Raw genomic sequence first — 144,179 nt, 5'->3', positions numbered from 1 at the left:
CCGCCACTGTGGATGCCCTCGGGCGCCATTAAGGGGGCCCACCGGGCAGCCTCAGAGGTGCCCGGTGCGCCCACCCTGTCTTGTTCTTCTGCCAGGGCAGGGTGGCAGGCGGAGTGCTTCGATTCTGGCAACGTTATCCCGAGGCACCCGGATGAAACGGGACGGGACCCGTGCATTTAATGGACCCACGCCCCCCTGCCAGTGCATGGCAGGGTCTGACACTGGGGCGTGGGCAGCTGAGAATGTCAGGATGTCAGGATGTTAGGCCGCGCGTGCCTATTAAATGCGGCATTGGGCCCTTGACTGGCTGACACCCCGACGATGGGACCCTTCGAGTCGTCGGACGATCTTGCGCGATCCTTCGAGGAACCGAGTCCTCGGGGGCTGCCACGTGCAGCCCCGAGCACTCTCTCCCGAGCACTTCGGTGGGACCTTCGGGAAACCGAGTCCTCAGGGGCTGCCACGTGCAGCCCCGAGTACTCTCTCCCGAGCACTTGGGTGAGACCTTCGGGGAACCGAGTCCTCGGGGGCTGCCACGTGCAGCCCCGAGCACTCTCTCCCGAGCACTTCGGTGTTTGGATCATCGGGGGACTACAGTACTCGGGGATAAGTGAGAAACCTCCCGAGCACTTCCTTCCCGGTACTTGGACTCTGCGGATCATCGGGGAACTGGGGTGCTCGGGAACCTAGAGGCTACGGCCCCGAGCACCTTCCCCCGGGACTTAGTTTTTTCTTATCCTGCAGGGTGGACCTTGCGGGATGGTGACATGTGGCGGATGGCCGGCCCGGTCTCGGGATTCAGGGACCCCTGGTTCCTAATACACCGACAGCGCTATCAACGGATACTTGGCTGTGAGGAACCATCCAAATTATATTTGAATTAATCATTTAGGTGATCATTTAATAAGATGAGAGTTAACACACGTCCGTATCGACACGCCACATGCTAACCCACATGTTACCACAACAATCGTAGCCACCAATGATTAACATGAATCTAATTCCGGTAGTCCCAGCATGTGTTTTATACTTAAGATCATAATACACGCCTTTATAACAAACTTTATCACATCAAAGCATAATAAAGAGCAAGTAATGTTAATATATTACAAGCCTTTAGGTTATTACAAGTTCAGCAATTTAAAGATCAACGAACGCTAGGAGAACAAAATACAACATATTCATCTCCTAGCATGTTAGAGTTACTACACAGCGAAATTAACATATTTATACAACAAAAGAAGTGGTGTTATTTGCCCTAAGGCACCACTAAGTCACCACAAGTAGCCCACAACTATTCTTACCCATCACTGATATCGGTGGGTATGAAGTAACCGTATACTATTTCATCCTCACATGCAATAACTCAACAAAAGCAAGGTGAGTACAAAGGTACTCGCAAGACTTACTCTATAGTGGGTACATATAATAATCCGACTTTAAGGATCATGCATTTTGGGATGCGTAGCAAGGAATCGGCCACAAGGTTAAATGAATTCATATGTAAAGTCATTTATCGACTCAAGAGTATGAGCATCTACAAAACTTAACAATTGTACCCTCCTATCTTGAGATCATAAACATAACCATAATTGTCATTTGAACAAACACATTCCATCATCAACTACCACTAGCCACTTCCCAGCATACCATAAACAACCCAACATCGAAACTCTACAATTGAAGCGGATGGATATAAGCATGCTCATAACCGAGAATGTGGTAATTCGAATTGATCTTACACCCTGCAGGGGTACATCTTTACCCATACGACTTGAGTCCATCCTCTTGGCCCCCAAGACAACCTTTCTAATACCCGAAATTACCCTCTTGCGCTTGCCCCTATGACACAGGTGTTACCACGAGTGTGTCCCGGACACCTTCGGCTCCCTGCCACCTTGCTTCTCCTCATCATTTTTTCTTACATGTCATAGGGCCACAAGTCAAGCATTAGCACGGCTTATAATAATCAGCTCATTTGTACATTTATTGAATATGTGGAAGTATGGAAAATGCTTAAGCCAACGGTAAATAATGGTGAGCTTTTAATTGATGCAAGCGGTCTATGGCATCCGAGTTCCTCTCTCGACCTACCCCTAGCATCGCCCACATATCGTCTCATCCTCACCAACTCTTTGTAACACCCTAATTTTCAGAATTTATAACTTTTAAAATTTTCCAAGATTATTGAATATCTTCAACAGTAGTTGGGTTTCAAACCTATTTTCTTAATCAATCAATCAATATAGGTTAGTATTTTGTGTGCATTGCATACTGAGTTTTGTTAGGAGCCAGGTAAATGCATTAGAGTTCTTTTTCCTTTTTTTCCTCTTTGGTGTTTTGAGTGAAAAAGATTTTGAAAAGGTTTTTACAAAACTCAGTAGTGAATAAGTTAAGGATCTTAATGGTTGGAATTTCAAATATTTGAATTCATCATTTATTCAATCCTTGATCATATCTGATTTTTCTTCAATTCAATTCAAATCTTATCCAAATCCTTGTTTAAAGCCAATCTCTCCTCTTTCTCAAATCCAAATTCAAATTCCTTATCTACTCCTATTCTTGTTCAACCTCATTTTTCATTTCTCTTAAATTCACTTCAAACTCAATTCAAATTTCTTTGTAAAAGTTTTTTTTTCTAAACCCTAGATATACCTAAAGTGTCTTTGGGCTCAATCTTGCTTAAGTCCAAACTCTTAGACAAGTCTTCTAGATGGCCCAACAAAGGATCCACGAAATATGTAAATTTTCGCGGAGTCCTGAACAGCCTCATCTTCTCATGAAGTTTCGGAGTTCAAAATAGTCTCAAATGCAAATCTTGACAATACCAAAGTTGTAGGTCTCGTTGAGTGTTTCTATTTGATCAAGGAGTTATGGCCCCCGAAATAGAGATAGGAGTTATGGCCCCCGAAATCAGTGCTGCGCAGATAAGTTCGAGTTCAAACAGTTTATCTTGTGGCGCTTTTTTGGAAATCAAGATGATGTTTTCAGAAGTTCCAATGACTACAAAAGTTGTAGATCTTTCCAAGTAGTACAATTTAGAATCAAGAAATGTCCAATTTGGAGTCTGGACGATAGAGATATCATCCTCGGAATACAGATCTGCGAAAAAGGAAACCGTAACCGACTCGAACTCGAATCCGATTCGTGTTCGGTTTGGACTCCACCTCAACCAGCAGCCCCTATCCCTATAAATATGAGTTGCATGCCCTCTCCTACCCCTATTTCATGCCAACAAGCCCTAGAAGTCGCTGCTGCCCTGTCTGTGCATTGCCGGAGCGCCGCCGCCCGTGATGCGCTACGTTGTCTTCTCCGCGAATCCTCCTTCCTCAACCATCAAAGCAAGGTGAGGACTCCTTATTCTCCTCCCTTAATACTCTTTTATCATCATACTAAGTCCCTAGCCAAGCCCTAGCCCCGGCCAAAGCCCGATCTACGTCGCTACGGTCGTCGCCATCGCGGACAGCCGCGCTGTAGCCGATTGGCATCGACGTTCCTGACCGACCAAAGGTCAAATCACCAAGCCCTTTCACTGGTGCATGTCCCATGATGTTCCCCATGCCCTCACCAACCAGGTCAGCCAGTAGAGCAGCCAAACCACCGCAATCAAGGTTGACATACCCGCTGTCCGGTTTCTGGACGTGTTCTGCGCACGCACCGGATTTGCATTCTTGTTCCCCGTCAATCCGAAAGCCGTATGGATGCACCAATTGTGTCACGACGTGTCCCATGGAGTCTTCTACGTGACTCCAAGAGCCCATCCCCGTTTGTGCAGCGACATGACCAGGATGCCATTGCCAACCACAACATGTTGTATCCATCACCCATCTCATCTCCGTTGATCGTTCTTCCTCTCTGGTTGATCTACCCAAAACTATGCCATAGAATTGTGTTTCCGAGATATATGAACATCTCTATTCAAACGGTTCCTCAAATTTCATAGCCAATCTCCTAGAACGCGAGCATCTTCGTTCCTGCATCTGTTTGTGGTCACCACCAAACCTAAAAGCAGTCATCGTTGTTTTGCCGCTACCTTGGATAACCTCTTCCAAAACCAAGCATAGTGCTGAGTTAGTCTTTCTGCATTCTACGCTATGCTTCTCTCGTTTCACTGAAACACCACTAAAGCCCGACATTGATGTCTGTGGCCACGTGCCCGATCGCTGTCTTCGATGAAACCCGAACCACCACCGCTACATAGAGTCACCAGTAGTATCATTAACCTAGAAGCACAACCTTCGATCTTTTTGATCCATCATAGGTGATCGAGACTAGATCTCCGCGTATCCCTTCTTTAATTCAAGATGGTACTTGCATAGCATGCCAAGTCAGTGCCATATCATTCTCCTTAGCCGAGTCAGCGAAGTCTGGTCTGCCCTAACTTCTTGAATCTTGCGCAATGATATTGTCAAGCCTGACATAGTGATTGTGCAATAAAGCTTTTCCCATAGGAAGATAGTTCCGGTAAATCAGTATTTCTTTTTTCAGCCTAATCCATCTCCCGAAAGCTATTTTCTTTTCATCTTAACTCCGATTTAGGCGATTCTTGCGTATAAATGTTTCTAAAATCATCCATATCCAACTATAGTTTTTTTAATGTGTTTTGATGATGTTTGGTATGTTGTTCTTAGTGTTTTCCTTTGTGTTGTTTGTCGGTAGTTCTCGTGATTAGTCGATAACGTTCCGGAGCAGTTCGAGGGACTTCAAGATCAAGATTTTGACAACACTGAGCAGCATTGGGTAAAAGGCAAGTGTCCTTAATCATCTTGAACCTATGATTTAAATTGTTTTATTTTACAAAATTGCATGTAGTGTGTGTCAATATGATAGGTAGTCACATATGTTAAGGTTTTCTCTAGATTTTTCCTTATCATCCCTTGGAACCTAGATAGTTTATGGTTACGTATCTTTGGTGGGTAGATTGCTTAGCCATGCTTTTGGGATATTGGGAAGTGTCATAATCTTGACTAACGAACATATGCAATATTGGTGGTTAATTTGTTAATGGTCTAGCAACATGGAACCTTAGGCCTTGAGCAAATTAGTGTTGTTGATGTTGATGGTTATGTTGTTGGTTTAGTGTTTGCTCAAGCAACCTAAGTAAGGACCTGTTCGTGGAGCGACAACCCAAGAAATATCGTACCAACCACGAGACCTGGTGTGGGACAGGCCTAGCCTATTAATTAGTGGATTCCAGTTTTGTGCGTGCCAAACGAAAGAGTGGATGTGTGGGGACGGCAAAGGCCAGAACCATTTGGTTAGTGGTATGAGATGTGTAGTGGAAGGGGAGAGTGAAATCTTTCTGGAGCTAACAGGTGCAAAAGGGGGCTTCTGGGTGATGTGATGCCACTTTGACAGCGGTGAAGCCTAGCGGGCATGCACATACTAGATGAAACTTTGTAACGGCTTTGAAGTGACTTTCCGGGCGACACACCACTGGCGTGTGTTAAGTGTCTAGCTAACACGGCAACATGGAAATCACGACTCGTGGGGAAAGCTAGACAACCTCTGCAGAGTGTAAAAACTGTTATAACAGTCGTACTCACGGTTATGAGAGACTTGGATCCTCACATGATTAGTGGGTTGTGGTTATGGGTTGTGATTATGGGTTGTGATTATGGGTTGTGGTTATGAGTTTGGTTGTGTTTTTTTGTTATAGTATAGGGAGTACTAGACGGTTATGGTATGCAAGGTGGGGAGCATTGTATGCTGGGAGTTGGACTACTTGGGTTATATTCACTTAATAATTGTTTAATGCTTTTGAGTCCAAATTTGTTTTCATTACTCGCATTTACGCAAATATACCATATGTTAGCCTATTCTTGATATAAGCCTGCATATCATTATCTTTTCCACACTTGCTGAGTGTATCATATGCTCACATTTGCTATTTTCCTTATGCCATGCGACATGTGTGTTGCTGCTCAGTGAGTGAAGATGTTGAAGACTATCAATACGAGGTTCTGATGTTCTAGGCGTGTGTCTCCCGGTCGGTTGCCTGCGGTGTTGTTGAGCACCAATGCTTCTGTTCCGCTGCAGATATCTTCATAGAAGACAATATATGTCAATTGATGTAAGAGTTTAACATTTATTTAATAAAAGTATTGCTTTTGTTACTTCACCTGTGACGTCCTTATGTGTGTTGAACATCCTGGGCACACATAAGCCGCATCTAGTTTTGTCCGTTAAAACCAGGTGTGACACTCTTCATGCAAACATCATTTGCATTGTGAAATACATTTAAACCTTATAGGTCACAAACGATGGGCATACCATCGCTCGACTTCTAAGCATCTCGGGTAACTTTTAAGTTAGACATTAATATTGTCATACCCAGGTTAAAGGATAAAGAATCATCAATAATCAAGGTATGAACAAATGCATCAACATAGATTCTACTCATAAATCCTGACATTGACTCGCTAAACATGCACAACATACATAAATTGATAACTTATTGAATTATACACCACAAGATCCAAAGGTAAAATATGCTTAGATGCTTACCTTGTTGCTCCAGCACTTCACTCACGTACACCTCTGGTTCGGTATTGGCCTTCACCGATTGAACCACCAACACGTCACTCTCTAAACAATTGAAGAACAAATCGAATGAACAAAGTAACGAAGATGTATGCTTATGATGCATGATTGTGAATGAGATGCCATGCGCCATGTTATGAAAATATTTGCAAAAGAACACCCAACAGATTGGGTTAGAAGAGGTTTAAACATCACATGAGACAACATAAGCTTAGTGGGTACTAAGTGGCTGGCAGTCAAACCAACTTAGGTGGTGGTCAGACCATAAGGGTCAAATAGAGAAGAAAATGGTACTGAGTAGACCTGGTAGTCAGATCGGACCCATGACAGTTAGATCGCTAGATCTGGAGCTCATACTGACCCTAGTGGTGGTATGACTTGAAGTTTGACTGGCCAAGTCATGTCCCGGTGGTCAGACCAGCCCTGGTGGTGGTCAAACACTAGGGAATGTATGAAAGGTAAGCTTCTGCTATCCCGACTGGCTGCTCATTCATTTTGTCTTCTTAATATGTCACCTTTCAGAACTCTCCACAACCCGAGAAGCTGTTGCTCAGGAAGGGGCCCAGATATCAACCTCCTGCCAACAACTCATTGCAGTGCTCAACGTCTTTCAGGAAGCATTTGCTAGGGTTGGGATCCAAGCAAAGGCTACCGGTGGAGAGTATGCTCCAGGACTCGCTATCTGGGCCACTGTCGGAGGATGAACTCCGCAAGCGGGGATCCTAAGGGACTCCCTTTGAGATTCAGCCGGGGGGCTGATTCTGGATCTACCTCGTACGTGGATTTAATGCGAATATGTGAGATGTCAGCGGGACGGATGATCGTCTACTAGTGAGAGTAACTGCTTAAGGGATTTTAGACAGGTTCGGGCCGCACGAAGTGTAATACCATACTCCTGTGTGTATGCTATTAATGCTCTTGAAATGCCTCTCTCTGGATCTCTTGTGTTACAAGTTTTTTTGTCTAAGTCTAGAGCTTCGGTCTTGCTTTGAGCTTCGTGAACCTCTGCTCAGCTTCTCAGACTTCTGAGCCCTGTTGCCATATGCTCTAGCTCGTTCTGGCCTATGAGACTCGTGCTTGAGCTTGTTCTGGCTTGTCCAAACTTGTTCTTCTCTGGAGTGTACCCCCCTATCCTGTTGGGGGAGGCTTGGCGTGCCCAGAAAGGAGGGCACGAGTTCCCATGAGCCATAAATGGAAAGCAACCATCATGGGGCTACAGCTTGATGTTACAGGAGGTTGAAAATGCGCCTCCGGTCGGTCCTGTCGCTCATTACGCCAACTCTAGCAGGTGCAGGGGGGCCCACCAGGCAGCCACCGAACAACCTCGCATGCCCGCTCGGTCAGAGCAGGTCTGACATAGCAGGGGGGCAGGCGATATTCCTCGAGCCCAGCGATGATATCTCCAAGCCATTTCCCTTATGGGCCCCGCAGGGTGACGTGCGATGGGACCCGTCGCATTAAATGTCCCCACATCTTCCTGCCAGGCGGTGGCAGGGACTGACGTACTCAGTACGACAGGCGTGGGGGGGGTGATTGGAAGTGACAGGCCACGTTCCCTCTTAAATACAGTATTGGGTCTCTCACCGATTGACACCTCACCGTTGAGCCCTTGTGGGGTCCACCGGCAAGGGGCTTCTCCGGTCCTCGGGGAACTCTGGGTGCTTGGGGACTACTGTTTATAGCCCTGAGCACCCTCTCCCGGATATGTCTCTTCTCGGGTCCTCGGGGAACTACGAGTACTCGGGGACCACTGTTCATGGCCCCGAGCACCCCTCCCGGAACTGGGTCTTCTTGGGTCTCGGAGAGATGGTCCCCGAGGGAAGGCGCCACGTGGCATTCTGTTGTCCTGGCCTCGGGACTCGGGGACCCCTGGTTCCCAACACCGACAACCACCAAGCTTGCCGAGGAATTCGGTGGGTTTCAAGGGATGATCACTTTTGGGCGAAAGCCATCAACACCGCGTGTCACGCAACAAACCGGTTGTATCTTCACCGGATCTTGAAGGAAACATCCTATGAGCTACTTACCGATAATAAACCAAATGTTTCATATTTTCATGTTTTCAAAAGTAAGTGCTTTATTCTCAACAAGAAGCAAAAATCCTCCAAATTTGCTTCTAAAGTAGATGAAGGTTTCTTGCTTAGATATGGGTCAAATGCCTGTACATACCGTGTTTTCAACAAAACCATCGGCTATGTTGAAATCGTGCGTGATGTGATATTTGATGAAACTAATAGTTCTCAAGTAGAGCAAGTTGATCATAATATTTTAGGTGATAAAGAAATTCCAATGAAGCAATCAAGAGGATGATGATTGGTGAGATAAGACCACAAGAGTCTAAAGAAGATTCAAATCAATCATCTTCATCAATTCAAGTGGAGCCTCCAACCTCAAATCAAGATCAAGAAGAATCCAACACATGCCTTGATCAAGATAAAGAAGATGAAGTTGAACCTCAATCATAAGTGCCACACCCTAGAATTTATCAAAGTGTGTAAAGAGATCACCCCGTCAAAAATATTCTTAGTGACATAAATAGGGGAGTTTCTACTAGATCTCGAGTTGCTAATTTTTGTGAATATTACTCTTTCGTATCCTCTTTGGAACCTTTAAAGGTAGAAGATGCACTCAAAGATTTGGATTGGATGATGGCAATGCAAGAAGAGTTGAATAACTTCACCCGAAACAAAGTATGGTCATTGGCGGAAAGGCCCAACTAAAACGCGATCGGCACCAAATGGGTGTTCCGCAATAAGCAAGATGAAAAAGGGATTGTGATAAGGAACAAGGCAAGGCTAGTTGTACAAGGCTTCACACAAATTGAAGGTTTGGATTTTTGTGAGATATATGCCCCCGTTGCTAGATTAGAGTCAATTCGTATATTACTTGTTTTTGCTACTCACCATGATTTCAAGATTTATCAAATGGATGTGAAGAATGCATTTCTTAATGGACCCATCATGGAATTGGTATATGTTGAACAACCTCCTGAGTTTGAGGATCCCAAATTCCCTTCTCATGTCTATAATCTTCATAAGGCACTCTATGGGCTTAAACAAGCTCCTAGAGCATGGTATGAGTGCCTTAGATTTTCTAGTCAAGAATGGCTTTGAAATTGGGAAAATCGTTACTACTCTCTTTACTAAAAAGCTTGATAATGATCTATTTGTGTGCCAAATATATGTCAATGGCATTATTCGGTTCTACTAATAAGTCTTTTAGTGATGAGTTTAGTAAAATGATGACCAAGAGGTTCGAGATGCCGATGATGGGAGGGTTGAATTTTTTCTAGGATTTCAAATCAAGCAACTCAAGGAAGGCACATTCATATGTCAAACCAAGTACATCAAGGATATGCTCAAGAGATTTGACAAAGAGAACGCCAAGCCTATTCGTACTACCATGCAAGCTAATGGCCATCTCGACCTCAACAATGATGGTAAACTCGTTGATCAAAAGGTATATCGTTCCATGATAGGCTAATTGCTTTATCTTTGTGCATCTAGGCCCAATATTATGCTTAGTGTATGCATGTGTGCAAAATTTCAAGCCACTTCAAAGGAGCGTCACTTAGTGGCCATTAAGAGAATTCTTCGATATCTAGTTCATACACCTAACCTAGGGCTTTGGTATCCTAAATGTTCAAGTTTTAATCTCATTGGATATTCTGATGTGGATTATGTGGGTTGTAAAGTGGATAGGAAGAGCACCTCAGGTACATATCAATTCTTGGGGTAGGTTTCTAGTGTCATGGTCTTTCAAGAAATAAAACTCTGAAGCTCTATCCACCACCGAAGCATAATACGTTTTCGTGGATAGTTGTTGTGCACAATTACTTTGGATGAGGCAAACATTGAAAGATTATGGAATTTATATGAACAAAGCACCTCTCTTGTGTGACAATGAAAGTGCAATCAAGATAGCCAACAACCCCATCCAACATTCCCGACCAAGCACATAGAATCTGACACCACTTACTTCGTGATCACTCCACAAAGGGAGACATAGACATACACCATGTAAGGATGGAAAAACAATTAGCGGATATCTTCACCAAGCTCCTAGATGAGCATAGGTTATGTGAGTTAAGAAATGAGCTAAATATCCTAGATTTTCGAAACGTGGCTTGATTCCTTGCATATAATGTTTGCATATTTTCCTATGAGTTTGAACTAATATGGTGAACATTTATTGGCAACGTGTTGTTCTCTCAATGAGCATACACAAATCACATGACGTGAATAAATTGATATTTTTGCAAAAAAAGAAAAAGAAAAAAGGTGACCCCTGGGTGACTTATGCGCAAAATTTGAATCTAGTGCAAAGGGATCTCATTCTAAATGAGTTTTGGTCCTACTACAATATTTGGATTCATACAATGCCAATCTCTAAGTCAATTCACCATTATTGGTTCCATTTCTCTTTTGACCGCTTGTCGGATTTATTGGTTCATCTTCATACCAATTTATCCATTCTAATCTTTGGATCGTGTTGATCCTCTTGTGATTATAGCTTTGATTGATTGTGTGTTCGCTGATCATCAGTGGAAAAACATCCAAAGTGTTCGACTGATCAACCTCTCTAAAAGTCCTTCCGAATCTCACTTTCAAATTCCTTCAAAAACCTCTGTTTTGCTAGAAATTTGCACATGTTGGAATATCTGGTGTCTCAGACTGGAACATCTGATCAATTAAAACTTCTAGATTCTTCCCTCGAAAAATCAGCATATCGAAACTTCCGATTTGTACATCAGAACTTCCGATTTTTAGTCTTTCTGGAAATTTACACGTATCGAAACTTCCGATCCTATGACCGGAACTTCCAATGCGTGGAAGTTAACAGCACCTTTTACCCTCGGTGAAGCTTTTTCCTCCTCATTCTATCACTTTCACCATTGCCTCTCACCTTGTTCTCGCGCTTCACCGGTGATTGGAACCTTCGGTTCTTCCTCCGATTTGGGTTCCCCCTCACCCGGAGACTCCGATTCCTCTCTGGATCGATGTTCTTCTCTGGTGTTTGCTCTCCCTCAAGGTATCTTCGTCCCCTTCTAGGGTTTCTTGAAATCTTAAGTCTCTTGTGAATCCCTTCGGTAGAAGTACAACATGTGGTCCTTAGATATTGGATCTATACTCATCTCTCATAGTTGTTGGTAAAAATTATAGAAATCTTGATTTTGATGCTGGACTGTGAAAATCGGAACTTCCGATCCATGTTGGAACTTACGATTAATCCAGTCGAAACTTCCGATCTTCACTAATTTCAACACTAATGTCTAGATTTTCTTCTGATCTTCTTTCATTTGATCCCAGGTCTTTATGCATACCTATCTATCTCAGGATCAGTGATGGAAGGTGGACATGTTTATAAGAGGAGGATCAAAGCTAGAACCATTTCATGTCAACCAAAAAAGCTCAAGACAAAGAAAGAACAAAAAGCAAGCAACTGGTAGGGGCAGAAATCCAAATCCAGCTATGCCCACAATTGAGCAAAGCCCTCAAACTGCTAATGTTGGTAGAGGTGGTACCTCTAGTGCTCAGGCAAAAACTGAGGAAGATGTTGAGATGGAGCCACAAGAGGAGATTGGACCCTTGAGGATGCACGTGCCTGACAAATCTAATTTTCACCCAAGGCATTGCATCAGCTACAAAGGTAGATCCATTGTTGTCAAGAAGCAAAGAGAATCAGATCCTTTTGAGTTTGACAGGTTCTCCATTGTTTTTGAACCTTCTTTCAGCAGGATTACTATGAGTCAGTGATTCTTCCCATGAAGTATCCCACATCTCGTATGCAGTGGATTGATTGGAGATAAATGAAGAGCCAAGATAATGACATCTTTAATGAAGTAATTATAGCTTGTGAGTTTCATAATCTGAAGGGTATCATGGCATTTGAATATCCTTGGTATGAAGAAGTGATTGCCTAGTTTTATGCTACATATTATGTTGATCATGATGCTGCAAGGACTATCCATTGGATGACAAATGGTACATGGTACAAAATCAAATATTCAGCGTTTGCTAGACTTTTGGGTTTCGCTGCACATGATCATCGCAACACCGAAAAAATCCATAATGAAAATGTCATGAAGACATAAGAGATGCAGTTCATGTATAATATGGATGAGGAATACAAGCTTGGCAAAATAAAAGGTCTTCTTCCTTTTTATGCTTATCCTAACAGGATGGTGAGGAAGACAATTGCACTTAAAGATGGAGATACCAACAGTATGTTTTTCTTATACCAGGAACTTGCTTGCAAAAATGAAGAGTAACACAAAGTTGGATGTGTTTAACTTCATTTGGGAGGAGATTCTCTTTACCTCTTTTGGTCCTAAGAGAGGATATGCCTATGCACCTTATATCATGTTTATGATTGAAAAGTCACCAACCTCTCTTTTCACAAGAAAGTGAAGCACTCAAGGCTGCAAATAAGGGTGATTAAGCGTGTTCGTTCCTCTCCGAGTGCAAAGTCACCACCACCAGAGTCGACTTTTTCTTCCTCCTCCACCCTTCAAATCTTAAAGTCCTTTTTTTGCTTATGCAAGAGTACTTCTGTGAGAGTTCAAAAAGGGAGGGCTGCTAGGAAGAAGCTCACTAGGAGAGTCAAGGAGATCCACAGGCACCTGAATATTCAACCACCTTGCTCTTCCGTTGGTTTTGAGGTTGAGGACAGTGATGAGGATGTGATAAAAGATCCTTTCAGTACAGCTCCTGCTCTTGCTTCTGCTTCTGAGTCCAATGGAGATGATGACGAGGAGGAGGAGGACATTGACGTGTAGACCACTATCTTAGCTTCTTTCTTCTTTTTGGTGTCTTGATGCCAAAGCGGGAGAGAAAAGCTTAATCATATTTTAGGACATCTTCATTTCCTTTCCATCATTGTTAGTCGGACTTGCTTTATGTATTGAACCTTGTTTAATGTGTTGTAAGAACTTTATTGTGCTAGTGTGATGTAATGTGCTACTCTTATGTATTGTGGATGCTATGTCATATGCCGTATGTTTAATTATGTTTCATATTGTGTGAGCTATCATGTCATATGCAATTTCTTTTGATATATGTGAGATGACATGCTCTATATATTCATACTCTCTTATGCCAATATCGCACATGTTCACACTTGCACACCCATGAATACAAAGATATAGGGAGAGCTTTCACAAAATTTTCTTTCAAGATGTGCATTTTTTTTAAAAAAAAAATTCATATAATGCACACATTTAGGGGGAGCTCACCATATACCCTTGCATTCAAAAATAATTTCATTTAAAATCTCTTGTAAGCTTTAATTGTGTTGTTATCAATCACCAAAAAGAGATAGATTGAAAGTGCATCTAGGCCCCCTATGTGGGTTTTGATGATTGACAATAAATGATTAAGGGACTAATATGTTCAATGAGTATTTGAATAGGTAAAAGTCCCCATGATGAAAGCTAAATTACATTGGCGATCCCTAAAAGGATGAAAGAAGATGGTGTATGGTTATTCCTATAGTTATAGCATTTTACTTTAATTTGAGTATAGAAATGTCATACTATTAAGAGGGATGCAACGTTGAAAACTTTGTCATGATCTTAGTGCTCAAAGTCAGTCCTTAGAATGAGAGACACAATCCATAACATAGACACTTGTTTTTAAAACATTTTGTTGATATTAGAAGTTCCAATAGGTCATATCGGAAGTTTTGATATATGTCAGAGTGTCCAGCGTGTTAAAATTTTGAGTGCTCAGGAAGTTCTCTGTTGAATCAGAAGTTCTGATGTTTGGATCGGAAGTCCCGATGTTGATGGAAGTGTCCGGCGTGTTAAAATTTTGAGCGCTTTGGAAGTTCTCTATTGAATCACAAGTTTCGATGTATTTAATCGGAAGTTCGGATGTGTGTATATTTCCAATTTTGGTTTGGGTAGAGTAAGGCATAGATGTTACTCTGAATAGATCGAAAGTTCCGATCTTAAGGTTGGAAGTTCCGATGTGGGCTGAAAAAGTACATAACGGCTAATTTTTGCAGGATACCTTATAATTACCCCTTTGCCTTACCCTCTCCGAGTTGTTGCTGTCTTGACAAGAAAGCACCTCTCTAGAGCCCTAAAGTTCACCTCTCCTCTCCCTTGCTTGGTGCTACATCTTGAGAAAGGGATTTGAGTGAGAGATCTAGTAAAAGTGATTTCAAGTTCATCTTTTAGCACTAGATTTCATCTTCAAGCTTTGCTTCGTGTGCATTTGTTACTCTTGGAGACTGAGGTCTCCTAAATGGTTAGGAGTCACTCACGAGCCACCGGTTCATTTGTTGTGCGTCATGAGGAGTTTGTGAAGGCCGAATTTCACCTCCGAAATAGAAGGAATACCAAGTGGAGACGAGGAGTGCTTTGTGCATCCTGGCAAGGAAGGGTTGAAAGAGACACAGCTCAAGTATGACCGAGCCTCTCGACAGAGACATAGGATCCCCTCAAGGATCCAAACTTCAGGAACAAATTCGTTGTGTCTCCCTCTTTGGTTATTTCTTATCTCTTATGCAATTTTGAGCAATTCATTTACTATCTTAAGTTAGACTTTGTGCTTTCTAGTTTTACTTCGAAATGAATAGCATCATACCCTGTTACGTCAAGCATTTCATAGTTTGACTTATTGTTGCTCGTAGATCTAGCTAAGTTCATTTTTCAAGCATATCGGAAGTTCCGATTGTATACATCAGAACTTCCAGTTTAAGTCAGAACATCCGATATTTATATCGTAATATCCGATATCTATTTCATCTATTTTGTTCTATTATAATATTTGAAATAGCGCCTATTCACCCCCCCCCCCTCTAGGCCGTATCTCGATCCTTCAATAAGTATGTATATCACTAGCTATTTGAGAAACTTTAATATTGGAATTATGCAACTTCAATTCAAGAATTGAGTATTTAGAACAAGAAGTTGAATCAAGAAAATAAGAAATTGAACAATTAGTATTTTAACTTGTTTGCAATTTATCACAACAAGTTTTTCATTCTTCTCAATTTTATCTCTAAGTTTTTCAAGAGTCAAAGCATGAACATCTCTAAGAGAACTTAAATTAAGTCATATGTTTTGCAAGCATCATCATCGGGAATCAAAATTTTAAGTCTTGCAATTTTAAAATTAAGCGATTCAATCATTGCATCATGTTTCTTAATTTTTTTGTTTCTTTTCTCTAAGAGTGTACCAAGAATAATAACAACATTAGATAAATCATCATAAGTATGTAATACCTCATTTCAGTTGATGTCAAGTTCATCCTCGGTGACACTCTCCTTGTTCCTTGATGAAGAAGGCTCAATCCAGTCAAATCACACTTCATCTTGCCCTTGGCATCCTTGCTGCTCTCTAAATCCACATTTCTCAAGTTGACTTTCTCAAATACCAATAGTATTTGATACATAACCTTACAGTTGAGAAAGCTCTTCTTCTTCTTCTTCTTCTTCTTCTCATTGAAAGGGTGTTTTTTTTCTCCTTCTCATCCTTAGATACTTTATCAGCAAGCTTTGAACAATTTTGACAAATATGATTGAGACATCACCGCACTCATAGCATCTTTGAGGACCTCCCCTACATCTTTTCCTCATTCTCACATTCTAAAAAGCTTTATAAAAATGAGCAGAGAGTAGTGCCAAATCTTCTAATGGAATCTGCTCATCCTGCTTATCAATTAGTGAAGACAAAGAAGAAAATGTAGAGCTTGATGAACAAGATTCAGTATGAGATATGTTAGGTTAAGATAATAAAGAAATTTATGTATTAGTATTCTTCATAGCAAATACATCTAGTTCATGAATTTTTTTAGTTTAGAATAAAGCACACCCAAAGTAAGTGTACTCATAAAATGACAGTAGATTCTCTAATCGATGCCACTTTCATCTCCCAAATTGACATGTCTAAAGTTCATAGTAACTGGCTGCATTTTCAGCATCTGTGTATGAAACATTAACATCATGTAAGTTGCTAAGAATCTTATTGAAGTGAGCAAAGACATAATCAAGAGATTCTTAGGCTTCATCTCAAATCGCATGTATTCTTTCTTGTATAAATCTTGATGTACCTCTTTTATAGTAGATGAACCCTCATGATAGTCATAGAGTGCTTTCCATACCTCATATGTCAATTTGAGATGTACAACTTGGTCGAAATCACTTCTTCCCGAGCATTGAATGATCAAGTGTTTACCTTACTATTCACCTCCACAGTTGTCATGGTCTATACCGTTACTTGATTGTTCTCTAAAACCTCATAAGGCTTGTAGACCTTCTCTCAAATTGCGAAGCCCTGAACTTGAATTCAACCTTTCAAAACTGAAAATTAACACCATCAGAAATAAAAGGTTTGGTGGAATACCTATCTGACACTATATTTCTAATTACCTATTAAGATCAATTAGAAAGATTTTAAGATTAACAATTAATGCTAATAGAAAATCCAATTTAATCTCGTATTCCACTCTAGATAGACTGCAGGCATCTTAGTAAAACTGATGTAAATCTAAATTCATAGCTGCGACCAACCTCAATTTTTTATAGTAGAAACCAGACAAGTTTACTCAACTAACTTGGCAAGAATCAAGTTAATCGGATATCTAGATCTAGAGTAATCAACCCTAAAAATAGGCTGTGATAGATGATGATAAAGGACTTGAACCTTAATTTCATGATTAAACTAGAATTACACATGTTTCACCAATGGAACTTTTTAGAACTTTATCTTGAAGCATTAGAGAGGTTTTGGTTGGATCAAACCAAGACAAATCATGTTAAACCAAAAAATCCACAAGGAACCAAATCACAAGGTAAAATGAAAAATGAAGAGAACAAATCAAATCACCAACTCATCAATTTATGAAACTTGATCTTCATTGCATGGATGAGTTCATAAGATGCATCCCATTCTTCAATGACAATTGCTATATTATTCGGTGTTATTTTTTTCTTGGTGGGAGCATGCACACACGATTATAGGTTTACTAGTTTTCCCCTCGATTGTGTCATAACTTGGTATAGGATAAGTGAATAGCATTGCTTGGTGTAACTATTGACTACTTCTATTATATGGTACTAGCACATGAATCCTTGTTAATTTTCAATGCGTCGGTACATCATAGAATTCTATGGTTAAGTGATTTTTAGTCTTATTTAGATGCATACATCTTGTTGTGTGCTTAGTTCACAAATTATTGGGTTCTCTGTAATGCCCTACTCATATGACCACAACATAAACCAGCCAAATTCAGAGGTACCTCCTTTGTATTTTGTACTATAACTGACATTTCACCACATGCATGATAATATAAGATTCTAAATATGATATGAATAGTAACTAAGATTCTTCGCGACACCATTGCGCCATACAACTCCTTACAACATAAATGAGATTAATTCTCCTTTACACAAAAGCTTATCTCAAGCACAAGCATCACACTTCACGGTGAATAATGGATAATTACCATATCCGGGCATCCTAGGGTTTCCCATAATTCTCAAGGCATATTTCTATATCCAGGAAGGGGATCCCTGGATGAAAGTAAACTACCTGTAAGTACCCTAGGGTATCCCGTAAGTAGGAAGTTTTATCTCCAAAAAATAAGAAGGAAGACTCCAGAGGATTACAACACCCCCATATATATACGGAGCATGTGGCCCCTAGGGGGGACAAGAGACAAGAGCCATAAGAAGTTAAAGAAGTTGCTTAAGCCTTTCTACAAGTCAGAAGACACCCTAAGTCAAGCAAGCAAGTCATCGGCTAGGTTTAGATCCATCTAGGCTAGACACATACCCCCTTGTAAAAAACTCAGATCAATACAAGACAAACAGAATCTAGGGTTATTATCCTTAAGGAGGCTCGAACCTGTATAAAACCCTTGCGTGTTCTCCTATGATTCGTCTACTCGAAGCATCCCTAAGCTCTTCAACAGGTTCGTTAGATCAGCGGTTCACAAATTGTCAACAGCTAGCATCATCCGTGAGGATCATGACAATAGGCGTTGAAGAGTCTACACAGAATATACCGTTGGTATCACCCAAGCCATCGCCAAGAGCCAATTTTGTAGATGAAAGGTTCTACGATAACTTTACCCCTCTTCCTAGCGAGCCGGTGATCAATCGGGTTAATTTCGATGATGAACTTTCTGGCAATGATTCAAGCGACGAGGTAAGTTGATTTATGGATCAATGAACCAAAGATTACAACAACGAGTTTGAACCACTCGGCTACCAAGACAACTATGAATGTCTGATTCACAGCAAGTCGGGATCAATCCCCATAGCTTCTAACAACATGGATTGTCAAGACACCAACCCGAAGAAATCCAATAAAAACTCCATGATGGATCTGTACACTTCATCTAGCAAAGGCTACCCCCAAGAAGTTTTCTTTATCGGAGACAGAGGTGATGGTCTGGGTAATCATGATGGTCTCCCTGGCTCTGGGTGCGAGTGATGGTTAGCACCAGATGAGCACACCTCCCTAAATCCTTAACAGAGCACCAGTCTTACCATCTCCCGACCATCAGTTGGGGGAAGAATGCTTTAGATCTGCAACTCCTAAGAGGATCATTCTTCTATAAGAGACCCTCATGTGCCTTTCAACCACATATATGGCGACCCCAGTCAGTAAGGATTGGATGAACTCGACAATTGACTTAACGAAAGAGGTCATCATCCAGGCTGAGAACTATCATTTGGCCCTATTTGGAAATAGTGCTAATAAGGGCAGACCATGCAATCCCTCGTCGTGAGACGTATCAGACTCGGAGAGGCGTAAACCATAGAACAAGGCTTCCTAAGATGACAACCGAGTGAATAACCGCCATCGAGCCTCGCCTGAGGGCCTCTGAATGGGCCTCATCTACCCCGAAGCAATCTAATTAGTGGATGTCCCAACATCGATCAAATCGGGACCGATCTCTAATCCCTGTGGGAAAAACTCGTAAGGCTATTGGAACCAAGTAGGGTACTATCAACAGATGCATGGCTTTCTCTCCAGATCTATGGAACGTAAGCTAGCCGATAAGGTTCTGTCCTAGGATGATTGTGAAATACAACGAAAGCACAAATCCCATTGAGTTTCTCTATATCTATATCATAGCTATCCAAGCGGCTGGTGGGAACAAGAAGGTAGTGGAGAATTACCTCCCTACCACCCTTGAAGGGCAGCCAAGACCTACCTGCAACCTATCATTGGGAACAATCTACTCATGGGAGCAGCTTTGCGATGTATTCCGAGCCAACTTCCAAGGTGCATACATTTGCCTCGGCACAAAAAAATGATCTCTACCATTACGAGCAAATGGGGAATGAAACCTTGCATGAGTTCATACATCGCTTCAACAATATCCAGAACAACATCTCCAAGGTCAGTGACTATGACATCATACAAGCATTCACTCGAGGGGTCAAGAGCCAGAGATGCGTTGAATACATCGCCATCTAGGAGCCTAAGATAGTCAAGGAGATCATAAAAATCATTGATGAGACCAACAAGGTTGAAGACGCACTTCTCTTCATCAAGGGGAAGACTAGGGGTGTCAAACACCCTCAAATCGGCCTTGAGGCCGACAGGGTCAAGGCCAAGCGCAAGAAGAATGTCAAGGGAGGTAAGGGCAAGAAACATAATTTTGAGGAAGTTTTTGCATTTCTTCCTGACACCCATCTGGACAAGCATCCCAGTTCTTCTCGGGGCAAGAGCTCTACACCCGGCTCTAATGAACGCGACGATAAGCCTTGGTGTGACCTTCATTGTAACACCCAGTTTTAAAAGAACAAAATAGGCACAACACATGTATGACAGAAATAAGTTTTATACATGTGCTTACTTCATTAGTGTACCATCATAGTGCCAAGATTACAACGATAAATAACTATTACAAAAGGACCCGAGGGTCTAAAAGAAAACATAGTGGAACTAAAAAGAGGTCTTCAGCGCCAACAGGGCCTCCATCTTCCACAGGCGTCGACCGTGGGCACTCCAGCCTAGAATAGCAGCTCTGGGGTCGAAGTCGTCCTCGTCGAATGTAGCGGCTTCATTGATGGCTTCTGAACAGCGGAAGAATGCAAGGAAGGGGACAACGGGTGTGAGTACAAAAATGTACTCCGCAAGTGGAGGGAAACATGATATGGGGTTTAAGTCAAGAAAAGGTTTAGACACGTGTTAATCGCACTAAGCAACCTTAACCTATGATTCCAACAACAGACATCCTATTTACTAAGTGAAGACACAACTATGACAAAAGGATTGACTCATCGGATTTCATCCAACTACCAAGACTCACCAAGTAATTCCATTACCCAGCTACCTAACCAACCAGACCAAACCCTGATTCCAACTAATCCTGAAGAAGTCCAAGTTCGCTCTTGACCGTGAGCACGACTGATCAATTAGTTTATACTTTGCAGAGTTTGCACAGCTTTCCCCACAAGTCGTGATTCCCGTGTTGCTTCACACTTCCGGGGTGTGGAGTCGGGGTCTCACTACAAGGCCTTTACAAAGCTCCTACTAACCTGCAGGCACCCACTAAGGTTTCACCGCTAACAGAAGATTCCATCGCTGCAGAGGCCCCCTCTTGTGCCACATAACCGTCCAACGGTGCCCACAGAACCAGAGGGGTGGCTAATTAATTGGCCAAGCCGTACCATTTAGGCCTCATGGTTGTGCGAAATTAACTTGGTTATATGTTCAAGAACCGGTCCTTAGGACCCCACACAGGAACAACCACAACCAACTGTGCACTACCAGCGCACGTGCATTCCCACACCAACATCGACAACCATTTTGTTGGGATCCCTATACCATGTTGCTACAAAATTACCCTTTCCAGATTCTTGTTCCATAATTCATTAGTCAAGATTAACATTTTTCCCAACCATGACTGCACTAGCATACACTACCCATTTTATCTCATGGTGAAGCAACGGCGATAAGGAATATTGACTCAAAACTAATAAACCCTAACATGGGATTTCATATTTAGGCAAGCATGCATATTGAAGGATAAAAACTACACCTGCAAATCCTAAAACAGGGATAAAATGTTCAAGAACACTTTCCTTCAACGGAGTGTTGCTCAAAATCTTCGAGAGCTTGGTCTTGGAGATTGCCGAACTGCTCAGCTCCTAATCGACAAACTGGAAAAAGCACATACAAAGGAAATCCTAAGAACAGTACACCAAACAATGCTAAATCTAGATTAAAAACCCTATAAAAAGATTCTACACGCCGCTACGAACATATGGGTGTGAAAATCAAGTAAATCGGAGCTACGAGCAAAACGTTATAAGCTTTTGAAGTTATGGGGTGTATTTTGCAAATTTTACTTGATTTACAGAGAAATACTGAATTGTTTTTGTACTGAAAGAGGGGAATTATGACGCAATAAAGAATTTACTGATTTATTTTGCTATTGAAACTTCCATGGAATATGTCTACTGGCCCCGTGGACCATGGCCTTATGGCCGGTCCACGATCCATCGTAGACCGGGGTTCAAAGGGTTAGTGGCCAGTCAAATCCGGGCCGTTGGATGATGATCGGGTGGCCGAGATTAAAACAAGGCGGCGGCAGACAACGCGAGACGGGGAGACGGTGGCCGACGACGGCGGGCGGCGGCGGAGCTCGCCGGTGCGACGCAAAAACGTGCCTCTGGCCACCAAATACGACGAGATTTAGCGCAAAACAAAGAGGTGAGCGTGGGGGGGGGGAGGGGGTTCTCACGATGGCTTGTCAGTGGCGGAGGGAGACCTAAGGGCAGTCGGCGATGGAGAAGAAGGTCTGCAGCCTTGGAGCTCAGCGGGGACAGTGTCCGGCGGTGGGAAAGACTCCAAGAAGCGTTGGGATGCGTCGCACAAGGACCCGCGACACCGTAGGGGCCAAAACCAAACTCAATTAGGGTGTGGCATGGCCGAATTAGGGGCAGTGGCGAGCTCTTATCAGCAACAATGGCGGCGGCGGCGTGGAGCTCGAATCCGTGCGCAAACAAAGGGGAAAAATGGGTGCTTCAGGTGGGGAACGGAGCAAGGAAGGTGAGGGAAGGCATATAAACGCGTGAGAGGAAGGGGAACGACCGGAATCGAAGGAATTGACTGACAGCTTCAAAGAGGATAAATGCAACGGTTTGAGGAAATTAGAGGGCCAATCAAGGGGTAAACGGTCGGGCGGCCTATCGGAAAGGAGGGGATCACAGAGGTGCACATTGATTTGCATGTTATGGCGCAGGAGGGCTCGGATTGAAACGGCCATGAGGATTTGCGGGGGGGGGGGGCGTTTGGGTCGAACCGGCGAGAGGAGGGAGAAGTGGAGCTGGCTCGGGCGGGGGCGGCTCGGCTCAGGCTAGACCCACGCGGTGGTGAGAGAAACGGGAGGGGGCGGCTCTGTGGGCTTGGAAGGCAGGCTCAGCCTTGGGCCGGCGCGGGGAAGGCAAGGCACGGCCCAAACGAAAGAAGGGAGGGGAGAGAAGATGGGCCGAGGGAGAGGGAAATCGGCCCGAGAGTGATTTTCAAGTTAGAAATTCCTTTTCCAATTTGATTTTCAACACATTTTCAAAAGGGGTTTAAACGAGCGATTTCTAGCGAGTTTTTGCAAACCTTTTCCACGCATAAAAACCTTATTGCATCTACAATGGCATAAATGCAACAGACATTTAACCTAGGCCAAATTAAAATTAGAAATTAATTTCCCTATTGAACAAAATTGCAACCACCTATTTAAGTTCTAGCAAAATTTTAAATTATTGCAAAAGTTAAAATTTAGGGTGTTACATTCACCAGACCGACAACCACAATCTCCTCCACAAGTGCTGCCTATGGAAGAAGATGGTCAAAGCGAACATTGAGAAAGTGGCCAAAGGAAAGAAGACCCAGGTCATAGCCCAGAGTAGGGATTCCAGCTCCAATGGCAGTGAGGACGACTTAGATCTGATGTCTTTTTAGCCAAGCAAGAGGACGACCAACCACATGTTAGGTACTTCTGCATCCTACGAGTCCAAAAGGCATTACAAAATGATGGCCTGACAAGTCTTAGCTTTGATCCTCAAGGGTCATCAGGCCGTTAAGTGGTCAAACATTGAGATCTCCTTTAACCAAGAAGATTGCCCTGATAACTTCGTACGGCGAGGCTATTTCCCAATAGTGGTCAATCCTACAATAAATAATTGCAGGGTTACCTGAGTTCTTATCAATGGAGGGAGTTCCCTGGACATCCTCTTCGCTAACGCACTTGAAGGGATGCAGATCTCCCAAAATGCTATCAAGCCGGTTACTCAAACCTTCCACAATATAGTACTTGAATCTTCAGCCACTCCCATCGGCTAGATATCACTCCTCGTTACCTTTGGAAGCATGACAACTTTCAGACAGAAAAGATTATGTTTGACATAGTTGACTTCAAAACAGCATATAATGCCATCTTGGGAAGACCTACTCTCTCCAACTTCATGGCAGTCACGCATTACGCTTACCAGTGCATGAAGATCCTGGGACCCAAGGGAGTCATCACCGTCTAGAGCTGCCTGAGAGCAGGATTACGCTATGGCAAATAGAGTCTGGACATGGCCACATAGCATTAGCCCAACAAGGAGACGAAAAACTCAATGCCAAAGGTAGTCGTGAAATCTCATGGTGAAGTCAAAGCAGTTCCTCTGGACCCAACAGAGCCATCTAAGACCGTTTGGATCAGCTCTAAATTGGACCCCAAATAGGAACTCATGCTCATTCCCTTTCTCCGGATAAACATCAACGTGTTCGCATGGCAACCGTCAGACAAGCCCGGGATCCCTAGGGAGGTTATTGAGCATAAACTAGCTATTCGGCCTGACGTAAAGCCAATCAAGCAAAAACTCTGGTGATTCACACCCGATCGGAAAGAAGCCATCAAAGAGGAGATCGAAATGCACACCAAGGCAGGTTTTATTCGGGAAGTGGATCACCTCGAGTGACTTGCAAATCCTGTCATGGTCAAGAAATCAAACGTTAAATGGCAAATGTGTGTTGACTTCATCGATCTCAACAAAAGCTTGCCCTAAGGATGCTTTTCCTCTACCATGAATAGATTATATAGTTGACTCCACCTTAGACATTGACTATCTAAGCATTCCCAATGCCTACTCCGATTATCACCAGATTAGCAAGCATCCAAAGGATGAGGAGAAAACCTCATTTATCACTCCGTTTGGAGTATATTGCTACGTTAAGATACTCTTTGGATTGAAGAATGCCAGTGCTACATATCAAAGAGGAATGCATATACCACTCCATGATCAGATCAGCTAGAATGTCGAGGCCCACGACGATGGCCTTGTTGTTAAAACCAAAAAGAAGGAAGATCTCATCTCCAGCCTACAAGAGATGTTCAACAACATGTGCAAGAATTGAGTCATGTTGAACCCAGAGAAGTGCATGTTTAGAATCAATGCAGGGAAACTACTCGATTACATGGTATCATACCAAGGAATCAAAGTCAATCTTGAGAAGATCAAAACTATTTAAGAGATGCAATCTATCGATGATTTGTGAACCACTGATCTAACGAACTTGTTGAAGAATTGGGGGATACTTTGAGTAGACAAATTGTAGGAGAACACACGAGGGTTTTATACAGGTTCGTGCCTTCTTGAGGATAATAACCCTATGTCATGTTTTTCTGTATTGATCTGAGCCTATTATAAGGGAGTATTGGCTAGCCTAGATGGATCTAAACCTAGTAAGTGACTTCCTTGCTTGACTTCAGGTGTCTTCTGGTTTGTCGAAAGGTTTGAGTGACTTCTTTGACTTATGTTGGATTGTATGGTCTTCTAATGGCTTGTCCCTCCATAGGGTCCCTTGGCTCCACATAAATATGGGGATGTCGTATGTCCTCTGGAGTCCTCTTTCTTATTTTTGAAGATAAACCTTCCCGGTTACGGGATGCCTTAGATGCCAACGGGTAGTTTCCTTTCATCTAGGGATTCCTTTACTAGAGATAGAGATATGCCCTGAGAATTGCAGGAAACCCTAGGGTACCCAGATATTGTAACTATCCTTATTCATTATGAAGCCACCAATCAATACTTGACATGATGCTTCGACGGATCAAGTATATGGCCAACAAAGATAAGCTTTTTGTCTTACCACATCATCCAGTAGGACTTGGGTCCCCGATTAGGATGAAGCATCTAACCAGGTTCTCTAGCACTCCCAGAACCTACTCCAAATTCAAAACACTTCCAAGTTCTCAAGTCCTCAAGAAGGTGTTCCATCCAGATAGATTTTCTAGTCCATCCATAAAAATCATCCCATCTTTGTAAAGGTACGAGGGAGATAAGACTCATCGCTGTCTAGGCTCGGAAGTTGAACAATTGCAATAGAAATTTTGTGTAGTGGTGAAAAGATTCCATGTCACGAGCACGGAAAGAGTTGTTGTACCATCTTTTCGACTGTACCCCGTGCATTGAAAAATCCAGCGGATAAATGGGTGCACCGACAACTGCGTATTTTTATGTGCGATCCAATTGAAATGATGTAACACTGGTGATCGCGTGTAGCTTGGGAATCCATGGCTCAAAATGCGGTCGCGCTTAGAATTAATGTTTGGCAGATGAAGCAGTGCGTCTCTTGACCCGTTGGCCTATATAAACCCCTAGGTGCTAGAGTTTGGCTATATTAAACTTGAACTCAATCATGGAACCTCCTCCTTCGCCTGAATACACACCTTCATCTCCTGATTATTCCCCATCCTCTCCTGAGTACTCAACCCTTACCCTATTGTCATCTCCAATCGAATTTGGTTCGGTGGTGGAGGTTATCGACGTCTCCTTTCATGAGGAGGTTGAAGAGAGGGTGCCGACTCGCAGTGTCCCTATTAAATATGGTAAGTCCCCGACATCTCTAGTCCAAGGGAGGCATCCGACAGTGTCTCTGTTAAAGATGGCAAGACTTTAGCCGCTTCATCATCTCCATCCTCATGTTATTCCGGTGAGGATGGCCAGATGGAGTAGCTAGAGTAGCGACACCGACGATGAGGGTGGAGAACCAATGCCTCTAGCAAACCCTATGTCATCGGAGATGTCGATGATTGGGCAGCGACACCAGCGAATTCAGCATGAGGCTAGAGTATCAACGACCCTATCCTCTCCATTGGCACCGGTGGTTCGAGACAAACAAGGAAGACTCTCCTTCCTCTTGATCGAGTAGATCTTTTAGGACTTCTTGTAATCCTCTTTCCCTTAGCTTATGTGTAAAAGAGCTTAAAATCTTGTTAAATGAAATGTTCCTATTTCTACTGCAATGCCTATGTCTGACTATGAATCTTCTCATGAATACAAGAAAATTACAAAAAAGTGTTCGGCCTTTGTTTCTTCTGAGTAGGTTAGGGAGATTTCGGGGTTTCTTATTGGAATGTTCATCGCAATCACCTTAGGTGAGACTCTGAGTGGAAAATGTCTTAGCTCGCAGGCACCTCAGGTACACGAAAAGGTTTTTCGTAGTTTCTAAAGATATGTTTCCTTCTCATCAGAAATATAGTGTGCACGACAAGTTGTGTAGTCCCAATGTATGTGAAGCTCCCGACTGGTTATCGAGGAAGGATTCTCATATTTGCGGTCTTAGGATTCCATGTGCACGTATGGGCATAAGTGCTCGAGTAGCGGCATATCTCAGTTTTTTTAGGGCATTGTCTTGAAATAGGTAAAAGTATATATTGATAATATGGAACTAATATCTACAAAATATATCCTAAATACTTACACATAAAACTCGCGAAGCTAGTCGATATTTAAAGAAATTTTAAGGACTTGTCCATCCTCCATTGCTAAACTATACAACCCTAGTCGGTTAGATTCGACCACCCTATAGGGATCTTCCCACTTCAGAGATAGCTTGTTGCTATTTTTCTAGCTCTATACGAGTCATAGAATCATATCTCCTGATTCAAAAGATCTTTTGCAGATGTTATGATCGTGGTAGCGTAGGAGAGATTGTTGGTACCGCATTGATCGTATCAACACATGTGTCCTTTTTTTCTTCGAGAGCATTGAGGTCATCCTATCTTCTCGGGATTTCATCCTTGTCGGCGTATAGTTTGACTCGGAGAGATTTGATTTTTAGTTCACAAGGCAAGATTGGTTTGTCCCCATAGACTAGGAAGAAAGGCATTTCATCTGTCGCCCTGCTTGACATCATTTGAAGTGCCCAGAGTACGTTTGGCAACTTGGAAGCCCAAACTTTAGCGTAGGTTGATACGTTTGGCAACTTGGAAGCCCAAACTTTAGCGTAGGTTGATAAGTGGTTGAAGACACAAAGAATTCCACAGAGAAGTGGAACTACCTCGGGCTTGAAATTCGGCAAAAGGTTTTCATGGTTCTAACTTCTAAGATCTGAAACATCAATACTTCCAAATGCCCACGTATCTGTATCGGATACCATATCTAATACCGATACACGTTGGATACTTGGGTGATACGTATCTACCGAATATCTAAATAAAAATAAATATTGAAAATTTGGATACTCCTTGGATACTTGTGGAATACATTTAGGATACAGCCCAACCCAGTCCGGCCCAGTCGCACCTCCGAGCTGTATAACCTAATGACATTGCATCTCCCAGCTGCATCTCCCACTCCCAGCCGCATCTCCCACGCCTCCCTCTCATCCGTTGCCACCACGCTCGCAGCGCCAGCGGTGACACCCTCCACCACTTGCCGACGATGAGTTCCGCTTCTCTCTGGCTCCCCCTTTTCCTCCTCCTTTCTTCCCCTCCCCATTCTTTTGATTTTTGACCCTCGATGACCAAGTGACCATATTATGGCTGTGGCGGTAGGCAGCACTGTGGCTACGAGACGGTGTTTGGGGCTATGACTATCATCAAAGTAGCCTCCCTCGTCAATTTGCCCAACCCCAATTGCATAAGGACAATGTTGAAGCCCATGCCGCCGCTACGCGCAGATCTATTAGGTATTAGTTAGTGGCCATGCCTAGCTAGATACAAGTTGGAGACTTGGAGTAGAACATGGGAGTAACTTAAAACTATTTTTTAAATAGTAAAATGTATCTATGTATTAGGTTTTCTGGGAAAATGGCGTATCCCCGTATCCGTGCTGCCTAGCTTCTAAGCTTTGAGCAGGTTTGATTTTGGAATGGATGATGCATTGTTGAATTTTGTAGTGTGGTGATGTTATACGTTTGTGTTTGTGTTTGTGTTTGTGTAGTTGGTGGAGCAGACACAATTTTGGGTGAATGAAATGGGGCTTAGGAATGTGTAAGTTTCCTTACATCTGTTATCTGTAACACAAGTAGTGTTATGTCTTTCTTTTTAGTGCAAGTGTGGAACACCACTTAAAATTATTCTCTTGGCACAGCTATTTTATGTCTGCAAACGCAACGGTGTCTTTGAAGCTAATCGTGTCATCATACCCTGGTCCCCTATCACTTGTTTCAATATTGGTGAGTGTAGCTGGGTGTAGTATCGGTCTTTTTAGTTATTTTGGAGGATGAATATGCTGGTTGTAGTATCGGTCTTTTTAGTTAGTATTGTGAATGGCATGTAGTTCAGTTGGTGAAGGCTTCAAGGAGGAGCCGGCCAGCTGGGGCTCGAACCTCAGTTCCCACAAAGCCTGCAATGAAGACTAGGTCAAAAAGACCCTTTTAAAAAAAAATGCTGGTTCACTTCTTTGTTTTCTTAATGTCATGGAACTAAGATTTGAGATGTCTGCCTCTATCTGCTGGTTTTGTAGTGTCCTGATCCTCACTTTAAGAGACATCACAAGAGAAGAGTTCTACAACCATCATTGGTGGATTCACAAAGAACCTCTCTTTAGGCGGGCATGTATGGTGTTATGTGTGTGAACAGTAACCACATGGATAGGTACTGTAGCATTTGTTAGCCTTATGTTCCGGTTTTTATTTGGAAAGATTAGATAGCATTTAGAGATAAGTTAAGTTTAAATCAGATAAGAGTTAGTGATAAGTTAGTAGTTTAAATTAGATATGAGTTAGAGATAAGTTAGTAATTTAAATCACATAATAGTTAGAGATAAGTAGAGTTGGATTTGAATAAGGTCTTTATAGGCCTATATAAGGCACACGGCTGCCACCTTTTGTAATAAAGCAAAAAAAAATTAATATAGTCTCTCCTAATATTTTGTCTCCCTAAGTTATGGTTTAATCTCTTCCCTAACAGCTGACGTCGCCCGGCTATTCTTCTGATGGATGATTATCCTAACATATGACAACTCTGGTACACTTTTTTCCATGAAAAGTTTACTGTTCAAGTAACAATTTAAATTACTATCAGGACGCTTCTCTATGCAACTGTCTTTTCTGATGATGAACCCCCTTTAATCTAGATAATAATGATTGTGTTAGTTCTAGCTGTACAAGAGTGGATTTGGTTAGGTGTGAAACTACATTTGATGTGTTGTTGACTGCACCATGAAAAAAAATCAAGATAAGCTAATGCAAAACTATTTGTTCAGACCCTCTATTTTTTCAACGAAGGCCAGTGTTTGGTGTCCTTCATTTTAATTTTTACGTTTGCCATTTCCCATCTATCTATCATGGTTGCAAACATGTTCTTTTGCATGTTGACATCTCATTTTGTTTGACTTACTAGGTTCTCATGCAATCAGATGTACTTGAAGTAGTTGCAAACATGAGAGAAAGGTTCGATGGGTATTCTGATGTTTTGAGCATGTTGATTGCGTTGATAAAGATCTCCAGTGTGATAATAAAGGATGGCTTCTGGACAACCCAGTGGGAATCTAGACAGAATGAGAAATCCATGTTGAGCTAGAAGGAGCAACCATATACAAAAGGATGTACCAAAAGACTAGAGATGCTTTTCACTAAGGAGCAGGCATGAGAGAAAGGTTTGATGGGTATTATGATGTCTTTGAGCATGTTGATTGTGTTGATAAAGATCTTCAGTGTAACAATAATGGATGACTTCTGGACAATCCAATGGGAATCCAGACAGAACAAGAACTCCATGCTGAGCTAGAAGTAGCAACCATATATAGGAGGATGTACTAAAAGAATAGAGATGCTTTTCACTAAAGGTTCATCGGTTTTGTGGATACAGATGTTGTCTAGGCAGTAATGACTTGTGTCTTCCTACTTGAATCATGCATCACAACTACCGTTTTCGGCATCGGCAAACTATTTCTAAAGCAAGTTGCTATCAACACATCTGATAGTGCAATAGTGCAAAGTCTCATCTTTGCTCTCCTTGTTAAGGACATCCTTATGTTTGACGGAACATGAATATTCACAAGGTAGTTCATTTGTTGTGCTGAACATATATAGGAAGTATGGCACTTGCTAGTATCTGTATTCTTTCCAAAATTCAGGGCTGGAATGGCTTTCCAGAGACCGAAAGGCATACAATTTCTAGAGGCAATGCAGATGAAGCTATTTGATTGTGAGGAATCGTCTAAATAGTATTCTAATTAATCATCAGGAGGATCATTATTCATAATCACAACCCCAGTGATTAATCAGAATACCATTTCGGTAGTCCCGACACGTGTTTTATGCCCAAGATCGGAACACATTCCTTTCCAACATGCATATCACAACATAGCTTAAGAAAGAGCGAGTAATTAAAGTTATATTACAAGTTCTTAAGCATGCAACCATTTGCAACAGTTTACACAAAGAGGAACTACGCAGCGGAAAATAAATCTTAACAATAGCAAAAGGAGAGTGGAACCATATGCACTTAGGCTCCACCCCAAAAGCTACGCCTCACCAGAGTATGATGCACTACTCTTGCCCACCACCGGCATCAATGGGCACAAAGTAACCAAACACTGCATCACCCTCACCAGCAGAACCTGAAAGAGCAGGCATGAGTACGAAGGTACTCACAAGACTTAATCCATATAGAGCACATATACGTAGCTCGACTCCAAAGATTATGCATTGAGCTGTTAGCAAGAGTAGGCTACAAGGATAAGTAAAACATATGCGGTAAGCAACCTAGACACATATGTGTGAGCATCTATACTTAACTCCAAAAACAACTACCTTTCAAGCCTGTAAACCACAACTTGAACATGTATGTATAGTAACCATAGTACCTTGTCAACAAACCACCAACCAAAACCATCATACCATAACTTTATCCCACAATCGTAGACTCTACGACCGATACAAATGAAACAATAGCATGCTCATGACCGAGAGTGCGGCAATTCGAATTGTTCTTACACCCTGCATGGGGGTACAACTTTACCCACACGACTTGAGGACCATTTGGCTTGTGCTACTCACGAAATACACACAACGGGGTACTCGAGTCAACCTTTCTCATACCCGGAACCACCCACTTGCAATGCCCCTATGGCACCGGGGTTACCGCGAGCGTGTTCTGGACACCTCCGGCTCCCCACCACCTTGTTTCTCCTTTTCTTTTTCTCTTACGCGTCATAGAGCCGCAAGGCAAGTGTTGACACGGCATAAGATAATCGGCTTACCTTATCATTAAATCATCATGTGGTGAGTACGATAAGTGCTAGAGCCAACTGTACCGACGGACGGCCTTAAACGATGCAAGCGGTTTACGGCACCCGGGCTCCTCTCCCGAACTACCCAGAGGATTCCTCCTGGGCAGAAGATACCCCTAACACCGCCCACATCTCACCTCAATCTCACATCTCAACCATTCACCTCAACCTCATCTTTGTATCTATAAACAGTGATTGAGCCCTAAGCTCGCGAACAACGGCAGCACCGTCGTTCGACTTCTACCGAGGACCTAAGCATTGCTAAGCATTTCGAATAAACCTTGAGGCTAGAACCAACTATATCATCAAGGCTACAAGGATAAGGATTTATCAATAAGTCAAGGTAGAGATAATGCATCAACATAGGTTCTACCCATATCAGCCCGACACTGGACTCAACACATGCAAACATACATAAAGCATAATTTATCAATTTTAGACTCCATTTAATTTGAACAAATGGTGCAATATGCTTAGATGCTTGCCTTGCTGCTCCGAGGTTTACCCGATACTTCCCGAACAGAACTCACAGAAGTGGTGTGCCTCGGTGTCACCCTCGATCACACTCGCGTCACGCTCCGATTCTTCGTTCACTACTGAAGAACGCATGCAATGATGAGCACGAATGATATGCAATGACAGATGCTCCATAGCATGACAAGGTGGAGATGCAGTGCATCATGACATGAGTTTTAAGGCCTCAAAATTTTCTTAATTTGGATTAATGTTAAGCATCTACTCATTTTCCTGGATTAATTAAGCTTAACCCAAAGCTTAACCCTAAATAGGAATGTAATCATGTATAACATGAGGGTTATTATTTTTAATGATCAGGGAAACAATTAACAAGATTTACAAAATTGATTTCATCAATTTTGGAGTTATCAATATTTAATTATGGATTAATAAAGCTTAAACATATTTTTATTAACCCATGCAATTTAAATACACATTTCATATCTCCCAGTATTTTTAACATGTAGATACTGATTGTATAAACCTAACAAAATTGGTTTCATGATTTTTGGATCTATACACAATTTTCTATGTATTTTACAAGTTTCAGCCAAATTGTGTGTTGAACCAAAATTCAATTTCACATTTTCTCGAATATCCCAATTAAAAACAGGCCAAAAACCGTTTTGTACACCTGGCCGACTAGCCACAGTCAATGACAGTGGGCCCGGCAGGTTTTGACTCGGGTCAAAATTGAACGAGCGCGCGGGCGGCACAGTATCGACGGCACAGCGAACTTGCCGGCGGCGAACGGCAGCACGGCGCGGTCAGCGGAGGGCACCAGTGTGACACGGGGGACTCGATTGAGGGACGTGTTGTCGCCGGCGATGACCGGAGGGCGGCCATCGACGGCAAACAGCGGCAATCAATGGCGGGGGCTCGGTCAAGCATGCCGACGGCCAAACGGCGACGTAATTGACCCGGGCGAACACTCCTACAGCATCTACGTAGGCACGTGGACTCAATGGCGCGGCCAGTTTTCGAAGGGCCCGATGGTGGCCCGGTCGGCAGCATGCGCCGAGGTGGCGGCGACGAGAGGCTCACGCGGAGAAGCGCGCCAGCGACAGGCGAAAGGGAAGACTGCGCGTGCAAAGGGTTCAAGAGATCGCAGGGAAGCTCACCACGATGGTTGGGCCAAAGAGGCGGTGGCTCGATGGCTCAGCAATGAGGTGTGGAACTCGGTTGTCGGAGACGAAGAAGAAGGCGCGTGCGCGCGAAATCCAGCCGGGAAGGGTGGGGTCTCGGAGGGGAAACAGCTAGGGGTGTTTCGGAGGCGTTCCTCCTCGCTTCACACGGCTCGGGCTCGAGGGAGCTCGTCGGTGGTGCGGCAGATTTGGCGGCGACGTAGTGCTGCACTCTGCTCTGCTCTGTGCGCGCGGCTGAGTGAGAGATGGAGCAGAGAGAGGCCAAGGGGAAGGAGATAATGGCGACACCAGCACCTCAGGAAGGAGCACGACGTCGTGCTCAACTTGCTGGCTCGTGGCTGGCCTCCAAAGTCAGCAAAATCTGTGGCCACCCAGAGCAGTGCTCAGCAAGAGGGGAGGTGAGAGGCAGAGAGAGGGATGAGTGGTGGGGCCGATGAACAGTGACCGACTAAAGAAAAATGTCATCTCCACTCCTTCTATTCAAAAGAATATCTTCCCGTGGTCCAAAAATTATGGGACAAATTTTGTGTGAAACTAAAATTCATATGCAACCCATTTTAACTAGTTTGACCAATAATGCCTGAGCCAATTTCAAACTAAAATCCTCCAAGAATGCTAGCTTTTCTAACTTATGGTAATTTTTATGCCTTCAAAATAATTCCCAAAAATTTGGGAAAAATCATTTATATTCTTCATATTGCATGGACTAATTTCTAAAATTATTTCCAACACTATGTTGTATAGCAATATTGTGAGTTGCTTAACAATGTGTCAATTAACATTGGTTTTCACAATTATGTTTAATATGAAAATGCATGTTCATAATTCATCAAAACAATTAAGCATAATGCCATTAATGCTTACGATGCTTAATGACATGCTTAGGCCATTTGGGTTGTTACATTGATGCAAGGTAGGATTTCCCAAACTTGATTCTCAATCTCATTGGTAAATATGCCTTCACTTCAGTGTGGAAAATCAATGTGGAAAAGGAAAGGTCAGACCGTTCCACTTTAAATCGGATGTTTTAAGTTCTAGATCCGTAAGTTTCTTACTGTTGCAACACCATGGATACAGGATAATAAACATTTTGTGAACAAAGTTGTCACCTCCAAGCTAAATAGTTTTCTGAGATATCACTGTATGTTGCATTGGTCCTATACTGCACAGCTACAGTTCATTCCACATTAGGGGTGTGATCAGTTCATATCGTTTAGGACATGCCTTGGGTCATTTGATTTTTGTGGACAATTACTACCCAAGATTTCCCAGTTTGGTAATCTTACTATGTGCAACATTCAGGGCCTGTTTGGTAATCTTACTATGTGCAACATTCAAGGCCTGTTTGATATAGTTCTCTCTAATTCAAATTCTTTGCGGAGAGTGATTCTCATGTGGCTGAAAGTGATTCTCTCTGAAATAAACTATATAGAGGAAGTGATTCTGTGCAGAAAGTGAATCAGAAGAAGCTGTTTTTTTCAGCTTCTCAGCTTCTAGTTCATTTCAGAGAATCACTCACACAGATTACACTTAGGGAGCTAAAAATCGAAAGCTACTATTTGACAGAGTTCCCCTGATTTCAGTAGAAAAGCTGCTTTAGGACCTCTGACAAAAAGGCCCTCAATTACCAATTAAATGTGTGCTTAGCGTATTGTATGTTCTACGCTCTAATTTTCTTTCTTTTTTGAAAGTACGGCCAAATGTTTTACTCTAACTACAGAAATCAAATTATAAGTGTTCGCATGGCGTGTCACAAGTTCCAATCCAATATCCTACGCTAGCAAGCCCTTTTTTTGGCTTAATTATGTGCTCCCTTTGAAGGGATTTAAAGTTTTAAACCCGCTTGTTTGCACTGTGAGTACAGATAACACTCAAACCAAGTCAACATATAAACGTTGTAAGGACAGATATGAAACCGGCAAAAAAATTGTTAGAAGATGCAAAGCATGAGGTTTTGGAGTTACGGAGGTGGTTTCCTGTGATACGTTCTTGATTAACTAAAAAAAATGCAGGTACTAGTGTTCCTTGCAACAAAAATATCCTTACAAAAGAGTATAGCCACAGCAGTTAAACCTGTATCAGAGATAGAATGGAGAACCAGCGTAACAACAGCGTAAGGACTCTCCCTGGGTACCCAAGACTGACGATTTTATCCAGCGTTTGCTCCAAATGCATTTCAGCCGTAGCTCTGCTGATTGCAAGGACGCGGGAAAAACAGGAGCATCCAGCAACAGCCACATAACGATCCCTAAGGGTAAAAAAAAGGCGCAACACGTTTTACCCACGTGAATAAACAGGGCTCAACAATTCATACAACTACACACATGACACATCAGACAGTTAATGACAGTGCAATGCCACATTTCGTCATCCTGGACTGAACACATTTATCCTAATGCACGTTAGTAACATAGCAGTACAAATGAAAAGAAATCAGAACCTCTTGAGGCAGTTTACAGATCAAGCGGTGTATTCAAGAAACACACTTCTTCCCAAACAAACCAGGAGGCAGGTGAGCTACAGATAATCTAAAACAGCGCTGAAAACTTTGTACAGAGAAACCTCTACTGGACGGGCCCTCTTAGTACATGGGGACTCCAATATGCAATCATGGCATACTACTCGAAGATCAACTCTTAGGGCTACAATATGCAATCATGGCATACTACTCGAAGATCAACTCTTAGGACTAGAATATTGCAGATCAATTGTGATATACTTTAACAGGCACATTCACTCATCAAGTCCACGATACCACAAAACATTAGATTATGCATGGTACCTGCAACAATTGGAGCACAGCAAGATACACTTAGAGATAAATGATACAGGTATCTGGACGTCAGGCGCAGAATTATGGTACTAAAATTTAAAATTGAACAGGAAAACGGCATACAGATGGCAGATGTCGATGAACAATTAGCACTTTGATAATCGTGATATCCTTGATTTGCCCTTTTCAATTGGAAATTTCCAGACGATATCATCTAATTTGCTGCTGTAGTTATTTATGAACTGTGATACGAGAAAACTTGCAGAGTTAGCTGAGCATGTCCCACGGAAATTCAAAGAAATTAAACAGAAAAATTTTATTACGAATAGCAACTTGTATTCAATAGTAACCTCTGGGGATAATATGTAGAGTATGTGAGGGAGTACAGGATAAGGACTTTATATTCCTAACACCTCCGTCAAATGCAAGGCATATGCAATAGCATTGTATTTGAAAGAGGTGACACTAAGTAGTAAACTTAGACTAATACATCCAAAAATTCTCTTCAAAGCCGTCTTAGAGTGGAGTCTTGTAATCATGTTGAATCAAAATGAAGAAATGTTATACGAAGCACAAGAGTAGAGTCGTGATAATGACAACAAAAGAATATCCTTGGTCAAGAATCATAATAAAGCGACGGCAAATAGCAAGACAACAGACATAAGTTGTCATTAAAGCTACGGAAAAACCAAGACGATAAAAGAATGCTCTAGATGAAAAGTAGCAATAGACGACAAACGAAGTCGCCACCAAAAAAAAAACTACAGAAAAACCTAGATGACATGTTGCCCTAGATGAAATTAACTAATGGACGAAAGAATATGAGACTCGCACAGCACAGACGAACACAAAGTGAGACCGAGACTTAGACGGACATAGCGAAATTGCAAAGACGCTAATACGAGACTAAGAAGCTAGCAAGCAACAACAAGGCAAAATCCTAGCATAGCAACATGCCACCACACCTAAGACGCAAATGAAATCGTTAATATAGTAGTAGGAGCAACGCACAACCTAACAGCACCACCACACAATGGGTAGCACACCAACGAGACTAGAAACCCATGAACCATCGCTAAGATAAGCCCAACATGTACAACAAAGCAGAACAACAGCCCACAAGTCGATGACCATCTGCGAAAAGAGGTTGACGCGGCAGTCGAAAATTGGTAGGGTGACGTTGTGCACGGAGACCGAATCGATTAAGGATCGAGCCCAATGCAACAACACGTCCTCCCAGTTCAACCGTGATTAAAGAGCGGGCTGACGAAAAATCTGAAGAATTGACGGTGATGGATCGAGATTGGATCGGACCAGAGCTGTGTCACTGACACCAGCAAGGAGTCCAGGACGCTGGCGCAGCAGAGCGGGCAGGTGGCAAGCCCACACATGTTCCATTCGTAGCACATCTAGCAAAGCGGGCAGGTGGTGAGCCCACATGCGTTCCACCCGAAGTGCATCAACATCGCCCTGCCATGATCCATCCACGATCCAGTGCCGCCTGATCCGGCGACGAGCCCCCTCCCCTGCGGCAAGTCATGTGGCGGGACCACTTCAACGTCAACGCGGATGTGTTTGCCAGGGGACCATCCTCGTCAGGGAGCCGGAAGAGGCAGAGGTGGGAGAGGTGGCCGTGGAGGCAGACCCACAGTTAGTAAAGCCTGCCAGATTGGAACGAGCCAGCTCAGGGGAGTCGACGCGCTAGAGGGAAACCGGTGGCGGGAGGGGAGCCAATGGTAGAGAGGATCCATTTTCGGATCGAGACGAGTCAACACAGGGGAGTCGACGGTGGGAGGGAAACCGGCGGCGGGAGTTAAGCACAGGAGGACACTTCGGTCAGGTGGGGGCCGGCGACGAGAAGGTGTCGAGAAGCAGCACATCGGGCGAAGACTAGACCAAGCAAAAACAACACCGAGAAGAGCAGAGCCGACGGTAAGTCAACAGGGCGGGTGGAATAGATCTAAACGGGATGAGTTGCTGCGTCACTAAAAAAACCCTAGCTCTGATACCATGTTAGGAATTACAACTTATATTCAATAGTAGCCTTTGGAGGCGATATATAGAGTACATGAGGAAGTACAGGATAAAAACTCTATATTCCTAACCGACTGTTTTAAAATAAATGTGTCCCCATTTAGATGTATCAGTTGCATAGAGCTGAATGTTATGTATCAGCTGCAAGCATATGAAGGGGAAAAAGACAGAAGTGCGAAAGAAAAGATCTGACCGTGTTATACTCTGAAGTATCTCCAGCTGCTCTTTGTAGTTCCACCATGAAGATTGATGGAGCAACTTCGAAAACCTAAAACCATGGTTGTCTGTTGGTGTGGGTGGGGTGGGTAGAGTGGGGGATAGGTATCATACCACAACAGAAAGCAATAGAACAAGATATATACTTGACCACAAAGAGAGCATACTCACTTCAACCATAATTGTGAGATGACTAGTCTTGTTCGCATTTAGATTTTCCACCCTCATCTGAATATCATAGCAATGCAATTAGTTAAAAACAACCAAAATATGCTTATAGTAATGCCAACTGATTAGCAACCAAAAATAACTTGTAAAATGTAAATCTGGAAAGAAAAAAAAAACATCCTTTAAAATTGTTACTCGAAAATAAATGGAGTGGAAACCACTATAATATCAAGTCTACAATTTTTCACCATATTTATAAACATCCTGCATCATGAAAAACAACAGCAGCAGCAGCAACAGACCACATAACCAAGCGAAAAGCTATTAAATGGCAATACAATTTAACACTGTTAAACAAGTGGTATGAAAATTGAAAATTATGTACTTTTGCTACATTCAATATAGCTTGTGCCATACACATGATTCGGGCAATATACCTCGATATAGTAATTTAGTTAACTTGTAGCCAGAAAACATAGTCAAGCTTTTCAACAAGGAATTGTAAATTATTTTCATATAATTTACACCACAATGAAACTAAAGAGAAATCAAGTCTGTTGAGTAACACCAAAATATAGTCAAATGTTGACTATTATAGAAATCGAATAGATAAAACGCCAAAAGATTTGCATGAGGGAAAACAAACATTACCTTATAATTGCGAATGTGCGTCTTAAACCCCATAGACTGCGCAACAACCTCCATACTTGACAAGATAACCTTTGCCGGTTTGCGGGATAAGAATCTGTTTTGAAGCTTGTCATAGTCCTGTAGATCAAGCAATTGTTAAGTCTGAGAATAAAAAACAACAAATCAATATATAGAATGCTCATTGCATTAACCACGGCAAGTATAGAACAATTAGCTTAATGCTCAGGGAAAACTCATCTTGATCATGGTTACCATATTCTTGGAAATTATCAGAGAATTACCCATATAGATAACAACAATTCTATCCCTTGAGGATAATATGATGAAGTGTCTCCCAGCTTCAATGTTGAACACAACTCCATTTTTTAGAGCAATTGCTCCATCTGACAACAATACCTGTCCTTTTGGACATACATGCAGTCAAATGTTCAAATCTTTGACTATCAGTATCTTTTCAAACATTTGGGTTGGAAACAAGATGAGGTGAAAAAATAACGCCAACTGGATTGTATACTCATATTTGGCATCATAGGTCATATTTCTTGCTCTTGGTCAGATGAACTAACATTGTTCACTTTTTCCTCCTATAATTAAACATCAATTTGAACCAAACTAATTATAATTTGTGTTATCTCTACAATACAGGAATACCAACAACACGATAATGCAGAAAAATATACAAACTACAGCGTTAAGTCAGGTCTCCACTCTTCCATCAATTCACTTTTACAAACAATAAGCGGACAGAATTATATCTGCAAATCACATAAATGCATGATGGTAATAAAACAACGTAGATATGGGACATGATACTAAAACTGTTTTAGTATTATAACTAATTGTTTGTTACAACATTAGGCAGAACGAAATGGCTAGCATCATACCTGTTTGCGATCAAATAGGGCTGCAAGGTTCAATCCTTGAGACAAAATGATTAGGTCGAATGCATTAAGTGTCAGAGGACCTGCTTCATCGTCAAAAGTATGCTCAGTATCTTCCTGAAATCACATAAAACAAATTGAATAAGGAAAATTAATATACTTACTAGTACAAAGTACACCAGAGTTCACATTGAAACACCACTTTCTTGTTTAACTTTACAGATTAGTATCACAAGGGAACACAATTCCATAAGGAATGGCATCCCACCTTTCTATTTCAATTCTATATGTTGTGGATAGCAGAGCAAAAGGGAAAAAAATGATCGGGTAAGTTCTGATGGGAATTCTGCCTACTGTAGAAAGTCAGGAAGATAGTGGCACTAAAGCAGACAGGGAAGACAACAACCGGAAATGTGTAAAGGTGACGGCAGAAGATGAAAACACACAGATACCACCTGTCTATTAAATTCTCTATAACTAAGTAAATAAGTAGACAGGGGTCGACCAAACCTAACATAAAAGAAACCTATAAAGAGAGACTTGAAGGAATAAAATATCCCCAAAGAACTATCTACAGATAGAAGCGTATGAAAACTAGCAATCCACGTATCAGAATCATAACTTATGATCTTAAGGCCTGACAATTGCTCAGATGCACATAGCAAGAGCTTCATGCTCCCCCTCCCCCTCCCCTTCCCCTTGCACTTTCCCGCCGGCGCCCCTCCACCCACCACCAGCCCCACGCCGGTGCCTGCTCAGGGCTCGGCGGCCACCAACCAGGTCGTGTTCTCCACCCTGGAGCCGGTCATTTCACCCTCCTCCCGAGCGTCAGCGTCAAACCTTTCACCGTCTACTCCGACGGGTCGCGGCAAGGAGTTGCGGTGGCAGGACGCCAGCCCCTCCTCACCCGTTACCGACGTACCTTCCTTCCGAGACATGCTTCTGCAGGCTCCCACAGCCCCACCTTCCTTTGCGTTGCGTGTGTCATCGCGGCCTGCTCCTGCCAAGCGCGCTGCTTCGCCGCAGCCAAGCCGCACCAACGTTCGCTCCACAGTCGCGGATGACTGGCGCAAGCTAGTGAGTAGGAGCTCTACGGAAGGAACATCAACTGATCCAGCGTCATGGCAAGCCTATCCTAGTGGACCTCGACGGAAAGTGTTTTAACTGCTTGGGCTTTGGTCATCGGGCGGCCTCCTACCGGCGTCCAGTGTTACCTGGACACCCGTGTCCAAATTTATTTGCCGAATCGGACACCCCGAATCCGAGTCGGATTCCGACACCCGTGTTGGATTCCGAGTTGTATTTCGCGTGTCCAAATTTACTTTGCCGAATCAGACACTTGTGTCCGTGTCCAGGTAACACTGCCGGCGTCGCACCAGATGCTTTCGTTGCCTAGCACCGGGCCACATTTCCCATGCCTATGTCTTGTTACGGGCTGCTGCCGCTGAGGCTCCACATCCGTCGCCGGCTAAGCGGCTTTCTGTCTGGCGTCGTCTCTCCATGCCAGCGAAAGTGTCTCCTCAGGCTCCTGCTACGACGGTTGAGCCTGGTGTGGGTGACCATGTCTCGCGTTGCCATGGTGGTCAGGAGGGCCGCTCATGCCGGCGTCGCCGTCGACGCCGTCCTTCGTCTACGGCTTCTTGTGCGCCACCCGCACCTCTGCTTTCCAACCTTCCTGATGCTCCAGGGCAAGATGATACTACTCCGGCACCGCCCCTGCGTTCGACGGTTGAGGTCTCGAGCTCTGCCCATGACCTCCTTCCGCGGGATTTGTGCATTCGTGCTCGCTCAGTTAGCATCGCGCAGGCGGAGCTTGACCTGCGCCGGGTTGTCTTCATTACTATTGGTGGTACTCGGCCGACGGTCTCTCCACAGGAGGTAGCGGCGGCCATTGCGGATAATTTTGGCCTCAACGTTCAAGAGCTTGTTTTACATCGTTCAACGCCGGAGGACTTCCTTCTCCTTTTACCGAGCGCTTCGACGGCTTCCCGTGTGCTTGCTGGCGGCCGCCCCATTCACACACCTCGGTTCATGCTTCTTCTCAAGGCTTGGACTCGACAGGCCCATGCTGTGGGTAGGTCCCTCCTCTACAAGGTGGAGTTGTCCCTCCGTGGCATTCCTGCTCACGCATGGGATTTGTCGTTAGCGGCGCATTTGTTGAATCCCTTCTATTGGATCGAAGGCCTCCATCCGAGCACTGTTGACCGCTCTGATCTTTCGGTTTTTCGGCTCATGGCTTGGTCGGTTTGTCCGGAACAGATTCCGGCAAGCAAGGACCTGCTGATTTTGGAGCCACTTGAATTCTTCACTGGTGAGGAGACTCCGACGAAGCTAGCTCTAGCCTACTCGATCGACATTCAGATTGACGTCCTCCATGACCCCATCGGCCACCGGTCGGTTTCGCTACCCTCCTCTGTTGAGGATGATGGAAGCAGTCGTGGACGTCACCAGAGGCAACGTCTTCTGCAGTCAGCGTCCTTCTCGCACGGATCGCCGCTGACGCCTCCCTTGAACGGCGCGTCTTCCCTTGGCGGCAGTGGCGGTGTTTCTTCCCCACGTCTGGCGGCGCGAAGTTTGGATGCGCACGACTTTCTGGCACACACCGCTCATTCCTCGGATGGGCAGTCAACTGAGCTAGCCGTTCGCCCCCCACCCCCCACCATACGCCCAGGCTGGTGCCTCATACATGGAGCTCGTTTTAGCTGGTGAAGCCTCTTCGGGTGCAGGTGCTGTTGATGGCTGTCCCCCAGTCCTGTCTTGCGTCGCGACTGACTCCTCGGTTGATGCGCGGCTGTTTATCATGGATGTCCCCTCTGGTGTTTCTTCAGTCGTTCATGAAATGCCTGTTTTCGAAATTGTGATGTGTGGTGGCGGGATCGAAGCGGATTTACTCTGCAAATCTCCCATAGCCTTGGATAAATATTGAATCCTTGCCCCAGAAACCGTGCAATCTATCCTCCACCCGTGTGTTGCACGTGTGTCCGGAGTTGACTCGGCGGTTTTCCCCAGGGAGGACTCTCGGATTGTTTTGGCCCAATTTCTGGCGGCCTGCTTCTCTTCCAAGGATTGTTCTCGCATTTATACGCGGCAGGGGCTGTCAATGTTCGCAGGCTTCTAATCCTAAGCATGGCGCTATTGCTGGCCTGCATCCGGAGCCTACAACACCTATGGCCTTTGTGGCTAAATTGACCATGCCCACTGACGCTTTGTTGTCGGCTCCGGTCGTCCCGAAAAGGAGACCCAAGACGTTGCCGCCGGACTATGTGCCTCGGCGCAGTCGACGAATCGCTGGTCGCCCGGCTCAGACCACCTCCAACAAGCAAGTTGTGACTCATGTTATGTGCTCTCTGGGTTTCATTGGCGCACAGGAAGAGGCTAGCGTGGATGCTCTTGAAGATTATGCACCGTTGTTCGCTAATCCTCTCAGTCGTGCTCACTTGGCTGCGTTAACTGCGCTCTTTGGCTGGTCAGTTGCGGATGGGGGCTGTGTTCTGTCTGCGGAGCTGGTCTCTGTCGTGTGGAAGGCCTTGTAGCCCGGTGTCTTGGTCACTGCTTTACTTTTTTCTATGGAGGCTTCAAATATTTTGGTATGGAACGTGTGTGGCCTTAACAAAAGGGCTCGACGTGATTCGATTAGAGAAATGGTGGACTCTGCTAGGTCGGATATTGTTTGTCTTCAGGAGACGAAACTTGCGGCAATCTCACCCTTTCTTCTTGCTTCCTTGCTTGGATCGAATTTTAGCCAGCATATCTACCTCCCGGCAATTGGTACTCGAGGTGGTGTCCTGATGGCTTGGAGAGGTGGTGTTTGTCAGGCGATAACAACGCGGGTGGATATGTACTTCGTCTCGATATTGTTTGCTGGTATTGGTTATCCTGACTGGTGGCTCACGGTGGTGTATGGGCCCACCCAGGATATCGAGAAGCCCCTATTTCTTCAAGAACTTCGTGATGTCCGTGCTGGTTGCCCCGGGCCTTGGGCGATCGCGGGAGATTTCAATCTCATATATCAATCCGAAGACAAAAATAATGCTAATCTGGACAGAGCTATGATGGGGCGTTTCCGTCGATTGTTGAACAACGTTGAGCTCAAGGAACTCAATTTACTCGGTCGGCGCTACACGTGGTCTAATGAGCGTGCGTCTCCCACGTTGGTGCGTCTTGATCGAGTGTTTTGTACTGTGGATTCGGAGCTAATCTTCCCGGATAGCCTGCTATATAGCCTCTCTTCAGCTACCTTAGACCACTGCCCTTTGTTGATTGGCCTGAGGGACAATGTGCTTGGGAAACGTCGATTCCACTTCGAAAATTTCTGGACAAGGTTGGATGGTTTCCTGGATGTTGTGGCGAATTCTTGGTTTCAGGATGTCACGTCTAAATGCCCGCTGTAGCCTTTTTCTATCAAACTGACGCGCCTTGCCAAGGCCTTGAAATCTTGGGAGCAAAAAAGGATTGGTAACATTAAGCTACAGCTGCTGCTCGCCAAGGAATTGCTTCATCGTCTGGACATTGCCCAGAATGTTCGCCCCCTCTCGGATGATGAGTTTTGGCTGAGGAAAAAACTGAAGTTGCATTGTCTTGCTCTGGCGTCTCTTGAACGCACCATTGCTCATTCACGTTCACGCATTGGTTGGTTAAAGGAGGGGGATGCCAATACTGCTCTCTTCCATCTTCATGCACGTTGCAGGAAGCGAAAGAATTTCATTGCCAAGCTGCAAGTTGGTGATCGGATTGTTACTTCTCAGGAAGAGAAACATCAGGCGATCTTCAAATTCTTTGACGGTTCACTTGGCACTGCTGAATCGTGCTCACATACGTTGAACCTTGAGGAATTCTACCAGCCTGCTCTGGACCTATCTGCCTTGGATGCCCCATTTTCAGAGGAGGTCTGGGCCACGATAAGGGAGCTCCCACCTGACAAGGCGTTGGGTCCGGACGGGTACACAGGCATGTTCTATCGGGTATGTTGGACAATCATCAATTTTGATCTTCTCTGTGCGCTGCGCACTTTGCATCGTGGTGATGGCCGTCGGTTGGGTCTCTTAAATTCAGCACTGATCACCTTATTGCCCAAATCTGCATATGCTATCCTGGAGAAGCCGATCTTCACACATGGCTGCAAGATCCCTCAGGTCTTTTCAGCACACGGCCGGCCTATCTATCCCTTTTCATTGGTAGTACGCGCTTTGAACCATGGAAAAGGATATGGAAATCTTAGGCGCCACGCCGCTGCAAGTTCTTCATTTGGTTCGCGGTCCTCAATCGTTGTTGGACAACGGATCGCTTGGCTCGCCGTGGTATGCCTCATCCGAAGAATTGTCCCCTCTGTGACCAAGAGGACGAGACGGTTCAACACATTTCGTGTTCTTGTGTTTTCGCTAGAGAATTGTGGTACAAACTTCTCAGCCAGATTGGATTGCAGTAGCTTGCACCATCTATTGCCGACGAAAATTTTGCTGATTGGTGGCGCCAAGCACAACGGAGGGCAAGCAAGGACAGGCGGAAAGGTCTCAACACCTTGATCATCCTAGTAGCTTGGTGGTTATGGAAACATCGCAATGATTGCGTTTTCAACAACACTGCCCCAAGAGTGGAGGTCGTTCTACAAGAAATTTGCGTGAAGGCTCGCCTTTGGATCTCAGCGGGGGCGAGGGGGCTGGCGGCTCTTTGGCTTGTTTAGGCTCTGGAGTTTTGCTCTTGACCGGGTGGCATTTGTGTCTATTCTATTTTTCGGTTTTTTCAGTTTTAGTTTTGTTCTGGTTTTGTTCTTTCTTTCCTGTGTTCGTTTTAGCTGTTTTTTAGGGCCGCATTTTTCCTTCTATCTTTAATTCAAAGGCGCGCAGCTCTCCTGCATGTTCGAGAAAAAAAAAAGAATCATAACTTATGCATTAGTCTCCTTATACCATTATTACTTTTATTTTGTTACTATTATTAGTACCTTTATTATCATTATTATTTTCACATCATCTTTTTAGTTGGATCTTGTGGGTTTCATCTCTAGCCTACCCCAACTTGCTTGGGACAAAAGCTGTTGTCGTTGTTGTTGTAAGTAAATAAGTAGATAGAACTCATAGAAAGCACTGGTGAGCAATGTTAAATATGCTTTTAACATCCACAACAACACGGCTTTTGCTTATGAATAGAGTTGGCAATGGAACAGTTTGCCAGGGTTTTACAAGAACCAAGTGATGAAGATTGCAGTACACTACAAACTACATATATCGGTATAAAATGCAACATTTCCATTCCAAAAGAGTTCCAGAAAATGGTAAGCATAAGGTCTATACCTCAGGATCATCGAACGCTGCGTTAACATCATCGAGATTTACTTCTTCATTTTCTACTTCTTTGACAGGTTCATAATTCTTCTTAAACCATTCATCATTTCTGATCTCTTCTATCCTGATTCGCTGTTCCAAGTCAGAAGACATCTAGTAAATAAAACATCGATGATGATAGCAAATAACCAAACATTAAATGTCCTTGCATGTTACATGGACTATTCATGTGTATCTAACTAATTTTATCTTCGGTATCTAACTATTAAAATATTTAAAAATGTATCTTTAACAGAAAGAAATCAAAGGGAACTTTAGCGGAAAGAAATCAAAAGGAACTATGAATTAACAAAGTCAGGATGACCTGAGGAGCCAGATCATTTACTTTAGCCAGATCATTTACTTTCAAACAGAGCTCGTAAACCAGTCTACTGATCATGACTGACGGCAGAAACAAGCCGAACCAATGTAACTCACCGAGTAAAATCCTAAACATTACACAGCTAACCATGGCAGTATGTAGTAGTATGACTAAAGTACCCATATAAATTCTACTTCTTCCATAATAGGGTATATATATTCCATATAGGGGTTACAAACTCGATCAACATTACATAGACTTTTCATCCAACTCCATTTACAAAGGAAAGAGATAAATAAATGATGCTAACAAATATGCAATTGTACTAATTGAATGATACATCATACATGTCAATCAGATCTTAAAACTTGGTTAGCATTCCTGTTTTTCATCTAATCTATATGTAAGTCTCTGAAACCTTATATGTTGACTTTTATCAAGCATATAAATCCACATATTTAATGATGAAAACTCCAATATATATGTCTGATGTGAACTAAATTGGCATTTGGCAACATATCCAGCGGTAGTTCCATTTGTACCTTTTGAGCCAACCTTATGACACAGTGGTAACATGTCACAATTTATAACCATAACAAAAAAAGGGGAACACTTTACATTGCTGCAATATTTTAGTTGTCTCATTGTTAGTATCTGATAGGATATATTAGACACTACTGAATTGCTGACAAAGTTAAAAGCAACATATTATCCCCAAAGGCCTGATGAGGTATAAGCTGTTAGAAAGTTTCTTTCAGCTAAACAACTGTAGAACTTTACTTACTGTATCTGGATTTGGGTCAAGAATTCTACGAATCAGTGACTTTGCACCACCTGAAAACCAAGGTGGGAATGAATATTCGGCACTCTCAATCTGTATTAAGGGGGGGAAAGAGTAAAGATACAGAAAATACACTCTCATAAGAACAATTAAGCATCTAAGATCAAGTTTCCTGTTCAGGCCACCCAAAATATTGGAATTGACTGTATAAAGCGAAGTAACAATTAGCAATATACAACTCAGTTGCAAAACACAATAGGAAAACCTCTTAATACAAACATCTCTACTAAATCACCAATGTTCTATTTCCTTTTAGTAAAAACAAAATAAACATAACGAACCAAAATAAGAATAGGTGTGAGTTCATGTATGACAAGTTGTAGTTGTGCTACTCTACTTCGCACTACTCTATTTAATGTAGTACATGTCAAACCAATGCTGGACTAGTCCGGTCTTAGAACTGTTAAAGCGCATTGCCTTTCACTTAGCCTATGTATTTTAATATTTAGAATGTTTGGTGGTGGAAAAGTTGGTACTAGGACAATATACTTACCATATCAGAGCCACTGGAGGTTAGACTGCTTAGTTCTCTATGCAACAAATTTTCATATATTAGTATCACCAAGTCCACTTAAAATCATTGATTAAACAAATAGTATGAAAGTAAGAGAAACTAGCATTCATAGTGATATACTGTGCAGACCAGTGCATACTAAGAGAAAATTAAAAGAAAACATCATGAGATCTGACAAAGATTTTGTATAGCATTATGATATCTAAGGTTAGAAGAAGAATGTAATATACTTCTTTAGTAGTCCCTAATCCATAGGTAATTCATCTCGAAAGAGTAGTTGACTTGTAATTACGTCATAATATCATAAGAACCAAACCTTCTCATAAAGGGTAGTCAAATCCACTTCATCAAATGGAAGATAACCTGCCAAAAGGACATATAAAATAACTCCACATGACCAGGTATCAGCAAGTGCTCCATTATATCCTTTATGACTGAGAACCTGGTCCAACAGATGAATCGAACATATTGGCTCAGTAAACACAATATTTATCATGTAAAGAAATTGAATTTACCAAGAAAAGAATACATAGTTATTGGTCATGCATATATGAAATGGACTAGTTAGTCGTGTGCAGGTGTGTGATCAAATTAAGTAAAATTGGGCAAAGGTACAAATTCTCCACAAAAATAATCAATGGACAATAGAAAATATTTTTCTCTCCTTTATTTGGCTATTTCACTATATAAATACAGGTGTGGCTATAGGAATAGTCTCACATTGGTTGTGGAAGGGCAATACGCCCAACTTAAAAGTGGGAATCCCAACACCTCATCGGCTAGCTTTTGGGCTGTAGAAAGGTCCTTTCGATCCTACAATTAGTATCAAAGCCCAATCCACAAGGTGTGGACCACAATCTTTGGCCCAATGGACCCAAGTATGTGTGAAGGTCTGATGGACCGTTTGTACCAGTGGGGTCATAACCTGAGGGACCGTCATTGTACGGTGAATGGGCGGTGAAGGGCTGTGGGACACCAATGTGTGAAGGGGAAGATTATTGGAATAGTCTCACATTGGTTGTGGAAGGAAAATGCGCTCAACTTAAAAGTGGGGAGCCCCTCACCTCATCGGTTAGCTTTTGGGGTGTAGAAAGGCCATTTTGATCCTACAGTGGCTTTCGCTAGTTCAATGAATCATCATTTAACCTTCCTATCTGCAGGTGATATGATCCAAATATAATGATCATGACATGTTACAAAGTACAATGACATTTTGTCGACCGGCATGCTCGTTAAACGTTAAAGTATTCAGATGCTATAGTTAATTGTTTAGTTTCCCGATTGACACAAAAAAGACATCAAAAGGCTCTTCACCCTAGTAGCATTTGATATCCATATATGAGCAAACAAGAATTATTAACATCCTAAGATGGAGTGAAGTAATATCCACTTTGTTGCAGTGGACAGGTTTAGCAACTTCTTAGAACTCAAATCATATGATTCAGATTTAGTACCTCTGGGGCGACATAGTTCGGGGTACCACAGGTTGTACGTAAAAGGGAAGATCCCTGCAAGTAACCAAACTAAGCAACTCAAGAAAGGAACCAAAAATATGAAGGAGATTTTCAGAAAGATATACACCTGGGCAGGCCATGCGCTGAGTCCAAAGTCTGAAATTTTAAGATTACCTTGGGAATCAAGGAGGAGATTTTCGGGCTGCATACAAGCAAAATGAGATCAACAAGCCCAAAAATTCTAAAATGCAGACATGTTCATTTTTCCTATTCAATGTTCACCTTTAAATCTCGATGGTAGACTCCTTTGCCGTGACAAAAATCAACACCGTCAATAAGCTGCTGAAAGTATCTGCGTGCATCTGCTTCATTGAGTCTCCCATGACGAATCTGAAAATGGTATTTTTCACAGTATTATTAGGTTCAAGTTTCATGTTAACATATTTCTGGGGCTGAATCTAAGAAGATGAAGTACAAAAGAGCAAGTGTGCCTTCAAATTTAACTCCTTGGGTTTACTACATATATAAGTGTAACACAATAAGATGGAATCAGAATTAACAGCCATAAACACCATCCAGAATTGGTGGCCCTAAGCAAAACATTCTGAGGAAAATGTGTGTCTTCGTGCTGTCTTTTCCGTGCGCAAGACATTTCTACCCTCTTACAGAAAAAGCACAAGCAACAATTCCACATCCAAGAAGGAATGCACATAATCTAAACAACAAACACATGTAACTAACATTTATTTTCATAGGTCATATCTAAAAGTCAAAAGTGAAAAGGACACTTATCATAAACAACAGCTGGGTCTTACAATTTTATCAAATAGCTCACCACCAGTGATAAACTCCAAAATTATAAATATCTTCTTCCGGCTTGCCAAAACCTGCACATAACAGAATGGACGATATTCATCCAATAGCACCTTAAAAGATACAGGTGGGAACAAAGACGAAAAACAATGCTTATAAGGAAGAGAGATAGCGTGCCTCGTGTAGCCTGACCACATTGGGATGCCTCACAAGCTTCATTATGGATATCTCTCTCTTAATCTGCAAAACAAAACAATTATGTAACCGTAAGCGCGAGTTAATCATCCTAGGACATCTATCACTCACCTAGCTTGTGTAGCTGTATATCACAAAGCTTGTACAGCTCATACTGTTTAGAGAAATTTTGATCCACATCATAAACCATGGCATGCCATTTTCTATTTTAACTTTTATTTGGAAAGAAGAAACCCTGCCCTGCCACAATAGTTCAAGAAGAAGCACCAATAAAACATTTACAAATCGAGTAAAACTTGGTACACGAAAAGGCTTGGCTAAGGCAAAATTACGCATCACTCGATCCACTTAGCTATAATAACAAAGTCATGCCACAAACACTAACCAAATCTTGCAATATGTACTCATGGAGCAGGGTCCCAGTAGCCACTCGTATAGCACGTGGGAGAACAGGAGCAAAAGGAAAAAGAGCACCCAATCCTTGATCGAACCCGAAGCTAAAGAAGAATATGGCGAGGGATGGGGGAGAATAATCCGAGTACCCAGAGTATCCAAGCACGCAACGGAACAGAATTGACGATGTAATAGGTAAGGGGTGCCCCACGTGATGGGTCCCGCGTCACGAAGTGTCAGCATGCAGCAGGTATTGTCAAAACCACGGTCACACCGCGTGACTAGGACGAAGCTCACACGACTAGCCCCCTGGTCGTGCAGCGAGATCCTACGACCAGCCCTCGCTGGTCGCAGAGCAAGTACCCACCTACCCGATCAAATCTCATTTAATACTACCTACTCGAGTGTTTTTTCCTTCCCTAGACATCTGCTTTCGACGTGGCATGATCATGGGGCGGTGTGGAATTGCAGTGACCAGTCCCGTAGCATTTAGTGCCACGTGATGATCTAACGGGTGAGCGTGACAGCGTTCGGTGATGATACGGGACACGAGGAACAACCAAAGCAAGGCAAGCATGCCTATCCAACATCATGATGTACTAGAGGTAGTTGGCTCCATCATGAGCAAATCTGCCGCAGGGATTGATACGGTTCGATTGTTTGTGCATCTTTCCACTAGTATATAAACGGATCGAGATCGTGTTAGTAGAAAAAAAAAAAAGGCATTATGTAACAAGTTCCTCTAGTTCATAAGACTATATACGGTGTAGGGCTATTATCCCACAAGAGGCCTAAACCTAGATAAATTAAGTGTTTTTGAGTTCAGGATGATACACGCGTATAGAAAACACAAATCAACACGTATGTCTACCGGTATATCCCGGATTATTATCAGGGATCACCCCAACAGGAACGGAACGATAGGCGGTCACCTGTTCGGCCATCTTGTGCTTGAGGATGGAGGAGCGGTCGAGCACCTTCATTGCGACGCTCTCCCCCGTTTCGGTGTTCTGCGCAAACTTGACCTTGGCGAAGGTGCCCTCCCCGATGGTCCGCCCCACCTCGTACTTCCCCACCCGCCGCAGCGCCCCGCCCCCGCCGCCTCCCCCCACCATCTCCGCCCTTCCGGTGGCGAAGAGTCGCGAATCCGGTGCAGGGTAGCGTCGCGCTTGTGGAGTGGAGTGGAGTGGAGCTCAGGTGCTCGACGCCACCATTGATGAGCTTGAGATTCCGCACGGGAGCTAGTTTTGAATGGGGAATTTCTACGGGGAGTTGAGACTGCCTCGTTTTGTTGGCTTGGAAGGAAGCGAGAGACCCGGTTTCGTGGAGTTGGTGGTGCGGTCTCTATCTCTTTCGACGTGGGAAGCAAATTCTGGTGGCCGTAAGCTTTTGAGGTGGAGGAAACAAAAGTCATACTATATTTCAGGTATGTTTTTTTATCTAATCTTGGCTAGTAAGGTCAGAGGACAAGTAAATATATTTTATTCTTTTTGTTTGGTTTGAATTTAAGATTATAGACTTTCTTATTTTCAAAGGAGAGCCAATTAAAACAAGTATATTTTGTTCATTTGTTTAATTTGAATTTAAGATTGTGGGCTAGCAACATTTGCCTTGCCAAGAAAGACTAGTAGGTAAGGAAATCAAACATGTCCTTTATTAGTCACTGGTTGTTTCAGCTATTAATTATGAAAACAGCTCGTAGATTGCGGATTGTAAAAAGTTATATTGTAAATATTAAATTGTACAATCTGTAGAAACTAATGGAAAGTGAATTACTGGATTATTACAACATGAAAGCTGAATTATACAATCCAGCCTATTTATTTCAACTTGCAGATTATGATCATAACCTACAAATTGAAAACAAACAAACTCTTACTAGTTGAGACGGGTATAACATCACAGTGTTGCATTTCATCAAAGGTGTAAAAGGATTCTTCATCGAGACGGTAACTCTAAAGGGGGTAAAAGATGGCTTCAGCGTCTCCAGCTCTTAAGAGACCAAGTAATCGCTTCTGTTTTAAACAAAACTTGTGGTAATTAAACTGAGCATCACATCTTCTGTTCTAACGCTATCTACTCTAGGTTTTGTTTATGTTTGCAGCTAAAAACTTCATTATTGTTTACGCTTGCAACTAAATTTTTCTTCAGACTATTCTGGTCGTAAAAGGATCTCAAAGGGATTTGTTTTGCCTTAAAGGTATCCTAGACTTTTTCTCAATCCACATGTCTAAGGTAAACTATTCAAAGTCCTGCCTTATTTCAATCAATGTCAAACATCTAGCCGGAGTTTTTGGTTGTCGGGTTTGTTCTCTTCCCTTTACCTATCTTAGTTTGCCAATGAGAACAACAAGGTCTAGAGTGGAGGATCTGGTGGATCACTCTCCCTCGTGAACGAAGTTAAAAGAAGAATTTGCCACGGCATCTTGGCTCTCTATGGCGAGTAGGCTCACTTTAGTAACTTAGTAATTTCATCTCTCCTAACCTTCACGATGTGTGCTCTCAAACTTCCTACAAATGTTATTGCTAATATTAACAGGGCTAGAAGGCACTATTTTTGAAGAGGTTTTGATGTAAATGCTAAAAGAAAGGCTCTGGTTGGATGGAAAAAGGTCTACATGCTAAAAAGCAAAGGTATTTGGGAGTGATCAAAACAAGTCCCTCCTGCTCAAACTGTTGTAATATGTGTGATAATAAGAACATATATATCCATATTCCATAAACACCATAATTAGAGCTCAACTGATTATAAGAGATGTACATGAGCTTGCAAGAATGAGCTACCAATTGAGAAAAATGAAGATCATTCATCATGTATAGAAAACCAGTACTGAACAGCAAGAAGAAACAATAGTATTGCTCTCAGATGTTCACTATAGTTGGCCCCAAAACAACTAGGTTCTGCTCCCTAACATATCATTGAATACATCAAGAACTAGACTAGATAATAATATCACATCTAGAATCAGAATATGACTATCATCTTCTGAAGCATAACAAGTATCTCAGGACAGTGCTACAACTTAATCTAGAATTACTAAAGGGAAACAAAATAGTGCAAACTGAAGTAAACCAATATGTAGACCGACAAAATAAGTAGAAAGTAAGCTATATAATTCTACAGCTCCAATAGCACTTAATGCAGGGATACAAGCCAATTGACAGTGCGCAAATACTTTCCAAACTAGGCATATAGGGTCAGACCACAAAGATCACAAACCGCGAGATTCATGCGCTGCCTAGAACAACAATCTAATCAGAGGATTACTCAAATTTTGTCTATTGTACTTAACTGTCAAGTCCCAAAATCCGTAATTACATAATTAAGTATAAATATGCTTCTTAATCATTATGTTTAATTTTGTGTGATTTCGTTTTGTAACTATAAGGTAATTCATTTAAAATCATTTGGATAAGAGAAAGAAATTTGAGAGAGAAAAGGATAAAAATCGCATTGGAAATATCCCTTTTCTCCAACATGTAGGCCCCACAAGCGGCCCCACCATCCCAACTACCAAAAGGGACAGCACCACCTGCTCTCTCTCTCTCTCTCTCCTCCCTCACTCCCCACGCCTCCCACCCAGCAGCACAGCTGCTGCAGCAGCTCCCTCTCACTCCCCTCTCAATCTCTCTCTCCCTTTCTCCGCAAATTCGACCTCAAGAGAAGGATTTGAGGTATGCAAGTGGTACCATTGCGATCCTTAGCTCATAAGCTATCCATCTATCCAATTCATTTTTGTTTTCATGGAAGAATCGAGTAGTTCTTGAAGTTCGTGAGCTTTTTGGAGCAAAAATAGAGTTTTGGACAAATTTGAGCTATAGAATCATGTTGCTAGTTGATGAGTGAGTTCTAGGACCTTTGGACTATCCCTAACATGTTCCCTTTAGGCTTGGAGAAGATCGCAACTCGAATCGACCAAAAATCCACTCGAGAACAGCTTTTCTGGGCTGACCCGGATACTCCAGCCTCACCCGGATACTTCGGGTTCAGCAGAAACCGTCCGTCGAATTGTGTTTAAGATTTGTTAGGGTTTAGGGTGCAAGATGGGTTTAGAATCCTTTGGGTAGGGCATATACACGTTTGTGTAGCACATATTTGTAAAGTGAGTCGAATCGATCGAGAAAAAATTTGTGGAAAAAACTAAGTCTGCCTCACCCGGATAATCTGGATAAACCCGGAGACTCCGGATAATTGCGTTAACGATTAACCAAGAGCCTCTCTCAGAGCCTCACTCGGAGTGTCTAGCACAGCCCGGATAGTCCGAACCAGCTCGAAGGTTCCAAGTTAAGTTAGAAAAGTGGCTAACCGAGCACCTTCACCGGAGGATGGCACGGAGGCTCCGAAACCCAGATACTCCGGGCCAGTCAAATAAAAAGGCAGTAACCAAACGCCTCTTCCGGAGGTTCACCCGGAGGGTTCGGACCCGGATACTCCGAGTGGCTGTTATTTTTCATATTTCGTTTAGATCGTTTAGTATTGCATTGATTCGCATGTCTTGTACTTCTAGCATATTGTTAAGCATTGTGGCATACCTTGTTACATTCACTCATGCTTATCATTGCATGCGCTCTTCTTTAGTGAACAAGGAGTTGGAGCGGGAGATGCTCGTGGTTGAAGACGACTCTAATCTTTCGGATTTCTGTGAGTGTTGCATGGGTAATTATAGGCGGTCACCTGAGCAGCAAGGTAAGCAACTAAGCATATTGCACCTTTGTTCAATTGAATGAAGTCTAAAATTGATAAATTATGCTTATTTATATTGCATGTTTAGCGAGTCGGTGCCGAGTATAAATGGGTAGATCCTATGTTGGTAGCATTAGCTCTACCTTGAGATATTATTTACCCGCATCCTTATAGCCTTGAGAGCATGTTGTCATCTAAGTACAAATTCGACTTAAGTGCTTAGCAATGCATAGGTCACCGGTAGAAGTCAAGTGATGGAATGTTCCATGGTTCGCGAGCTATAGGTTTAATTGTTGTTCACAATAATTTTAACCTTGGTGGGTTGTTGATGATGGTTGGATGAGTGGTTGAGTATAAGACGAGATGTGGTCGGTGCTAGGGGTATTATCTGCTCTGGAGGAAAGTCATGGGGGCAGGCCGGGAGAGGATCCTGGACACTGTAGACTGCTTGCATCGTTTAAGCACCGATCGTCGGTGTAGTCGACTTTAGCACTTATCTTACTCACCACATTCCGATATAATGGTAAGGTGAGCCGAATACCTCTGTAGCTGTGATCATTTGGGCGTGAACATCGACAATGTGAGTGGATGGGCTTGTAAAAGGTGCTAGTTTGCTCCGGCAGTAGTTCTAGTACCTCCGCGCCGAGCGATGCATGATCCAAATGGTTGGGGCTTATTGAGAAAGGTTGACATGAGTACCCCTTGTATGGATCTGTGTAGTCATGCAAGCCGTATGATCCTCAAGTCTTGTAGGTCTAGGAGTATCCCCTGTAGGGTGTAAAAATATTTCAAAATGCCGCGCTCTTGGTCATGAGCATGCTTCTGTCCATCTGCATCGGTCGTAGAGTTTTCGCTTGTGGTTGATGGTTGGATATGTGGGAGATGGTTGAGTTGGTCTTTGTTACTCATATGTTCTTATGGTTCCAATTATTTATATTCAGTTGGTTATGACAGGGTAGAATTATGTTGTTGTTGGTTAAGTTAGTTGCTCACACATATATGTCTAGGTTGCTTACCGCTTATGTTTAACTTAACCATGTGGTTTTTTCTTGCTAATGGCTCAATGCATAATATTTGGAGTCGAGCTATGTATATGTGCTCTATATGGTTTAAGTCTTACGAGTACCTTCGTACGCATGCCTGCGTTTTCAGGTGCTGCTGGTGAGGAAGAGCCGGTGTTTGGCTACTTCGTGCCTATCGTTCAGGGTGGGGCAAGAGTAGTGCATCCTAGTCTCGGAGGTCGTGATTTTGGGGTGGAGCCTAAGGGCATGTGGCTCCACTCTCTTTTGTCATATAGGTTTATGTTTCTGCTGCGTAGATGTTGTTACCTTTTGATGTAAATTGTTGGAAATGGTTGCATGTTAAAAACTTGTAATATAAATGTTAATTATTTGCTCTTTCTTAAGCTATGTTGTGATGCTAAATGTTGGAAGGCATGTGTTCCGATCTTAGGTACAAAACACTTGCCGGGACTACCGGGATGATATTCTGGTTAATCATCGAGGTTGTGATTATGAATAATGATCATCCTGGTGATTAATTAGAATATTATTTGGACGGTTCCTCACATTAACTATCTAGCCCAATTTCAGTTCATACCATCATCATCATCAAGCAATAAAACATAATCACCCACACCGTTCAGATCAAAAGGGAGATAAAAACTCATAGAGAAAAGTGATGGAAGGAGCTGGCAATAGAGGCAAGGCACGACTTGAAGATTGTTGTCTTAGAAATCCTATCACTTGCAGTTGCCACCAGCGAGAAGAAAGACGGAGATACAATGCCCTACCACACTATGTCGGCACGTGTGGGCCAACCTTGGCGTCACAGCACCGGCTTCCACCACCACCACCTCTCCCTGGCATTGCACGCAACCGTACGGGAAGAAGATGCCCAAGTTCAAGCACACGCCAAATGGAGAGAAAAACAGAGCAAGAGAGAATTGTCACCCCCTTTTTCCTATGCCAATCGAGAGGACCTTCACCCAAATATATCAAAGCCTTACCTAGAGCATGCATGCCAAGAATGGCTGCCTCAACCGCAGTCAGTTCGGCCTCCTCGATCCTTTGTGCCGCTATAGCTCATCCCCAACGTCCAGATCCAAACCAAGGGCCAGCTAAGAGTCTGGCCATCGTATGGATAGGCACATGAGCACGGAAGATCCATGGCAACAGTTCTACCGCCGTCGCTAATCTTCAGCTACTCCAAGCCAGACCCAACTGATCCCCAAAATGCCCCTTGCCCAACCCTAAAACGAGCACCAACACAGGTATAGAGTAGTCGTGGTTGGGCTGGTTGTGGCAAGGGCGAAAAGGAAGCTCCACCGGTTCTCCCAAGAGAAGGAAAATCAACAAAAATTCATTTAGGTGACAACAATCCCCACCAAATTTTGATGTTGGAAATTTCTGGTTTTATATATAGGTTTTAAGTAACATGTACCTTTTGAGTTTGAACATATTATCGATCTATACAAGGACTTTGGCCCACACATGTAGAGGACATAACTTTGATCCTTCACCTTGGTGTGTAAACTTTCATCCATATAGCACCCTATAAGAGGCTATTTTTGCTTTCAGCCCTCGGGTTGGATGTTATGGTCATGTCTATGTACCTTGATTCATGAGTGTCACCTAGAGAAGTACCTAACTTCTCTAAGATTGCGACACACAATCACACTCACATAGGTAAATTCTCTAGTTGCCCTGTAGGACGACATCTATTGCCATACGACACTGAATTCAATAAGAGTTGACAACTCACCCTTCCCTACAGAAGAGCAATGCAGTGAATGAGATTGATCTGCTCTTGTGTCCACACAGCTTGTTCTCCTAGAGCCTAGTTCACGGGATCTCCGATCTCCTAGGATAGGTTACTGCCGATGTGAACCTTATCAGTGAGTAGTGATCCCATTCCTCTTGACACTGTCTGAATGATTATTCTAGACATTCCTTTGTTGAAAGGATCTACAAGATTCCTTTCAAACTAAATATAATTCGCATCGATTATACCCATCTCTACTACATGCCTGAGCAACTTGAGTCGTAGTTTTATATGCTTCGAAGTCTTCATGTTGTCCTTCCTACTATTCACCTTAACTAGAACGGTTTGGTTATCACAGTAGGTGAGAATAGTCGGAATTGGCTTATCCAATATCGGTAGGTCAGAAAGGAGTTCTCTAATCCATTCTGCCTCTACAGCTGCTGAGTCTAGCGCCACTAGCTCAGCCTCCATCGTGGAGTGAGTAAGGAGGGTCTATTTTGATGATCTCCAAAACATTGCTCTGCCTGCTACAGTGAAAACATATTCCCTCGTAGCCTTCATATCATCTGAGTCATTGATCCAGTTAGAATCATTGAATCTCTTTATGATTGTAGGATGGCCAAAATAACGAATTCCTAGGTTCTTTGTCCCATTGAGGTACTTAAGTATCTTTTCCAATGCTATCCAATGATCATCTCCTGAGTTAGACGTATAATGACTCAACCTGCATACTACATATGAGATGTCAGGCCTAGTTGCACTGGCCAAGTACATGAGGGAACCTATCACCTGTGAATATTTTAACTGGTCTTTCCCATGACCTACATTTTTCTTTAGCTTATCATTTGGATCATAGGGCGTGGCTATATGCTTACAATCTATCATACCAAAATGTGTAAGCACCATATCCACATAATGGGATTGACTTAGAATTATCTCATTCTCGCCCTTTAGCAACACGATGTTTAAAATTACATCAGCTTCTCCTAGGTCCTTCATATCCAAGTTCTGAGATAGGAAATACTTGATCTAGTTAATCATTTCTAGGTCTGTCCTAAACAACAATATGTCATCCACAAATAAACATAGAATGACACCTCGCCCCCCCCCCCCCCCTCCCACCACCATAGCGATAATACACACACACAAAAAGCCAACCAAAGTTAAAGTAGTATCGAACTTTTCATGCCACTGCTTAGGGGCTTGTTTGAGACCATACAGGGATTTGATTAGCCTGCATACTTTACCATCCTATCCTATTACTACAAATTCATCTAGCTGCTGCATATAAATCTCCTCATCCAACTCTCCATTAAGGAAAGTGGTTTTGACATCTATTCGATGCACAAGGAGATTATGAGAAGCTGCCAGTGCTAAGAGCATGCAGATAGTGGGCATCCTGGCAATAGGAGAATACGTATCAAAGTAATCTTCTCTTTCTTTTTGCGTAAAACCCTTTTCCACCAATCAGGCCTTGTACTTTTCTATAATACCATCAGGTCTGCGCTTTCTCTTGAAGATCCATTTGCAGTCGACCGGCTTGTAGACAACTGAGAGATATGCTAACTCTCAGGTTCCGTTAGTGATGATCGAACCCATCTCACTACAGACTATTTCCTTCTAGTACTCCGCTTTTGGAGAAGAGTATGCCCTTGAAAGGTTTTGTAGTTCATCATCCACGACAAAGGTGACAAAGTCATCTTCCAGTGATTTTTTAGTTCCTTGCCTTTTGCTCCTCCTAAGTTCCAATTTAGGAACCGTGTCATTAACACTCTGAGGAACAGGGTCATCAACTAAAAGATCGTAGGTAACTACTTCATTTTCTCGCATAGAAAAGATGTGCTCAAAGAATGTTGCATCCTGAGACTCCATTATCATGTTGACAGTAATGTCTGAGACCTCAGAATGGATCACTAGGAATCTATAAGCGGTACTCTGGTGTGCATACCCCAGAAAGACATAGTCGAAAGTCTTTAGTCAAAATTTACTTTTCTTCAGTAGGGGAACATGTACTTTAGCTAAACAGCCCAGGGTGCGAAGAAATGACAGATTTGGTTTCGTCTCCTTTCATCCTTCATAAGGGGTTGCCTCGTGAATCTGAGGAGCGACCCTGTTCAGAACTATGTGCTATGTAGTCTCGATATGGAGGAAACTACCTATCATGTCTTCTTTCAGTGCCCGTTTAATGTTCATTCCTAGAACTATGTTGGTATTTCGTGGGATCATTTCGTTAATTTTTTTGACATGTTTGTAACACCACAAAATGTGTACCCAAAATTTCTCAAGGAAATAATATATATAAAGCCCTTTTTGCATAATTCAATCATTGAAATAAAGAAATCAAAAGAAAAACCCACCCCAGGCTCCCTCTCTATCTTTAGGCCCGACCCAATCCAACCCCCTTTTCCCCGACCTCTCTGTCCTTGGCCCAACTGCTCCCTCCTCTCTCTGTGCCACGCACGCGTGCCCCGCCTATGGGTCGGACTGAGGTAGCTGCTCCCCCGGCCCACTCCCTCCCACGCCGCGTAACCCACCTGCCCACTCTCGCTCGCCTACCCACGTCCACATGTCGCCCTCTCTCTGCAGCCCGGGCCTCCTGGTCAGCTTCGTCTCCCAAATCGCGCCTTTCCTTTTTCTCCCTCTCTGTGTTGCATCCGATACCGCCACCAATCCTACCCCAATCCCGCACCGAGAAGAGGAAGGAAAGCATTGGGTGCCTACAAGGATGGAAAGCGCGACCGAGAGGAAAGGAAAGAGATCAAATTCACGATGTAATTGAGCTCAGAGACCTGGAATTTCTCCCTGCAAATCTCATTGGTGCCAAAACCTAGCCCGACCCCAAATGCTCTCCCTAGCCTATATAAATCCCTGAGACCCTCCCCTAGAGCATTACAAACCTTCCCACAATCTTTCAACTTGGTTTCCAGAGCCTAAGCACTGCTCAAGAGCCCTTTCCTCGAGTTTTCGCTGCAGCCGTGACCGCTCGCCATCGCTAGGACACTCCACTACTCCCCGATGCCAACATGCCCCCAAAATGAGATCCTCGTCGCCCGAGGGTCCTATTCTGCCACCCGTCATCGACTCCCGAGACGCATTGCACTGTTTTTGCCATCTCCGATGACTCTTCGCCGCCACCTGAGCTCGCTGCCATCATCCACATGATGGAACACAGGTAGGCTCACTCCCCACCGTCCGATCCCACATGGACGCCCACGATTAGATTCCACATAACGATTAGTTTTTAAACCCCCACCCAGTCAACATGCCATGTGGGCGTTCTAGTCCTACGTAGTGCCTAGTCAACATGTTCTTACCTTGTCAACAACCTAGTCAACCTAGTGATATCACCATTACGCAATAATTTCCTTTTCCTTTACAATTTTTTTGAAAATTTAATAAATCCAAAAATATGTTTTTATCTATAAGAAAAAATGGAAAATTCTTTTTATAATTATGTAAAATCATTTATATTTGTTTTTCCGTAATAAAAATGTTTTAATATTAAATAATGTTTTAATAAATATGAAACAATTGTTTTAATGTTTAAATAGATTTTATTTAATTTTTTAAGTATGGAAAAATGGTAAATAATTAGGATTAATTAATAAATAGGTTTTTCCATGATAAAAAGTTTCTGAATAATCTATTTTTAATTATTTTTAGAGTTTCTTTAATTCTTAAAAATCCTTTTTAATTCTAAATAATTGCTAGAAAATCCAGGAAAATCCCAAAAAAATCCATAAGCCTCCAGAAAAATTCCTACACCCTTCTTTCACCCTTCCAAGCCATATCTCCATCGGTGCAACTCCGATCTAATTGTTTCCTTTGCCAATAATTAATCAGAAATCTTAAAAATAATAATTCAAGCTATTTTGTGTGATTTTGGCTCGTTGATGGTGTTTATTGCCTTGTTTTATTTTGCGTTTAGATGTCGCCATTCCAGAAGAGGAGTTTGCATGTTTCTTGGATCAGGAGTTCGAGGATCCCGCTAAGAAACAAGGTGACTATAAATTGTCCTTGATGCATTTTGCTCATAAATTTCTAAATATTTTTGTTTTACAAAGTTGTACTCTTATAGTTGTTAGTGGGAAATCCGTGTTAGGCTATAGCTTAGTTTATCCATATCTTCGTTGTCGCCTCAGTTTTGGCGGTTTCAAGGATAGACTTGCTTAGCCATACTTGTGAGTTAGATCATACACTTGGAATAATAATTTTGATAATAGTACTATGCAACATGAGATAAAATTTATGGTAATGTTTTTAGCAACCTGGACTAGGGAATTGAGTAAGATGTTGGGTTGGTTGATAAGGGTAGTGGATAGTAGTCTTGCTCAACTTGGATTAAGGACAAGTTTATGGTGCGATCGGATCAAGCTTTATAGTACAACCACAAACCTGCTATGAGATAGACCTAGCTAACTAATTAGTTTTCTCACAACATAGTGTAGGCCAAATGGTGGAACGAGAAACGAAGGTAATTATTCCCTAGATCTGTAAGACGCAAGGGGGGCTTCCATTGTTGATGTTACTATTCACGTGGTACTAAACCTTAGCAAGTAGACACTTGTTAGAAGAGACTTTGTAAATGCTTTGTAGTGATATTTCTGGTCGCATACCTCGAAAGTGTGTAAGTGTTTCGCGAACACATGTATAATGGATAATCATGTCTTGTGGGTTAAGTGTACAACATCTGTACAGTGTAAAACTGATTAATCAGTCGTGTTCATGGTCATGAGCGGTGATAAATGCCACACATGGTTAGAATACACTGATGATGGTTTGAGGTAGTTAACTTTGGTTCATTCATGGTTACGAGAACATGTTTAAGGTGGTCAACTCTGGTTGAGGTTGTTTATGTCAAGAAGGTTATTCTTGAGGTTGTTTATATTCACTATTTACTTTCGCTTTTGTTAACTATTTTCATTAAATTCTGTATTTATGCAAATAAGCCCTTGTAAGCCTTATTATTGTGAATGCATTCACTTCATTATTTTACTACAACTTGCGAAGTACGAGACGTACTCACACTTGCTATAATCATAATGCTCAGTCGGGAAAGATTCTGAGGACTTTTCTGAAGATGGAGAATTCTAAGGTGGCACACTACATTGGAATGGGAGAATAAGAAAACTACGCTAGCTGGGATTTTATTTGCTTTTTGACCCTCGAAGTTCCCTTGTATAACGGATAATTACATTAAGTTGTGGCATTGTGTTATGCTATCATTTATGAAGTCTCCGTATACTGAGATTGATTCTTGACTCAATATATGACATGGGTACTGGTCTATCGTTAGACTGGTCACGGTAATGCTGCAGAAGGCAAAAACTAATTTTTAGCATCATTTCTTCATGGAGATCTTTACTATCACATCTTGGGAAATTTGGAAGCAAAGAAACAACTACATCTTTGGAGACCAGCCATACTTTCCTTTCTTGGAAAAACATTTTTGTTCAGAATGTTTATTTACATGTTCATAGGATGAGACCCCCTCTAAGTATGGATGTTGAAGTGTGGCTCTCGAACCAAGTGTGTAATACGCTCTTTGTACAGTCTTTCCTTCTCTTATTCTTTTTTACATAATAAAATCCTTACAGCAGGGATTTCCCTTGCTGTTTTGCCTCTTAAAAAAAAAAGCTCATCCAGTCTCCATGCTGAAGGAAATTCATACCAATTAACACGGGCCAGCAAATCCACACGACCTAGAGGAAAAACTGATGGTTAGCCTCGGCCCGGCGACAGCCGACATCATTCAATAGTGACATCCATTCGCCCACCGGGATTGCAAACAAGACAAAACATTGCTTGAGGGACAAACTAGTTCTTTGTTAGCATGAGCATTGAATCAAGCGCATCTGCCTATCCTTACAACCATATTTTACTTACTATTGATGTGTTGGTGTGTTGCAATGGTTTTTAAATTTATGTCCAATATTATCTATTTTATTTCTCGCATAATGTTAAAGAAATATATTGTTAGGGACAAATTAGTTTCTTATATTTTCATCTATATCATGATTCAATGCACCAGCCACCTCTCCCTCTCCATGTACCACGGTTCTCAAGAGTTATACCCAATCTCCCTATTACTTATCTATCAAGATGAACTAACTGATCAATGTACCAGTAAAGATGGTATATTGTTCTTTGTATCCATTCAAATGGAAAACTGGTATTATGGCTGTATATTTTGTTGAAAAAAGAATTATGTGGCCCTATACAATCATGAAATGGAACCAAATAAACCCTTATCACATTCATAATCAAATCTCTCCCAACAACCTTTACAAAAACTGCAGCACAGTGCCACAGCAGAACATCAGAAGATAAAAAAGCTTGATCATTTAATGACTCTATGGATGAGCAACCATAACTATTACTGGTTTGAGATGATTTAGGTTACACTTGTAAGAAACTTAACTTTAATAATGTGGATATTTGTAGCATTATATGATTCAACTCCAGAAATTCTCATAACCCACTTTGCTCCTTGTTAGAGCATTGCATGATGTCTTTCTTCTTCTCTCTGTCTTACACTAGTATTCTTCTCTCAATGGATAGAGAAATGAATGTGTGTGCATAGTACTTGCCAATGGTGTTCTTTCGTGCTAAGTGATGCAAATGCCCTATCCTTTTATACTTGATGAAGGGTTGCATTGAAACATCACTTCCATCCAACACATCCTTTAGTGAAACAACACATCCATAAACGTTCGTTCATTCACTTGTTAGTTACCGTGTCTATTCGTTGTGTCTATTCGTGTAATATATAAGGGAGAGGAGAGGGTATTTCAACAAAAAAAATTATTATTTTAGTCTAACAACCATCACACTAGAATGTTAATTATTGGAATAATCCAATAAATTACATGAGCCACACTTAATGAAAAAAATATTCTTACAGCACTATCCTATGTTTGACATAATACTTAGTGTTGTTTGAAAACTTCAGCATTGGTGCAAGAATGAAATGGATTGTTCATTGTCTCAGACTAAGTGGAAGTAAACCCAAGGAATTTTGATCTATTAAATTCATTATCATAGTAGATGAACCGTCGCTTGCCAGGTAGTTCATCCCCAATACACTGAGTGACCAACACGACTCGCACGAACCCTGCACAACCAAAAAGAAAAAATAATAGCTCCTATGCAATGGCAGGATTGAATCTTGGCACAAAGCGACCATGGGATAAGGAAATCAGCAATTGATTGGTAAATGAGCTCTATTGTCTCAAAAACAATTAGTTTCTCAAAAACGATTAGTTATTCTAGCTTCTAAGATGGCAATCATGTAGATCTGATTATCTTTGTCAACTGTTTCATCATGAATCTCCAATTACTCTGTAACACAGCACGCAACAATCATACTACAGATATTTAATGCGACAAATCATGTTCAACATGGCACAAATTTCAAAAAACTAGGTGGCCTTCGCAAATCACAAGAATATTCACTTGAGAGACATAGTAGCTTATGTTAAGCAAATGTCAACCCACGTATAATACCAAGATTTACTAAAGCACAAGTAATTTCTAACTTTCATATAATTGTTCTACAACATGAAAGAAACTTCTTTGACCTCTCAAAAGAATTTATATGCATGATTTTCTTAGAGAAATATGATGTTCCACTTTAATTTACTGCTAGGACCTATCTTGATTAATAAAGAAACAGATGAATTAAGATAGAATTCTCGCCTTTAGCCCCATTCCATACAATTGAAGCAACTATAAACATGTAGTTAGAGCCAAACATATAGAACCTGAATGTTTCTATATGTATGAATCTGAATCTGAGAAGTCAAAAGAATAAAAGCATGGGTACCACTAGACCATATTGCTGTCAATTAATGACAAAGGATCAGAGAGATCAGGAAGGACACAAATGTATGTTACCCTCGCATGAACCTATCACACAGTAACGAATTGAAGGGCTCCATATGGGAGTAAGAATGTACCTAGATCTCTACTAGTCAAAGTCATCGATTCATAAAACTCAGCTTGCAGCAGCAGGCTCCAATTTTTCTATCCGTATCTCATGCTAAGAACTGGAAGGCAACTCCTTGAGACCCAGTGCCGATGGAACGCTGCAACGTGGGCGCCATACATACCCCGTGCCTCCATGACACCGCTCTGTTGCTTGCTATCGCTGGTCACCACTGACCCACAGCCGCTTCGATGCACCTGCATGCTAGTGCCGATGAGGGCGAGCGATGCCACTAACAACCTATTCATGACAAAAATGCAGGATTATACATTTAGGGGTGCGAAATTATCACTATCCGTTCATGATATAAAATGACAGTTATATTATCACTATCATTGTCGGGTCATGAAATGAACCATAGTGATAAAGGTTATCACTATCGGTAATTTTTGGCTCGTGAAATATACCGGTAGTGATAAAGGTTATCACTGTCGGTTGCTAACAGTAATAATCTAAGATTATCACTATCGATGACAGTGATACCAGTTATGAACCAACAGTGGTAAGCTACTGCGTACTAGTGCGAAGAAGGGGGAATGAGATCGATTCAGTCGGTCATGTCACGGGTTCGTTTCTCCAAGGATTCGAAAGACGCACTTAGAGCATCTCCAGAAGACCTTGTATCACACCCTCTATGCCACCCGCTAGCCAAAATGAGCAAATTTTGGTCTCTAACAGAGCCTCCATCCTCCATGCCATTTTGACAAGCACGTCATCCTGCTCCTCCCGCACACTAGATCTGGCGTCTCCCTCCCCCACGTCCTCCTCTAACCATCACTCTCCCCCTGCGTTCCCACCACCATATAGCCACCGTGGCTCCGCCCCGAGCCCTCGACGCCGCTGGCTTCCGCGGCTCCCCTTTGGCCTCCGCAGCCTGGCCTGACATCCCAGCGGTGGCCTTCGTGGAAGACGTAGAAGCCTACCTTAGCCAGGCCAACCTCGATGTCAACTCCGCCCTCGCCTTCCTCCAAGAAAGGTACATGTCCCCTCCCCTTCTATAACATCCTTCGTTTTAGCATTTAGAAAATAGCCAAAATCCACTCATATTTAGATTTTTTCTTAATTTATTAATCCAACATAAAATCCAGGAAATATATATCTGTGTGTATGTATATATTCGTATGTGCTTATATACATGTATATAATTATTGGACTATGAATTCCAAAATTCACTAGAGTCAATTTCTAAACTTAAACCCTACATTAAATTGAGCAATTGCATTTTTTCTTTCTCGATGTCCATGTTTCTTTGTGTGACAATTCAAATTTTAATGCTATTCAAATTTGATTCCATTTTAGTTCTTTTGGCAGTTTCCTAATCCAAATCGATTTGTGAAAATCGATCTTCAGATACATGTCCAATTCAAGTCCTAGAAATTCAAACATTCGAATCATCGTCTAAATCAAACCCTAGTTGAATCGCTAGATCTTTCCTTTAAACCCAAATCCAACTCAATCCAAAATTCAATTTATTCAATTGAATTATCCCTAAATTTCACTTTGATCAATAATTCAATTAATTGAATTATTCTGGACCAATTCTCTTTTTCCTATAATCAAATCCAATCTCAGACAAATTCAAGTCTTAGTTCGTTATCCGAGCTCAATTCAAATCAGTTCCAAATTCAAATATTTATATTTGAATTTATATCAAACCCGGGAATAATCTCTTGACCATCCTTTATCCTGAAATAAAATCCTAAATTTAACCCTAGTCGAAGCTATTTGCAGGTCCCAGTTCATCTATCGAATTCCCTTCTGGTTCAATCCAAATCCTTATCGATTTCATACTCAAATGTGAATTCAGATTGTTCGAAATATATTCAAATGCATTCTAGTATTAATTACATCATGAGTTCAATTCAACTCGATTCAATCTCATAATTTGAATCCTCATTTCAAATTCAAATTCAAATTTAAATTGATTTGAATTACACAATGCAATTCAAATTCAAATTGAATCATCGTACATCCAGTTTCAATTTCAAATACATTCAATTGAAATTGGCATTCGGATCTTTCTCTCTCTTCCCAGATCTTTCGCTCTATCGGTTACTATTCACCCATGTCGGTTACTGTTTATCAGCCTAAAAGTCATGGTTACTGTACATTAGCTCCCCTCCCTTGCAATATTGCTCTTGCAAGAGTGATCAAGTTCTTATTCTTTCTCTTTATCATGCCATTTTGTTGAGGGGTGTAAGTTGATGAGAACTCATGCTTGATGCCTCTATCATCACAATAATATTCAATTTGAGTGTTCTTGAACTCCGTGCCGTTGTCACTCTGGATCCTCACAATTGTGGCCTCAAACTCATTTTGAGCCCTTTTTGTGAACTTTTTGAAGATCCCAACGGTCTTGCTCTTGTCATCTAAAATTAAAGTCCAAGTGTATCTCGAATAATCATCAACAATGACAAGACAATAGAGATTACCACTAAAACTTTTGTAGGTAGTTGGTCCAAAGAGGTCCATGTGTAGAAGCTTGAAGGTTCTTGATGTAGACATCATTGATTTATATGGATGAGAGCTTGCAACTTGCTTTCCCGCTTGGCAAGTACTACACAACTTTTTCTTCCCAAACACTACATCCTTCAAACCAACCATCATTCCTTTCTTGAACGCTTTCTTGAGTTGACTCATTCACTCCTACAAGACATGGCTTTTGTAACATATTCTTGTAGCACATTAAAAAATGTGTTACTGTGAAATACTATAGTAACACGTCATGTGTGTTACAAAGTTTGCCAGTAACACATATTCCATCAGGTGCTAACGTGTTACACAAAGATGTACTATAGGAACACATAACATATTCTTGTAGCATATTAAAAAATGTGTTACTGCGAACTACTACAGTAACACATCATGAGTGTTACAAAGTTTGCCAGCAACACATATTCCGTTAGGTGCTAACGTGTTACACAAAGATGTACTATAGAAACACAAATATGTACAGTAACACATACTCTATTATGTGTGAAAGTGTTACACATGGACGTACTGTAGGAACACATAATATAGGTTGTTGCAAAAATGTTAAAATTTATTGTTTAAACTATAGAAAATAGTTTTAAAACAAGTAGAAATATTTTTTTTAACTTAAGACGCTTCACACTAATTAATTATTTCGGTAGCCTAAAGGGAGCCACTTGAACTCAAGACTAGTGTGCACAGCTGATACAGAGAGGAGTCACCAGTCAAACTATTGCATTTTGGTGATTATTTGAGTAATTTAAAATATATATAGCAAACGGTCTATAGTTGACTGTGGCCACCTCAACAAGGGAAGTGGACGAAGAGATGGTGGCCGAGACATAACCGATGCGAGTCCTCGCTCCTCTCTGGTAGGCCATCATCGGGTAATCTTTATTCGGCTAGTCAATCAATTACGATTTGAATATATAAGCGATCATGCATTGCATGCCTCATGGCTTAAGTGTTCTCTAGAAACAAGTAAATCTGAACTCAACTTAGATTATAGATTTACAAAACTTACATACCCACAGGTCTTATACATCTTCATTAATTATTCCTTACCCCAGTAAGGCTTTTGCTAAATATAAGCAAACTACTAAATGGACATTGTAATTTTCTTTAAATCAAACTAGAGCCACATTATAAAACCTTTTCCTTTTTGGGAACCTATGTTATGCGTCAATTCTTGTTCAAAATGCTTGTGAAGATTGTCATAACTGACGCTCGCAACCAATCTGTTGCTTCATCACAACAAATTAGCCATCATGTTTTAGCTACAACCATCTCCAGAAAAACGATAGCCACCGACGCTTCAGCAATGAAAGGCTCCAAAAATCCACCTTTCAGCCATGCCCTCCCTTCTAAAAATCAGTCTTGAGATCCTGCTCCGGGAAAGGCTCGAGATTCCTCCCATCTTCAATGGGGTAGATCACAATCTTCTTGACCATCTGGCAAAATTCCCTGCAGGAGTTGAAGAATGCATGGATGTCAGTTATAACCCATTCAGCTCCTATCAGTTTGAATAGCTGATCAATTTTTTATTGTATGGAGAATACATGCAGAAGCAAGCTTAAAGCCAGGGATCATCTCCGACTTCCCTTGTGTCACCTTCATCATCAGTGAAAGCCACCTTCCATGTTTCTTTCAAGTTGGGGTCTTTTATCTTGAACATCTTCAAGCTCATTGATCAACTGTTGATACCCATCCATTCTCTAAATCTACATCTTTGCCAATAGCATTTCCATGCATTTGAACCTTACACAAAACAAATATGAACTTAAGGTTAGACCATTAGAGTACAGTTTAAAAAGCAAGGAGGAAGAAAAGAAAAAAACAAAACTTGTACCTTAATTTGAGTTCTTGCAGTGCTACTCTGATTGCTTTGGATTTCTCAGGGGCTTTCATTCACGAATTGTGTATGGTCTTTTGTTATTTTTGATAGTGCTAATAACTGACCAGAGTCTTCAAAAGAATCAGCAGCTCGGTTGATGTTTCCCGTACTCCCACAGTCATCTCAGTTGCAGTCAGATAACAAGACTACTTCTCCGCACCAACCTTTTCTTCTGAATCCTCCTTGTGCTTCTCAGACCTCACCAGCAGGATGCTACGCCGCTCTTTGCCACCTGGTTTGGCTGATGCATTTCCGTACCATATCATTCCAAGATCAGCGAGAACCATCCCAAGGACGACCTGAAGATTCAGACCCTCCTTGCCAAAGAAGAGAAACCCGAGGGACAGAACAAACACGATCTTCATGTGGCCCAGGACTTGGAAGGACACAATAGAAAACCGCCCAATGGAGATGAATTGGCTCAGATTAACACCAATGGCAATAAAGCATGAGAGTACAAGGAAAAACTGCAGAATTAGGGAAAAGCTATGGTAAGAAAGACACTCAAATCCAAAATTCTAGGATGATAGGAAACTAATAGTCGCTAGAAAGATTTCTTACATAACATTCACAAGACCATAATATAAATATTCCATAAACACATAAACCATTGTGCACATGCAGTATAGCAAAAATCTCAACCTGCTAAACGTTGGCTAATCAACATCCTATCTCTAAGCAAACAGATAGGTGAATTATTTATAGAGAAACTGCAGCATCAATCACCATATGATCAGAGATGAAACATTGTTATGATTGTGCCCTTACCAGAGCAAGATATGAGAAATTGAAGTGATCCACTCTTTTGCCTGTCAGCAAGAAATCTATGAATGACCCCACTAGCAAGAGGGATCCTGCTTGGGCTGGAGTAGTGTGGCCTAGGAGATTGAATGAGTTCAATGAGCACTTCCGTTGGAGAAAATGAACATACTTCAAAAAAGCAGAAATTACAAAAGAATCAAAATTGGGCCCCTATTAATTGGGTATGTGATAGGTCGAAAACCCACATGCATTGCTCATAGAACTATTACTGAAAATGTAGTGCAGCAAGGGCAATCAAATAGTAAAAAATGCCAAATGTCAAAAACGCCAAAGTTGTTGAGTTCTTAATTCCATGCTTGTTGAGTTCAGAAGGATTAGTCCTGTTCTTTTTGTGAAAAATTGGTTCCTTTGTCTTTTAGTGCACCGGCAGAGAGCAAATTTTGAACTTGATTGGAGAGATCCGCAACTTAGATAGGTTCAGATTGCAGTCTGAGATTTGGTCTCCTTGATACTTGTTTGCTGAGGATGGAACCATGTAAGCTACAATAGCTAATATATGTTTTCATTTTCATTTAGATGTATGGTTTCCTTTCATCGAAAGATGTCTGAATTTTGTAGGAAAAACATAACAGCTAAATTATTCAAAACATCAGATGGTATGAAGATAAGTAATTTTCTCTAAGATCACGTGTTTCCCTGTGAGATTAAAATAGGAGACCAACAAGTATAAGAATTTGTTTGTGTATATACAACTTAAAGATGAAAAGGATTTTCGTCAATGGACAGATTTTGTAAGATAACCCAATAAAATGGTCACGTGTAAATGGGAGGATGCATTATGAAACTACAGAGCTTCATCATAATACTCTATTGTAAAATTTTTTTATTCAGTGTGTGCTACGTCTTTCATTGTTTTCTTTTGTTTAATGTGTTTTGTTTCTTTACAAAGTTACATCCTATTTTTCCTTCACTTGCAGGTTGTGACGCAACCATTCATTTTGCAGTCACAACTCTATAGTAGCGTGAAGGACATAACACAAGTTGATAGAGACTTGGAGGTAATAATGATACATTTCATGTCTATGTTTTCCTTTGTGTTTTTTTTAGCATTTATCATGTTAAAATGTTATTTTTTATCGTTAACTAAGTAGAGATCCGATATGATAACAACTACAAAATGGAGCTCCAGATGCTGAAAAGAACATTTTCTTGGTTCATCATGACACTGAAAATTGAAGCGCTTTTTCATTTGCTATTTTGTCCACTCTTAGATCTAGTTTGTTTAAGAGATCTAGTTTGTTTAAGTGAACCACAACCCACTCTTAGATCTCCATTTTTCACTTACTATTTTGTCCAATCTGATGTGTGAAATTGCAAAGCAAAGGCTCATTGAGCTGAGATTTGGAGGCATGATGAGTTAATTTTGATTTTTTTATCCATATCTATGTGCCAAGCAGTTTTGGTTGGTTGAATCCATTTTTAGCTTCATCTGTTCTTTATGCCTGTTACTTTGCCTTTTCTTTCAAGAACTTGTTGCTTTGCATTTTTTTTGGAACATGTTGCTTTGTATTCAATACCATCATTGAAATCAGAAGCCTGCCTTTTCTCTCATCCATTGTTTTTATATATATGAACTCTGATTCAGCTACCTATGATAGTTAATCTATGAATTACTATAGCATGGCCCAACCACAATGATTCTTAGGATAGCAAGATTGCAAAGACCACAACTTCTTGATTCGGCTTATCTGTTTGTGTTATTAGGATAGCGATGACATCTTAAGGTGCAAGTTTATAGTAATATGAGCAGTTTGTAGTAACCTTGATATCTTTTCTTTTCTCTATTGAGAACAGAATATACTACACTTGATTTCTATGGGGTAGAAGAGGACTATCACCCCTGAAAAACCAAAAGCACAGAGGATGCTAGCATTCGAGGCAGCCCCGGCACAAGATGGGGCGGATAGGAGCCCAAGCCCGCACCTGTCGTCCTCCTTCGGCAGTAGCGAAAGCCAATATCACAGCTCGAGCCATGTTCCATGTGAACGGGAGAGCAGACATCGGGCAAGTGACGAAGAATACAATCCCACTGAAGAGGTATTGATAGGAGTCAATGCAGTTTATACTTGTTGAATGGAGGAATATTTTTTGTTTAGATCAACTCCCCTTGTTTTCTCTCTAAATGGCGGAAGCGCGGTCTCTAAGCCAGACAGCTGATAGTGGTGCACGAGTCCGAAAGCTAAGGACACAAACACAATGGCCAATGGATAAGGTTACCGTCACGGGAATCGATGCTGACGGGCTGCCTACGGATGAAAATGTCCTGAATAGATTTCTGGAGGGTCACATGGTTCATTGCTCGGGAGAGGGTGCCGATAACGACTAAGTTTGATGACCTTAATGACGAAGCAAAGAGGGACTTGTTCGATAATGCCGTCAAAGAGTATCTGGAGTACCCTGGAAACATGAGCGAGCGCCAAATGATCGCTGCAGCCAACTTAGCAATGAAAGTGATCGTGAAACTTCACCGAAGCTTTAAGAGTAAGCTTGTGAATCAGTACTTGGCTAAAGGGGTGGCACCCTTCGAGAGCTACAAGCACTTGAAACAGGAAGGTTGAGATGCTTTTGTGCAAATGAAGAACTTTGAGCAGTTCAAAATGGAGAGTGAGGAGAAGAAGCAGCTTTGGGCTAAGAACAAGCATAACCATAGGACTGACACAACCAGGTACGCTGGGAAAAGGGTGAAATAGCAGGCAAAGGACGAAACATTAGCCAAAGAAAGCCACGAGAATCCTTGGTTCCAATTCCAAGGACGATCACGGTCATATCTATGTGCAAGGGGTGAGCTGTCCAAAAGCGGGGAAATCACATTCAGAAGTAGCGAAACCCAGGCAGTCGCAGAAAAAGTCAAAGAAAAGGCGATCGCAACCAGCCAAGGTTCTTTCACCTGGGTCAGGGAACATGATGCTCTCACAATGGCGCTGGGAAATCCAGAGCACCCATGTCGAGTGCGAGGTGTATCAAGTTCTCAAAACTGGAAATACGGCTTTCCCAAAGACATCGGGATGTACAAGAAGAGGAAGAGGTCTGCAGTGGATGTGGATGTAATTACATAGGACATCACCCAAAAGTTTACGCAAGCATCATGGGGCAGCTTGCATCACAGGGAATATAGATTACCATGCCACAGGAAGCTAACCCTGGAGCTAATGGGAAGAGTAGATGTGCCTCTAAGGAGGTGGAGCAATAAGTAGTTACTACCGTGACTAAGCCAGATACAATTGGCCTGATAGAAGGGCCCATACCCTGCAGCCTTGTAATCAGGCCTAGCGGGTATCACATCAAGGTTGCAAGGGGTCAGGTGCTTCCAGGCGTCCGTATATTACATACGGTCCCGATACGTGCAGGCTATGTCATGGTTATTGTGGACATGGTATATAGCAATGCCACCGATCACGTATTGGAGCTCCCCCCCCCCAATGATAAAGTCATAACTCTGAGTGAAGCTCTTCATCAAAGGATCCAGTGGAAGAGGGGCAACATCGTGGTCTCTAGTGCATCCCAGTCTGGACGAGCTCCAAGTGCACCACTGTCGTGCCCCTCACTTCCAGAGAAGGCAGTTCCTTCTCCTCGCCCAAAGAAGCCAGCTTCATTGCCTTCTCCTCCGCATCCGGCAGCTTTGCTTCTAGATCCAATTTCATCTCACCTAGAGAGCCCAAAGAAGAACAAAAAGAAGGTTGAGAAGAAGGGCTCTAAGAAGTACGTGCCAGATATGTCGAAGGCCATTTTATCAGCGAAGAAGGCCACAGACATTGGAGCAAGAGTGGACTAGTGCCAACACAAAATTCAAATATGGTAAGCCCATGATAATGGTAGATGGCCTAGCAAGGGCAGAACAAGCATGTATCAACCTACATAATTATTACATGCAGGCTTGTAGAGACAGCAATGTCACATCCATAGACATACAGTACAAATGATGACACTTCTTAACTAAAGACGACATCAACTTCATTGTGGGTTTCAACGACTTATACAACCTCTTCAACCTTGATGGCCTGGCCATATTGTTATTATGGGTCTTCACATTCTAAGTCCCTTGAAACTGGATATTTATTAATTAATACCACTAAGTCTTGAATCTAACCGTGTTCTTATCTGTAAACACTTGATGAAAGAAACCAAGAAAAACAAGGACTCCATCGCATTTCTTGACCTTGAGGCCATTACAATATTGGTCATCCAACTTCACCTTGACTTCACTATGGACCAAGTGGCCAAAGCAATGCAACAATATTCCAAAATGCACTACCTGTTGGGCACCCCCAACACCGGTGGCTATTGGATCTTACTGGTTATTTGTCTCAAGTGGAACTTGGTGTGGTAACTCGACTCGTCAAGACCAGTAGGACGAAAAGGCAAACTTGGAGAGCATGATTATAGCGCTATAAAAGGACTCCTCGACATGTAAGTTCTATCTAGCTTAATTTACATATTTAACTTTTTTAACATTCAACTGCTCCCTAACCTGACTACAACGAGAAAGACGGTCACAGACTGACATACAAGACCGAGTTCGCGGTAAGTGCTACCTAACAGATTAACAAATGCTCTATGTTGCTATTTTTTTCTTTTGATCTAACACTAAATTTTATGTTCAATAGTGCCACCAACAACCACAGGGCAACGCCTGCGGATTCTATGTTGCATGGAACATGCTCCTCACGCTCCGCATGAAGGATCTCAAATCCCCCGATGTAAGTTCAATACGAGATGATTCGTAACTAATTTTAGTAATTAGTTTAATTATATGGTAACATAACATTGGTTACGTGTCAAATTATTCTAAGGATTTGACGCTCTTTTTTTCGACAACGGTGCAATCCTGGAGATTCGACAACGGATCATCGAGTTCATAGTGTTTGAAGTCATCAACCCACATAGCGAGTTCCACTATAGAATCCCTAGTTTGGATGTCTTGTGTAATATGAGTTGATCGGAACTTTGTAACATTTGTGATTCTGTAATGAATAGATTGGAACTTTGTAACGATTTTGTGATGAAGTGAGTTCTTATATAAGTGTGTTTGTCACTATGAATTTGTATGCGTTGCTGTTATTTGCAGGGAGAAGATGGCTACCAAATCCTAATTACACTCCAGGATGTAGCCAAGAAGTAGGCCAATCCAGCAGGACACCATAAACATAAGTGATGGGTAACATATTTACTCGTTACTTATGTTAAATACAAGTGACATGTAACTTAGGTTACCCGTCACTTATGTATTTCTCCCAGCACACAGACATAAGTGACGGGTGAAGAGTTTACCTGTCATTTACGTCTGCCACCAAAGAACATGGGAGACGCTCAAAGGTGACGGATCAAGGTTATGACCTGTCACACCCGGTTTTAACGGACAAAACCAGATACGGCTTATGTGTGTTTAGGATGTTCAACACACATAAGAACGTCACATGTGAAGTAACAAAAGCAATACTTCTATTAAATAAACGTTAAACTCTTACAGCAATTGACATATATTGTCTTCTATGAAGATATCTGCAGCGGAAAAAAAGCACTGGTGCCCAACAAGACCACAGGCAACCGACTGGGAGACATGCGCCTAGAACGTCACATCCTCGTCTTGATAGTCTTCAACATCTTCACTCACTGAGCAGCAACATACATGTCATATGGTATAGGGAAAATAGCAAGTGTGAGCACATAGAGTACTCAGCAAGTGAGGGAAAGTAATGATATGCAGGCTTATATCAAGAATAGGCTAACACACGGTATTTTTGCGTAAATGGGAGTAATGAAAACATATTTGGACTCAAAAACATTAAGCAGTTATTAAATGAATGTAACCCAAACAGTTCAGCATCCAGTATACAAGGCTCCCCACCTTGCACACCATAACCTTCTAGTACTCCCTGTACTATAACCAAAACCATCTAGTACTCCCTGTACCAGAACCATAACCACAACTATCTAGTACTCCCTATACCAGAACCATAACCACAGCTATCTAGTACTCCCCGTACCAGAACCATAATCACAACCAAAATCATAACCACAACCCACTAATCATGTGAGGATCCAAGTCTCTCATATCCGTGAGCACGACTGTTATAACAGTTTTACACTCTGCAGAGATTGTCCAGCTTTCCCCACGAGTCAGTGAATTCCATATTACCGAGTTCGCGAAACACTTAACACACGCCAGTGGTGTGCCGCCAAGAATCACTGTATGATACTTTCCACTAACCAGAGACTAATCCAGTATGTGTCTACTCACTAGGTTTCACCGCCAGGCTTTACGCAAGCTAAGCTCCTACCCAGAAGCCCCCTTTTGTGCTGACCCAACACATACTGGATAGACTCTAATCAGTATGTCACGCCTTACCTATATCAGCCTCGTGGTTGGTACGTTACTTCTTGGGTTGTCACTCCACGAACCGAATCCTTACTTAGGTTACTTAAGCAAACACTAAACCAACATCATAACCACGACAACCATCAAAACTACTTTGCTCAAGGCCTAAGGTTCCATGTTGCTAGACCATTAACACATTAACCACCATTGTTGCATATGTTCATTAGTCAAGATTATGACACTTCTTAACATCCCAAAACTATGGCTAAGCAATCTACCCACAAAGGACACCTAACCATAAACCATCTAGGTTCCAAGGGATGATAAGGGAAAATCTAGGGAAAACCCTAACATAGGTGACTACCCATCATATTGACACTGCATGCAATTTTGTAAAACAAAACATTTAAAAACATAGGTTCAATATGATCAAGGACACTTGCCTTTTACCCAATGCGGCTCAGTGTTGTCGAAACCTTGGTCTTGAAGTCCCTCGAACTACTTCGAAACGTTATCGACTAATCGCGAGAACTACCGACAAACAACACAAAGGAAACACTAAGAACAACATACAAAACATCATTAAAACACTTTAAAAATACTATGGTTGGATAGGGATGATTTTAGAAATGTTTAGACACAAGAATCGCCTAAATCGAAGTTAAGATGAAAAGAGAACAACTTTCGAGAGATGGATTAGACTGAAAAGGAAATGCTAATTTTCCGGAACTATCTTCCTATGGGAAAGACTTTATTGCGCAATCACTGTGTCAGGCTTGACAACATCCTTATGCAAGATTCAAGAAGTGTAGGATAGACTAGACTTCACTGACTAGGCTAAGGAGAATGATGTGACGCTGAATTGGCATGCTATGCAAGAACCGTCTTGGATTAAAGAAGGGATACGCGGAGATCTAGTATCGACCACCTATGATGGATCAAAAAGGCGGAAGGTTGCGCTTCTAGGTTAAAGATACTACTGGTCACTCTATGTAGCGGTGGTGGTTCGGGTTTCGTCAAAGATGGCGATTGGGCACGTGGCCACAAACATTGATGTCAGCTTCGGTGATGTTTCAGTGAAACGAGGGGAGCATGGCGTAGAACGCGGAAAGACTAACTTAGCGGTATGGTTGGTTTGGAAGGGGTCATCCGAGGTAGCGACAAAACAGCGATGACTGCTTCTAGGTTTAGTGGTGACCGCGAACAAATGCAGGAACGAAGACGCTTGCGTTCCCAGCGATTGGCTATGAATTTTGAGGAACCGTTTGAACAAGGATGTTCATATAACCCGGGAACACAATTCTATGGCATAGGTTTTAGTAGATCATCCACTTTGAGGAAGAACGATCAGTAGAGATGAAACGGGTGATGGCTGCGACATGCTGTGGTTGGCAATGGCGTCCTGGTTGTGTCGCTGTACAAACGGGGATAGGCTCCTAGGTTAACGTAGAAGACTCAATGGGATATGCTATGACGTGGTTGGTGCATCCATACGGCTTTCAGATTGACGGGGGACGCGAATGCAAATCCGGTGCGCGTGCAGAACGCGTCCAGAAACCGGACAGCGGGTATGTCGACCTTGATTTCGATAGTTTGGCTAATCTACTGGCCGACCTGGTTGGTGAGGGCGTGGGGAACATCATGGGACATGCACCGGTGAAAGGGCTTGGTGATTTGACCTCTGGCACTTGGGAACATCGATGCCAATTGGCTATAGCGCGGCTGTCTAGCGGCTGTCCGCGATGGCGACGACCGTGGCGGCATAGATTGGGCTTTAGCCGGGGCTAGGGCTTGGCTAGGGACTTAGTATGATGCTAAAATAGTAGTAAGGGAGGAGAAGAAGGGGTCCTCACCTTGCTTTTATGGTCGAGGAAGAAGGATTCACGGAGAAGACGACATAGCGCATCACGGGCGGCGGCGGCTCCGGCGAACGGTAGTGCTCCAGCGATGCACGGACAGGGCAGCAGCGACTTCTAGGGCTTGGAGGAGTGGAATAGAGGTATGAGAGGGCGTGCAACTCATATATATAGGACTAGGGGCGGCTGGTTGAGGTGGAGTCCAAACCGAACACGAATTGGACTCGAGTTCGAGTCGGTTACGGTTTCCTTTTTCGTAGCTCTGTATTCCGAGGATGATATCTCTATCGTCCGGACTCCAAATAGGACATTTCTTGATTCTAAATTGTAGTAATCAAAAAGATCTACAACTTTGGTAGTCATTGGAGCTTCTGAAAATGCCATCTTGATTTCCAAAAATGCACCACAAGATAAACTGTTTGAACTCGGACTTCTCTGCACAGCACTGATTTCGGGGGCCATAACTCCTACCTCCATTATACAAAAGAGGACTTATCCATAGGTACAAATCGAAGCTCTCGACGAGAGCTACAACTTTGGTATTGTCAAGATTTGCATTTGAGACCGTTTTGAAATCCGAAACATCATGAGAAGATGAGGCTGTCCAGGACTCCGTGAAAATTTACAAATTTCGTGAATCCTTTGTTGGGCCATCTAGAAGACTTGGCTAAGGGTTTGGACTTAAGCAAGATTAAGCTCAAAGACACTTTAGGTATATCTAGGGTTTAGAAAAGAAACTTTTGCAGAGAAATTTGAATAGGTTTTGAATTTGAATTGAGTTTGGAGTGAATTTAAGAGAAACGAAAAAGATGAGGTTGAACAAGAATAGGAGTAGAAAAGGAATTTGAATTTGGATTTGGGTAGAATTTGAGAAAGATGAGAGATTGACTTTAAACAATGATTTGGATAAGATTTTGAATTGATCTGGAGAAGGATCAGGTATAATCAAGGATTGAACAGATGATGAATTCAAAGATTTTGAATTCCAACCATTAAGATCCTTAACTTATTCACTACTGAGTTTTGTAAAAACCTTTTCAAAATTTTTTTCACTCAAAACCAAAGAGAAAGAAAAGAAAAAGAACTCTAATGCATTTACCTGGCTCCTAACAAAACTCAGCATGCAATGCACAGAAAATAATAACCTATATTGATTCATTGATTAAAAAAATAGGTTTTAAACCTATACTACTGGTGAAGCTATTCAATACTCTTGGAAAATTTTAGAAATTTGAGAAATCTGAAAATCAGGGTGTTACATGACCCATCACCAATGGCAAGTCATCAGTAACGCATTCAGGGTGACAGGTATGGGACCCATCACCCATTATGGGTATGACCCGTCATCCATGTCTATTTTTCACGTAGTGCGTGTTCGTTCCTCTCCGAGTGCTGGGTTATCACCACCAGAATCGGCTTCTTCTTCCTCCACCCTTCGGATATTAAAGTCCATCATTTGCTTATGCAAGAGTACTTCTGTGAGAGTTCAAAAGGAGAGGGCTGCTAGAAAGAAGCTCACTAGGAGAGTTAAGGAGATTCACAGGCACTTGAATATTCAGCCACCTTGCTTTCCCGATGGTTCTGAGATTAAGGATAGTGATGAGGATGTGATAGAAGATCCTTTCAATAAAATTCCTGCTCATGCTTTTGCTTTTGAGTACGATGAAGATGAGGACGGCGACAAGAGGATAGCGATGAGTAAACCACTATCTTAGCTTCTTTCTTCTTTTTGGTGTCTTGATGCCAAAGGGGGAGAGAAAAGCTTAATCATATGTTAGGACATCTTTGTTTCTTTTTCATCATTGTCAGTCGGACTTGTTTTATATATTGAGCCTTGATTAAGTGTTGTAAGAACTTTATTGTGCTGCTATGATGTAATGTGCTACTCTTATGTATTATGGTATTATGAATGCTATGTCATATGTCGTATGTTTAATTATGTTTTATATTGTGTGAGCTATCATGTCATATGCAATTTCTTTTGATATATGTGAGACTACATGCTCTATATATTCATACTCTCTTATGCCAATATCACACATGTTCATACTTGCACACCCACGAATGCAAAGATATAGGGGGAGCTTTTACAAAATTTTCTTTTAAGATGCGCATTTGTTTTTCAAAAACAAATTTCATACAATGCACACCAAGTAGTTCGTCCCCAATACACTGAGTGACCAACACGACTCGCATGAACCCTGCACAACCAAAAAGAAAAAGTAATAGCTCCTATGCAACAACAGGATTGAATCTTAGAACAAAGCGACCATGGGATAAGGAAATCAACAATTGATTGGTAAATGAGTTCTACTGTCTCAAAAAACCTAAAAAACAATTAGTTTTCTAGCTTCTGAGATGGAAATCGTGTAGATCTGATTATCTAGGACAATAGTTTCATCGTGTATCTCCAATTACTCTGTAACAAAACACACAACAATCATACTACAGATATTGAATGCGACAAATGATGTTCAACATGGCACAAATTACAAAAAACTAGGTGGCCTTTGCAAACCACAAGAGCGTTCACTTTGGAGACATAGTAGCCTATGTTAAGAAAATGTCAACCCACATATAATACCATGATTTTCTAAAGCACAAGTAATTTCTAACTTCCATATAATTGTTCTACAACATGAAAGAAACTTCTTTGACAACGCAAAAGAATTTATATGCATGATTTCCTTAGAGAAATATGATGTTCCACTTTAATTTACTGCTAGGACCTACCTTGATCAATAAAGAAACAGATGAATTAAGATAGAATTCCAGCCTTTAGCCCCATTCCATACAATTGAAGCAACTATAAACATGTAGTTAGAGCCAAACATATAGAACCTGCATCTTTCTATATGATATGAATCTGAATCTAAGAAGTCAAAAGAATACAAGCATGGGTACCACTGGACCATTTTACTATCAATGAATGATAATGGATCAGAGAGATCAGGAAGGTCACAGATGTATGTTACCCTCGCATGAACCTATCACACGGTAATTAATTGAAGGGCTCCATATGGGAGTAAGAATGTACCTAGATCTCTACCAGTCAAAGTCATTGATTCATAAAACTCAGCTTGCTGTTGCTGGTCACCACCGACCCACAACCGCTTCGATGCACCTACATGCTAGTGCCGATGATGGTGAGCGATGCCACTGACGACCCGTTCATGACAAAAATGCAGCATTTTGCATTTAGGGGTGCGAAATTATCATTGTTCGTTCATTGTCGGCTCGTGAAATGAACCGATAATGATAAAGGTTATCACTATTGGCAATTGTTGGCTCATGAAATGAACCGGTAGTGATAAAGATTATCACTGTTACTATCGATGAAAGTGACACCAATTATGAACCGACAGTGGTAAGCTACTGCGTACTAGTGCAACGAAGGGGGAATGCGATCAATTTCATCAGTCATGTCACGGGTTCGTTTCTCCGTGGATTCGAAAGACATAGTTAGAGCATCTCCAGAAGACCTTATATCACACCCTCCATCCCACCCGCTAGCCAAAATGAGCAAATTTTGGTCTCTAACAGAGCCTCCATCCTTCACGCCATTTTGACGGGCACTTCATCTGCTCCTTCCGAACGCTAGATCTGGCGTCTCCCTCCCCCACATCCTCTTGCCCCCTGCGTTCCCACCACCACCTGGCCTCCGTGGCTTTGCCCCGAGCCCCCGATGCCGCCGGCTTCTGTGGCTCCCCTCTGGCCTCCGCGGCCTGGCCTGGCATCCCAGCAGCGGCCTTCGTTGAAGACGTAGAAGCCTACCTCAATCAGGCCAACCTCGATGTCAACTCTGTCCTCGCCTTCCTCCAAGGAAGGTACCTATCCCCTCCCCTTCTATAACATCATGTGTTTTAGCATTTAGAAAATAGCCAAAATCCACTCATATTTAGAAAATTTCTTAATTAATTAAGCCAACATAAAATCCAAGAAATATATATATGTGTGTATGTATATATTCGTATGTGCCTATATACATGTATATAATAATTGGACTATGAATTCCAAAATTCGTGTGAGTCAATTTCTAAACTTAAACCCTACATTAATTGAGCAATTGCATTTTTTCCTTTCTCGGTGTCCTTGTTTCTTTGTGTGGCGATTCGAATTTGAATGTCATTCAAATTCGATTCCATTTTAGTTATTTTCGGTAGTTTCCTAATCCAAATCGATTCACGCAAAATGATCTTTCGATACATGTCCAATTCAAGTCCTAAAATTCAAGCATCCGAATCGTCGTCTAAATCAAACCCTAGTTGAATCGGTAGATATTTCCTTTAAACCCAAATCCAACTTAATCCAAAATTCAATTTATTCAATTGAATTATCCCTAAATTTCACTTTGATCAATAATTCAATTAATTGAATTATTCTGGACCAATTCCCTTTTTACTGTAATCCAATTGGATCTCAGACAAATTCAAGTCTTTTCGTTATCCAAGCTCAATTCAAATCGGTTCCGAATTCAAATATTTCTATTTGAATTTATATTGAACTCGGGAATAATCTCCTGACCTTCCTATATCCTCAAATCAAATCCCAAATCAACCCTAGTCGAAGCTATTTGCAAGTCCCAGTTCATCTATCGAATTCCCCTCTGGTTCAATCCAAATCCTCGTCAATTTCATACTCGAATATGAATTCAGATTGTTCAAACTATATTCAAATGCATTCTAGTTTTAATTGCATCATGAGTTCAATTCAGCTTGATTCAATCTCATAATTTGAATCCTCGTTCAAAAACCAAATTCAAATTTGAATTACCCAATCCAATTCAAATTCAAATTGAATCATCATATATCCAGTTTCAATTTCAAATACATTCAATTGAAATTGTCATTCGGAGCTTTCTCTCTCTTCTCATATCTTTCTCTGTGTCAATTACTACTCACCCATGTCAGTTACTATTTATCAGCCTAAAAGTCGTGGTTACTGTTCATCAGTTCCCCTCCCTTGCAACATTGCCCTTATAAGAGTGATCAAGGTCCTGTTCTTTCTCTCCATCACGTCATTTTGTTGAGGTGTATAGGTTGATAAGATCTTATGCTTGATACCTCTATCATCACAATAATCTTCAATTTGAGTGTTCTTGAACTCTGTTCTGTTGTCACTCCGAATCTTCACAATTGTAGCCTCAAACTCATTTTGAGCCCTTTTGCGAACTTCTTGAAGATCCCAATGGTATTGCTCTTGTCATCTAAAATAAAGTCCAATTGTATCTCGAATAATCATCAATAATGACAAGGTAATAGAGATTACCACCAAGACTTTTGTAGGTAATTGGTCCAAAGAGGTCCATATGTAGAAACCCCGAGGTTCTTGATGTAGATATCATTAACTTGTATGAATAAGAGCTTGCAACTTGCTTTTTCGCTTGGCAAGCACTACACAACTTATCCTTCTAAAACACTACATCCTTCAAATCAACCACCATTCCATTCTTAAACGCTTTCTTGAGTTGGCTCATTCTAATATGTGCAAGTCGACGATACCAAAGCCAACCCATGGATGTCGTGATGAAGAAGCATGTTGTCAAGCTAGCTTCATTAGAGGAAAAATTCACAAGATAGATATATCCATATCTAAAACCTTTAAATATTATATCATTATGCTTCTGGCTAGATATGACAACATCAACATCACTAAATAAACATGTGAAGCCTAAATCACATAGTTCAGCTACGAAAAGCAAATTAAAGCTAAGAGACTCTACTAAAAGCACATTAGAAATAGAAAGATTATTGGAGATTGCCACCTTACACAAACGTACCATATTTGCTTTAGAATTACCATCAAAAGTGTGACTTTGTCATAATCACCCACTTCATCTTCTAGAGAGGTGAACATCTTTACATTGCCGGTCATATGTTGTGTGCATCCACTATCAAGCACCCAATCCTTTCCATTGGCTTTGTAGTTCACCTACACATATGGGATTAAGCTTTTGTTTAGGTACCTGAAAGTGCATCTAGGCCCCCCTATGTGGGTTTCATTTAAGGGACTAATATGTTTTAATGAGTATTTGAATATTTAAAAGTCCCGATGATGATAGGTAAACAATGTTTGCGATCCCTAAAATGAAAAAAGAAGATGGTGCATGGTTATTCCTATAGTTATAGAATTTTACTTTAATTTGAGTATATAAATACCGTACTATTAAGAGGGACGCAACGTTGAAAGATTTGTCATGATCTCAGTGCTCAAAGTCAATCTTAGTGTGAGAGACACAATCCACAACATGGACACTTATTTTTAAAACATTCTGTTGATATCAGAAGTTCTGATAGGTCATATCGGAAGTTCCGATATATGTCGGAGTGTCCGTCGTGTTAATTTTGAGCGCCCGGGAAGTTCTCTGTTGAATCGGAAGTTTCGATGTATTTAGTCGGAAGTTTTGCCGTGTGTATATTTCCAGTTTTGGTTTGGGGAGAGTAAGGTAGAGCTGTTACTTTGAATAGATCGAAAGTTTCGATCTTAAGGTCGGAAGTTTCGATGTGGGCTAGAAAAGTACATAACGGCTTATTTTTGGAGGATACCCTATAAATACCCTGTTGCCTAACAACCTACTTTTTCTGTTAACACCAGATGATTCGGTGAATATCTCCTCACAATCACCAGACAATCCGGTGATTACAAACTTCATAGCCCCACTGTGCCAGCTGTCATTAGTCATTACTGTTGAGGATAGTTTGGTGTATTCATCCGGTGAGCATACCTTTAGCACCGGACCATCTGGTCAGTTAACATTTATTTTTCAAATAGCTGCAACCTTCACTGCAAAAATAAGTCCAATGATTCCTCTTTCTTTCACTGGACCATCTAATGTAGCTTCTTCTGGAACAAACAAATCTTCTCTGCAAGAATTGCTCTAGTGTAATAGTCCAATGTACACACCATGATCATCGGACCATCTGGTGAACTGAGCTTCATACTTCATCACTTAGAATCGTCTTTGGAATAAATAGTCCGGTGCTTTCATCATTGCATCACCAGATAATCCGGTGAGTTGAACTTTATTTTTCGTGGACAATTCCACTTCTACTGAAATTAGTCTGGTGCTCTTACCAAACTAACACAGGACCATCCGGTGAAACACTTCTAATATTTCTGGACACGTGTCACCAAGAAAAACATCTGGTGATACCATCACCTTAATCATCGGAACATCCGGTGAACTCAATATCTTTCTCTTGACAAACAAGGCATGCTCCAGTGAGAACAAACTTCACAAGAATGGACCATCCGGTGAAGCTAAATTCACTGAGTTCGTCCAATTCAATCTTTTCTTGAGCTCTAACTTTATGACATCTCAACCATGGGCTTCTATAAGCTATCTAGCGCTAGAGATTCATAAGTATGCATCAAACCAATTCTAGACTCAACTAGGTCAAGCTGCTATTCTTGTTCTCTCTTTATAGTACAGTTAAAAAGACTAAGGAAGAAGACCTATACTACTCTAAGTGTCCTTTATCTCTTTTGTTACACTTAGAACCAGAAGATCCTTAATCTTCTTGCACATATTCTTTGATCGTCCATATAATAAACTTAGAGACCAAGAATACCCAATCATCATTGTGAATTAAATTTTATACCCATCAAAACAAAATTGTTAGTCACAATGATATGGTTGTCATTAATCACCAAAACACTTACCTTACCTAAGGGCCTAGATGCTACACCCGACCAGGCACCCCTTGCACCTGCACTGTCGCAAGTTAATGCTTACGGTGCCGCTCACTAAAGACTTACCATCCTATATTTTTTGTGATCATGTTACCGGCATAGGGTTATTAGGAAGCCTGCGATTCTGGATTAAGAGGACCATAAAGTAAATTAACTCCCATTAAGCATAACGAATTTTCATTTCAAGATTGAGTGGTACACTATAGGTACTTGGATTTCAGTATTATTTTATTAGCTGCTGCAATGCTTTGCCTTGATGTGCTGTTTCGTTAAGAGTGAACTTATATTGTTAGTCTTACAATCAAGAGGGAGAATGTTGGAATTGATCTTGGCTTGTACTAACATTCTCTAATAGAACGAGACCGAGAGTTAAGGGGAGTCGTCCCCATGTATGCGCCTTGATCGGGGCACAACCAACTCTATTGGTTGCGGTTCCATCCCGTGGCAGCGCTATATAAGCATAAGTGGGGAGTCCGGTGCTTTAAGGTATTGAGATTTGCTCTAGGGTTTACTCTTCCCACCATACCACCTATACCGATCAAACACGCGCTGCTAACGGGGTGAAGGTCATCACCGTGCCAACACGTCATCCCCGAGCTTCTTCACCACACCAGCGACCACTACAAGTCTACCATTGCAACCACATCACTATCACCGACGTGATCTACCTCAACGTGCTGCATGGTATCACCTTCACCGACAAATACGTCTACGCCGATGCGATCACACACTTTACCCTCATCTGATGACATCACTGAACGTAGGTAAACACCTCACGCTTCCATATTTAAGGTGTTTGATCTTAGGACTAGCAATTATGATGATTAAGTGAAGAATTAAGACTAACAACGAGGTGCAGAAGGGTTTCCTTTTTGTTTCTTTCTTCTTTTTCACCTTCTTCTTTAAATGGTGTTACGACCAGTAGGGGGTTTGAGCTCACCCTGCCTCCTTTGGATCCGCCCCTGAACGCTATATGTCAGTCGCTACAGGCAGTGGCTAGCGTTTCTACGATACGTACGGCGAAGCACTTGCTACGAATGATCCATTTATGTTGCCAACTGTCAAGAACACGTCTGTGTTCAGCAAGAACGCAGCTATAAGTGCTTGGTCATGTGGGCCAAGGCATCAAGTGAGGAACAGAGGAGATGTTTCTTTCATATGGTGCTGTTATCTCGTGGTTGTAGATTGTTTTAATCTCTTGTTGTCCATTCTAGTATTGTAGTAGTTTAGTAGTTATCCAATGTTTGCCCGTGTGTCCTTGTGTTGTTCTTGCTACTTTTGCTTTTTAATATAATAGGTTGTTCTTGTGTCATTCTTCTATTTTAAAAAAACAGAGAAACAGAGGAGCGCATGTTAGGAAGCATAGTTGCATAGGGCAAACATAAGGAGCTCTGGTGGTCAGTTTCCCACCAAGATCCGTACACAATTTAAACGTTTGTACTAGCATTCAAGTCTCAGGACCGTCACCAATGCAAGCTGAAGTTCACTAAACATAAACTATCCGTTTTTTTTTTTATTTCTGAACAAGATAAACGCAAACATCTATACAGCTATGAGATAATAAATCAATCTATTCTGTTCCTTAAAAAAAAAGAGTAAGATGATCTATCATTATCCCACTCTGCGAGTCAGACACATATAAGCAGTGACGGATCCAGAAAAATAACCGGATGTCCCGTTTATTAATTTAGAGGTTAAGGTGTTCCATTTGTTAAGCTAGAGGGTGTCATATAGACCTAATATATACGATGTATCATAAAAAATAAAAAATCACCTGATATCCTGTGCACCCCAGCTTAACGTCGGTCCGCCCCTGCATATAAGCTGTGGTCCCAACTAGTCACGTGGGAATGCAGCAAAATTAGGAAGGATCGATCAGAAGCCGCTTTTAGCTGGACAAGAACAGTATGGACAGATATATTATTGGCCTGGTATCCAGATTCCAGCCGTTGGTTGCCGCCAAAGCTGGCTTATTTGTCCTTTAATTCTCTTCCTTTACGTGTCGGGTTCGAGGATTTGAGCAGTAACAAAAAGCATCGCTGCGCTGGAGGCGGAAGCCGTAAAAACTCACTCGAGCACCAAAGGTTAAGCACTGATAGATGCTCGCATAGGTCAGTTGCCATGTGAAAGTTTGCAACCCTCTACGAGAAAGAGATGTTTGCATGCAGCGGAGGAAATACGTTTTGAGTAAGTGCTTCATGACGTGGCGTAGGCTTCTACTTATCAGCATGCTACCGGTGTCAATAGGATCAGAATCAGAATCAGGCGAACCAAGCAACAGAACCAATAGACGAGCGGATCGGAACGTCAAAGCTACCGGTGTCGGCTGGAGTCACCGTGGCGGCACGCGGGCGTGACGCGGCTCGCTCTAGGTTCACGCTCAAACCCCCAGACGGCCGCCAAATGCAGCGACGGCACGCGGGGGTCAGTCGGCCACCGAATGAATGCACGAGCAGCTAGAGAAGCGCGCGGGGCCTAGCGGACTGATCTTCAATTCAGAGAGGTAGCCGCGGCCGCTGCGAGATCGAGGGAGGAGGGAAGTTTTTTTAGTTCTTTTAAATTAATTTTTAAAAATGATATGAGAGATACTATATTTTTAAAACTAATTTTTTATAATTTATCTAGCTCAATATATATGACGTGACTAAAATAGCTATGCTAATGTCCCGTTTTGGCACTTTATCATGTGATTTTTTTATCACGTTAAAATATATGACGTGGCTCTCGTTGACGTGAAAAAAGACTAATTTCAGAAAATTTAATGTGTCACGTATCATTTTTAAATATTAATTTAGAAAGAACTAAAATAAAAAAAAATTAAGAGGAGGCAGCTTGGTCAGCCAGATGATGACGACCACGGACCATGTGGGGGCAGTTGAACAGCGTTGCCGACAGACCGTACGGGGTCGATGATTTTCTAGTGGATTTTAGTAGTAGTTTTTCAGCGTGGCAGACGTGTCCGCTCACCGGCCTCACGAGCACGCCACACGACAAACACGCGCCGATGCTACGGACCAATTCGGCGGCCCTTGGCTTGTCCAGGTGCTGAGCTCAGCACAAATGTGTGGTGGTCCAGATATAGTAGATGAGAAGCTGAACCAGATATAGCTTCAGGTACAAAAGTTTTCGCTGTTCTTTATTTATTTTAACAAGTACGGAATACTAGGACTATACTAATTAATACGCCGATATGGATGCTCTTAGCAAGGTCATCATGATGGTTACGTAACAGCCAAGCCATCGACTGTTCGTAATTGCACTCTGCTTAATTAGGTCCACTATTTGTGCTAGTTTTTATGGCTGTCAAATGTCGTTACTATGGCATCTAATCACCAGTGTGTTGTGCTCCCACAAAAGATCTTGCTACAGAAACACTTAAACTCACGAATAAAATACTCCCAAATTGGCACTGCGTCATTTTTCTTTTGACCTGCTCCATCCATCTCGTGTGCATGCGCCGCCGCAGCGTAGGCAGCGCGGGGGGCAACTCGTGACAGCACGGCAGGCGGCAAGGTGACGTCCCCTCCCTCGCTGGGCTGGGCTGGCCTGGCCTCACCTCACGCACCGCGGCGTTTACGAGTAGTGCCCGTTCCTTCTTCCCGTCGAGGCTCCCACCGTTCGGGAAAATTGTCGGTTATGATTTTGATATTTTTGATCGATTAGATCTGGTAAATTATTTTATCGTCTAATTTTTTGTTTTTTCAAACCTCGTCTAGCGACATCGGTACACCATTATAATTATATTTTTAAATCAAAGATACTCTTTAAGAAATTTTTTATCATTCATTAATAGAATTCTAATAAATATAAATTTCTGCTACCCTTAAATAAAACCCTGCACGCCCGTCGAGCGAGCGCGACAGCAGTGCCCCTCTCATCTTCTCTCCCCTCGCGGTGGCCCGTCCCAGCGGGAGACGCAGCAGTGGCTTTGTAGCAGCGCTGGGATTGGCGTGCCCATTCCGAGGGTGACGGGGTGCCGCGGCGGCGGTTCGGCGGAGGGGGACCGCTGATTACGGAGAGCGGCCCTGTGCTAGGAGTGGTGCCTGCTCGTTCCGCTTCTGCTTCTGCTTCGCTTCTCCCTCTCGGATTGTTCGTGGAGGTCTGTTCCCTCACTGTTTCTTCGCCCTGTGTCTCGTGGACTGGTCCCTTTTTTTGGCTGCTTCGAGTTGTTCAGATCTGGCTCTCAAGACGCTTCGTTTTTGCCTGCTTCTGTGCTGCCTGTTTTCAACATTTCGTTGATTTGGTGTTTCCCTTCATCTCAGCTGGCGATTGGGGAAGGGAATTTGCCTCTGTTGCGTTTCAGTTACCGCTTCTTTCCGACTAGAATGGAGAAGCCACACAAAGGCATTCGTTTTACCGAGAGATTGGTAGGGGAACAATGTGTGTGTTTTCCCGCATGCAACCGTGCTCTGCAGCGGCTGCTAATGACCTGTTTCTTCCGCAGACACCGACCGACGCAATTATGCAACTCGAAGAATTCTGTTCTAGTTGAGTGCTCTACCAAGTACTACCGTACTACGGGAAGTGAGCACTGGAGAATTCGCTACTCTTTTTCTTGTGCACGCTCACATATCAATTTTCTAGAAAAAGTAGTAGGACAGATGAATTTGGCTTCCATTGTTTTTTTTGTTTACCTTATGCCCCCCCCCCCCGCGGGCCCTTGAATGAATTGAATGAATTGACAAAATAATTCAACTTGACAACTTGGGCTGCCTAATGCCACCTTTAAAGCTTTGCCGGTATAACCTTTTCTTGGCGCCGTTTCAAGATTTCCAGGATGGCATAACGCTTCGCACGGACGTTTCCTATTGGGGAGAATTTATGCAAAGTTTATGAGCTTTTGAGTTGTCACGGGCCCTCGCCTTAAATTCCGCCTTAAAACCTGTGAGCTTTTTTAATTATTATTGTTGCGTATACATGGGCCAATTATCTATGTAGGAGTCTAATCGAAGCGATGACAGTGTGAATTTAGTTTCATTGTTGGAACCAGGATATCTGCTCCGAAAATTGATCAATTGCTTCTGGCAGGGAGAATATAAATATGGGATTCTACCCTCGATGTGTAGTGATCCAGTGCGGTTGCTGCTTAGCTAGTATCTTTTGGGTTTGATTTTGACACTTGACAGCACAACTTCTGTTACTATCCATTGAATATCTCATAGTCTATAGGGAAGGAACAGCAGTCTGGGTTTGATAACAGATCATGTAGGATCGATTACGCACAAAATATGCAATCAGAGGGGTGAATGATTTCGGAAGCTAAATTCAAATTTTAATTCACCCTAATAAAAAACTCAATTTAATCTTATAATCAGTTCGGGATAGACTGCTATCACATCACTAAAAATAATGTACAGAAAAAATCCGTTAGTTTGATTTCCCTCAAATTTTTAACAGTAGAAACTAGACAACGTTACAAAACTATTCCAACAACAAACAAGTTAATCGGAGATCTAGATCAAGAGTTATGACCTTCGCAAGCATATGGTGACAAAAATAGATTAAACCCTAATTTCGCGATTATGCAAGAATTACGAAGAATTACCCAACCAAAATTTTCAGAACTCTACCAAGATGCTCTAGGATGATTTTGGGTGGATCAAACCAAGACAAATTACGTTGACCGAAGGATCCACCAAAAATCAATATGGAATCACAAAATGAAAAATGCGGAGAAGCAACGAAATTACCAACTCATCAACTTATAAATTTTGATCTTCATTACATGGATGAGTTCACAAGATGCATCTCCACAACATCTCTAAAAGAATCTCCACGAAAAACTAACCCTAGATGAGTTCTCCTTTTTCTAAAAAGAAAAATCTCTCTTTTTTCCTTTCTCTCGGTCTCTATTTTGTTGGTCGCGTGTGCACTGTTCCTTTTATCGACACAGTTGCCGACTTGTTCAATGTCGGACACAGACACGTAGCTCAGCTGGGCTTCGGTTGAAAGCTGAGCGCACCAGGCTGGAGCACGCCTGCTTGGGCCGACCGCTCCACATGGGCAACATCTTGCGCGCCTGTGCTCCTATGCGTGCCTCGGGCCACCGCACGCTGCATGGGTCGGCTGCGCCTTCTAGGCTGAGCCAACCGCCTACTGTGCGCTTGTGCCACTGATGGGCCGAAGCACTGATTGGACCGCTGAGCTCCATAGCAGCTAGGATCAACATGCCACCATGCCACCATGCCTTAGCATAGTACACACATGCATGCTCTATAAAATAATCATTTCGCGCCATACGCCACGCGATCCCTCTTCACAGTACACCGTTTCCTAGCCCAAACTTCTCGTGTGATCTCCTGACTGCTTTGACCCCAGTTCCTCCCTGAACCTGGTCTCAGTCTCTGTCACTGGTCACGTTCGCCCTCGGGACACACCTACATATGAAGAAAACCAACAACCAATTATGAGCTCAAGTTCATCCCAACTTAACTCAATGTCAGTCCATACAGTATCATCATTATGCTAAACACTTTGCTTTTGCCAAATTCACAATACATCCAATTTTTCAGCATTCATGATTTCACAGATCACAGCCTTGGCTTCATTTGTATGGCTGTCTGGTACAAACCTTACTTTCACCTCTCTTTTTTTATGTCAGATAGGAGTGCCGTATCCTAGAGTTAAAACATGGTTTATCGTGTAAAAAGTTAGATTGCTGTTTTACAGTTGTTCTGTGATCGTCACCAATGAATCAATACTTTTAAATGGTTGTACTTATTTATTAATTCGGATCACTGTTTTTGTGACCCATCTCTTCTCTGTGGTGAGAAGTCAATATTGGTGCAGTACTCTGTACATGTATCTCGGAATGACTCAGTAGTTACTGCTGAAAACTTACATGGTATTCTTACAGAGCATTCTTGTATTCAGTACTCTGTACGTGTATCGCTTTTTTGTGGTTTATGCCAGCATTCTTAGTACTCAAAGAGTTCAATACCATTTTTGAACAAAGTTTCATTCAACCTGTGGTTACTTAGAAATGGTTCTCCACCCTCCAGTACCAAACTAGAAATTAGATTTGTATGTGAAAGCTTCCAATATTATGTTTTGTGTTTTCAGAGTGATTTTGTGTCTCATTACAGTTTACATTAAGTTGCCCCATATGAAGTGTTTTTCCCTTGATATGTCATGTTTTTTATCACCTAGTCATTCATTACGTTTTATATTCAGTTTTGTTCAGAAGTGTGTTCTCATGACATCATAACTGTCTTGTGGTAAATGATTGTGTTCTTTCTTACATTTTACAGATACATTCTATAGGAATTCTCCCAAGTTATTTAAAGGGCAGCTATGGCTACTATTCTAGATATAGGTGTCTCTGCGGCTATCAACATACTGAGTGCCATAGTGTTCCTGCTAGCATTTGCTTTCCTACGGCTGCAGCCTATCAATGATAGGGTTTACTTCCCAAAATGGTACCTCAAAGGTTCAAGAGAGAGCCCAAGTCATGGGGGTACATTTGTTCGGAAATTTGTCAATTTGGACATGCGGTCGTACTTGAAGTTCTTAAGTTGGATGCCTGCTGCTCTCAAAATGCCTGAGGATGAGTTGATTAGCCATGCAGGGCTTGATTCAGCTGTCTATCTGCGGATTTACTTAATTGGGTATGTGACTTGTAATTCATATACTGTGGTCATGTTTTAATTCTTTTGTTTGTCATATCAGTTTCTCTCTCCACAATTGTACCTTAGATAGGACCTTACTAACTAGTGACTACTAGTTCTCGTCAGTGGAGAGTTTAGTTTCTGTTGGCCTAGGCATATTTGTAAATGGCTCGTGGTTTGGGTTATGAATGAGCATTTAGCTTTGTTCGATTATGTTAGCTATTGTATATTAGACTACTATTTTGCCAATTGGATATCCACTATCTAGCCTCTATATGTTTACTATTTGCCATTCATTTACCTACTTACTATTTGTTTCTTCTTGAGAAAATAAAAGGGAATCGCTTGCTTCGATATGTTAACTGTTTGCCATTCATTTTACCTAATTACTATATGCTTCTATTGAATCTAATCTTTTGCTGTTCCCTCTTGCGTTACGTTTGTTTTATTCACTGACTGATGCCCATCTTCATGTTTTTCTTTAGCTTCTACACTTATTTACTTTGTTTCATTTTTTGCAGGCTTAAGATATTTGTTCCAATCTCAATTCTAGCATTTGTTGTTCTTGCCCCTGTTAATTGGACCAATGATACTCTACAACTCATGGAGGTAGAGCACAGCGATATTGATAAGCTTTCGATATCGAACATACCTGTTGGTTCGAAAAGGTTAGCACTAGATGATTTCATCTTTGTTTTGATTTACTGACACCACAATTGTTTTTGGGTAAGTGTTGGTTACCAAGGCTAATTGTTTATGCATGCCTCACATGATTTAAAAGTGAAAAGAATAAGAAATTTACAAGATAGTCTATGGGGTTGGCTGAGATAGAAGGTGCGACTTGTGAAGGAATGATGGGCATTTCATAATGTCATTTTTCCATTTAGACTCAGGAAAGTAGTAAATTTGAAGTCATCAAAATATGGATGGAACTGTGCAATATGGACTATTACCCAGCCTCTGACAGAAACTGATTTGGGAGAGGAAGATGTGGTAGATTGCACGTGTGGAAACTTAAGATCCAAAGTCCATGATGTAGAATGAATAAGAGAAATTTGCACGTAGAAATAATTCAAGTTCAAGCATTAGAAATAGGAAAGGGTTCAGATGCTAAAAATAGTTGCAAATTTTTTGCAGTTCATGGTACACCCTGTCATTGAAATTAGAAATTGTCGTTTTAGTTTACCATGACTGCTGCTCAGGAGTCCTAACTTATTTCTCTTTATGAAGGTTCATAGCCCACTTGACGATGGCTTATGCTTTCACATTTTGGACCTGCTATGTACTGCTATGTGAGTATGAAATAGTTGCAAAAATGAGACTGCGTTTTCTTGCATCAGAGAAACGCAGACCAGACCAGTTCACGGTATGATTGTGTGAACCTATTATATTCCTTTTTATTTACTAGAATTGAATAGATGACATCCAGTTCACTGTGTGCTTTAATGTTTTATCAAACAATGTTTGATCATTAAAAAAAAGTGTTTCAGTTCTTTATGCTCATTCTGTAGAAGTGTTAAATACCTTTACAGGTTATGCTATTAGTTTTCAGAAGAAAGGAAATTGGGTTTGTAAACTTATAAGTAATTGTAAGGGATCTATCAAGATAACCAATTAACTATTTTCCGTATTGGTGGGTTATTTATCAATTGTGATCTGTTTAAACCAAGCAGTTTTACAGGGAAAATAGAGGAAAACAATAAGTTAGTATAAGGGCTAGCAAGATATCCACCTTACTATTTTTTTTCTACAGGAGTGGTGGTTATGTATCAATTGTGTGCAGGTTTACAGGAAAAGGAGGTGTTAGCATTCTCCTGCATAAGACATAAGATGAAATGCAGAAAAGCAGAAAACGTTTTATACCAATTAATTGAATTATGCCTCAAGCACCTAGTGCTATCCAGATGCTTAACTAAGTTAAACTTGAGTTACTTCCTTTCGTATAGATTTTGACATGAGAACTTGTATAAAATTGAAAAGATCCTGATTAAGTGGATTTTGCTGCTTTGATTATGACTTGTTGAATGTAATTAACCATTGATAATTTTTTAGGTCCTCGTGCGGAATATACCACCTGATCCAGATGAATCAATTGGTGAGCTTGTTGAACATTTCTTTCTTGTGAATCATCCTGATCACTATCTAATGCACCAGGTAATAATTATGTATTTCATGAATACCCATGTTATGATCTTTATTTTGTTCTAAAATTTATCTATGTTGGTTCTTTGGCGTACCATCTCTCTAATTAGTCTGGTTTGGTAATTCCAAGTTCGCACAAATGCATGTTTCATATATTTATGTGGATCCATGTTACCTACACTTGAATTTGGATACATATTATTCCAATTCAGATGGTTTTTTATTTGATTCCTTATAAAATATAATTTAACTGGTATTTTGAATGTTTCTTTATTCTGTAAAACAGTACCAGCCATGCTTTTATAGATTCATTGCATGCACTTCTTTTGTAGGTTGTTTACAATGCAAATAAGCTTGCTAAATTGGTCAAAGAGAAGAAGAACATTCAGAATTGGCTTGACTACTATCAGCTGAAGTTTGAAAGAAATACATCTAAAAGACCTACTACTAAGGTTATTCTACAAAAATAAACCATATATATCTACTTTTCTTTCATATAGTTTCATTGCATTCTAATTCTTTACATTACTCTCTTCTGCAGACTGGTTTTCTTGGATGTTTTGGTTCCAAGGTGGATGCTATTGAATACTACACATCAGAAATTGAGAGGATGGAAAATGAAGTGAGTCACATCTGTTAGAAATATATAGTCATTATCCATTATATATAGGTTAAGTTATTAGAGTCCTTATCCTGTTAAACTTGAGTGGCTACTATTAAATACAAGTTGCTATTCTTAACATAGTATCACAGCAAGGTTTTTCTCCTCAGGGCGTAGCAACTCGCCCTAAACTCTTTTTTTTTCTCCCGTCAGCTCCTGTCAATGCCGACCTCTCCCTCATCGCTGGTGTGTTGGTCTTCTCGTCATCCGCCTCTGCCGCCGCTCCCCTGGCCATCTCGGCCCGCCCTCGACCGAATCCAACCTCCACTCAGCCGACTGGCTCGACGATTAGGTTAATCTTGTTGCATGTCTTCTTCGTCGATTCGAAGTCTCGGGCGGTCCTCAATGTCGTTTGGCGCGGCGTTCCTCATCTCCACGGAGATCTCCAGCGGGGAGGGCTTTGTTTGCGTGGTCTAAGCTGGGGGACAGACCTAACAAGCCCACGAATCTTGCTATCGGCGCGGACCAATCGTGGATCCGCCATCCTCTTTGCCGATTTCCGCCCGTCTTCGTCGGACTAATCGCGGACCTCACGGATCTCACCGGTGGCACATATCAATCGTCCACTAGGCCTGTTGCGGATCTGCTGTCGTGCTCACCCGTCGCGCACAGCTGGCTCTGGGATGTTGTCATGGCTACTGAGGATGTCAGGGGGCTACTGTCGTCGCGACTTGGTTGTTGTCCAGCCTCTACCCCCCAACGTCGGTCTTCACATCGGCTTCCTCATTGTTTCGTCGCTCTACACCGTAGCTCTCCTCCACTGCTTGCCGGGTTGCGTTGCTCTTGCTCAGTGTCGCTGGGATCTTTTCCTCCGTCGAGTTGTCTTCTTCCACATCAGGTCACGCTGCAAGGTGGCTCTTGGCCACATGTGCAGTTCTTGCTGCTAAGCTGGACTGGATGTGTTGGGCGTGCAATTGGCTTTTGCTTGCCTACTATCATTGCTATAGGCCTAACCTAGCGATTTCTTGCTAAGCTGGTCTAGGTGCTTTGCGGGTTGCTGGTTATTGGCCTGGTACTGTGATGGTCTCTCGATGGATGCCTTTGTTGCGACCTTTGTTGCTAGTGTCTCTATTTTTCTTTAGAGTTTTTGCAATTCCGCTGTGTCCACATCCAAGTCCGCTCGTCTCACTTTGAGTTCGTCTATGCTGTGCGAGTCCACATATTTCTTCGTCAATTAGTCGATTATTTTTCTGTCGTTATTGATGCAACTTTCCATAGATCTTTCCGTAACTTTAGTGGGAACTTTATTTGTTGTCTTGCTACTCGTCATCTTGGTCTAGGGTATTGTTGTGTCATCTTGGTCTTTTGTAGCTCTAGTGACATTTTTTCGTTTGTCGTCTTGCTACTCATCGTTGTTTTGTTGCGATTCTTGACCAAGAGCATTCATTTGTTGTCATCATCATGACTTATGTGCTTCGCTATGCACTTCTTCAGCTCGATTCGACAGGATTACAAGATTCCACTCTATGATGGCTTTCAAGAGATATTTTTTGGATGTATTAGTCTAAGTTTATTACTTAGTTTCACCTCTTTCAAATGCAACGCTATTGCATACGCCTTGCATTTGAGGAGGGAGGGAATTGTTAGGAATGTAGTCCTTATCCTTTACGTATTGGTTAGGTTACTAGAGTCCTTATTCTGTACTCCCTCATGTACTCTATATATTGCCCCTAGGGGCTATTATTGAATACAAGTTGCTACTACTAACATAATCATTTGCTTAGTGCTCATCCTTTAGTGGATTATTTAGCTTTAGTTATAATTGTGTCATTACAAAAATAGAACTATCTGCACCATATGGTTTGGTAGGCCAGATTATAGAGAATGTTTCAAATAGAATGCATTAGATCTGTCTAACAAAAAGAAACTGTATTTTAAATATACACACATATTAATATACTAAGGTATTTTGCATGCAGCAGCAAGTCAATTTTTGATAGATCTGTATCAGTAATGTATTTTTCTTTCACAGTGTTAACTTTTTTATTTTTAAAGAAAGGATAACTATCACAAACTATCAGATTTACCACCTCACCTAAATGATATTTAGGAAGCAGAAGAGCGTAAAAAGATTGTAAAGGATTCCAAATCAGTTGTGCCAGCAGCATTTGTTTCCTTCCGATCACGGTGGGGTGCAGCAGTTTGTGCTCAGACACAACAAACCTGTAATCCAACTGTTTGGTTGGCTGAATGGGCTCCAGAACCTCGCGATGTTTACTGGGACAATTTGTCTATTCCATTTGTTTCCCTTACTGTTCGAAGGTTGATAGTGGCAGTGGCATTCTTCTTCCTGAACTTCTTTTATGTGATCCCAATAGCATTTGTTCAGTCTCTTGCAAATCTTGAAGGAATTGAGAAGGCAGCTCCATTTCTGAAGCCTCTGATTGAAATGTACTACTACTCATGCCATTACAAATTTTTTTTATTTTCAGCTCTACTTTAGTATGTTTGTGGTGTTAAACTTCCCTTATGTTGGATATATAAATACTCATATAACTCTATGTTCACTATCTAACATAGTGTTACCTTTTCTTAAAAAGGCAAAATCAGTGCTTTGCTATGTAATGAATTGGACTAGAGAAGTTGATCATTACTCTGGTACGGTTGAAAAGGAATATGACTGTGCTGATGTTTGAGAATATATTGCAAAAATGATGAAATAGACTCTGCAGAGCTGTTTTTCTCATCAGAATCATCTGACAACCTGTACATTGAAAAAACAAGAACGACCGAGCCAACTAAACCTCAATTTACTATTACCAAGTGGAAATAGCGTGGCCTGTAAATATGTGATTAGCTACATGAACCTTGGGATATTTAGAAGCATAGTTTGGTTGCTATTGCTATGCTGAGTTGCACAGTTCTGGTGTGGCTTTGATGTGATTTTTATACCCTTGTGCAAAATACTTAAATTCCTACTGCAACTTGTTTGCCTTAGTCTTCCATTGTTGCCTTGTCGATGAGATAATTTCGCTCACACTATCAATATGATGATGAAATCTATGACATCGCGGATGCCTTTCCATGTATATTTTTTTATTGTTTGTAACTTGTGTTATTTGCCACTTAGGTTTGAAAATTCAGTTTTAAGATTGATAGGTTCTGAACTTCTATATTTATACCACTTTGCTCCACCCATAAGTTAAGTGAAACCTAAAAATGACATGACACCCTAAACTTTAGTTGTGCCATTTAGGTCACTGCTGCTCCATACATTCTGCCATTTAACTGATTTAATTGATTTAACAGGAACAAAACAAGTTAGTGCCAGAAAGTTAACCTTGGGCACTGAATAGCCATGCTTATCTTTGTTTTTTCTTGTACACTATTCTATGGTCGTTTTTGACTTTTCGTGATTTCTGAAAGCTTTTAGTTTAACTGTTGTTGCTCAGGCATGTTGTCAAATCATTTATCCAAGGTTTCCTTCCTGGAATTGCTCTGAAGATCTTCCTTATATTGCTCCCAAGCATATTAATGTTTATGTCTAAGTTTGAAGGATTGACATCAGTATCTTCACTAGAGAGAAGATCTGCATCCAAGTATTACATCTTCCTATTCTTCAATGTGTTTTTGGCAAGCATTATTGCAGGATCTGCTTTAGAGCAGCTAAAAAGCTATCTTCATCAGTCAGCAAATGAGTATGTCCTACTCATTTTTTGCTATTCTTTATGCCGCTCCATTTATCATTATCGTCCTTATCATGTACTTAATCATTTCAGAGAAGATGCAATAGTACAATTTCAAGTTGACAAATCATCCATTATCTCCTATTCGGCTCAATGAAATGATTGTGCTTAAGCTAGAACTAATATGATCATAGATAGCATGTGAAATAGTGGTTAACCATTACAAAAAGTATATCAAAATTTTAAATGCCATTGATGTGTTAGCCCTTTTGTCATCAACTTTTCAGAAGGTGAATGGGAGCAGAGTAGAACGTGGGTCTCAGGCTTAGGCTACATTGGGCATCACAGTGGCATTTCAAAAGCACTTGCTTTTTCTCCCTAATTTTGGACGGAGCACTTAGTTAGAAGTATCTCCAGAGCCATAACAATAAAACTTTACTATGTTGGCCTGGGTATGTTTGATATACCTGTACTTTTAATACTGTACTGCGCTGCGGAATCTAGGGTTTAATATGTTTGTCATGATATAGATGTACTTTAAATGCTACCCTAGAACTTCCAGTAGTAAGGACCAAATTTGGACAGATAGAATATCCCTTAGATTATTCATGCATTTATTTTCTTAACAAACATACTCCTATTTCCTTTATCATGAAACAGAAAACACCCATCAAGTTTTTTACAATGGATCCCACATTATAACATTTTTTATTTGTTGGTTTACATGAACTGAAAAATGTGGTGCACAGGCATTATATCAGTTACTTGAAATTATTTTATTGGCTCGTTTTTTTCCCCCTGTGTATTCTCCTTTTTTCGTTATCTGGTATTCGTTTGAAGATCTTACTATTAAAATGTTATATTTGACAGTTTACAATAATAAGTTAATAACTCCTTCAATTCTCCTTTTAAACTATGTATCTATTTATTTCTAGTATCTAATTTGCCTCTTTTACAGAATACCAAGGACAATTGGTGTAGCAATTCCAATGAAGGCAACCTTTTTTATAACATATATAATGGTCGATGGTTGGGCTGGCGTAGCTGGTGAAATATTAAGATTGAAGCCATTGGTAATCTTCCACTTGAAAAACTTTTTCTTGGTCAAGACTGAGAAAGACAGAGAAGAGGCAATGGACCCTGGAAGTATTGGTTTTGACTCAAATGAACCTCAAATTCAGCTCTATTTCTTACTTGGTCTTGTCTATGCTGCGGTGACACCATTTTTGCTTCCTTTCATATTGATATTCTTCGGGTTTGCATACATGGTATACCGTCACCAGGTAATATTCTCTGGAACAGTTACCTTTTTGATGCTTGGCATTTTTAATGTATGTGTTTTTTTACCATTGCGTCTGTCCATCTTGTGTTTTGGGGCTCTACTACATCAGCAAGAGCACAGTTTAGATAGAATTCTTATTCTTCTAATCAACTTGTTGCTTGTGTTTGACTAAGGATTGAGTCACCAGTTCATCACATGTTCTGACCCTGGTGTGTAATTTTCTTACACAATCTTTATACTGTTTCAGATAATAAATGTGTACAATCAAGAATATGAGAGTGCAGCAGCGTTTTGGCCAAGTGTTCATGGGCGTATAATCACAGCATTGATCGTATCACAGCTGCTTCTCCTTGGATTACTTAGCACAAAAGGCGCTGGCCAGTCAACACCGGTGCTCCTTGTTCTTCCAGTAGTAACATTTTATTTCCACAAATACTGCAAGAACCGCTATGAACCTACTTTTGTAAAATGTCCATTACAGGTAATTATCTTTTCAAATTTGGAAGTTCATATCACTATAGATGTTAGAATGCCGATCATGCTTCTTTTAACGTTAACATTATCAAGTTCTTGGTGTCTCTTCAAATAAACATGAATAGTATTGCTTCCAAAATTCATTGATCTCTGTGCTTAGATTTTCCCATTTAGGGTCAGAATGTTAGTTTGTGGCAAGTAGGTCAAGAAATGGAGGTATCAATTAAAGTTGTCTGGCTAATGCCGATTGGAAGTTCACCATTTGATTTGCACCGAAAGCCTGTAATCAAGGATACAAATATCTCATAATGCCTAGCTACAGCTCATGAGTGGAAAACCCATGATGCCATGACCACCTAATTCTTAGGAGATGTTTTAGCGCTGGAGAGCTAAGGGTTCAACACATGTATAGTAATGATAAATGTCTGACTTAATTACGATGAAATTGCAAGCCTAGATAACAAACGTCTGACATAATTTTTTCCTTACATTTTTGCACCTCCCTCAAACTCCCATTTACACACTGGGTAGTGGATGTCTTTAATAAAACATGTTCACCACAGTTACATGTTTAAAAAATAACTACTAATATATTTTCATTTTCTTTTCCAGGAGGCAATGAAGAAAGATACCCTAGAACGTGCAAGAGAGCCTGGATTTGATCTCAAAGGATACCTGATGAATGCCTACATCCACCCAGTGTTCAAAGGTGATGACGACGATGAGATATTCTCTGTCGCCGATGAACCAGAGGCAGAGCAAGTTCTTGTAGCAACCAAGCGGCAATCCAGGCGGAATACCCCTGTCCCCAGTAAATACAATGGTTCGGAGTCGCCTTCTCTGCCTGAAATTGTAAAATGATCAACGGCTATAGATTGGTGTCAGTCTGCAGTTTTCCAATGTAAATTAAGTAAAGGACACAATAATGCTTTTAATACCTCTAGTTTATAATGAGTAATGGTCAATATATATGTATGTATGTATGTATGTATGTATGTATGGTTCTTTTGCGAGGTGTGTTTGACTTGTTATCTTGGATTATTTCACCACCCGTTGTCAAGTTATACTGCTGGGATTGCTGGATCTTTCTGAAATCCTGATACACTCTGGTTTCTGGGAAGTTAACAGTTCAGCTTAGTTTGCACCTAACTATGACAGAGTTAAATGGCCATGGATTTTCTGTAACACCTAGGACCCACAAACGTCTCGGAATACTACTAAACTGCTCTACAAGCATGCTGATCTATAAAAAAATAATTCAGCAACACCTGTAAAACAAGAGGCAAGGCAAAAGTAACAACAAAGAGGTATATATTATGAAGGAAGAAGTTTATTTTACTCCTATGAGCTATATCGTTGGTCCGGATAATCTTTTAAACTATTAAATTATCTCTTTTAATTCACCAAACTATCAATACTAGATCACTTTACCCCTTGAGCTAGTTTCGGAAGTGGTTTTGTTGACATGGCTGCCATGTCACTCGATATTTTACCACGTGGATGTCATGTTATATTTTTCTCTTTTCCTTTTTTCTTCCCACTTGAACCAGAGGGGGGGGGGGGGTTGGCTTGACCAGGCAAGCTTAGTAGCAGCATGCAGGAACGGTGCGCATACAGCGAGCGGCAGCACAACACGACGGCATGGCATGGCCGAGCGGCATGCTCTAGGGGTGAGGAGGTGCTATCGGTGCCCATGCGCGGCTCAGCAACGTCAGTAGGGAAGAGCAGAGCACGGGCGGCGCAAGCGAGCGGAGGAGCAGCGGTGCGTCGAGACACACTCGTGGCGTGCCTGCATGTGCACCCCGTCTCGTGCCTCCTCTTCTTCCGTTCCGCCCTGACGTTGATCGGCACCACCTCCTACAGCACGTGGAACACCACAGTAGAGCACAACGTAGAGAGTTGTTGCCAAAGGGAGAAGCACCGCCCGAGCAAATATGTCGTGCCCGAGCCCAGATCCACCCATCTCGAGCCCTGAGGACCCAAGAGGGAAGTCAATCGAGTCCTCCCGAGCTCAGCCCACACACATTTCATCGAATTGTCCATCGATTCGAGCTCTCGCTAACATCTTCTCCAACTCCAACTACCTCCGCCCCTCACGATCGAGCCACTGCATCGCTACTTCCCCGAGCCAACCGAGCCCACAGTAAGCTTCATGGGGTCGTTCTTCCTCTTCCGCGCGCATCCTTTTGGCTCAGGCCCGATGCCATCATGCCTCTCTGCGGGCGTAGCATGCCGCTACGCCAACTTTTCCGTGACCAGTCCTCTCCGGCAGTGGCAAAGGTAGAGTGAAATAGAGAGGGGTGCAAGATCTTACCAACGCACAACTTTACACTCGATGTCAGCCTGTGCGGTCTGCTGTGGGTGCATGAGTTTGAGTCGTGGGGGGTGCGTTAGAGGTAAAATTTTGAGAGTTAGCACTGATTTTTGATTTTTGTGTGGGTGCATCCTCACCCCCTCGGGTCCATATACCTTCGCTACTGCTCTCCGGCCGGGGTCGACCGACTTGAACTCCATCGTCGGCTCGGACCCGGACTGCTCGGGCCCTTGTGCGCTGTCGTTCGTCACTCGATCAAGCCACCGTTGCCCCCTCTCTCTCCGTGCCATTGCTCCTTTGCGCCATCTAGACAGCTTGAGGCCGCACCGCCCGTGCGTGTCGCCGCTGGCTCTTGCTCCACTTGCTTGCGCTGCCCGTGCTCTGCTCGTCCCTACTAACGCCGCTGAGCCGCGCACGGGCGCCGATAGCACCGCTGTGCCCCCAACGCACACCACTCGATCATGTTGTGCTGTCACGTTGTGCTGTTGCTTTCTGTTGCTAAGCCTTCCCAGTGGAGCCCCTCCCCCTATACTTCGAGTGGGAAGAAGAAAGGAAAAAAGAGAGAGATGTGACTGGAAGCCATGTGGTAAAAAACTAGGTGACATGGCAGCCACGTCAAGAAAACCACTTTAGGAACCAACTCAGGAGGTAAAGTGATCCGGTATTGATAGTTCGAGGGAGTAAAATGGACAGTTTAATAGTTTAGGGGTTATTTGGACCAACAACATAGTTCGAGTGAGTAAAATGGACTTATTCCTATTATGAAAGAATATCACACTAACATTTAATAATATCCTAGTAAAAGATATCCTAGTAAAAGAAAAGAACAAGAGCTTGACCGAGTTGGGACATTTTTAAGACAGTGAAGCAACGACACCGGCTTCTATTACATTATTATTGCAACACTACTTTGTACGGTGTAAGTGATGTCATGAATGTGTAAGACTTGCTGCTAAGCCTTTCCCCCTAAGCTAGCTTCAAGAAGACAACCTGTGGAGGGAAAAAAGCAAAGGTGAGATTGGGTAATCTCAGTAAGCGAACTACTTTAACAAATTATTTAAACCATAGTATTTAAAGAATCAATTTAAAACTTAAACAGGTATAAAAGACATTACATTATTTATCATGTTCATTTTTAAGCAAGTTAAATAGTTTCTTCTAAAAGAATATAAAAAAATACATGTTCATAGCAAACATAACTATAATATGAGCAAGATAAAATTAACTATCTATCCCATATGACATAATATCAACACCAATAATAGACATCAACTTCTAAGAGTTAAATGGGACTTCTACGGAAAAATATCATCATCCAAGACATCATGAGTAGAGTTCAAGCCATATTAACAATAAATGATAGCTTTAAGAATAACTCACTCGTAACCCCACACCTTCTATAATTAGTAAGATTACTCAAACATCTGCATCCCATTCATCACAACCAAATTGTGTATGGAAGATTACTACAACATAATATGATGCATATGGATACTAAGTAATGCAAATCCATGTAGGACTTCAATACCTTCGTAAATCCACAAGTCATACCACAATGAATATATCCACAGAGAAGCGTCACTTCTCATAATGATCTCCAATGCAACTTTAACATATCCAACAATCAATTCCATACAATAATGCATATGAATGCAATGACATATCTTCTTTTACATTGCACCCCTCCTTAGGCAATGTACTATGCGTATCGGTATAGTCGTGACCCTAAGATCCCGACATAAGTTCCAGTGCATATGCAAATGCAAGTGCATATGACATGCTGCATTCATATTAAAGTATACCATCAATAATACTTTAAATACCAAAAGGTACAATACATATAATACGATCTTCAACATGCACCTTCGGAATAGAGATATAAATAATGCATTCTTTGCAAGCATCCTTCAAGACATAAATAAAGGCTTTATGATCAAACCCTAACATACTAAATATGAATTTAACAATAGACTTCTTTCATATGTATCCACTATGAATATCGTGTTCTATGTAGAGCACCAATAAAACAATCAATCCATCTATGTTAATCCATGGTTAACCTATTTCATTTGAAACATGTATATGACAACAAGAACTTCATAATTATAATTGAGTTAGTTCAAAGCATAGATAACCTACCCAAGCATACCTCATATGTTCAATATACGATCATCTACACACTAAATTTCAAGAACCATCATCAAGTATTTGCATTCATCCATTCATCCATATTTAAGCATAAAGCAAAATACCAACATCAAAGCCACATTACCATCAACGTAATGAAACATTCCAATAAAATTAGGTAGCAAGTTTAGTCCTGCAAATTATTAAATATAATCATATGTGCTATATTTTAAGGATGTAGGAAATAAAAACAACAAGTTAAAGTTGTAGCAACGACGATGAGAATGGCAAGCCTCAAATATGATCCAGAGCACATCCATCTAATTCACAACCACATTTCAGCATAAGCACTCCAAGTAACAAGCACATATAGAATATAAGGTGCTCATATGCCCAAAATCCTCATACAAGCAAGAACCATTAAAAACAACACACCTCGCATTCGTTCGATAAGAATAGCAATGCTTCTTTTTTTCGTATCTATTTTTATACTACATATATATAATGGCAAATAAACATTCTCGAAATCTACATAACAAGACCTACACCTTCTGTAGAGAAAACATTTTTTATTCTGTGATTAATGTGACCTTAACGGCAACTACAAATAGGCTTAAGAAACTGTCTAAAAATTTAGGCATCAGGATTCACATTTTTATATCTACTAAATTATATGCACAAAATTTCTTAAAATTTGATATGACATATAACTTTTCATCCTCAACAATGTTTTTATAGATATTATCTTCATAAAATATCATTATCAAGCCCTAACCAAGCTCTGAATATTCATCAGTGTAATCTGTCAACAAATGACAGTATCAAATTCAGAGAACCATATCCAGAATTCTACTTATACAAAAGTTGCACACTTTACCAATCTAGAAAACTTATGAAAAGTACTACAACTTTGGTACTCATAGGGAAAACCAATTTGGCACCTAAGGTGGTCCAAATATGAATAGATCTATTATTCTCTAGATCCTCATCAGAATCTGATAGCCAAAATAAAAAAATTTATCTCTCCTATATTACTTGACCAAAAATTATGAGATAGGACTTCATGGAATGGTTTTCGAACCTCTACCATTTTCTCAACCGAACCAAAAATAATTCAGCCTCTAACAAGGTGAAAATCTAAGCCCTAGACAAACGGCACGAACTGCATTAAACAAAACGGGCAAAAACGATCAATTTAACAATTCATAACGAAACTTTGCCACTAATCGACCACCAAATGAACAATTAAGCCCTAGAATACAGCAAAAAAGAGAGGAAGCAAGGATTCAATATCTAAAGCATGGAAAAACAAAATTAAAATGGGTCTTACTCCCTCTGCCTTTATCATCCTACTTCAGTGTTCACCAATGCATTACTATTTTACTTCCCTTTTTTTTGGTCATTGAGGACAAAGGAAGCTCTGACATAAGCTTAAGACCAAACTTATGTTAGCAAATAAACCACGCCATGGTCCGTTCCATGCGTGTGTGCGTCGCGTGTGTGCGTGTGTAAGCAGTCAAGGGGCAGGCGTTAGTTGCGGAACGCGCTGAGCATGGCTCGCGGCCAGTTCGGCGATGACCGGTTCATGCAGATGAGCGAATGGCTCACGATCGAGGCATGCCGGGTCACCGGGGGAGCTCGTGTGTACGTGCGCATGAGGGCCGCAGGAAGCAGTTGCTCGAGTGTTAAGGATATAAAGCGTCGTGTAGCCCGTCTGTCCGTGGAAGAGTCCAGGTAATACAAGAAAAGCTTCGGCATGTGTCGCCGCAGGTGTTTGTCGTCAGAAACGAGTGTGTCTCGAGTTCTTGTTCTCGCCTGTGAGTTCCTGGGAGCTTCCAACATTTGGTATATCACAGCCAGTGTTCGTGCGCGAGGCGATGTCGACCACCCTGAAGAAGCTCGACAACGACTTGAAGGCCAGCAACAGCGGCACGCCGCGAACCGTCGTGGTGGAGTGCGTCGTTAAGGAGTCCGACGGCTCGGTGGAGTTCCCCGTGTTAATGCGGGCAAACTACCATGAGTGGGCTCTTGTGATGTAGGTCAACCTCGAGGCGTTGGGGCTCTGGCATGTGGTGGAGGTGAGCAATGTCGAGCGCCGCGAGGATCGGCTAGCATTGGCTGCCATCCTTTGCGCGGTGCCGACCGAGATGCGCTTGAGGCTCGCCGTCAAGAAGACCGCCAAGGAGGCATGGGTGGCCGTGAAGTCGATGCGGATGGGTGACTCGTGCGTGCAGGAACCAGGGGTCCCCGAATCTCGAACCAGGGGTGCAATTCGCCATGTGGCGCCCTCCCGCAGGGATCATCTTCGTGAGGTACGAAAAGACAGTCCCGGGAGAGGGCGCTCGAGGCCAAGAACAGTGGTCCCCGAGTACCCGGGTTCCCCGATGATCTGCGAAGACCAAGTGATCAGGAAGAAAGTGCTCGGGGTCATGAATAGTGACCCCCGAGCACCCAAGTCCCCCGACGACCAGAGAAGCCGAGTACTGGGAAGGGCGTGCTTGGGGCCACGAACAGTGGCCCCCGAGCACCCAAGTACCCCGAGGATCCAAGGAAGGTAGTTCCAGGAGAGAGCGCTCGGGGCTGCGAACAGCGGCCCCCGAGCACTCGGTTCCCCGAGGATCCGAACAGTCAGTTCCGGGAGAGAGTGATCGGGGCCGTGAACAGTGGCCCCTGAGCACTCGGTTCCCTGAGGGCCAAGAAAGGGCATTTTCGGGAGAGAGTGCTCGGGGAGGTGAACAGTGACCCCCCCAAGAACTCGGTTCCCCGACGGCCCAAGAAGTCCTTCGTCGGTGGCCCCCATAGGGGTCCAGCGGTGAGGTGTCAGCCTGTGAAAGGCCCGATGCCGCATTTAAGAGGGCGCGTGGCCTGTCACCTCCAACTGCTCCTGCCACGCTCGGTGTTAGTCCCTGCCACATTCTGGCAGAAGGGCGTGGGGACATTTAATGCACGGGTCCCATCCCGCATCATCCGGCGCGCCTCGGGATAACATCGCAAGGCCCGAGGTGCACCGCCTGCCGCCCTGCTGTGGCAGGCGTACAAGACCGAACGGGCACGCCGGGCCGCTCTGCGGCTGCCCGGTGGGCCCTCTCCACGGCGCCCGTTGCCAGCGCCATCATGACGACCGAAGACCGGGCGGGGGGCGCGTTTTCAACCCCCATCACTTCGCGTAGAGTCCATGATGACTACCATTCCATTTATGGCGCCTTGGAACTCGTGCCCTCCCTTTCGGGGCACGCTACCGCCGGCGAGTACTTAAGGGAGCCGGCGGGCACGGACAAAGACAATCCGAGTTGAGTGAGTTGATTCAGAGGATTCTCAGAGACCGAAGAACAAGGAGCCCGAAGCTCTAGGATAGACAAACATTCTTGTAGCCAGCACATTCCTAAGAGGTTTTCTCAGGGCATTTATAGCATCCACACAGGAGTAGGGTATTACACTCAGTGCGGCCCGAACTTGTCTAAAAATCCCTCCAGTGCATTTACTGCGTTCTGCATTAGATCATTCCTCCTGCCATCGCATTTACATCCATTTATTTCTCCCGCAAACATATTCAGAATCATCCCCCCACTGAATCTCAAAAAGGGGTCTCTCAGGATCACTGTGACAGGAGTTCACCCTCCGACAGAGTTCGAGAATGTGGTGTTCATGGACGGCGAGTCCATCGATGAGTTTGCCATGCGTCTCAGCTCGCTCGTCGCCAACCTGTGGGAGCTCGGGGAGAAGATGGAGGAGGTTTGTGTGGTGAAGAAGATGTTGCGTGTGGTGCCAGCGAGGTACAACCAGGTTGCCGTGTCCATTGAGATGCTCATGGACTTGAAGACGATGTCGCTCGAAGAGCTCGTCGGGCGGCTCCGTGTGGTGGAGGACCGTTGTGGCATCGAGGCGGCTGCGGACGGCGTCGAGCGCTTGCTGCTCACCGAGGAGTAGTGGGAGGCGCGCCGGCATCAGCATCGCGGCAAAGAGCACGCGCGGAGTGGCGATGCGGAGAACAGCGACCGCGCCAAGGGCGGTGGCCAGAGCAGCGATGACGACGACACGAGCAGCATGAGCTCGGGCACAAGCAGGCGTTCGCATCGCACTGGGCGAGGAAGATACTTCAATTGTGGCGTTCGCGGCCACCTCGCCAGGGACTGCCGCAGCCGAGGAAGGAGAAGGCGCTGCTCGCCGACGTCGACGACGAGCCGACACTGCTGTGATGATGTAACGCGCCATGTCGTGTTTAGGGGGAGATCGTTAGCAAATAAACCACGCCATGGTCCGTTTCATGCGTGTGTGCGTCGCGTGTGTGCGTGTGTAAGCAGTCAAGGGGCAGGCGTTAGTTGCGGAACGCGCTGAGCATGGTTCGCGGTCAGTTCGGCAATGACCGGTTCATGCGGATGAGCGAATGGCTCACGATCGAGGCATGCCGGGTTGCCGGGGGAGCTCGTGCGTACGTGCGCATGAGGGCCACAGGAAGCAGTTGCTCGAGCGTTGAGGCTATAAAGCGTCGTGTAGCCTGTCTGTCCGTGGAAGAATCCAGGTAATACAAGAAAAAGCTTTGGCGTGTATCGCCGCAGGCGTTTGTCGTCAGAAACGAGTGTCTCAAGTTCTTGTTCTCACCTGTGAGTTCCTGGGAGCTTCCAACAACTTCCATATACTTGTCCGATAAATAGCGCATATTTATTTGTACTATTGGTCATATTTTGTTTGCCTCGCACGCTGCCCATTTCCTTATGGCACTTAGCCACTTTGGAAGATCTGGAGACGGACACTTGGCGGGTGGCAATGGGAGCAGCAGTTGGATACAGATGCCGAACGAGAACAGGTTTTCGAGAAGTCCAGAGTGCCATGTCGAAAAGCTCTCAAGCAGTTGGCTTCGTCCTCCGCAGCAGCGGGTTTCGTGGAGCAGACCGGCCAGGTGAGCGCTGCGATTGTTACCAAAGATGTGTCCTGTTTGGAGGCGCTTCAGCGGAGGAGGGCCTTAATCTTACCCAAGAGTATTTTCAGAGGCCTTTGCGAAGAGCACTGGCCTTTGAATGAACAATTGCTACGACGGCCCTACTTGCCATAGAATCTTCAATGACAGGACACATGTTGCACGATCTATTCCAAATAATCTGTCGTTATAAGAAATAATGTAGATACGTTCAAGTGAACGTAGATTATAATAAATAATGTATGCAGGAACAAGATACAGACATATCATCAACAACACCAGTGTTTTCTTTTCCATGAGACACCACACGACAATCAAACCAATAACACATCATATTCGCAGTCCGAAGGGGCGATGTTCAGTCCAATAGTGCTGAAATGTGCCACATACTTCGTCTCAGCTCGGATCATCAGTCCAGTGGCATTGGATAATCAGCTCTTCTGATGCACAGCAATTACATGGATGTCCATCTCCTTAAGCATGACCGACCGTCCACAGGAGTCGCACGGTGCAGTCCTGGATCCGCAGATACTCTCATGCTGGCACATGTTTCGAAGCCGATCTCGAACATCAACTGCTTCTCCACCAGCATGAACTGTGTCACCGCAGAACCGACACACAATCAAGCGCAAAGGGCAGGCTGAGGATTGGTGTTGGACCTGACATTAAAGAAAAAAGCAATTTAGCCATGAACAAAAATATAATTTAGAAAGTAAGTCGTCAGTGTGCTGCTGAAATTTTGAAGAGAGGAGGCAAGACATACCATATCTTCCTTTTCTAGGACCACCCCACAGGGGCACTGCAGTGGCTCATGGAAAACTTTCATATGCTTTTCCATTTCTCTCTGCTGGAAAGCTCGCCCACACTTGTTGCAGTGCACATGATCTGCTGCTGCTTCCTTTCGAAGAACAACTCCACACCCATCATGCATGCAGGCAACATTGTGTCTCATGCAATATGCCTCATGTAGCGGAAGAGTTCGGCTAGATATATGGCGCTTACAGTTCTTACATAGAACTGAATCAACATCGACACTTGATGAGGCACTAGCATGCTCACCAATCCTTTGGCTATTAACATCCTTAATAGCTACAGAGAGTTGATACTTAGAAGCCCCTTTGAAACCATAAACTCCGACACTGTAAGCACCACTTACCAAACTAGTATCCTGTGGTTTGAGTATAAGAACCTTTGATCCCATTTCATGAGAAGACCACTCATGTCGGTGCTGAGTTGGGAATACTAAAGGATGCCTTGAAACATAGATATCAGTGTCACCACCACTCACATCAGTATTAATATTAACCTCAACATTAGCATGCCCGGATGCTACTTTCTCACTGATATGTTCGTCAACTGAAAATTTGTAGTACCTGAACTTTCCTTCTTCCACGATACTGGATTCGACCTTTCCAATCGCAAGCGGCACAAGCACATGTTGATTCTCTTCGTTGTCCAAAACTGAATCCGATCCCTCAATGTCAACTTCAACATCCGTCTCCAGGACAGAAACACTTGATGCAGGCTTTAGTTCAAGAACCTTTAACTTGTACTGCAGTTGCCCATAGTTCACCACAACAACATCATTTTCTGATAGTGTTGCGTGATTGCGGAGTGCTGTTTCAAGGACAGCTCTATGATTAGGGAGATCTGAGAACCCAGCCCCTTCTGGCTTCAACTTTGCATATGTTCCTTTGGGCAAACTGACATACCTGACTTCAATCAGAGGGACGTCTGGGCTATCACTCCGGAACAGATTGTTCCAAACATGCGGCGGGAGTTCTGCAGAGCCTTCCTTTGCAGTGAATTCAAGAACACCGCAACAGGTTGCCTCCTCGGCATCTTGTTCCTGAGTGGCACCCGGGACTCTGTCCCTAACCTTTGACAGCTTGAAGTACATGGGACCTTTATCCAGAGCTCCTTCATCAGACAACTCCTTAAATGAAGACGGTGGTAGCTTGATCTTATCCCCAGGACCAACGTATCGCAGTGCCTCAAACATGTGTGAGAATGAAACCCCCTTCGCCAGTTGCATCACCTCTTCCATTTTCTGGTCAGCCTATTAGGAGAACAATAGAGGATTACTATCAGCAGACAGTAGCAAAACAGAAAATAAAGACTAAAGAGTATAGATGCTAAAGAAAGCAAGTACAGACATAGTACTCGGGAACTTAACATCAGCAGCAAGCAGTGAAATTGGACAATGCAAGTAGCCTAATTGTAAAACGAGAATCCTAAAATAAACTAGTACAAGAGTTGTGCAATTGTTCTGTGTGGCTAGAACCGATATTAATCCTACAAAGAGGACATATGCGACTTTGTGAATATGCAAGATTCCTATGTGTTTGGCCTGAGCCCCAATCAGGTTTTGGAATCAAAATGATTTTTTATTTCCTTTTAAATTGCGAGGTTTTTGGATCAAATTGGGGAGCACCCTATCAATTCGTTTGCCCATTAAACAGGAGAGAAAAATTATAGCACGCAAACTGAATCAATGGTTCGGGGCGCAAAAGGAGCCTCATTTCTGAATTGTCTCCAAACCCTCACCGTATTCTGCTCTAGCCCTAGATTTCTCGCACAGGCAGGCATGTAGGCAAGGGATACGCAAAGCCCACTGCTCGGATATTAGGGCTCGGTGATTACCTCTTCCTGGGCGCGCGCGGCGTCGAGCCGTCGCTCGCGGTGGGACACCTCCAGCGCGTCGCGGCGGCGCGCGGCCTCGGCCTTGGCCCGGCGCTCGCGGTCGGCCTTGGCCTTGGCACGCAGGACCCGCTCCCGCTGCTCCCGCTCCAGCTTCTCCCGCGCCTGCCGCAGCTCGAAATCCATCTTCTCCCTTTCTTCTCCTCCTCCGATCCGATCTAAAGACGCGCTTCACCTTCTCCTTGTCTCCTCTCCTCTCCTCTCCTCACGGCGAGGCTCGACGGCGATGGGAGAAGAGGAATATATAAATGGAGGAAGTGAGGTGCCGCGTCGGGTGGGTCGACTTCTGGTCGGTGGCAGCCGGAGAGGAAGCTTCGGGAGAGATGGCGTGGATGCAGATCGAAATCCTCTTACTTCCGACGTTGAAGTCACGAAGAAACATTATTTTGCAGGGAGTTGGATACTGTACCACGTCGGATCGAAATATCTCAGTAATACAGTCAGCTACTGTTTGAATTTTACTATAGCATATGGTATTATATCACTCGATCTGGTCCATCCACTTTTTGATCCGATGGCTCACAGCAGGTGAAGTCAAAAGGATCCCGATTCGTGTGTAGTGGGGGGAGGCGAGGAGAGGTCGCGTTTGTTAATTACGGACACATAGCCACGGCGGAGCGGGCCCGCGTGGTCAGTGGCTGACGCTGTATGCGTGTGCAAGATAACGGTTTTCATTTGCAGAATAAAAAAGATACAAATTCAGAAATATTGAGATATAAAAAACGAACCACTGATAATTCAAACCGCGAATACCAACCCATAGAATCATAACTTTATGTATCGATACGATACATAATTAATTCATATCATATACAAATAGACTACGTAATAACATACATCTCAACTGAAAAATAGATACCATATTGTAACTCGAGTACATCGGCATGTCAGCAATCAACTGAGACTGGGCCACTAGGTTTTTGATATGCCCATGATATGAGGTTGGGTGTCTCGGTCTTTCGATAAGAGAAACACTCGTCGGTTTGGTGGAGATGACTTTGATGATTCGGTTACATTTGTACGGCGATGGAGTGCCTTAGAAATTGCTAGACCAACTCTTAAAGGTTACTGACATTATCGTAAACACGATCAATTTGAACATAAAGTTCTTATCCCTACAATCAATCGAAGAACAAGCAAAAACAATTGAAGACAATCTGAATTGTGGATCTAAATGAAGAACGATATATTAATAAACGTGGAGTTATGCAAAGTAGTCAATCTAGTTTGTCGCAAGACACAGGTAGAGACAATATTATTTGGACCTAGACGAAAACAATACTTAAACAAAACTCCAACTATTTTGGCCACACCTGTATTTAAGGGCATGCAAGCCTCCTAGACACTATGAAACAAATTAGGAAACAAAATCCGACTCCGACTCTAACTTTATCTGTTACAATTTTGACTCATGTTGAGGTTTTTAAGTCGCTCATAAGGAATATGTTGATGGGGTTAAATCCGTTGGAAAGATCACAACGTAAACTTTCCAACATGTGGCTAAACACTTCTATTGGACTCCATGGACAAATATATCTTTTTTTTTGCACGGTTATTTGTTGAATCCAAGAAAAATTTGTAGTCCAAGTAGAAATTGCCTTAGAATCCGACTAGCTTGCTCCTATTCGGGATCCTGTCCTTCTCATGAGTAGGAACTCAACTTGAAGTTTGACAAGCTCTCGATAAGCTCCGACATGATCCCGACTGTAGCATCTAGGCCCATAAGAAAAAAGGTAAGGGTTTCGGTGATTAATGACAACTATATCATTGTGACTAACATTTTAGTTTTTAAGGAACAAAGAAAGACTTAATTGTCAATGGTGACTTTACACTCTTGCCCATTAAAAGAGTTATGTGATAATCAAAGGACCGGAACGTGAAGGATAAGGATCTTCTAGATCTAAGTGTCACAAGGAGATGAAGGACACTTAGAGTAGTATAGGTTCTTTTTATTCTTATTCTTTTGACCGTACTATAAAGAGGGGCTAAGAGTTGTAGCTTGACTTAGGAGAGTCTAGACATAGTCGATGCACACTTGTGACTTTCCATTACTAGGTTAACCTCAGAAAATCATTGGTTCCGAATCTCGAAGGTAGAACTCAAAATTGCTCTGAAATAGATAAAATCAGCAAAATTTCAGTTCACCGGATGATCCTCTGATGTCAGAGTGAGTTCGCCGGAGTAAATTCCTAAGAGTTCTGACTTGAAAAATTGTTGAAGACCACGCCAGATAGTCCGGCGTTCGATAGGTGAAATCACCGGATAAATAGAAAGCCTTGAAGTCCAGAACAATTTCTATACACCGGATAGTCCGGCGTAGCAAAGATGATCACCGGATGAATTTTTACAGAGAGGTTGTAAACTATCATCTGACCCATTTTAATGCACCGGATGATCCGCTGTAGGCCAGGATTAATCACCGGAGTTTTAACGGCTAACAAAACAGTTAACGGCTATTTTGTCAGAAGTATTAGCATCGGATATTCCGGTGTGAAGCGTGTTATTCACACCGGACCTTCCGGCGTTAAGAAAAATTCTGGGTTGTTAGGCAACGGTTAATTTTCGATCCATAGCCTATAAATACGCACCCATTTGGACCTCTCTTGTGCTCTTGCGACCCTGTAGCAGTTCATACACTTGGTGTGTCATTTAGAAGCAAGAGAGAGAGCACTTGTGTCCATTCTAAGTTCTTAGTTGAGGATTAAGGACTTCCTTGAGTGCTTGAAGAGTAACAAGTGTGCATCTAGCTATTGTCTAGGCTTGGTCTTTGTCAAGTGAAGCTTGAGGCTTGTTACTCTTGGTGGTTGGCAACACCTAGATGGTCTTGGTGATCGGAGGATTTCTCGGTGAGCTCTTGGAGGAATTGTGGGAGCCCCGAGAAAAGAGGGTGTACTTGGTTTGATACCCGCCAATCCGGATATGGAGAAGGGGTAATCAAGAGGGAGCACTTGAGCCTTGGTGACTCAAGGGGGAGCGACATCCTTGGTGGATGCTCCAACGAGGACTAGGGGGAAGTGCCAACTTCTCGAAACCTCGAAAAAAAATCGGTGTTGTCTTCTCCAACTCTTTACTTTCTTGCATCTTATTTTGAGCTTTGTTATTATTGCAAGTTCCTCTTAGGAATTATCTTTCTTAGTTAATCCTTGCTTGGTTAGCTATCTTGTGCTAGTTAAAATTTCTTACTTGCGTTTCTTTTAAGTTTTATTTGGTCAAGCGGTAGTTAATTTAAAGTTTTTTTTAATATCCCAATTCACCCCCCTCTTGGGCTATTCGATCCTTTCAATTGGTATCAGAGCCACGTTCTCTTGATAGCCTTAAAATCCTAGAGAAATGGCCCCGGGGAGCGGAAGTAGCGTGCCAAGGTTCGAGGGAAAGAACTTTGCCTATTGGAAAGTTCGCATGGCGAGCTATCTTGAGGCGATTTGCCCCGAGTGTTGGCAAGCAACCTCCGTTGGGTTTGATCAACCTTTTACCGAGCAAGAATTTAGATGATATGCTAAGGCTAAGAATGCTATATTTGAGGGAATTAGTGAAGAAGTTTTCTCTAGAGTTAGAAGTAAGGAATTTGCTCATGACATTTGGGTTGCTCTTTGTGAAATTCATGAGGGATCTAGGAGAATTCGTGAAGAAAGATATCATGTACTTATGAATGCTCTAAATCAATTTAAGATGCTTCCAAATGAATTATGCAATGACATTTATTCTCGTATGAACATGCTTGTGGAAGAAATCAATTCTCTTGAACTCACTCAATTGTCCGATGGAGATGTTATTCGTAGGATCTTGATGGTGCTTCCCAAGCCACAATACAACATTGTCATCTCTCTTCTTCATGAAAGGGACATCAATGACATGACCATCACCGATGCCGTTGGAAAGATATGTGCTCATGAGATGTTCTTGTTTGGAGATCATGAATCTTCATCCAAGAAAAACCTTGCTCTCAAAGCAAAGATGGTTGACAACAAGAAAAAGAAGATCAAGCTTCCATCATCATCAAGTGAAAGTGATGAAGATGACGATAATGATGAAGATGATGATGATGACTCCGACACTGAGCTTGCTCTTCTCATGAGAAGAACCACAAGGATGATCTCTAAGTTTCAAAAGAAGGGCTACAACTATGATCCCAAGAAGAACAAATTTCGTCCGAAGAAATTTGACAAATTCGGAGGTGGAGACAAGAAGAAGTGCTACAATTGTGGTAATCTTGGTCACATATCATATGATTGCCCTCATCCTGACAAGAGAAACAAGAACAAGTCCAAGAAGCTTGATGCAAGTGAGGATGAGGACAAGTACAAGAAGAAGGATCAAGACAAGAAGAAGAAGAAGCTCTTTAACAAGAGAGGTGGAGGACGTAAGGCCTACATTGTGGGTGAATGGGTCTCCGGTGAAAGCTCAAGTGATGACTCAAGTGATAATGATGACAACAACTTCGCGGGTCTTGCAATCGTTAATGATGATCCACCTCTACCTCCACCACCTATGTGCCTCATGGCAAAAGGTAACAACAAGGTGAGTAGTGAGGAAGATGATAGTAGTGATGATAATGGTCTTTCTCCTAATGATCTATCTAAGCTAATGAATGACTATGCTACCATTATCAAAAGGCAAAAGGCTAAAATCAAGTTGCTTGAAAATGCTAATTCCATGCTTAGTTCTAAACATAATGAATTGCTCACTAAACACAATAATTTGCTTGAAAAACATGACGAAGTAGTTGAATCTAACAAGTCTCTCAAAGCAAGTAACTATAAGCTAAAGCTTGGGCATGATGGCCTAATATACAAACACCAAGAACTTGAGTATGCCTATGATGCCATTGATCGTAGCTTGGATGACTTGGTTGATAATGATGTAGTTAAGGTCAATGCATCTATCTCTTGTGATGATCTTCTTGATATATCATGTGATATTACATCATCATCTAAGACTAACCATGCAAGGGAGCAAGAGCTTGAAAGTGAGATTGCTAGTCTCAAATCTTGTGTGGCCCGGTTGACTATGGGGCAGTACAAGCACAAGAAAATACTCATGAAGAATGCTTTGCACTACAACAAGAAAGGACTTGGATGCTTCCTTAACCCTGTAAAAAGGTTCATAAAGACACCGGAGATCAAGAATTGTTTCATCAAGAAAGTTGGTTCATATTGCCAACATTGTCAAGTCACCGGACACCACACAAGGGAGTGTCCAATTCCTACTAAACCTTTCCCTATTTTGCCTTCTAAATACAAGTCCACATTTAATGATCATCATTTTCTATTGCATAAGCTTAAAAATGGTAAAATTATGGCAAAATTCATTGGAACTCAAGCTAAGGGCAAACTACCTAGGCAACTTTGGGTGCCTAAATCTCTTGTATCTCACATGAAAGGTACCAAACTTGGTTGGGTACCTAAACAAAAAGCTTGATCACATGTGTGTAGGTGAACTACAAAGCCGGTGAAAAATATTGGGTGCTTGATAGCGGATGTACACAACATATGACCGGCAATGTAACGATGTTCACCTCTCTAGAAGATGAAGTGGATAATCATGATAAAGTCACTTTTGGTGATAACTCTAAGGCAAATGTGGTAGGTTTGGGTAAGGTGGCTATCTCAAAAGATCTTTCTATTTCCAATGTTCTTTTAGTAGAATCACTTAGCTTCAATCTACTCTCCGTAGCTCAACTATGTGATTTGGGTTTCACGTGCTTGTTTAGTGATGTTGATGTTATCATAACTAGTAAGAAGCATAATGACCTAATATTCAAAGGGTTTAGACATGGGCATATCTATCTTGTGGATTTTTCCTCTACACATGGACCTCTTCGGACCAACTACCTACAAAAGTCTTGGTGGTAATTTATATTGTCTTGTCATTGTTGATGATTATACAAGATATACTTGGACTTTCTTTTTAGACGACAAAGGCAAGACCGTTGAAATCTTCAAGAAGTTCGCAAAGAGGGCTCAAAATGAGTTTGAGTCCACACTTGTGAAGATCTGGAGTGACAATGGGACAGAGTTCAAGAACACTCAAATTGAAGATTTTTGTGAAGAAAGAGGCATCAAACATGAATTTTCATCAACCTACACACCTTAGCAAAATGGCGTAGTAGAGAGGAAGAACAAGACCTTGATTACACTTGCAAGAGCAATGTTAGTTGAGTATGGTACCCCGGAGAAGTTTTGGACGGAAGCAATCAATACGGCGTGCCATGCTTCTAACCAAGTCTACCTCCATCGACTATTGAAAAAGACGCCATACGAGCTTCTCATTGGGAGAAAACCCAATGTCTCCTACTTCCGGGTGTTCGGGTGTAAGTGTTTTATCTACAAGAAAAAGGAACGCCTAGGCAAGTTTGAAAAACGTTGTGATATTGGTTTTCTTGTTGGCTATGCATCAAACTCCAAAGCATATCGAGTATTCAACAATGCCACCGGCTTTGTTGAAGAAACTTGTGATGTGGAGTTTGATGAATCTAATGGCTCCCAAGGAGAGGATATTTCTTGTGATGATGTAGGTGATGAATCCTTGAGAGATGCAATGAAGAATATGGCAATTGGGGATATCAAGCCTAAGGAGGACGATGAAGATGTACCCTCTACTTCAATACCGCACACCTCAATGGCACCCCAAGTTGATAAAGATGAAGACAAAGATGATCAACCACTTCCATCACATGACGTCCATATCTCTCAAGAGGAAGCTCAAGCTCAAGCTCAAGATATTGGACCACCACAAAATACACCTCAACAACCACAAGTGAAGCATACACATATTTCCAAGGATCACCCGATTGACTTGATCATTGGGAGTCCATCTAGGGGAGTACAAACTCGCTCTCGTCAGTGTGCTTCATTTTGTGAACATTACTCGTTTATCTCTTGTTCAGAACCCACACATGTAGATGAGGCTCTCACTGATCCGGATTGGGTGATGGCAATGCAAGAAAAACTCAACAACTTCACTCGAAATGAGGTATGGATACTTGAGGAAAGGCCTCAAGACAAGAACATAATTGAAACAAAGTGGGTCTTTCGCAACAAGCAAGATGAACATGGTGTGGTGGTACGCAACAAGGCAAGACTTGTCACACAAGGCTTTGCACAAGTTGAATGTCTGGATTTTGGCGAAACATTTGCTCCCGTGGCAAGGCTTGAGGCCATCCGTATCCTTCTAGCATTTGCTTCACATCATAACATAAAACTCTATCAAATGGATGTGAAAAGTGCATTCTTAAATGGCCTTATTAATGAACTCGTATATGTTGAACAACCCCCCGGTTTCGAAGATCCTAGATATCCTAATCATGTTTATAGGTTGGTCAAGGCGCTTTATGGACTCATGCAAGCCCCACGAGCTTGGTATGAACGCCTACGTGACTTCCTCATCAACCAAGGATTCAAGATCGGGAGGGTGGACACCACATTGTTCACAAAGATTATCGATAATGAGCTTTTCTTGTGTCAAATTTATGTTGATGATATAATATTTGGTTCAACTAACAAAGAGTTTTGCAAGGAATTTGGTGATATGATGTCTAAGGAGTTCGAGATGTCAATGATTGGCGAACTAAATTACTTTCTTGGATTCCAAATCAAGCAATTGAAGGAAGGGACATTCATCCATCAAGAGAAGTACACGAGGGATATCCTCAAGAAGTTTAAGATGGAAGAGTGCAAGCCAATCAAGACCCCCATGCCTACAAATGGACATCTCGACTTGGATGAAACAGGTAAATCGATTGACCAAAAACTCTATCGTTCTATGATTGGGTCACTCCTTTACCTTACCGCATCTAGGCCCGATATTATGTTTAGTGTATGCATGTGCGCTCATTTTCAAGCTAATCTTAAGGAATCACATCTTAGCGCGGTAAAAAGAATTCTTAGATACCTAAAACATACACCTAGCATAGGTTTGTGGTACCCAAAAGGCGCTAGTTTCGTACTCCTTGGATACTCGGATTCGGACTTTACCGGATGCCGTGTGGATCGCAAGAGTACTTCGGGTGGGTGCCACTTGCTAGGGCGATCCCTAGTCTCTTGGAGTTCTAAGAAGCAAAACTCAGTAGCCTTGTCCACAGCTGAAGCAGAATACATTGCCACCGGAGCATGTTGTGCTCAAATCCTCTATATAAAGCAAACCTTGTTAGACTTTGGTGTTCGTCTAGAGAAGGTTCCACTCCTTTGTGATAATGAGAGTACCGTAAAATTGCTAACAATCCCGTTCAACACTCCCACACAAAGCACATTGATATCCGTCATCACTTTCTAAGAGACCATGTGGCAAACAATGATATTTCCCTTAGTAGTGTTCGATCGGAAGATCAATTGGCGGATATCTTCACTAAAACTCTAGATGAAGCCACTTTTAGTAGATTACGAAATGAACTAAATGTGATTGATGCTTCTAATGTCATGTGATACCTTGTCATATAGATGCATTCATAATAGAACCTTGTCTAACCTTCTCAAGATAATGGTGAACATGGGTTTTGCTTGAGATGGTGGGTCACTAGTTCTTCTCAAGGCATGTTGTTGGGTTCACCGTGAAGAAGCTTCAGAAGGGAAGTAATATGACAAGATAGATTAATTTTATGCTTCACATTCACATGTCATATAGTATGCACTCATGTTTACTTTCATGAATGAACCTTGCATTGGCGGTAGAGAGATCACAAAGGAGAATATCACTATTTGAGATGGTTGCTCACTCTTGATGTGAGCATACAACTCTATAAGTGTGCTTAAATTGATATAAGTGCTTAATGCCAATTGAGTCATATCCTATCGAATTCAAAGTCTTAATCTATAAGTTCGTAGGAAATATGGCTCAAACATTTCCATTTGAGTTCCATCTCTCACTCTTTGAATCTTGTTTGCCTATTTATAAAATTATATATATGGTAAAGCCTTTTGGCAAATATTTGCAAATGAGTGTTTGAGAGGGTAAAGATTTCACTCAAACCGGTCCAAATATGTGTTTTGTTGAGTGGTTTGTTTAAAATTTGGACTCGGTAAGAGATTTTAGTTCAGCGTAACACTCTATCACAAAATGTTCCGGCGTATGCTCAAAGTCATCACCGGATTATCCCCCCAATTCAATGAGAACGAACTCAAAAAGGACATGCACCGGAAGGTCCGGTGTTCAGTACACGCATCAGAGGACCATCCGGCGTGCAGAAGATACTGTTTCAGACAGATTAAAAGTGCTCTCTGGAAAATTTGTTCCGGCGTTCAATACATGATTCAGAGGACCATCCGGCGTACAGAAGATGTTTCTTCGGAAGTTTAAAAAGCTCTCTGGAAAATTTGTTCCGGCATTCTTCCGGTGTTCAGTGGCCAAATCCCCAGACTATCCGGCGCTCACAAAGTAGGGCGAATATGTCTCTGGAACTTTGATCCGGTGTCCTTCCGGCGTAAAAATCATATTTCAGCGGACCTTCCGGGGTTCACAAATTCGAGCGGGCCCCGCCTGTCATATAAACCGTTCGTCGGGTGCCCTTACTCTCCCGTCGTAGCCCATCGCCACCCGTACTCTCACCTCGCCGTCTCCGCGCCGAGCACTGCCGCCCTGAACTCCGCCGCCCTGAGTGCCGCCGTCACCGCACCGCCCTCTCTCTCTCCACCGCAGCCCGAGTCCCCGACGCGACCTTCCTCCTCTGCGCCGGCGATCTTCCTCCCGAACGCCGCCGGCTCCTTCCTCCACGCCGATGAACACCCAGCTCCGCCGGCCGATTTCCCGTCCACATTCCCCTCTCACCGTCGCTTCCTCGATCATTAAGCAGTGGTAAGCCCATCCCTCCATCCAAATTTCAAAATCTCAAACCCTAGATCAAATTAACCGAAATTCATGCAAATTTCCTCAAATCCTCATCAAATCCTTAGCAAATTCGGCTTGATTAGCTCAATTTTCAACTCATTGCCATCCGCCTTATACACATTCATCAATCTATAGCGAATTTGGATGACTTCAAGCAAATTTGGCAAAAATTCAAGCAAATCTAATCAAATCTCATTCAAATTCCATCAAAATTTTCAGCAAAATTTGTTTCACTAGTTTAATCTTCAACTCATTAACAGCTACTACATATACATTCATCGAGTTGTATTTCAATTGACTTTCAATTATCAAAAACAAAAAAAAATAAACAAATTTTTTTTTGAGTACATGTTCCTCATTCTTGAGTTTCAATTAATCAATTCGTCAAAATGATCCATTATTCCCTTAGCTTCTTAATTTTTCATCAAATTGTTCAAACTTGTCTCAAATACTCTGCAGATTGATCCATCATCTTATATCGCGATTTGAATCCTAGCATAATCATCTTTTTCATCTTTACAATGCTTAGGGTCTGTTTAGGATTCTTTTAATTGCCAAAATCTCATACATCTATGTGTTCTCTCATCTCAGTATTATCTTTCATCTCTTCAGATGGGTCGTGAGCGCACTGACAAAGGCAAGGGCAAGATGGTTAAGAAGGCCAAGAGAACTCCATTTGAGAAGGAGTGGGAGATAGCTACTGCAGCCGTAGATGCCTATAACAGGCAGCAGCAGGGTCAGGGGATTCAGATTAGAGATTCTATCACCCCTGTGCGCCGGTCGACTCGCTCTCGCTCTACTAGAGGAGCGAGCTCGACACCTTCCGGTCAGTCAGACAGCCGGAAGAGGGCTCGTCAGGAGCCAGAGCCTAAGGAGGAGGAGCAGCAGCAGTAGTCCGCAGAACCACAGCCACAGGTCGAGAGGTGGCTGCGTGACTTGACCACTTACAAGTCACCAAAGGTTAAGAAGCTGAGATTCGTGCCCATTGATGAGTGGTTCCCTGAGGAGAGAGAAGAGGGAACAGATCCGAGATTCCACACCCTCTTGCAGGAGAGCTTCTATGTCTCATATCAGAAGCTAAAGGTTAGCTTGAGCATTCACAAGACACTCAACTGGAGATATATTAGGATATCTGCAAGGGGAGCAGATGTGAGGCGTCACTTTGATTCTATTCCAGGACTCACTGACCTGCTGACAGATGTGGATCACTATGTGGAGGACTGGGTGAGAGTATTCTATGCCACAGTCTGGATTGCAGAGGATCGATCATTTGTGCAGTTTATGTTCCAGGGAGATTTTCAGAGGTTATACCGGGCAGACATTCTAGAGGCCTTGAGACTGCAGGAGTCTGACAGGAGCCTGCATGAGATCGTTTATCCAGGTGCCAGTGCTCCTCGCCGTGGTTTGACTGGAGGGATTTTCCCGACTGATGATCATATCCGCCCTTTGTTCAGGCTGCCATTCCCTCCAGGATCTCGGAGACTGCCAGATATGCTAATCCCTGAGATGCGCGTCATTCATAATGCACTGAGACATAGTCTGTTACCGAGGATTGGGAACGCCGAGTCTATCACTAGCCTTCAGCATTGGCTGATCCTCTCAATCTTCACTCACCAGCCATTCGATATTGTGGATTTCATTCTGTGTGAGATTGAGGATGTGATCGCTGATGGGATGACGATGGTCAGGCAGCAGCCATATGCGCATATCATCTCCTTCTTGCTTGCTCAGACCACCAGACCACCAGAGTTCGAGACATATGAGTCGTCTAGGTCTTTCAAGGTGTATGCTCCAGCTCCGCCTACAGACAGACGTCATGGCCAGCGAGCGATGGCTCATGCTCAGGAGCAGATCCCACCTCAGGACAGAGAGAGAGTAGCTGCTGAGGATGAGGCTCTTGCAGAGGCCGAGGCAGATCTACCACAGGCATTCTTGGATATAGCGTCTGACAGTGACTCCGACTCTTCGGATCATGAGTTTTTACCGCCTCTTCCTCGACGACATGATCACGAGGCAGGGGGGTCTGCTCAGGGTATGCAGCATTCAGCCTCAGTGCCTTCAGCACCTGAGTCGACCCACCCCGTGCCACCTCCTGCTGCATCCTCCTCAGAGTTCTCACAGTTTCTGCAGCAGATGCAGCAGCAGATACTGGTACAGCAGCAACAGATGATCATCCAGCAGCAGGCAGCTCAGGAGGAGAGGCAGCTGAAGTATCAGGCTGATATCATACGCTAGCAGGAGCAGCAGACATTGATTATTCAGTCTCTACAGCAGCAGCAGCAGGCCATGCTTGCAGCACTACAGCAGCAGCAGCAGGCTATGCTGGCCGACAGAGAGACCAACACTCGGCTCTTTTCATACCTTCTCCAGTAGCCAGGACAGCAGCTTCCAGCATCTGGTCCTAGCCCTGTACCTGCCGTCACCACCAGTCTGCTCAGTACTCTGGAGTCCAGCTTCCCACTATCGGCTTTGTTAGCTACCGGAGTACTCTCAGAGCCTGTCGGGACATCTCAGAGGCCAGTGTTACCATCATTGACTTCACCCCTGCCCACTGGTCCTCTACGCTTTGAGGATACTCCCCAGCCGACAGTACCTGAGCAGCAGCAGCCTGTTGAGCCCCCATCAGTCCCTGTACCTGCACTTGATGAGCCCGACGCTACTCTTCAGTCAGTGCAGCATCAGATTGACGCGGTGACAACTGCTGCGGCGCACAGTCCATCTAGCTCCGACTCCGAGATCGACGACTCTCAGTTCGTCGTAGCCCCCTCTTTGGCAGCGTCAGATCCTTCGTCTCCCCCAGCTCCGGATGCTTAGTCGTATCTTCCTATTTTTGGTGCTTCGATGCCAAAGGGGGAGAGTCTAGTGATAGGGGGAGTTGGTAGAGAGGGTAGAGGGAGAGTGGTGTGAGTAGTGGCTATAGATTCAGGGGGAGCTTAGATTTTGGGTAGCTTTAGTTCGGATTGTTGGATCTTATGGCTTTTGATGTAATGACAGGCTATTTGGTTCTCTATATGGATGTGTTTCGCTTATCATTACATTGCCTTTACTTTCTTGCGCGCATAATTATTATTTAATCTATCATGTTTTATTGCTCAAATTGATATATGCCAATGATTGCATAGTTGCACTTCAATTTCACATTCTTTTAATATATATGTTGTCATCAATCACCAAAAAGGGGGAGATTGTAGCATCTAGGCCCCTAAGAAAAAGGTAAGGGTTTCGGTGATTAATGACAACCATATCATTGTGACTAACATTTCAGCTTTTAAGGAACAAAGAAAGACTTAATTGTCAATGGTGACTTTACACTCTTGCCCATTAAAAGAGTTATGTGATAATCAAAGGACCGGAACGTGAAGGATAAGGATCTTTTAGATCTAAGTGTCACAAGGAGATGAAGGACACTTAGAGTAGTATAGGTTCTTTTTAATCTTAGTCTTTTGACCGTACTATAAAGAGGGGCTAAGAGTTGTAGCTTGACTTAGGAGAGTCTAGACATAGTCGATGCACACTTGTGACTTTCCATTACTAGGTTAACCTCAGAAAATCATTGGTTCCGAATCTCGAAGGTAGAACTCAAAATTGCTCTGAAATAGATAAAATCAGTAAAATTTCAATTCACCGGATGATCCTCTGATGTCAGAGTGAGTTCGCCGGAGTAAATTCCTAAGAGTTCTGACTTGAAAAATTGTTGAAGACCACGCCAGATAGTCCGGCGTTCGATAGGTGAAATCACCGGATAAATAGAAAGCCTTGAAGTCCAGAACAATTTCTATACACCGGATAGTCCGGCGTAGCAAAGATGATCACCGGATGAATTTTTACAGAGAGGTTGTAAACTATCATCTGGCCCATTTTAATGCACCGGATGATCCGCTGTAGGCTAGGATTAATCACCGGAGTTTTAACGGCTAACAGAACAGTTAACGGCTATTTTGTCAGAAGTATTAGCATCGGATATTCCGGTGTGAAGCGTGTTATTCACACCGGACCTTCCGGCGTTAAGAAAAATTCTGGGTTGTTAGGCAACGGCTAATTTTCGATCCATAGCCTATAAATACGCACCCATTTGGACCTCTCTTGTGCTCTTGCGACCCTGTAGCAGTTCATACACTTGGTGTGTCATTTAGAAGCAAGAGAGAGAGCACTTGTGTCCATTCTAAGTTCTTAGTTGAGGATTAAGGACTTCCTTGAGTGCTTGAAGAGTAACAAGTGTGCATCTAGCTATTGTCTAGGCTTGGTCTTTGTCAAGTGAAGCTTGAGGCTTGTTACTCTTGGTGGTTGGCAACACCTAGACGGTCTTGGTGATCGGAGGATTTCTCGGTGAGCTCTTGGAGGAATTGTGGGAGCCCCGGGAAAAGAGGGTGTACTTGGTTTGATACCCGCCAATCCGGATATGGAGAAGGGGTAATCAAGAGGGAGCACTTGAGCCTTGGTGACTCAAGGGGGAGCGACATCCTTGGTGGATGCTCCAACGAGGACTAGGGGGAAGTGCCAACTTCTCGAAACCTCGGAAAAAAATCGGTGTTGTCTTCTCCAACTCTTTACTTTCTTGCATCTTATTTTGAGCTTTGTTATTATTGCAAGTTCCTCTTAGGAATTATCTTTCTTAGTTAATCCTTGCTTGGTTAGCTATCTTGTGCTAGTTAAAATTCCTTACTTGCGTTTCTTTTAAGTTTCATTTGGTCAAGCGGTAGTTAATATAAAGTGTTTTTTAATATCCCAATTCACCCCCGCTCTTGGGCTATTCGATCCTTTCACCGACAAGCTCCGAAAAGATTCCGACAAGCTGTCGTCTCTCATATTTATGAGTAACAAGACATCACAAGAATTATTTAGTGTCATCCCATCCTTATACGTATGGTTCTGAACATAAAGGAACGGGCTCACCATATGATTTAATTGACGTGCACGAGCTTGTGTCATAGGACCTTGCAATAGCGTAGTAACAACCGATTCTGTATGATTACTTGTAGTGTGCGTATCCACAATAGTGATGTCCTTGTTATCCTCTCCTTGAATTAAAGTCGCCCTCGACGATAACTCATCTTTTTCTCTCAAATATTGCTTTAAATCTAACATAATATGAGACCAACCCCAAAATCTATAGGTAACTTAAGCTTATATGTGTTATCATTAATCTTAATATTTTAAAAGGAGCATTAGCTCGAGGTATTAATTTATCTTTTCTCAAATCAGGGAATCTATCTTTTCTTAAATACAACCAAACAAGATCACCGAGTTCAAAAGTAACATGTTTTCTTCCTAGATCGCGGTAAGTTTATATTTAGCATTCATACGCTCTATATTCTCCTTAGTTTTCTCATGCATTTTTAAGATTAATTTTGCACGTTGCTTAGCATCATAATTTACCTTCTTCGAAGATGGAATAGGTAATGAATTAATTGGAGCACGAGATACAAAACTATAGACGATCTGAAAAGGGCATATCTTTGTAGTAGAATGCAACGTACGATTATACACAAACTCAATATGAGGTAAACATTCTTCTCGTATTTTCAAATTCTTTTTCAAGACAGGCCTAAGCATTGTAGATAATGTTCTATTAACAACTTAAGTTTGTCCATCAGTTTAGGGATGACAAGTAATAGAAAATAATTGCTTAGTTCCCAATTTTGTCCATAAGATTATTCAAAAGTGGCTAAAGAATTTAGCATCATAATATGAAACTATAGTATTAGGCACACCATGCAAGCAAACAATTTCATGAAAGAATAAATTAACAATATTTGTAGCATCATCACTTTTATGACATATAATAAAATATGATATCTTAGAAAATCAATCCACAACCACGAAGATACTATCCCTCCCCTTCTTGATTCTAGATAGTCCTAAAACAAAGTCCATCGATATATCTTCCCAAGGAGTAGTAAGAACAGGGAGATACATATATAAACTATGTAGATTAAGTCATGACTTAGTTTTCTGACATGTGGTGTAGCGAGCAATGAATCGCTCGATGTCCCGCCTCATCTTCGGCAAGAAGAAGTGTTTAACAAGTATGTCCTCCATCTTCTTGACACTGAAGTGTCCCATCAGTGCACCACCATGCGCCTTCTCTACAAAAGACAAACATAACTATCTGGGATACATAACTTGTTATTTCGAAACACAAATCCTTCATTGATGAAGAACTTGTTTCAGGTCCTTCCTTATTTGCAATTCATCAAGATATCATTGAAATAAACATCATGAACATATTGATCTTTAATCATTTCAAGTCCAAAAATCATGAAGTCAAGTTGTGAAAGCATGGTATATCAACAAGACACAGCATCTGCAATAACACTTTCTTTACCCTTTTGTGTTTGATTATCAGAGCCTCATTCTCTTGATAGGCATAAAATCCTAGAGTTGTGACGTCCGGGGTTGAGATGGATTCCCATAATGCTCCACTTTTCGATGGCACGAATTTCCCGCGTTGGAAAATTCTAGTGTCTTGTTATTTGCAAGCTAGAGGCTTAGATGTTTGGAGAGTCACCGAGGAAGGGATAAAACCTCGCATCATCAACAAGGAGAGGCAATTAGATGCATTGTCAAAGAGTATCCTTTTATCATCTATATGTGTTGATGCATTCAATCGTATTTATTCTCTCATCAATGCACATGATATTTGGAATAGTCTCATTGAAATACATGAAGGCACAATAGATGTACGCAATGAGAAATATCATGTGCTTGTTACTAAGCTTAATGGCATCAAGCAACTACCCCATGAAAGTGCTAATGACATGTACTCACGTTTGAATATTCTTGTCAATGAGATCAATGGGTTAGGTTTGACGCCAATTGAAGTTATCAAGTGATGAGAAGAATACTTCAAGCTCTTCTTCCAAAATACAAGTTGATCGTCTCTATTATCTACGACAACAATGACATCAAGAAGATGACTCCAAGTGAAGTGCTCGGCAAGATCACCGCCCATGAGATTACAATGAATATAGGGATGGAAGCTTCTTCCTCATACGATACCAAGAACCTTGCTCTCACAAGCAAGCAAGTTAAATGTCAATACATAAAGGCAAGGATGAGAAGACAAGAGCAAGAGTCAAGCTGAAGTGAAGATGATGAAGATGAAGATGAAGAGAGCTATGAAGAAGATGAGGAAAGCACCTCAAGCGATGAAGAGATAGATCCCGAAGTCACCAAGCTCATCTCATAAGTGGAGAACAACATCAGGAAGATCAATGCCAAGATTGATCACCCAATCTCCATGAAGGACTTGGTTAAAACAATTGATCATATTAAAAAGGAGAAGAAAAAGACCAATAACAAGAGGGAGACAAGGGGAAGAGTCAAAGCATTCGTAAGCATAGGAAGATGGGTGAGTGATCATGAAGATTCAAGCTCAAGTGATAAGAGCATCACCATCCACTCCTCCAAGAGAAGCTCTTCTTCAAGATCATCATCACACAAGTCGTCTCGCAAGACATCCCACAAGTACCTTATGGCTAAAGGTATGGATAGCGATGTAAGTGATGATGAATCTGATGAGGATTCTCCTTCCTATGATGAACTCCTTCATTTGATCAATGAGCAACAAAGAGCCCTTAAGAAATAATCAGAAGAGCTTAAGAAATTCAATGCACTTAATGACATTCATGCTACATTAGTTTCTAATTATGAACAATTATTATGCAAATTTAATTTTCTAAACAAGGGGTATGAAGAGTTTAAAGCTAAATTTGAGTGCATTGAATCTCAAACTAAGGTCCCTTTGAAGAAATCTACCTCTATTTTTAATTACAATCATAAGGTAGATGCTTCTACTTCTTGTGATGATTTATATGTTTTATCTAGCTCACCCCTTTGCAATGAGATTTGTATTGAGAATATTGTTGTAGAATAATCTAATGAATACATTGCACAAGAAAATGATGAGCTCAAGTAAGAAGTAGAGAAGCTAAAGGAGAACTTGATAAGATTGAAGGGCAAAGGATATGTCCAACCTCCTCAAGATAATCATGCTTTCATGGTGAAGAAGCTTGCGGAGGGGTCAACCGTGACATGCTTCAAATGCCATCAAGAAGGTCACAAGTCATTCCAATGCAAGCAAGTCAAGAAGGAGACCAAAGAGAAGAAGAAGATGGCAAACCTCTCCAATAAAACTTCAAACCTCTACACCAAGCCCAACTACAAGAACAAGATCAAGAGCAACCACTACAAGCTCAAGAAGAAGGAAAATATCAAGGTGGTTGCATACATGGTTGGGAAGAAGGATCGAAGGTGGAACCAACCCATTTGGGTGCCTAAGGAAGTCATCACCAACATGAAGGGGCCCCAATCGGTTTGGATTACAAAGAAGACTTGAAGCCCAAGGTGGCTATGGGGATTTGGAGGCTTGACTTACAAGATGAAGTGAAGTTTCAAACAAAAAGCCAAGTGTACAAGATGGGTGCATTGATGAAGATCATAATCATCACATACCCAAATCCCCATCCAAAGGTAAAAAGAGGTAAATGAGCTAAATGCAAAAATCTCTTAATTATTGTCTTTTTACCTCATATAGGGTTGCATGTGCTTATTTCAAGTTATTGCAATGCCTAGTGTAGGTTTTCATATGGTAGGTTTCTTGTGTTTATCTCTAACCTATGAGCAACATACATGGTTCATTAGTTGTAGGTTATTTACATGGCACTTGTCTTTCATTTGGTATCTTTTATGTGTCATGATCCAATGTATAGGATAAGTCCCCATTGTTATCAATAACAAGTGCATATATCTCATAAGTATTCAACACTTGTATGCACATATTTAGGGGAAGCATATCCTATAGGTTGTGATTTTGAGACTAATATGTGTTGCAAGTTGTATCTCTTGTAGTCTTATGGAGCAATCAACATGTTCTTGGAGGTATGCAATTCTTAAATGCTTCAATTGCTACCACTATCAAATCTTTGTTCATTTAAGCTACCTTCATGCATAATATAGCTTAAACTTCCTATCTTGACATATTGTCTAGTTGTGCATATGTTTCTTTCTCATCATATATATGCACACATATAGGGGGAGTTTAGACTATTATGTGAGTTTCATGAATTATGATCAATGTGCTTTCATAGCTTTCAATAGGTATTATTTTTTGGATCATGATTTGTGAAGCTCTCTCCCAAGTGCTCTAATGTTTTTCCCTTTAAGTTCAACATGTGCATATAGTCCATTTTGGAAGATTGTTGATAAAGGGGGAGAAGTTTGACGACTAAAGCAAGGAATGCAAGATGAACGATGTGGGAAGATTGTAGCAAAGTGCAAGATATATGAAGGTTAACAAAGGGGGAGAAGCTTTTGCTTAGGTCAATCAAGGGAGATAGTGGCAATAGGAGAAAGGGGAGCCACAACATAGGGGGGACAAAGTGATAAGAACATGCATCGGAGCAAAGATTTGTGGTTTTGAAAACTTCTTGAATTTATGTAGATCTCAATTGGTATCATCTGCCTCTTGTTTTGGTTGTTTGTCATCAATCACCAAAAAAGGGGGAGATTGTAGCGAAAATGGCCCTATTAGGCCATGATTGTGATTTGATGATTAATGACAATATAATCATTGGGACTAACATCTTTGTCAAATATATACTTTAGTAGGTCTCATAAATGCAACAAAAGAAAAGTCGCTGAAGCCGGAACAAAGAGAGGAATGAATTAGACTTGTTCCATAAATTTTTATGTGATCAAATAGAATGGATTTATGTATAATCTTGTAGAGCTCTTCACAAGATTTCCATAGAGCCAAAGATCATCAAAATCGGAGTTCGGAGCAAAAAGTTATGCCCAAAATACATAACGTTGTTCTGCTGAAATTTGCCTGACCGAATAGTCCGGTTCTCACATAAAAATTAGTCCGGTGCTACGTAAGATAATCTAGTGAGTACAATAAAAAATAGTCTGGTGTTCACAGAAAATTTGAAGCTGAATCTTTTGCCTCACCGGATGATCTGGTGCTCACAAAATAAACACACTGGACTATTATTTTCAGAGAGCATAAAAAAGAACATATACACATAGGATAATCCGGTGCATTTATCCGGTGTTCAGTGAGTCATCACAGGACAAATTCCAGTGTTCACAGAGGTTTGAGTAGGGTTCCAACAGCTAGTTTGTGAGAGTGTACTCACCAGATGATCCGGTGTTAGTACTACTGTTCTCACCGAATCATCCGGTGTTTCCAGCTTTTTAGAGCCGTTAGGTAACGGCTAGTGCTCAAGTTTGAGGCTATAAATACCGCTCCACTCAGTCATTTGAGCGTGCTGAAGTCCAGAGAAGTTCATATGCACATGAGAAGACATCCAAGCCACCAAAGTGCTTAAAGTGATCATCCATGCAATTAAGCACAAGATTAGTGAGTGATTATTGCTTATAGGCCTAGAGAGTGAGTTGCTAGGTGATTGCTGCCTAAAGAGTGGATCAAGGAGTGATCCAACAGTGTACCTCTTGGTACGTCGGCACCTTGGAGTCTTAGTGACTCACCGGCAAGCTTGTTGACCCTTCGGCTCAAACTCCGAAGTGATCACGGTGGTGAGGAACCGGAAGAGAGGCTAGTGGTGAGACCTTGCTTTGGTGGTTTGGTGGCTCATCTGGGTGAAGGCCTTGTTTTTGTGACTTGGTGGCTCAAACGCCGTGACCGGGTGCCGACCGGGAGCATATCCTCTGTGGAGCTCCAACGTGGACTAGGGGTGGCATTCATGCCATCAATACCACGGAAAATAATCCTTGTGCTGAGTTTGCTCTCTCTACCTTATTTACGTTTCCGCATTTACTAACTTGTAATGTACCTTCTTAGATAGGTTGCAAGCATTTTGATCAGTAGGGTAGACACACCAGATAAATCTAGAGCATATTTGGATAGAAATTGATATAGATTTATCGTGAATTATTTTTGGAGCCAAAATAGTTTTAAATGTTCTAATTCACCCCATCTTAGGGCGTCACCGATCCTTTCAGTGACCCATATGACCCAACAACTAACATCCGAGGCTAACCACCTTGTAACCCATAACCATCTAGTATCACCAATATCACAACTATAACCATAACCATAACTAACTAATCATGTAAGGATCCAAGTCTCTCATGACTGTGAGTGATATATCAGATTTTACACTTTGCAAAAGTTATCCAACTTTTATCTACGAGTCATGATTTCATCACCTGCAAGCAGATGACTAAAGTCTCTATGTTGCCGGCCAAGCACTATACACACTTCCAAGGTGTGTTGCCAGGAGATCACTACGAAGCCTTTACAAAGAATCCTCCTAGTATGTGTCACCAACACTCCAAGTTTTACCGCCAAGGTTTACGCGAGTCTAACTCCTACCTAGAAGCCCCCTCTTGTGCCTTGTGGAATCTAGGAATTAACTTCCCTCGTCCACGCCTCCATTCTGGCCCACACAGTACTGGGAAAACTCTAATTAATCAGCTAAGCCTACCCATATCAGTCCCGAGTTTGGACAAAATTTCTTAGGTTGTCGCTCCACAAACTGGTCCTTATTTAGGTCACTTGAGCAAAGACTAAACTAACAACATAACCATGACAAACCATAAACACTGCTTGCTCAAGGCCTAAGGTTCCATGTTGCTATACCATTAACAAATTAACTTTCATTGTTGCATATGTTCATTAGTCCAGTATAAGACACTTTCCAACATTCCCGATAACATGGCTAAGCAATTCTCCCCAAAAGACTTATACTAACCACCACTTAGGCTTCAAGGGATGTAAAAGAAGAACTAGGTAAACCCTAACATTACCCATCAAATTGACATACATTGCATGTAATTTTGTAAAATAAAACATTTAGAAACATAGGTTCAAGTTGATCAAGGACACTTGCCTTCTTCTTGTAGCTTCTCAGTGTACTCTAGCTCTTGGTCTTGATATTTCTCAAACTGATTCGGGGCGTTGTCGACTAATCGCATAATTACCAGCAAAGCATACAAACAAAATACACTACGAACAAAGCACAAAACAAAAGAACAACAATACAAAATCTATCTAGAAAGATAGAGCTCTGAGACATTAATCTAACGGCGCAAGAATCGCTTAAAACGGATCTACCATCAAAAAGATATACTAAAAACAAGATTATGATTTATTCTAAAAAAGAGAAGGACTTAATTTGAATTAAATAGAAAGTTTAGGAATCTTTTTGTAAAAATAGAGGGAACTATTTGTAATTTTTGAAAAGTTTAAGGACCTAAATGTAATAGGATAGGGACTATTTTGTGAAAATAGAAAATTTCAAGGGTTTATTTGCAAAATTACCAATTAACAGAATTATTTTGAACTATCGAAATTATTTTTTATTGGAAAACATTGATTTGCTGACTGGGTTTGACATGTAAGCAAAGAGAGTGACGTGGCAGTGTGACATGGCTTGATGATGTGGCACTGGAGCTGACTGGATTTATGTGTTTCACGTGGCGGCTTCTAATTGGCCGGCGAAGGGGTAAGTTAAGATCTAATTGTGGTCGTAGGCTTCGGATCCGATGGCTTAGGAAGGAAGGGGGGTCGCCGGATGGGAGTACACGGCGGAGCCGAGGGGCTCATGGCGCGGATGGCCTGAGAAGTTGCCAGACAACGTTTCAGCGCACAGCAGATGATGGTGAGCGACGGATCAAAGAGAGGAGATCACGGGGAGGTCCTTTTTTGGGTTCACCTCAGCTTCTAGGCTCTGCAGGAGGCTCAGCGACGGCGTAAACGGCAGAGGGGCTCGGGTGCACGACGGGAGGCGGCTCCGGCGAGTGAGAAAGCAAGGTGAGGGTGGCTTGAGCTTCGGCGGGTGGCAGTGAAGCTCAGAGGCGGCTCGGGTGAAGCTAGATGGCGCTAGGGCAGCTCAGTGGTGAATTATTTGGAGGGCGGCAGCAATGGCAGGAAGTTTTTTGGAGCTTGAGAACTCGACGAGTTGCTCTAAACTCGGTTGGTTTGGCGATGGGAAAACCTAGAGCGGAGGTGGTTGATTATATAGGCGGTAGAGGAGGGCTCAGGGAGGACCAGGACTCCTTGGCGGTGGCGCGGGAGACCGACTCGGACACGGTGGCGGGTTCGAGTCCAAGATGAAGAGAACGACGCGTGGGTGCGGACATGGGGTGAAGCGGGGAGTGGCCGGGCCCCTTCGGCTGGTGGGCAAAGCGGCTGTAGCATGGGAATGGGCCTACGGTGGGCTGGCTAGGCCAGGAGCGCGGGGGCGGCTCAGGCAAGGAGGGAGAGCGGGAGAGGAGGCAGGCCGGCTCGGGCATGGGTCGTAGGGAGAGAAGGAGGAGGAGGAGAGGAGAGGAGAGAGGCATGGGTTAGAGTTTGGCTTATTTTTTCCTTTTCTATTTCCTTTATAAATTCTATTCTATTTCTATTTCTGTGCCAAGCCAAGACCAAAACAACCAAAACCAAACAAATAAACCCTAAATGCCTAACTCCAGCATGAATGCATTCAAACAAATAATAACCTAATTCAAATTTGAATTTGAATTTAGAAAATAGGATTTTTACTATTGTAATTGTTTAACCTATAATCTAATCTTGGAAAAATTTAGAAATTTTAGAAATCTAAAAATCAGGGTGTGACAAATCTACCCACCTTAGAGGAATCTCACCCTCGAGATTCGAAAAGATCAGAGGAAGAGGTAAGGGAATTTGGTCTTCAAATTTTCTTCTCGCTTTCCAAATCGCTTTTTCTTCTTCTGGATGGTGACCTTATTGCACCGATGTTCTTTGATCACTTCGCTTTTGATGTCTTTCTCATCTGTCTCAACAAATTTTGATTGATTTCTCTGAGTATGTAAGATTTTTCCCGAATATTCCATTCTTGGTATCCTCAATGGTTGTAGCTGTCTCCGATGTACTGCTTTGATATTTTTGGCAAGTATCACACAGAGTCGCATATTCTGTAACATCTCTCTTCATTCCATATCACCGACAGCTATCCTTGAGATCCTGATACATCTTGTGCTTCCTAAACTATCTTCTGAGATTCTGTAACTTTAGCACTCCTGATAATTCCTTCGTCTTTAACAATCTTCTCATCTGTTTGACCTTGAGGGACCTTCTTATCCTTGAAGATTTAATAAGGCATATCTTAATTTCAAGGAAAGGGTACTTGTTCTTGCCAACTACTTTGTGATCTGAGTGCAGCTTTTGGGTTCTGTCCTTCCTTTGGCACACCTTAATTACTCCATTATTCTTGCTAACTAGCCATTTTCAATATCTGTCTTTGGTATCCTAAACCAAGAGATTGGCTAGAAAGTCTACCTCCTTAATTTAAAACTCACTCTACGACACATATACTATGCCTTCAGTTCTCCTCTAGGAGAGCTACCAAGCATAGGTTGTTTCATAATAACCATAGGCAAACCATGCTTTGCAACATACTGAGTATTTTTGAAAGAATGCGAAGCTCCAGAGTCCAATAAAACTGATGAAGGCTAGGAGTTGACAAGGAACATACCGTACACTATATTCTGAGCATCTTGAGCTTCTTCTGCGGTGACATGGTTGACCTTCCTATGGACAAAGTTCAGCTGTCCATGATGGTTCTGAGTGTGGGTCTAATTTCCATTACGTGCTTGGGGTTGAAACTGAGTAGGCTTTGCAGTGTTGATGTTGACCCGACCTAGATATTTCTTAGGACACATATTCACATAATATCTTTCCTCTCCACAATGGAAACATCCTTTGCTTGGGGCGGGAGTAGCTGGACTATCCTTGACTTGAGGAGTGGCTGGTCGAGTTGAATGAGGTGTCTGATGATTGGGGCACTGAATAGGTATTTGAGGTTGAGTCCTATACTCATTGTTGGAACGAAACATATGACCTTGCTGAGGTGTTTGAGTTGCTACACGGGGACGTGTGTTGCTTCCTTGTTCCTAGAATGACATATTCCACTTCTTCTCATCTAGCTGACGGTGCTTGTGTTCTACCACTAGGGCTTTGTTCACCAGGGCTTGGAAATTGGTGAATTCTTGAGGAAGTAGAGCATACTCAATGGCATCATTCAGACCTTCCAAAAAGCGTTCATGCTTCTTCTCATCTGTGTCCACTTCGCCTGGTGCATACCTAGACAACTGAGTAAACATGGTCACATACTCTCTTACTGTCATTGATCCTTGCTTCAGGCTCATGAATTCTTTCTTCATCAGACGAATGTCTCCTAATGACACATGGTGAGTGCAGAAACTAGTTTTGAACTCCATCCAGGTGATAGCTGATGGGTTTTCATGTGCGACACAGTATGCTTCCCACCAGTCCAAAGCTTGACCGGCGAGTTGGTGCGAAACATAGAAAACCATCTCTCTGTCAGTGCACTGCGCAACCTATAGCTTCCTTTCTATATCCTTCAGCCAATCATTTGCATTAATAGGCTCCATTGCATAACTGAAGATCGGGGGCTGAGTTCTCTTAAATTCTCCAAGTCCTGATGGCTGATGGGGAGGTGGAGGAACATAAGCTGATAGTTCCTGCTGCATCTGCACCATAGTTTGAGCTAAGACTTGCAAGATCTGAGTTTGCATAGCCATCTATTGTTCAAAGGTCATTGGAGGTGGCGGGGGTGGATTCTGGTTGTTGTTGTCGTTGTCCTCCTAGTTGCCACTGATGTTCCTTCTTGTGTTAACCATCTTTGGGGTTGGAAAGAGAGAGATAGGAATAGATAAGCAAAACTGGAAAGGATTTAACTAAGTGAAAACTCAACTATATTATATTATATATATATTTACAATACGACTGTGGATAAGGTGCTAAAGCATTCCATAGCACACATCAATAGTCAAACAAAAGATCCAAATCACACACTTAGCATCGTAACAATTCTCATACTACCATTAATAACCTTAATGATTGCATTGAATTTTCTACTCTAATGTTTCTGAAGAATAGGGAAAATCCTCCTATGACTCGAAAACTAAAACTGGGAGAAGCGCGGATGTAGATCTCCATATCTTCAGTGGAGAGAGAAACTGAGAGATCAGAAAAGCATAAGGATGGATTTTTCAAAATAGGCTTTTAAAATATGATCTTATGGCACGACTATTCTATCTAGACTTACGGTCCTACAGTCAGTATAACTCTGATATCATCTCTGTCACACCCGATTTTAACGGACAAAACTAAGTGCAGCTTATGTGTGCCTAGGATGTTTATCACACATAAGGAAGGATATCACAGGTGAAGTAACAAAAGTAATACTTAAACTTACAATTGTTTAACTTTTACATAAAGACTTCACCTAAACAACACTATTAGCTAAATGATGGAAGCTAAACGGTGGCAGCGGGATGAAAGCATCAGCGACCAAGCAACTGCATAGGCACCTACCAGAAGAAACGCTATAGAACACCAGGTCATCATCTTGAAAGTCTTCCACTAAGCAGCATATGTATTGTAGGAGATAGTAAGGGTGAGTACATGGAGTACTCAGCAAGTGTGAGAAAATAATGATATGTAGGCTTTTAACAAGAATAGACTAACATCTAGTATATTTACGTAAATGCAAGTATAGAAAGCAGTAATGTAACTAAAAAGCATTAAGCAGTTATTATGTGAAAGTAACCCAATGACCCAATAACAAACATCTGAGGCTAACCACCTTGTAACCCATAACCATCTAGTATCAGCAATATCATATCCATAACCATAAATATAACCATAACCATAACCATAACTAACTAATCATGTGAGGATCTAAGTCTCTCATGACCGTGAGCATGACTGATATATCAAATTTTACACTCTGCAGAGGTTGTCCAACTTTTATCCACGAGTCGTGATTTCATCACCTGCAAGCAGATGACTAAAATCTCCATGTTGCAATACTAGCCAAGCACTATACACACTTCCGAGGTGTGTTGCCAGGAGATCACTATAAAGCCTTTACAAAGAATCCTCTCAATATGTGGCACAAACACTCTAGGTTTCACCGTCAAGGTTTATGCGGTAACTCCTACCCAGAAGCCCCCTCTTATGCCTTGTGGTATCTAGGAATTAACTTCCCTCATCCACGCCTCCATTCTGGCCTACACAATACTGGGAAAACACCATTAACCGGTCCTTATTTAGGTCACTTGAGCAAATACTAAACTAACAACATAACCATAACAAACCATAAACACCCCTTTGCTCAAGGCCTAAGGTTCCATATTGTTATAAATTAACCAATTAACTTCCATTGTTGCATATGTTCATTATTCAAGTATAAGACACTTCCCAACATTCCCTGCAGCATCGCTAAGCAATTCTACGCAAAAGACTTATACCAACCACCACTTAGGCTTCAAGGGATGTAAAGGAAGAACTAGGTAAACCCTAACACTACCCATCAAATTGACAGACATTGTATGCAATTTTGTAAAACAAAACATTTAGAAACATAGGGTCAAAATGATCAAGGGAACTTGCCTTCTCCTTGCAGCCACTCAGTGTACTCTAGCTCTTGGTCTTGATGTTCCTCAAACTGATTCTGGGTGTTGTCGACTAATTGCACAATTATCTGTAAAGCACACAAACAGACACACTAAGAACATAGCCCAAAACAAAAGAACAATAATACAAAAGTTATCTAGAAAGATAGAGCTCTGAGACACGAATCTATGGGCACAAGAATGGTTTAAAACGGAGCTACGACAAAAATGATATGCAAAAAATAAGATTAGGATTTATTTTAAAAAAGAAAATAACTCAATTTGAATTAAACAGAAAGTTTAGGGACCTTTTTGTAAAAACAGAGGGAACTACATGTAGTTTTAGAAAAGTTTAAGGACCTAAATGTAAAAGGACATGGACTCTTTTATGAAAATAGAAAATTTCAAGGGTTTATTTGCAAAATTACCAATTAACAGAATTATTTTGAATTATCAAAATTATTTTTTATTGGAAACCATTGATTTGCTGACTGGGTTTGACACGTAAGCAAAGAGGGTGATGTGGTAGTTTGACATGGCTTGATGACGTGGCACTAGAGGTGATTGGATTTATGTGTTTCATGTGGTAGCTTCTGATTGGCCAGCGAAGGGGTAAGTTGAGATCTAATTGTGGCCATCGGCTTTGGATTCGATGGCTTGGGAAGGAAGGGGGGTGGTAGGAGAGGAGCACATGGCGGAGCCTAAGGGCTCACAGTGGTGGACGGCCGGAGAAGTTGTCGGACGGCATTCCAGCGCACGGCAGATGACGGTGAGTGGCGGATCGGAGAGAGGAGATCATGGGGAGGTCATTTTTGGGGTTTACCTTGGCGGCTCAGCTCCAGAGGAGGCTCGGTGACGGTGTAGATGACGGAGGGGCTCGGGTGCACGATGGGAGGCAGGCTCGGAGACCGGGAAAGCAAGGCAAGAGCGGCTCGAGCTTCGGCGGGCGGTGGTGAAGCTTGGAGGTGGCTCGGGTGAAGCTAGATGGCGCTAGGGCGGCTCGACGGCGAGTTAGATGGAGAGCGGCGGCAATGGTGGTGGGGAGCTCCAGAACTCAGCGAGTTGCTCGGAACTCAGCCGATTTGGCGATGGGAAAACCTAGAGGGGGGCAGCTGGTTATATAGGTGGCAGAGGAGGGCTCAGGGAGGACCGGGACTCCTTGGCAGTGGTGCAGGAGACCGGCTTGGGCACGGGCATGGGGTGAAGGCGGGGAGTGGCCGAGTGCCTTCGGTTGGCTGGCTAAGAGGTTGCAACACGGGAACGGGCCAAGGGCTGGCTGGCTGGGCCAGGAGCATGGGGTGCGGCCCAGGCTAGGAGGGAGAGCGAGACTGGAGGAGGTAGGCTGGCTCGGGCTTCGGCCGAAGG

The 144,179-nt window shown here is 42.2% G+C and overlaps 4 protein-coding genes and 1 pseudogene across 8 annotated transcripts; 2 read left to right on the top strand and 3 right to left on the bottom strand.

The window, feature by feature from the left end:
- The first annotated feature begins 19,837 nt into the window (after nt 1–19,837).
- Nucleotides 19,838–30,361, top strand: LOC133883704 (uncharacterized; annotated as a pseudogene).
- A 5,663-nt stretch (nt 30,362–36,024) lies between these two features.
- On the bottom strand, nt 36,025–52,638 carry LOC133913438 (CBL-interacting protein kinase 8). Of its 5 annotated transcripts, none has more exons than XR_009909031.1 (15): nt 52,185–52,638; nt 50,842–50,904; nt 50,667–50,738; nt 50,134–50,241; nt 49,979–50,053; nt 49,852–49,905; nt 48,714–48,839; nt 47,827–47,916; nt 46,691–46,813; nt 40,407–40,520; nt 39,523–39,639; nt 38,850–38,931; nt 38,681–38,755; nt 36,577–36,695; nt 36,025–36,462 (listed from the first exon to the last, which is right to left on the bottom strand). XR_009909031.1 is itself a non-coding variant. In XM_062356595.1 (15 exons), the coding sequence occupies exons 1-14, from the start codon at nt 52,365–52,367 to the stop codon at nt 36,600–36,602; spliced, it is 1,353 nt and encodes a 450-aa protein (XP_062212579.1). In that variant the 5' UTR covers nt 52,368–52,638; the 3' UTR covers nt 36,025–36,462; nt 36,577–36,599. The 5 variants fall into 5 exon arrangements, 1 of the variants encoding a protein (XP_062212579.1); XR_009909032.1 differs by having other exon boundaries at nt 38,681–38,771; nt 38,875–38,931; XM_062356595.1 differs by having other exon boundaries at nt 38,875–38,931.
- Nucleotides 52,639–71,025: 18,387 nt separating this feature from the next.
- On the bottom strand, nt 71,026–75,515 carry LOC133883697 (UDP-rhamnose/UDP-galactose transporter 4-like). Its single transcript, XM_062323114.1, has 3 exons — nt 75,420–75,515; nt 71,821–71,982; nt 71,026–71,519 (listed from the first exon to the last, which is right to left on the bottom strand). The coding sequence occupies exons 1-3, from the start codon at nt 75,513–75,515 to the stop codon at nt 71,199–71,201; spliced, it is 579 nt and encodes a 192-aa protein (XP_062179098.1). The 3' UTR covers nt 71,026–71,198.
- Nucleotides 75,516–91,579: 16,064 nt separating this feature from the next.
- On the top strand, nt 91,580–104,594 carry LOC133913430 (calcium permeable stress-gated cation channel 1-like). Its single transcript, XM_062356583.1, has 12 exons — nt 91,580–91,837; nt 94,989–95,345; nt 95,867–96,013; nt 96,576–96,711; nt 97,398–97,499; nt 97,820–97,939; nt 98,029–98,109; nt 100,199–100,539; nt 101,541–101,786; nt 102,733–103,057; nt 103,304–103,537; nt 104,143–104,594. Exons 2-12 carry the CDS (start codon nt 95,032–95,034, stop codon nt 104,389–104,391), a joined length of 2,295 nt encoding a protein of 764 aa, XP_062212567.1. The 5' UTR covers nt 91,580–91,837; nt 94,989–95,031; the 3' UTR covers nt 104,392–104,594.
- An 8,494-nt stretch (nt 104,595–113,088) lies between these two features.
- On the bottom strand, nt 113,089–115,975 carry LOC133913420 (uncharacterized). Its single transcript, XM_062356572.1, has 3 exons — nt 115,530–115,975; nt 113,650–114,945; nt 113,089–113,545 (listed from the first exon to the last, which is right to left on the bottom strand). The coding sequence occupies exons 1-3, from the start codon at nt 115,710–115,712 to the stop codon at nt 113,318–113,320; spliced, it is 1,707 nt and encodes a 568-aa protein (XP_062212556.1). The 5' UTR covers nt 115,713–115,975; the 3' UTR covers nt 113,089–113,317.
- Between the last annotated feature and the right edge of the window lie 28,204 nt (nt 115,976–144,179).

Source organism: Phragmites australis, chromosome 1 (genome assembly GCF_958298935.1).
Source record: "Phragmites australis chromosome 1, lpPhrAust1.1, whole genome shotgun sequence".
NCBI classification, from domain to species: domain Eukaryota; kingdom Viridiplantae; phylum Streptophyta; class Magnoliopsida; order Poales; family Poaceae; genus Phragmites; species Phragmites australis.
The sequence above is the reverse complement of the archived record's forward strand: the minus strand, read 5'-3'. Positions and strand labels throughout refer to the sequence as shown.

Excerpts from the sequence above, each read along its gene's own strand:
- LOC133883697 (XM_062323114.1), bottom strand. The coding sequence starts at position 75,515 with ATGAAATTGGATCTAGAAGCAAAGCTGCCGGATGCGGAGGAGAAGGCA. Across the intron at positions 71,983-75,419 it reads AGGAACTGCCTTCTCTGGAA|TATGTTCATTTTCTCCAACG; the intron begins GTGAGGGGCACG and ends GCTTTTTTGAAG. Across the intron at positions 71,520-71,820 it reads ATTTCTCATATCTTGCTCTG|TTTTTCCTTGTACTCTCATG; the intron begins GTAAGGGCACAA and ends CTAATTCTGCAG.
- LOC133913420 (XM_062356572.1), bottom strand. The coding sequence starts at position 115,712 with ATGGATTTCGAGCTGCGGCAGGCGCGGGAGAAGCTGGAGCGGGAGCAG. Across the intron at positions 114,946-115,529 it reads CCGCGCGCGCCCAGGAAGAG|GCTGACCAGAAAATGGAAGA; the intron begins GTAATCACCGAG and ends TTCTCCTAATAG. Across the intron at positions 113,546-113,649 it reads TCCTAGAAAAGGAAGATATG|GTCCAACACCAATCCTCAGC; the intron begins GTATGTCTTGCC and ends CTTTAATGTCAG.
- LOC133913438 (XM_062356595.1), bottom strand. The coding sequence starts at position 52,367 with ATGGTGGGGGGAGGCGGCGGGGGCGGGGCGCTGCGGCGGGTGGGGAAG. Across the intron at positions 50,905-52,184 it reads AGCACAAGATGGCCGAACAG|ATTAAGAGAGAGATATCCAT; the intron begins GTGACCGCCTAT and ends TTTGTTTTGCAG. Across the intron at positions 50,054-50,133 it reads TCTACCATCGAGATTTAAAG|CCCGAAAATCTCCTCCTTGA; the intron begins GTGAACATTGAA and ends GCTTGTATGCAG.
- LOC133913430 (XM_062356583.1), top strand. The coding sequence starts at position 95,032 with ATGGCTACTATTCTAGATATAGGTGTCTCTGCGGCTATCAACATACTG. Across the intron at positions 96,712-97,397 it reads GCAGACCAGACCAGTTCACG|GTCCTCGTGCGGAATATACC; the intron begins GTATGATTGTGT and ends ATAATTTTTTAG. Across the intron at positions 97,500-97,819 it reads ATCACTATCTAATGCACCAG|GTTGTTTACAATGCAAATAA; the intron begins GTAATAATTATG and ends CTTCTTTTGTAG.